Here is a 142,668-nt window from a genome sequence, read left to right as displayed (position 1 = left end):
GGGGTCGTTTGGTTTAAGTGAGGGATTGGGTCAGGCTGGTTATTTGGGTCGGGTTTGAACATGGGTCGCTGAAAGAGGTCCTGAACCGTTGGATCGGCTGGGACGGACGGCTCAGATTGGTTTGCCTGAAACGACGTCGTTTCAGGAGGTGCCTGGGCAGGCCTGGTCTGGACCGGGTCAGATCGTTGGTTTGGGCTTGTTTTTGGCCCAAATTGATTTCAACTTTCTTTTGTTTTCCAATTTAAAGAAAAATAAAAATAAAAATAACTAATAAAACAAAATGCAATTAAAACAAATAACAATATGGCATTTCAACATAATTATCATACCAAGTAAGTTAAATCACAACCTAAAACGGACGATGCACATATATTTATATTTTTGAATTTTCTTTTAACGCCACATATATTTTTTGTACTTTTGTTTGATAATGACTAGATGCAAAATGGACAGACTCACAAACGACTAACAAAACATGTCACGGAAAGACCGAAAAATTGTACAGCGAAGCCTTTTGCCACTATTTTTATTTTCTTTTGGAGCGATTGTCCGTGAAGCAAAAATCACGTGCTTACAGCTGCCCCTCTTTGCACGAAGACACGAAGGGTTTTCGCGCAAAGATAAGCGAGCGATTTTTGCCCGTCCGAATACTCCGTGTGAAGCATTTTTTGAAAAAGATTTGACCGAACCTTTGCTTCAGAGGTTTCCTACATATCCTGGGCTGAAACAGGAATCAGGTCAATGTAGTTCGGGAAATTTTGGTAGCTGGGACTACCGTGTGACTGTAGTGTTTGCTGTTGTTGTGCGCTGTTGTATGCTGCTGTAGGATGCTACTGCTCAACCGATCTCCCTATTACATTGCTCTAAAAGGAAAACAAGAAGCTAAGCTAAACTGAGGATCCTGAAATCTCATCCATCTTCAACTTGTTCTTGCTGCCTTGCTTTCTTGTCGGCTAACGCTTTCCTCTGACGCCTTTATTTTGTGAACTTGGAGATGATGCTGGTCCTTCACCTTTTTTGAATGTCAGTTCTCATCACTCTGCTTGATTCGCTGGGGACACGACTTTCTTCTTTAAATTTTCCAATGGTTTCTTCAGTGGTATGTTTCTTCATCAGCATCGTCATACTGGGCATGCTACAACGCTCCCAAACTGCTTCTTTTGAGATGCGTTCCTTTTTCCTTTTGAATTGCGCGCTTGCCTCTGCAGTTGTCTGCTTCTTGGTGCTGGGGATTTTATGGTTTCCTGCTTGGGGATCTTTGTTGTAACCTTCCGTCTTCAGGTGGAGCTACTGATTCCAAACTCTAGAGATAAAATATATTCCCGCATTATACTGGTGGGCGACCTAGAACTTAAAAATGTATTCCCGCATTATACTGGTGGGCGACCTAGAACTTAAATATATTCCCGCATTATACTGGTGGGCGACCTAGAACTTAAAAATGTATTCCCGCATTATACTGGTGGGCGACCTAGAACTTAAGTGTATTCCCGCATTATACTGGTGGGCGACCTAGAACTTAAAAGTATTCCCGCATTATACTGGTGGGCGACCTAGAACTTAAATGTATTCCCGCATTATACTGGTGGGCGACCTAGAACTTAAATGTATTCCCGCATTATACTGGTGGGCGACCTAGAACTTAAAAGTATTCCCGCATTATACTGGTGGGCGACCTAGAACTTAAAAGTATTCCCGCATTATACTGGTGGGCGACCTAGAACTTAAAAGTATTCCCGCATTATATTGGTGGGCGACCTAGAACTTAAAAGTATTCCCGCATTATACTGGTGGGCGACCTAGAACTTAAAAGTATTCCCGCATTATACTGGTGGGCGACCTAGAACTTAAATGTATTCCCGCATTATACTGGTGGGCGACCTAGAACTTAAATGTATTCCCGCATTATACTGGTGGGCGACCTAGAACTTAAAAGTATTCCCGCATTATACTGGTGGGCGACCTAGAACTTAAATGTATTGAAATTGCTTTCCCGTTCTTCCAGAAAATTTTCGACAATCGGCAGAAAATTTTCTGCCCCGGTTTTTGGTGACTTCCATGGCGTTGCATCTTGCTGCCATCATCAATTCTTTGATCTCCTACAACAGACAAAAGGATTTAGTCAGTTTTAATCGTGGTGGTGCCTTTCTGGCAAGCCATTTTCTCTCTTCTCCTTCTCTTGCTCTTTGTCCCCATAATTGGTTGGCGGGCAAAGTTGCCTGTTGGGGGGTTTCTAGCCTGCTGGGGATCGGTTTTCAGTTTATCCCCTTTTCTGCTTTCTCTTTAAGCATATTCTGTGGGAGTCTGCTTCTATCTCCCGAAACCACTCCCTTTTGGAGCTTACTTCTTTCAAAATTTCCGAGCACAATCCTTGCATTGTCTGGGGCCGGCTTTTAGGACTGTTTGTATTCTCCTGCATTGGATGAATTCCCCTTCGATTTCTGGTAGTAAGCTTTGAAAAATCCTTTAAAGACACATTTTAGGAAAAGAAAAATAAAGATATGGAAAAGAGAAAAACTTTGTGAACCAATATTTTGTGGGAGGAGCTAATCAAAAGAACTTATCTGGAGGACATGATTGGTCCCCGTGATCATGGCGCGCACCATAGATTCCCGACCCAGTCTATTTGTATCAATCGATTTGTCCGATGGTCTGACTTGCTGGGGATGATAAACGGATGTTCATCTTGTTGCGAATGTGGTAGCTTTTGCTGCTCTATCTTGTCGCCTCATAGTGCCCTTCGAGGGGTTTTCACTGATGAGACTCTCTCTTTTCTCTCATCTCCCGGCGCCTTATGGTGCCTGTGAAGGTTTTCACCAATAAGACTCTCTCATTTTATTTCTTTCGAGAATCCGGTGTGTTGTAGATACGACCCTCTCTTCCGGGGATTCTTTTGACTATCAACTCATTCCCAGTCTTACGATCCTTTTCTTTGCTGGGGATCAGTGTATTATTCTCGGCCTTATTTGCCGGATTTGGCATCTCTCGAACATTGATCGGGAGGTCTTTTGGATGTCGATGTTGGTTTTGGTGTGGGATTGAAGAAAGGCTATAAAATGAAAACAACTTGAAGGGTGATGTGCTACAACTTTTGGAATCAAACCTTTGTTGGAACTTAAAACATAACCTCTGCCCCAGTTTTCTTGCTTGGGGGAATTTATTTTTTATGCTTATGCTGAGCTATGTGCGTTTACGCACATTGTGCCTATTATGCACACTATGTACATTATGCATCCTATATTTACTATGATGCATACTATGACCGAGCCGTGAGGCGCCTACGTATCCTCTTTGAGGAATCAGGTCAAACGTAGTTCCCACTGTTTTGTATTTCTTTATGATTTTCTTTTCTTTCTTTTCATTTTCTTTTCCTTTTCTTTCTTTGTCTTTTCTTTTCCTTTCGTTTCTTTTCCCTTTTTTTCGTATCTTTCCCATTATTGATTCCAAAAGAGGGGTATTGAAAGAATTTGCTCAAGGCTCAAAGGGGGAAGCAAGGGTTAAAAGTGTTTGGATAGAAGAAAGAATTGCCTCCGTCATCTCATTATCCAATAAATGCCAAATACAAACAAATAAACCAAAAATTGCCATAATTAAAGAAATTACGCATAATATCTCTTGACTGCATCTGAATTGATAGCCATGTCGACACATCTACCTTCGACATCTGTCAAACACAAAGCACCGTTGGACAATACTCTGGTCACGATATAAGGCCCTTGCCAATTTGGGGCGAATTTGCCTTTCGCCTCGACCTGATGTGGGAGGATCTTCTTCAATACCTGCTGCCCTACTTCAAACTTCCTGGGGCGCACCTTTTTATTATACGCTCTAGCCATTCTCTTCTGGTACAGCTGACCATGGCACACTGCTGCCAATCTTTTCTCATCTATCAGGCTCAACTGTTCCAAGCGAGCTTTGATCCATTCATCATCATCAATTCCGGCTTCAGCGACAATTCGGAGGGACGGAATTTCGACCTCCGCTGGTATCACGGCCTCAGTTCCATACACCAACAAATAAGGAGTTGTGCCTATGGAAGTCCGGACGGTAGTGCGGTAACCCAACAAAGCAAAGGGCAATTTCTCGTGCCACTGTCTGGACCCTTCCACCATTTTTCGCAGTATCTTCTTGATATTCTTATTGGCTGCTTCGACTGCTCCATTTGCCTTAGGACGATATGGGGTGGAATTGCGGTGTGTAATCTTGAATTGTTGGCATACCTCTTTCATCAGGCTGCTATTAAGATTCGCACCGTTATCCGTGATGATCACTTTTGGGATCCCAAATCTGCAGATGATATGGGAGTGAACAAAGTCCACCACTGCCTTCTTGGTTACCGACTTGAAGGTTTTAGCCTCAACCCATTTGGTGAAGTAATCAATGGTCACTAGAATGAACCTGTGACCGTTGGACGCTGCTGGCTCGATGGGCCCAATGACATCCATGCCCCAGGCCACAAACGGCCAAGGTGCTGACATCGTATGTAACTCTGTTGGCGGAGAATGAATCAAATCTCCATGTATCTGGCACTGATGGCATTTCCTCACAAAAGTGATACAGTCGCGTTCCATGGTGAGCCAATAACACCCTGTTCGAAGGATCTTTCTTGCCAATACATATCCGCTCATGTGTGGTCCGCAAACTCCCGCATGTACCTCTTCCATAACCGTCATTGCTTGACTGGCATCTACGCATCTCAACAATCCCAAATCCGGGGTTCTTTTGTACAATACTCCTCCACTGAAGAAGAAACCATTCGACAAACGCCTAAGGGCTCTTTTTTGGTCTCCCGAGGCATGTTCTGGATATATCCCCATTCTGAGGTATTCCTTGATATCATGAAACCAGGGTTCGCCATCTGCTTCTTCTTCTATGGTATTGCAGTAGGCGTGCTGATCACGGACTTGGATATGCAGAGGATCAACATACATTTTGTCAGGGTGGTGCAGCATTGATGCTAAGGTGGCTAAGGCATCTGCAACCTCATTGTGAACTCTCGGGATGTGTTTGAACTTCACCGATCGAAATTGCTTGCTCAGATCATGCAAGCATTGTCGGTATGGTATGAGCTTTAGATCTCGTGTTTCCCATTCACCCTGAATTTGATGTATCAAGAGGTCCGAGTCTCCCAAGACCAAGACGTCTTGGACATCCATGTCGGCAGCCAGGCGCAGACCCAGAATGCAAGCCTCATATTCGGCCATATTGTTGGTGCAATAGAAGCGCAGTTGAGCCGTAACAGGATAATGCCGTCCTGTTTCAGAAATGAGTACTGCTCCTATTCCAACCCCTTTTGCGTTTGCAGCTCCATCGAAGAAAAGCTTCCAACCCGGTTCCTCAGGTAATTCCAAATCAGTCGTGTGCATCACCTCTTCGTCAGGAAAATACGTTCTTAAGGGCTCGTATTTTTCGTCAACGGGATTCTCTGCCAAATGGTCTGCCAGTGCCTGGGCTTTCATGGCCGTCCTCGTTACGTAGATGATATCAAACTCTGTGAGCAGAATTTGCCACTTTGCCAACCTTCCCGTGGGCATAGGTTTCTGAAAGATATACTTCAATGGGTCCAAGCGGGATATGAGATAAGTAGTATATGAAGACAGGTAGTGCTTCAACTTCTGAGCTACCCAAGTTAGGGCGCAGCATGTTTTCTCGAGTTGAGTGTACTTGACCTCATGCACTGTGAATTTCTTGCTAAGATAGTAGATGGCCTGCTCCTTCCTTCCTGTGTCATCATGTTGCCCCAGTACACAACCAAATGAATTTTCCAAGACTGTCAGGTAAAGGATTAGGGGTTTCCCGGGCTTAGGCGGGACCAACACGGGTGGATTAGACAGATACCCTTTGATTTGGTCGAAAGCCTCTTGACACTCTGTCGTCCAACCTTCTGCAGCATCCTTTCTCAGTAGCCGAAATATGGGCTCACAAGTTGCTGTGAGTTGAGCGATGAACCTGCTGATGTAATTGAGTCTACCCAGCAAACTCATTACCTCTGTTTTGTTCCTTGGCGGTGGCAAGTCTCGGATGGATTCAATTTTGGATGGGTCTAACTCAATCCCCCGTCGACTGACGATGAATCCTAGCAACTTTCCTGATGGAACCCCGAATGCGCATTTGGCCGGGTTAAGCTTGATATCATACCTCCGGAGTCTTTGGAAAAATCTCCTTAGGTCTGCCACATGGTCCTCCTGACGCCAAGATTTGATGATCACATCATCGACGTACACCTCTATTTCTTTGTGTATCATGTCATGAAACACAGCAGTCATTGCTCGCATGTACGTTGCCCCGGCGTTCTTTAACCCGAACGGCATTACCCGATAGCAGTAGGTTCCCCATGGCGTAATAAACGCTGTCTTCTCAGCATCCTCTTCGTCCATTAGGATCTGATGATAACCCGCATAGCAATCCACAAAGGATCCGATCTCGCGCCCAGCGCAATTATCGATCAGGATATGAATGTTGGGTAACGGGAAATTGTCCTTGGGACTTGCTTTGTTGAGGTTGCGGTAGTCGACGCACACCCTGATTTTTCCATCCTTCTTTGGGACTGGTACCACATTGGCCAGCCACTCGGGATATCGAGTGACCCGAATGACCTTCGATTGCAACTGCTTGATCACTTCTTCTTTGATTTTTACACTCATTTCTGTTTTAAATTTCCTTAGTTTTTGCTTGACCGGAGGGTATGCCGGGTCAGTGGGCAATTTGTGAACCACTAAATCGGTGCTCAATCCAGGCATATCATCATATGACCATGCAAAAACATCTTTGAATTCCCTGAGAGTTTCGATCAATTCTGCTTTGACATTCGGCTCAATGTGGATGCTAATTTTGGTCTCTTGGATGTTATCAGCGTCTCCTAGGTTCACAGCCTCAGTGTCATTTAGGTTAGGCTTGGGTTTCTCTTCAAATTGGCACAGTTCTCGGTTTATTTCTTCGAAGGCTTCCCCTTCGTCACATTCGGATTCATTATCACAAACGACCTCTTGTATCATTGAGTCAGATTCAGATTGATTTATTAGACTAGGTCGAAGATCCGCTGTGCATGCCATGTCATTAGGACCAGTAAAAAGAGAACTGTTCAGAAAGAAAAGAACAAAACAAGAAATTAAAATGGGACAAAAGAAAAGAACTTTATTAAATTTGCAGGATAAAAAGGGTTCACACTTTTACAAAACGAAAGTAAAGTTGGGATTACACCCTTGAATAATCCGATCAAACAAACAAACAAACAAAACATTAATCAAAGCCTACTACCAAGACTCCCCTCGGACAGGAAGAGGAGTAACCGTCCAATTGTTGGTCTTGGCCTCAGGCCCCACAAATTGTATCTCTGCTCTGCTGGAACCTTCTCCAGCTTCCACCATACTGACATCCGCGAATAGCCTCTCAAAACTCTGATTCAGGTCTTCATTTATACCGATCAAAGGTCCTCGAATCTTTGGGATCGCTGACCCCTTGGCACTAGCTTTAACAAAAGACCTTGAGAGGCGTGGCACTGGTTTAGGCAGAGACCAGACTCTCTTCTTCATTTTTCGCGCTTGCTTCCTGTCTGCTGCGGTTGGTTTGAACCCCAACCCGAAAGTTTCCAGATTCTTAGGAAGGGAGACAGGTTGGACTATCCCTTGAAGTTCAACTCCCAGGCCTTTTCCCGGCACAAACCCATTACCCAGCATTTCTGATACCATCATTACTGTTGCGGCAGTCACCCTAGGGTGCGGGATGATTTCTCCTTCAGAAATTTTGTTGGCCGACCCTGTATCGAGAATCTGGTAGACCCAGGGACCCTTGTCATCAGTGGTCTCTATGAAAGGCACAATGGTTCCGCCCATGGTGCATGTCGTATCCTCGCCGTGCAACACGACCTCTTGTCTTTCCCACTCGAACTTCACTGTCTGATGTAGGGTGGAAGGCACCGCTTTAGCTGCATGAATCCAAGGTCGTCCTAACAGCAAGTTGTAAGATACCGTGGCGTCCAACACCTGGAATTCCATGGTAAATAGGACCGGACCAATGGTTAATTCAAGTACAACATCCCCCACAGTGGCGGTTCCGTTTCCGTCAAACCCCCGGACACAGATGCTATTCTCCCGGATTCTTCCACGGTCAATCTTTAACTGGTCCAGGGTGGATAATGGACAAATATTGGCGCTTGAGCCGTTATCCACCAATACTCGGGTTACCACCGAGTCTTCACATTTGACAGCTAGGTATAGAGCTTTGTTATGCTCCGTACCTTCCACCGGCAGGTCATCATCTGAGAATGTCACTCTGTTCACCTCGAAAATCTTGCTGGCAATGGTTTCCAGGTGGTTTACAGAAATCTCACTGGGTACATGGGCCTCGTTCAATATCTTTAACAGGGCCCGGCGATGTTCCTCGGAATGGAGGAGTAATGACAATAGTGAGATCTGGGCAGGTGTTTTTCTCAGCTGCTCAACCACAGAATAGTCTTGCACTTTCATCTTCCTCAGGAAGTCTTCAGCCTCTTCTTCTGACACTGGCTTCTTGGTTGCCACTGGGTTGGTTTTTCTTAACTCCACCGGAGCAAAACATCGACCTGATCGAGTCAGCCCTTGCGCTTCACAACTGACTTCTTCCACCTGTTTTCCTTGGTACGTCACCACTGCTTTTTCATATTTCCAGGGCACAGCCCTGCTGTCAAGCATAGGCAGTTGGACCACCGGCTTTATGGTCACCCGTTCTCTACATACCCCTTTCAACATGACTGCCGGTGTGGGCAGGATCCCTGGTATTACCAATTTGCTTGGCTCGGGTTTGCTTGTTATGACGGACGGGTTCTTCCCCCATATTACTACCGGCTTGACGCCTTCTCCCTGCGACTGTACCTTTGTTCCTCCACCGGTTAAGACTTCTTTTGGGGCAGCTTGGATCATCATCACTGTTTGTGAGGGTTTTCTTAATTCTCCTCCCTCACACACCAACTCAATCATGTGAGTTTCGTGGTGCGTTGGCAGCGGGTTTTGGTTGATGTTAGGAGCCTCCGGTGTCTGGACCTCGATCTTATTGGTGTCAATAAGATCCTGTATGGCATGCCTTAACTTCCAGCACTTCTCGGTATCGTGCCCGAGCATCCCTGAACAGTATTCACAACTGATTGAACGATCCAAATTCTGAGGCGGGGGATTTGGTTCCCGAGTATGGACAGGACTAACCAAACCCAATTGCCGCAGCTTGTGGAACACAGCGGTGTAGGTTTCTCCCAGTTCGGTGAAGGTTCTTTGCTTCCGCAACCTGTCATTTCTGGCATCTGGATTTCCCCGGAAACCTGCCCCTGAAGGATTTCTATATGCCCTTGGTGGAGGGTAAGTGTTTTGTGGTGGTGCATATATGTTCTGGGGAGCCGGTGCGCGCCATTGTGGGCGAACCGGAGGCTGAGTGTATACCTGGGCTTGGTGTACGGAACAATGTGGTTCTCGAGGTGGATAGAAATTTTGTGGTGGGTTGTATGGGTAGTTTGACCTGTGAGGCCTGGGTTGGTTGTAGTGCGGCCTGCCAGCCCTGGCCCAACTGCCTGCCTCGATCGTGGCAACCTCTTCTTTCTTTCTTCTCAGCGCACCTCCCGTGCCGCTTTGAATAGCCTGGGTTGTGGCCTTAAGTGCCGAATAGTTTAAGATCTTGTCCGACCTCAAACCTTCTTCTATCATGACCCCTATTTTGACCACCTCGTTGAAAGATTTTCCAACCGTTGTCACCAAGTGACCAAAGTAGGTTGGATCCAATGTCTGCAAAAAGTAGTCTACCATCTCTCCCTCTCTCATGGGAGGATCGACCCTAGCTGCTTGTTCTCTCCAGCGGAACCCGAACTCGCGAAAACTTTCCCCGGGTTTCTTCCCAGTTCTCAATAACGTGAGACGGTCAGGGACTATCTCCAGATTGTATTGGAAATGACCTGCAAAAGCCTGCGCCAGGTCATCCCACGTGTACCACCTGCTGAAATCCTGCCTGGTATACCATTCCAGTGCAGATCCGCTCAGACTTTGGCCGAAATAAGCTATCAAAAGCTCATCCTTGCCTCCTGCCCCTCTCATTTTGCTACAGAATCCCCGCAAATGTGCCATGGGATCACCGTGCCCTTCATATAAATCAAACTTGGGCATCTTGAACCCAGCCGGGAGTTGGACATCTGGGAAAGGGCACAGATCTTTGTATGCCACGCTGACTTGATTGCCCAGCCCGTGCAAGTTCCTGAAGGATTGCTCCAGGCTTTTGAACTTTCTCAACACTTCATCCTGTTCAGGGGCCTTAACCGGCTTCTCAACCTCTGCCGGTACTTCCAAATGGGGATTGTAAGCCTGTGGTTCCGGTGCATGGAATGTAGGCTCAGGGGGATAGTATTGTGTATCGTGAGCCTGAAACAATGGCTCACTGGTCGTCCTTTGCAAAGGGGCCGACGCAGGTCCCACAAAAATGGGAATATTGGGTGTTGGGAGAGGTTGATGGGGTGGTGGAGCTTGGGAATCGTGAGGGCTTCTTTCTTGATGATAGAGGGGATTTGGGCGGCTTGTGGAAGGGCCAGAGTGAGGGTACTCCGGCACGTGTCCCAGTGTCTCCGGGCTCTTTTGCGTTTTGGCCAGGGCTAGCTGCATTGCATGCATCTCTAGTCCCATCCTTTCAATCTTTTCCATTGCCTCTTTTAGCAACTGGCTCATCGGCCTTTCTTCCTCATTACTATTCTCTGAAGTAGTCATGCTTGTTGCTACCGGTCCTTTGGATCTGGTTTGGTATGAATGTGTTGCCAGAATTCTTTAACAACTAACTGTCTGGTATCAGACAACAACAAACTTTGTTAGTGTTAGAGCTTAACAGATTTGATCATAACACATAGAGGATGCAATGCACCTAGGCAGTTAACCGTTTCTACATGCTTTGTTTCAAACCACATGCGTCATCCCGGTTTGTTCATTCGTCTCTTTTTAAAGTATTTTGCGAAACCCCGCGTTTTATTTTATTTACATTTTTTCTTTATTTATTAAAAGCGGTCGAATCTTATGGGGATTGCCTACGTATCACGTCCCCGCGTGAATCAGACCAGGCGTAGTTCTGCCTCAAAGCAAAGACACATAGAAATTCTTCCGGAGTCACTTAATTTCATTATCAAAATTTGCTATTACACATTGCTTCAAACAAAATAGCAACAGTACAGACTCCACGGTTCTTTGACCCTATTTGATTGAAGGAAAAATGGAAAACAACATATGGGAAAACATCAAAGCTCAACTAAAACAAGACTCGACCAGAGGTTAATTTTCCAACTTAGGGACCCGCGAGGCATCATTCGGCCTTTTCGCGGTTCTAGGTGCGAGATCCCTTTCGAGCTGCTCCAACTCGTGCATGGTCTGTTTGACATAACCCATCACTGCTGGGAGAATGGTAGCACAGGTCATGTTTTCACACCGCCGACACCTTCGGATGATGGCATGGGCAATGGCCCTGATCTTGTCTCTGGTTTGTTTCTTCTCTATGAGTAGGTGTCTTATCTGATCACTGCACGTCTTGAATACCTGTGAGTCCTGTAGATGCTGATCCCTCAGCTGCCGCACTTCTTCCTTCATTTGGGCCAACAAGTCGTAACAGTATCTACTCTCCAATTGGAAGTCCCCGGCCTGCTTAACTGCTTTAAACTCAAGTGTAGCCATCTCCCTCTTTATTTTGGCCACAGTCTTCTCGTGGTCACGTTTCAATTGGTTCAAACATCGGCGATGCTTATCTACTCTTGTTCCCCACCGTGCCTTGAACTCTGTCATGACCTTTTCGGATTCTTCTAACCTGTCTCGCCATTCCGTGATCTCTCTTTTCAAACCCTTTATCAACCGCTGGTCTGATCGACTCCTGGGCTGCTCATCAAGAGACAATCTCAATTTTTGGACTTGGGCCTTAAGCTCTTCATTCTCTTGGATCAATCTATTCTTTTCGCTTCGATCCACCGCGATTTGTACGCTGTTATCGAATTTCAGACTGTCCATCTGTAGCTTCAAATTGCCAATCTCTACCCGATAACCCTTCTCTTTTGCTAACCAGTTCCATTGCCCTTGGGATGATTCTACGAAATCTTTGAGACGCGGCCTCTTAGCCGGTCTTTCGTAGGACAAGCTACCACTAAACCAAGCGTGATATCCTGGGGCGACTTCCCCTTTTGCCGTATCAATCACACAAGTGTTTGCTGTCAGATGTTGGCATTCACTCCAGATTTGGCGAACTTCTTCTTCAGGGAAATGACCGTTCGGACTGATTTCAATCACTTGGGTACTCAAATCTTCATCTTTTGGTACCACTTGGTACCTCCCAAGTTGCCTCAAAACCCGATACGGTGCATAGGGTTGGATACTTTTCAGTCCCATCAACAGAAAGTGAGGCCGGGTTGCCGGCATGTATATGATTTCCTCGATAGGTGACCATCCGAGCGTCCATTGGATTTGGCTGGCAGTGAGAGTTCGGAGAAATGAGGTCCATGATGTGACTCCCTCAGGTAAATTGAGCCCTTTGATTCTCGTGTAGAATTCTCCAATACAAGTTTTCTCTGGCGAACCATAACCCAAAAGTGAGGAGCGATGGCATAAATGATCGGTCATCCACATTTGCAACAGTAGGTTACATCCTTCGAAAAAGTCGCCCCTGGCTCGACAAGCAGTGAGAGCCCGGAAAATGTCAGCCATAATCATAGGCGCCAGAGTACTTTTATCTTGGGTAAGCAAAGTATTGACAACCCCGGTTATCTTTAGATCAATGTTTCCATCTTTCCTAGGGAACACTATAAGACCCAGAAAGGCTGTCATAAAAGCCACTAGCCTGTGTTCGTCCCACTTTTGTCGGTTGCCTCTACTGCATAGTTTGAAATCCGGCTTATTGAACCCGCCCACGTGACCGTATCTAGCATATATGAGGTGGAGACTGCAGAATCCTTTGGCAAGATCTGGATGGTGGAATGTCCGAGGTATTTTTAGGAAATCCAGAAACCTGTGTACCGTGACAGCTCTAGGTGCAATCAAGTATTTGAACCTAAAAGGGGCTTCATCAATCCCGATGTACCCTGCTATTTCTTCCAACGTCGGGGTGAGCTCGAAGTCCGAAAAATGGAACACGTTGTGTGCGGAATCCCAACAAGTGACCAATGATCTGATGATATCACCCCGAGGCTGAACGTTTAGTAGGTCCGGGAGACCTTTCAGATATTTCCTTACTTTGTCTTGCCCTTCTTTGCCTAAGTCGTTCCACCATAACCGCAACTCAAACGGGACCTTGGTCATTAGTGAAAAAGGTTCGTTTTGTACCGTGCTCATCCTGCACATTTATTAGGGTGATTATGCCAAGTGAATAAAAATAAAACTTTATTTTAGACGTATAAAGTTTTTTTTTTTTTTTTTTTTTGAAAATTCAGGGTCTAAAAACTTTCATGACTTTTGGCAAAACAAATATTTTTTTTTTTAAAAAAAAAAAAACAAAACAGAACGACGACCTTTTTTTTTCTCTTGTTCTTCTATTTTTCCTTTGCATTCAATAAAACAAAACTAATAAGACGTTTTCTTTTCATTTTCTCAAAATTTCGGCAGAGTTTTGACGGTATTTTGGCATTGGCCCTTTTTTTCAAAATAAACCATTAACTCCTTAACCGCTATTCCTTCCCTTTTTTTTTTTTTTTTTCCAATTTTACATTATTCAAACACTGGTCAGCATGCACGCTCGAGACAAATAAATGCACGGAAAACAAATGGGATGCATTAGGATGGTCTTTTCATATCAGGTTGCTTGTCCTAGACGGACCCAACCCCTGTGTTGAGTCCCCTAAGTCAAAATGCAACGTGATGCAAATAAGCGTTCCTACTAGGGATCCGGCATGAAGTCACGTTATTCTATGTTCAAAAACCTGGGTCAGTGTTCTAGATAGTGTACCCGAGCGGACAACTCGAGTCGAGGAGGGGGCAACTTACCGGGAACCAAAAGGCCGTCCAGCTTCGTAACTTATCCGTCCTCTTTCTTATTTCGGGTATTGACACTATACAGAAAAGAAGTCGTACGAAGTACACCCTTCTTCATGATTTAGAAGACTCAGAGAGGAGATGGGTTTCGGCACAGTTTATACACAGTTCACGTAATATCAAAGCGGTAAAAGCAGCATTTAGCACATTAGGCTCAAACATGTAAAAATCAGATAAAACCAAATATAACAATTTATATGAGCTCGAATTTCTAACCCTGAACCACTGGTTCTGGGTTAAGTCCCCAGCAGAGTCGCCAGAGCTGTCACACCTCCTTTTTCCGGCACCGCGAGGTGCGTAGGGAGTTTTTTCCAATTAAAGGACAGTCGAAACGGGATTGGTTTAATTATTTCAGAGTCGCCACTTGGGAGATTTAGGGTGTCCCAAGTCACCAATTTTAATCCCGAATCGAGGAAAAGAATGACTCTATATTACAGTCTGCGTACCAGAAATCCGGATAAGGAATTCTGTTAACCCGGGAGAAGGTGTTAGGCATTCCCGAATTCCGTGGTTCTAGCACGGTCGCTCAACTGTTATATTCGGCTTGATTATCTGATTTTAAATACAATACGAACTTATGTGCAAATTTTATCTTTCAACCGCTTTTATCATTTACCGTGATTTTTATCAAGACTTGCAATGTTATAAAATGCATCTCGAACCACGTCACAGTCAATGTACCCGTGATTAGAAAGGCATTTCGAATCCGTCGAGATTTGGATTTGGGTCACATAAATGTGCACCCGAGTTTAAGAAGGTAAAGTTTATTAAAGCGTATCCTAAAGAGACTAACGTGTTGTCATTTCAGGAAGGTTGCGAGATTTGCTAAGCAACCCGTCCTGGAAACTAAATGCTTCAATAATATACATTTAACAAGGGCCCCGCATCTGCGCGTTTTGTTTATTTCATCGAGGCTCATCTCGTTCTTATTTTAAAGGGATATCTTATAGCAACTACGTTTCTTGTGGTGTTTGTCTCTACTAATTGAAAGCAGTAAATAGCCCTAATCGATTACATGATTGCGAGCTTACTTATAACAGGATTTAAAATGCTTTTACAGAATAATAAAACGTGACTGCGATTATGGACAACTAGTCGAAAATTATGGGCCCAAACCTAGCTCATGCGAGATGGCCAGACTTGGGCCCCTGTTTTTCGATATGGGCCTAACTGATTTGTTTCGATTTGGGCTCGGCCTTCATGAGATTGAGGCCTAGAACTGATTCTTTGTTCTGTGAAATGAGTTTATCAATTTATATGGGACAATCTGGCAAAAGGAGAAAGAACTTTAACTAAAGTGGATAGTTTTCCTATTTGGCTTACATTAGAGAATATATTACACCCTCAGACTAAGTCTAAAAATACAACTTATTACACTGGGAATGTTTTTCACCTAACAGCACACATACATGACCAGCATTCATTAACCTACATTGATACACTAAGCATGTAGGCTACTTCTATTATCCAAACGAAAATGTAACTACTATATACTACATGACATTTAACACAACAGTCCACGTGTATATAAAAACAATCTGCAGGTCCTCTCTTTTGCATTCATGTTCAAACTCTCAGTTACATTAGTGGTATCGATTGTGTACCTGGTATAGAGAAACAAAAGAAGAAGGAAATGATCAGCTGAGTGGTACGCAGCAAGCACAGCAGCAGCAGATAAATGGCACAACACAGCAACAACCAAACAGCCACAAAGATGAAGTTCACACGTTGGTCGAGCAACAGACTAATAATCCCAGGAAGACAGGATAGGAAACAAAACCAGTCGAGAAAGGAAACAGAATATTTTGTGCTATAGCCACAGAAGTTCAATAACCACCAAGGCTCAGCAAATAACCAGCACAGTTTCAACAATCAGGAAGACTACAACTCAATGTACAGCACACAAAACTCAATGTAGTAGCAATCACAGCTGAAGATACACAGGCTTCTCTTAATGGAACAGTAATCAACCTAGTTAGGATGACCAGCTTGATTTCTTATGCAGTTTTGGACAATATTCAGTTACAGTATTTTCTGGAAATTTCTTTCTGTTTTCTTCACTTTTCTTTAACTCACAATATCCCTCTCAAAACTAAAATTTCCAGCCTTTTCTCCTTTTTTCTGAAGACTAAAAATCCAGCCTAAGACTCCAAACTCCAACCCCTCTTATGTTCTAAAACAGCTTATTTATAAGCTAATCGACCTCGTGCAGCTAAGCTGCCTGCATCCTCAACTTTGCAGTCTGCCCATCCCTCTTAAGCCCATCCTCAGCATCTTTTGATGCCAGCCCCTTTTTGTTCCCCACGCCTGGCTTTCTTTAATCAAGAGTTATGGGTTCATCTTAGTATTCATTTTAAATTCCCATGCTCTTATGTCTTGTTCCCCATTGGCATTAATTTAATCCCAAATTAGTACCCTACTTGTCAGCTCATTTAAACTAATCATTTTTGTTCTTTTTAAAACCCCAGACTACCCTTGCTAGCCCTTGATTATCACTGCCCTGCCCATTGCAGTATCAGGGCACTTTGGGCTTTAACCGTTCGATTTCAGAATTGCCCCAGCCTGGCTTTTTTAATTGTTTACAAGGTAGTTACAAACTAATATTCATAGGCAATGCCCAATTCAAACCACAATACAGGCTCATTAGTCATGCGACATTATTAGTTCGTTTGTTTTATTAGTTATAGAAGACTAATCGACGACATTTATCGAGTCGACTATACTAATTATAGCAGGTAATAATCAATCGCTCACATAAACAATACATTTAGGGACCTAAAGGGCATCAGACGATTTTTGTTCAATTACCGGGGCCTATATGGGTTAACTTATCTGACGATTAAACTAATCGACGATCATGTTTATCACAGAGTACATTCAGAATACACACATAGAAAATCAACCGACCAAAGAAAAAGGTCTTTAAAGAGATGAAAGAAATCCGAATGAAAAATAACAAAAATAACAAACAAACCCAACGAAACATGCTGACCACTTAATTAAAACTAACACAAAAGAAAGGAAAACGTACCGAAAATGTTTAAATCAAACAGACCCAAATCTGATTCATCTTCGAACTTTTGAGGCCGAACAAACTTTAATCAGGGTGTTCTCACATGAGAACACCTTGATTAAGGTCTATTAGACCTCAAACCCTTGTCAAAACTGGCCGGGTTCCCCAGGTGCATGTGTTTCAAGTTCTGGAATTTCCAGATCTGGATTTTTAGGAGTTGTGGGTAGATTCGGACCAAACCAAGCTTGGTTTGGTCACGAGGAAGGTCAGGGGAATGTCTGGTATGAAGATGGGGTGGTTTGGCATAGGTCCGGGTTCGACTCAAATCTTCAAACGAAGATTCGAGACGAGGGAAGGTGATTCGAGGCAAGAGGGTAACAGATCCATGTTCAGGAGAGTGAGGGGGTCTTAGGGTGTTCAGGAGGTGGTCACCGGCGTTCGTGCCGCCGGCTTTAATGGCGAGGGAGACGAGGGCGGCTAGGGTTTCTAATGGGAGGTCCGGGCTCGACTTGGGGACGAAGGGGTGGGGTGTTGGTATAGGGGCGTGGGTGTAAGAGGAGGTTTATATATGGTCTATGGGATTGGATTTGAGCCGTTAGATCAGATGATCTCAACGGCTTGGATCTGATGCTGAGAAATGAGACGGGGTCGTTTGGTAGTTAAACGGGGTCATTTGGTTTAAGTGAGGGATTGGGTCAGGCTGGTTATTTGGGTCGGGTTTGAACATGAGTCGCTGAAAGAGGTCCTGAACCGTTGGATCGGCTGGGACGGACGGCTCAGATTGGTTTGCCTGAAACGACGTCGTTTCAGGAGGTGCCTGGGCAGGCCTGGTCTGGACCGGGTCAGATCGTTGGTTTGGGCTTGTTTTTGGCCCAAATCGATTTCAACTTTCTTTTGTTTTCCAATTTAAAGAAAAATAAAAATAAAAATAACTAATAAAACAAAATGCAATTAAAACAAATAACAATATGGCATTTCAACATAATTATCATACCAAGTAAGTTAAATCACAACCTAAAACGGACGATGCACATATATTTATATTTTTGAATTTTCTTTTAACGCCACATATATTTTTTGTACTTTTGTTTGATAATGACTAGATGCAAAATGGACAGACTCACAAACGACTAACAAAACATGTCACGGAAAGACCGAAAAATTGTACAGCGAAGCCTTTTGCCACTATTTTTATTTTCTTTTGGAGCGATTGTCCGTGAAGCAAAAATCACGTGCTTACAGCTGCCCCTCTTTGCACGAAGACACGAAGGGTTTTCGCCAAAGCACCTGGTTGAGTTTTATCAAGCTTCCTTAAAGAAGACATAGAAAAATGTTGAAGCAAATTTTATTTCTGAAGATAATTTAGACTTCATGCATTTGGATGTAACTGATTACCTTGCACTCCCAGAAGGAGAAACAAGTCATGTAATCGGTGGTGAATCTGTAGAAATGTAAATATTTTAATTTTTGTTGTTTGTAATAGATAGTATGGTTATGTAATTGTTGTAAATAAAGAAAAAAATTATGATTTGATAATGATGTTTACTATAATATATCTTATTTATGTCATTTTGAAGAATATGGATAATATTATTAGATCAACTTAAACTCTAGCAGAGTTTGCAAGAAATATACAACCACCAGAAGTAGTTATATTTCATATATCTCATTGTAATTATATTTTGTTAACCACCAGAAGTGGTATATGTCTATGATCACCAGAAGTGATAATTTAGGCTTTCTATGGTTACAATTGAAGATAAGCTACATAAATATTCTCTATATTAAATGCACGCCTCGATTTGCTCCTGAAGTAGTAAATATTTTAAAAGAGGTTGAGGCATCACAATTTGATGTGATTAATGCGCATTCAGATAATTATGTTCGATTTCCTGAAGGATGAGAACTTTTGATAATATTAATCCATTCCCTGAAGTGAATGTGACAATACTAATAAGTCGGGTAAATATGAACGCGCTCTTGATGTGAATACATTACAATTCACCTCCAGAAGAGTTAATATAATTGAGAGAATATATACTCAATATTTCGTATTTTAAATTTGCTCCTGAAGAAGTAACACAGTTGAAATTGCCTCCTGAAGTGGAAAATATTATGAAAAAGAGTTTTCTTGTGCTTAAACAATTGTTTTACATTGTTTATTTGATTGTGATTTTCTCTCATGATACCAGAAGTGTATGAGAAATATTTGATAGTACAAAATGTATCAACAACTCCTGAACAGCTAACTGTTTGCCTAAAGGATACATGACACTAGTAGTGCCCGATAAATATTAGATTGTGGATAATAAATGAAGGCTCTCGAAGAGCTTATATACAAATATGTCATTCATATTATATGATTATGGTCAAAACATATGTTGTAGTAAACCTGAAGTTTACTAATACAAATGGCTATCATATTGAGACTACAAATGATTGGAAGATTGATAATCTTCATGTTTCCACAATCATAGGGGGTAAAATAATATGTATGTGAGAAGTTACCCGTCTTATTCTTTAATTTGTACTATATCATGTATCACAGTAAACCAGAAGTTTACTAAAGCAAAAGTTTATGCCATAGTAAACCAGAAGTTTACTAAGAGATAACACATGACATGATAAACTTGAAGTTTTCATTTGCCATTTTTAAATGAGCTATTTGAGAATACAGATAAACATATACTAAAGAACTAGAAGATTCTTCAGGAATTCTCATGTGTTGCTTGTTCTCATAATGAATTGATTATACCAGCTAAAGTTGGGACTAAGACCCCTGATTCTGAAATATATAAAAGGTGAATATGGGCCCGTTCACCTATCATGTGAACCACTTATAGGTGCATATATGAGATGGTTACATGTGTAATTATTGTCAACCTGCAGTTTGGCATTTGGAATTGCTTTTCTCGATTAAGAGCATAATTTTCAGATTATGAAATCAAGACAGTTCATCTTGATAATGCTGGTTTATATCCAAGCTGGTTTAGCATTGAATACCTCCTATTAATGGCTAAACCATTGCTTATGAGAACAAAGCTTCATGTGTTGGTCTAAGATTTTCTAAATTGCATATAGCAGCACTTGTATGCATCAGATCAACAATATATGATAAGTCCTCCCTTCACAATTGGTTTAGGATCAGAAACCAAATATTTTTACTATCTTTTGTTGCGTGGTATATGATTAATTTCTCTACCATAATACACAAAGATATGTTTCCCAAAGATGATTGGGGATATATGTTAGTTTTTCTAACATTTGGGGGATGGAATAAACAGTTGAAAAATATGCTATATGAATCGAATTATCATGATCCTCACTTAGAAGATAATTCAAGTCGAATGCCAGAAGCATTTGCTGATCCAAAATTAAATATCATATTTCAGCTGCAAATGCTCCTATTAAAATTAAAGTCCCTGAAGGATAGAGTTTACTGTACGCATGAAGCGTGGTAGACCAATCGGTTCCAAAGGTAACAATCCTTGAAAAATAGTAGGAGCTAATGATCAAAATGATCATAATGAGGAGGAAATAAGCTCTAGAAGAGCCCACGACATAACATTTCATGAAACTCCCGAAAAAGTTCAGGTACCTGAAAATAAAGAAAGTGATGAGATCTCCACAAGTTATGTCGCTTCGGAACTGACACAAAATGATCGTCGACGATATATTTAATACAATATAGTGCACAATATTGTAAAAGATTGTGAGGATCGGACTAGCAGTCCAGACACTTGAAGATGTCATACCATTTAGATACAAGTCTTAACCTATATGACTTATTTGGCTAAATCTATATGAAGATCCTTGAAGGATTGAAAATGCCCGAAGCATATAATTCAAAGTCTTGAGAAATGTACTCGATCAAATTATAAAGATCTTTGTACGGTTTAAAGCAATCTGTGCGCGTGTGGTATAATCGCCTCAGTAAATATTTGCTGAAAGAAAGTTACATAAATTATGTTATTTGTCCATGTATTTTTATAAAGAAAATGTCATCAAAATTTGTTACACTTGCTGTTTATGTTGGTGACATAAATCTTATTGGAACTCCGGAAGAGCTCCAAGAGGGTCTTAAAAATACTTTTACATGGACAAAGTGTACCCATTAAGTACACCAATGAATATTCAATCACTTGAAGTGAATAAGGATCCGTTCCAACCTCTAGAAGAGGATGAGGAGCTCATTGGTCCTGAAATACTCTATCTTTGTGTAGATGGTGCACTTATTTATCTTGCTAATGCTAACAAAAGTGGTGCATATCGTATTGGTAATGCAGATGCAGGTTGTTTATCCGATACCCATAAAGCTCGATTTCAAACCGGCAAACAAGGAGTGCATATAATTGAGATCAGTGATTCATTCGAGAAACATGTGGGTTGGAATGTGATAAAAGACCCACAATATTATACGGAGACAATGTTTCATGCATAACACTATTAAAGGGAGGATTTATAAAAGGAGATAGAACGAAGAACATTTCACCAAAATTATTCTACATACATGATCTTCAGGAAAATTGTGACATTGATGTGCATCAACTTAGTTCAAGTGACAATCCAACAGATTGTCTTTACCAACATCAATTTTTGAGAATATGGTATACAAGATTGGAATGCGGAGACAACAACAACAACAACAACAACAACAACAACCCAGTATAATCCCACTTAGTGGGGTCTGGGGAGGGTAGTGTGTACGCAGACCTTACCCCTACCCTAGGGTAGAGAGACTGTTTCCAAATAGACCCCGACATCCTTCCCTCCAAGAACTTCCCACCTTGCTCTTGGGGAGACTCGAACTCACAACCTCTCGGTTGGAAGTGGGGGTTACTTACCATCAGAGCAACCCCTCGGTTGAAATGCGGAGACTCAAATATTTGAAATAAGGTTTTCTTCAGGGAGAGTAAAATGCGCGTTGTACTCTTTTTCCCGTACTAAGGTTTTTAATGAGGCAGTCAACAATGCGTATTACTAAATATGTGTACTCTTTTTCCTTCATTAGGATTTTTTCCCACGTGGTTTTTTCTAGTAAGATTTTAATGAGGCACATTATCTTTTAATGAACATTAAAGGGGGAGTGTTATAAATATATTATATTATGGATGTTCATTTAGTATTCCGTTGTAAATAAGCTTCTTGAAGAAGCTTATCCATATGAGACTCCATCGTAAATATGTTTATCTATTTAAGTACTCTATTGGAAATAAGCTTCCTGAATAAGCTTATCACTTCGATACCCTGTTATGTATAAACATTACCCCCGGTAGAAGATTATTCATACCGGGTATAATAAGCTTATCCTTTCAGTATCTAGTTATGGATAAATATTATCCCCGGTAAAAGATTATCCATACCGGGTATAATAAGATTATCCTTTCAGTACTCCGTTATGGATAAACATTGCTCTCAGTAGAAGATTATCCATATCTGGTATAGTAGCAGCTTACACAACAGCTTTTTTTCTTCCATAAATAGAAGAGATTTCATTCCATTATATACATCAGTTTGAATTCGAATTCGAATAATATATCAATTTCTCTCTATAGTTATCTTTACTTTACGGTCTTTCTTTTATAACAAAAATATTGTTCTGCCGAAACGGGTTTTATTCCAAAATTATTTTAACTTATCCATCTTATCAAACGAATCTTAAGTAGTATTAGAAAGTCTGGGGACAGGCTCTCAGATTTTTTTGTCATTATTATGAAATTGACCCCTTTGCCATTTGGGCAGTTTAGGCTCCCAATAACACCTTTATGCATAACACTTTGCTTTTTCCAATATGTTACGTGGAGTATTGTTTTGGTACAAAAATGGAGTTATCGCTAGAATCCACATGCTAAAATTGCTGTGATATTAATGAAAAAATTAAGGCACCAAAAAAAGATATTCCTTTGAGCAAAAATAAGCATAAAATGGAGTTAAAAGTCCTTTCTTTGGTTCATAATAAGTGACATATTCCCATTTTCATTTTGTTTCAAACTAAATATTTTTCTATATTATCAAGAAGAAATTAATTTAATTTTTTTATTTTTTCCTTATTTATATATCTTTATGTATCAAATTTTTAGCCCATTTAGCCATATTGTAAAATTCAACTTATGATCCGTTTGACCATAGATTTTACCAAAATAAACTTGGATTTTATTTAACAAACACATGTTTGGCCATAGATTTTGCCTATATTTTGATCAAATCTCAAATCCCAAAACAAGCTCAATAGTTGGTTTTGAACCAAAATCTTTACGAACACTAATAATATACATGTTTTTCAAAAATAAATTTGGGAAATATGTTTTGAAAACGTATGTCCAAACACATTTTCATTTTCAAACCAAACTTTACCCAAAATCAGATTTTCAAAATAAATTTGGGAATCTATGGCCAAACGATAACTTATTTTGAGAAGTGTTTTTTTCAAAAACGCTTTTTCCCAAAAGTACTTTTAGTGAAAACAGTTTGTATTTGACTAATTTATTTGAAACACACTTTTGAGCAACAATTAATATTTGGTCATGCTTTTAAAAATTACTTTTAAATATATTTTTCTCAAAAGTGTTTTTCAAATTTTTTTTGCCTTTGGAGAGAAATAACTTTTTTATGCTTCTCCAACATGTTTCTGTTTTTACTCAAAAACATTTTTTTCCTCCAAAAACTTAGCCAAACGCTTCAAATTTGAAAAAAAAATATATTTTTTTTGGTAAAAGAAGTGCTTTGACTTGGAGAAGCTTGGCCAAACAAGCAATAATAATATACAAATTTTAATTAATGATAATTTAATCAAAACATCTTTTTTTGTTGAGTTAGTATTTTTGTTAAGGAATATGTCAAAAGACAAAAAATCGTTTATTATGAATCGCACTTAATTGTGGTTTGTGACAAATAATTGGATAAATTTCATACGTGAAAGTTAAAAATACTTAAAAAATATCAAAGAATTTTTCTTGCTTATTTATATCGCTCTTTTTATCGTTACGATGTTGTATTATCAAATTCTTTCATTTTAAAGTTTACAGTCTTTTTTAAACGTTCAAGTTCTATGCAGCGCTATGGACAAAAATGTACTCACACTTTTGTTTTATAAAACATCAACCCATAACTTTAAAAAAATTGATACTATAACATGTTATAATACAATAATAATGTGAGAATTCATTACATGTTAGTTAATTTAAATCCTTTCTTTATTTGATGAATGATGAGATAGCTTATCTGATCAAATTATGACTTATCCTAGAGGAAGAAATAAAATACCACGCGACCACCATCAATATAAACATTTTCTTATAAAATTACCCTTTTATTTTAGGTAAAAATCTCTCCATTACGAGGGACACCAGAAAAAAATGAGAAAAAAACTTTTCCCTGAAATCATGTTGAAATGGTTTAGAGAAGCAATTTAAGATCATATGATGAATAAATTACTATCTCACTTGTGGGAGTATGATGGATTTATTGTTGTTGTTGTTTTCGTTTTAAATTGTACCAAAACATTTAGCACCGTTCTAGCTACTAATTATTAAGATCGAAATGATCAGATTTGAGAGTCTTATTTCGGAGAAATTATTTTGGGACAATTGTTATTTTATCACTTGTGTGTAGGGTTGTTCATTCGAATTGGATATTCGAAATCCAAATCGATCCATTCAATTTTGGATTTCGAATTTCGGATTGTGTTTATTAAAATTTCAGATTTCGGATCGGATTGTATATTTTAGTCCGATTTGATTCGAAATTCGAAGTTATTAGGATAAATACTACACTTTAGTTTCAGATTGTCAGTACTTTCTTTACATCTTCTTCCAAGTTATTACCTTTACAATTGCTAGATTTAGCTATATTGACACCATAATACTCTCATAATTGCATAAACATGAATTTTTCTTAATGTATTTCCTCTTTTACAAAGAAAATATACATATTAGTTTGTAACTTTGAGGCATAATAATACGATCCGAAATCCGATCCGATCCAAACTTTAAAATTCGATCCGATCCGATATAATTCTGATCAGATTCGGATTGTATTTTCTAGAATCCGAAATCCGAATCCAAAATGTACTAAATCCGATCCGACCGTGCACAACCCTACTTGTGTGTGCCTCTCTTTATATTGTTGTTCTCTCGGTATTTTTTATATATTTTTATATAGTGAATTGTTATCTCATATAACTATTCATAATTTATATTATAGTAATAATTTTTCTTATTATATTCTAATCAACATTTCAACTTAATAAATAACGCATAAATTATGACTGCAAGATTCTCTAGTCTTAATTTGGATATGAGAACAGTATTAGAGATTTTATCTTTTAAAAAAATAAAAAATAAAAAAACATAATGGTGCACTTTCCAAGACAAATAAATAAATAAATATCAAAGCTAAAACAAAAGTACTTGGCCTAGTTTTAAATAGCATTAGTTATAGTGTTGAGTAGAGATGCTTTTGTTCTGTCTGTGAGTGTTTCATTATTATGATTTATGTGCGGAAAGGTCCCTTATGTTTGCAGTGTTTGCAGAAACTCTGCAATATGTTCAGTCTCTTCTTGAAAGTTGTTTCTTACGTGTTATTATGGTTTTTACTGTAAGTAAAACTGGAGTGTAGTCCGTAATTTTACCTACAATAGATACTGTAAGATATTGTACTTTGATAAAGCAAACTGAAATTTCACTTTGAGTTTCTATTAACAAACGAAATAGGCTTCTTGTACCATCAATGGCTGTGATTGAATGGTCCTTCACCCTTGGGATGGTTTGGTACCGGAGACAAGGAATAATTAATTCTAGGTCTAAATTTAATAAAAGTTTATTTCATGTTTGATTGTGAAAAAATTATGATATCGAGATTAATTATTTCGGGATTGTAGAATTTTGTTATCTCCATGAAAAGGTGAAATAACTATTTTCGTAATCAGTTCCAGGATAACATCTTTCCAACCAAACTGCCCCTTAGTAGGCGTTTAGTCATAAGTTTTGGAAAAACCATCTTTTAACTAATATAGCTTAAAACCTCTTTTTGGGACTTTTTATCGGGAAAAAGAAAAAGGAAAAAAATACTTTTTAACATGTCAAAATTTGCTCCGAAATTCATGCGCAAATACATTTTCGGTTTCATATCAAACTTCACCCAAATCAATTTTTTAATAAAATATTTGAAAATTTATGTCCAAACTGGTCCTTAATTAGATGTTTCAGATCCGAGGTTTGAGAATTAAAAAAAATATTAGATAGTTTTTCCTCATCTAATGGACCTTACACGAGACAACAACATACTCAATACTGTCCCATAAGTTGGATAATGTATCAAACACATGGTGAAAAAGCATAAAACATTAAAATCCTTATGTACTATAAAGTAAAAAAATATACGGTAGGTTAATATATTAGATGCTATGCAAGTAATGCTTGTCATTTTCTGTGCCTATAAAACAAATGTGTATCACCTTGTTCTTCCTTTTCTCTTTTCCTCTTTTTTTCAAGTTTATATTACCTTATGGGAAGATCTATTAGTTTACTCTATGTATATTTTATTCCCAAATACTTTCTCCGTTCATTTTTACTTGTCAATTACTGACTTATACATTTCTTAAAAAATAATAAATAAGGTGTATAATTTATCATGATAGTCATATTAACTGATATACATTTTTAATGAATTTAAGAAAATGATTTGAAATAAATAATTAATACGATGGGTATAACGGGAAAAAATAAATTATCTTCTCTTAATATGCTATAAGTGACAAGTAAAAGTGAAAATCTATTTTTAAAATAGTACACAAATAAAAGTGAGCGGGGGAAGAGTATTTAATAGTTTTGATTCTTGGATATAACTCTTTTGATGTTTTCTATGTAATATAAACACTAGGCTAACTTTTAGTGCAGTTATAAGTATTCAATGTTACGAGAATTCAGTAAGTTCACTAATTTTACGCTGATCATTAATTTACTATATTTTTTAATTCAATGTTATTACAAAAAAAAAATGAGTTTACATCGAAATGGAATTGAGATTAGGTGAGACTGTAATGCCTACACTGGCAATTGAATCAGCTCAATTTCATTTCTTTTATTTAATCATTCGATATTCGTTATTTGATAGTCACTGGTCTGATTAGATTTGTGTCGCATAGAGACAATTGAAGAGTGACGTTTTTCCTATCCGAAAATTCTCCAATTTAGAGTTTTGAACTCGAGAATTTTGATTAAAGTTGAAAATGATCTTATTTATCCCATCACAATCCCAAGTGGTATTGACTTTTTGGAGTTTGTAAAGTTTAAACGAGTTTATTCGAGGCTTAAATTAAAATTGGTTGGGTTAACCTGGTAAAACAATAAGGGGCCATTTGGTTGGAAATAAGTTATTTCATGATTAATTATTTCGGAATTATTTATCCTATGATTAGTTTTCCCATCCTCTCGTATGGATAAAAAAATATTGCAATCCCAAGATATACTGGAATTTTATCCCATCCAAAATGAGATAAACTCATCTCAAATTTAATCTCAAAATTAATTATGCCTTATCCCTCGTGCCAAACGAGCCCTAAGAAGGCTGGATTCGACCCTCGCCACGAATGATCCCTAAACGATTATGGGGCTTTGGTGTGGGTTTATACAGCATCTCAACAAACCAACTATATTGTTCACTTTGGACCAAAACTTGTATGATATTTATAAATATAAAATTTGTCTATGTAAATGTCACCTAACGTGTTACATATCTAGATGTGGACGTACATAATAGGGAGAGGGATCAGTGGCACCCAAAAACTTCAGTAAAATCTCTATATAGACTTGCAAATATCTTCTAAAAATAGTCAAATATTAATAGACACTTGCAGTAATCTTTATACAATGATAAATTTATATTAACTGTATAACAGTGTCCCTGTGACCATCGATCCTAGGTCCGCCTTTGTTAACATACTTTAACGTTAGAGACTCGGCGTTCTTAATAAGCTTTGCCCCAACATTATCTTAAAGGTGAAGTTCGCTTAAATGCACTCATTTTTATAGAAATTTATATATATATCCTCGTCAGCCCACTCTTCCTCAAAAGATTTTATATATGTATTCTATTAGTTATTAGACGATATACATCAGTAATTCAATATTTTATGTTACAAATGAAATGTAGTATTTTATTATACACAAAATTCTATCAATTCTTTTTTTTTTTTTGGTCTACTTAAGAAATACTCATTCATGGAATTGAAATTTGTTAGATGCCTCTCTGAGTAGTACAAGTAGGTCTTGGGAAGGTGTGTAGGCGTTCTTAAACAGTGTGTTAAAAAGTTTATAGTATAATATAGGGAATAGTGATCAATATTATCAGAATATTTAGGGCACAAAAGATGATGTGATGGTGATGTGATTGATTGTAAAGCTTTTGGGATGTGGAATGAGAATTTCCATTTAGTTTAATTTTAGAATAAGTTCTTCAATATTCTTTTCGCTTCTTTTATATTCATATTTTTGGTCTTGACTAGGGGTGACAAAAAGACGTGTTAAGTCGGATATGAACAGGTTAAAAACGGACAAATTATTTGATTCGATTTATATTTGAGATAAATAAAAAATAAATTATTCGACGGATAATATTAATATTCATATTATCCATAACTTCTTGAATATAATCATTTATATGATAATTCTTAGTCTCCCAAACTTGATGAACCCCCAATTTGAAGCTTTACAAATATAAAATTTAAACACATTAATTATCTATTTGGTTAAGAATGGATAATATAATTTTTATTCATATTCGACCCGTTTTTTAAAAAGTTCATTATTCAACCCATTTTTTACTGGATAATAATTCATATCACATAAAGATCGATTGAAGGGAGAAGCACATCTCCATCAAGATTTTCCCTTTTCAAATAAAATCAAGATATCTGGAATTTTCGCATAGTGTTCAATATTCATATCAAAGACTTGACTAATTCAAATTTGCAATAGCGTAAAGATCATTAAACATGATTTTTTAAAGTTTGAATCCGAAACTTGTAATCATATCCATCTCATCGCCAGAGGCGAATACACATGGGTGGAAGCGGTGTCATCCGACACCACTTTTTCGAGAAAAAATATTAAATTTTTATATTAATATTTTGCAAAATTGAACCAATATATAGTAATGACATCACTTACTTGCAGAGAGTACTTATTGGTCCGCTGGTCAAGCTTGTGTTTGGGCTTGTAAACGTCGTAGGTTTGAATCTAGACCTAAACATTCTATTTTTTTTTTAAAGATCTTTGAGCGAATATTTTTGTTAAAAAGTTGAGGCTAAGGAGAATTGAACGGGCAAAGTGCAACAATTGGCACTTTTAAGCTTGTTATTTAAAATATATTCATAATTTACAATGTATTTAAAGATTAGCCAAATAAACAAAACTTCAGGATTAAGTATCCTGAATTTGGAAATTCAGGACTTAGTCTCCTGAATTTTTGAGCTGTTAATTTATAACTTAGGACTAAGTATCCTGAATTTCTGAACCACTAGTTTAAAATTCAGGACATAAGATTTGAACTTCAGGACACAATTTTCGAACTTTAGGACACGATGTCCTGAAATTTGAATTTTGAGGTTTAAATTCTAGGACGTCGCGTCCTGAAATTGAGCGAAATTGACTAATCTGTAAATACATTGTAAACTATGGAGATATTTTAAACAACATGCTTAAAAAGGGCTACGTAATGTCCGAATTAAACATACATTTCCCTTTGCAATAATATTCGACTAAACTATTGGGACAAGGCTTTCAAATTGTAAAAAAAATAATACTAAATAATATATATATACCCACACACGATACCGCTTACAAAGCAGTTCTACTATGCCCAGTGATGAAGATAGGAAATTTTTCATGAGTGTTTAAACCTGAAAGAATTAAAAATAATCCCCGATAAATTATGTTCAATATATGTTATATACGTCTAAAATCTAATTTTTTTACTTAATATACAGTGTGATTTTCCGACGAAAGGTGATTAATTGACCACCCTAATGGAGTGTAACCTCGCCCCTGGGTATGCCTCTCTGCTCATAGCAACATCATGTGTGCGAGCCATTTAAGAGTGTGTGTGTGGGAGTTGGAGAATTAAATAAAGGATAGGAAGGCAATAAATAAAAGGCTTTGCTTGGAAGCAAGCCATCTGCATAGTGCAGCAATTTGGTTAGGGAAAGAGAAGTGACAAAGGTTTATGAGTGTACGGGCCCGTCTTATTTGCTGCAAATAAACTGACGCATTTGATACGGCCCTTTTTCTGGTTTCTAAATCTTTTCTCTACTTTGGCTTTATCTTGTCTTTACTCCTATACCTATTCCCCTGCACCTGCAAATATAACATCACATGACCTCTTCATTTTTTTTCCTTACTTTTTTTTTCTTTTGTGTGAATTAGATAAGCAGTTCAGTCCACTAAATATTTCGCGTTCACAATAAGTGACCAATTTATTTTTTCATTTTGGTTCAAAATAAGTGTCCAGTTATGTAATCAAGAAAGAATTCAATTTATTTTTACAAAATAACTCCTATGTACATATACCTAAAAAGTTTTCTTACTCCTCACATTAAATATTTAATTAGGGGTAGTTTAGTCATAGCAGGTATTTTTGTATAAAATTTAGTATTTTCTTAATGGGCGTGCTAAAAGCAAATTGGTCGCTTATTGTGAACCAGAGGGAGTAGGTAGCCTACCATGATGCAAGTATCAGTGACTTATCTCATGACTCAAACTTGTGACGTAAACAACTTTGTGAGAATTGGATAAGCAGTTCGGTCCACGAAATATTCCGCGCTCACGCATGATTCAAGGAAGTGTCGCACCTTAAGGGATGTGATATAAGCAATCTATCCTGACTCAAGTATCAGTGACTGATTTCACGACTTGACCATGTGACAAAAACAACTTTGTGAGAATTGGATAAACAGTTCGATCCATGAAATATTCTGCGTTCACGCAGTATTCAAGGAAGAGTCGCACCTTAAGGGATATGATATACGCAGTCTACCTTGAGTAAAATTGTTTTCTGAAAATATTTAAGGAAAATGGAAATGAAATTTGGTTAGAAAGTGATGGTATCGGGTCCGTATTTTGGTTCAGACGCCCGGTACAAGTCTTATATATGGTTTAAGCACTTTCTGTAAAGTTTGGTTGAAAATGGACGTTGTTTGACGTGTTTCGGACTCAAAAATGGAAAATTTGATGTTTTATGAAATTTGAAAGAATTCTTGGATTTTAAAGCTTAATTCGTGGTATATGACGTTATTTTGGCGATTTGATCGCACGGTTAAGTTCGTAGGATGTTGTTGAGTTAGTGTATGTGTTTGGTTAGGAGCCCCGAGGGCTCGGGAGTGTTTCGGAGGTGTCTCGGAGTGATTTCGGACTTAGAAAAATTGTAGAAAATTTCAGAAAAATTGCAGAAACAGTACCCGTGAACAGTACCCCGTGAACAATAGCAGTGAATAGTACCCCATGAACAGTCCCATGAACAATAGCCATGAACAGTACCCCCTGAACAGTAACCCCGAAAACATTCTAGACAGAATGTACCATTTTCCATTTTTAGCAAATGGAGCTCGGGGAGAGGCGATTTTCGGGATATTTTCAGAGAAAACAACGGGGTAAGTGTTCTTGACTTAATTTTGGTTAGATTACCTGAATCTATTACCAGTTTTGGCACTTAATTGGTGATTTTAGTAGGGAAAATCTTGAAAACCCTCTTAGTTTAATTTGAAGATTTGAGGGTCGAGTTGATGTCGGATTTTAGTAAAATTGGTATGGTTAGACTCGTGGTTGGATGAAGTTTCATATTCCGTAATTTTTGTCGGGTTCCGAGACGAGGGCCCCACGAGCGAATTTTTAGTGCAATCTCGGATTTTTAATGGAAAATGTAGAATTTCATATGGAATTAATTCCTATAATTTTTATTGACTGAATCGAATTATTTATGAATAGATTTGAGAATTTCGGGCACGAATTCGCGAGGCAAAGACTTGTTGAAATTTTGAATTGGTTGCAAAGCGAGGTAAGTGCTTGGTCTAACCTTAGCTTGAGGGATTATGAGTTGTGTCTTATTTTCTATATGTTAATTGTGGAGTACGACGTATAGGCATGGTAACGAGTATCTATACGATGGTGTCAAGCATGCCCGTGAGTCTTGTATTATAATTGTTATGACTCCGTTGTGGTTTATTGCGCTTCATATGTTATTATATTATTGTTCCCTTGCCGGGATGTTTGTTTTGATAGTATTGTTCCCTTGCCGGGATGTTGTTGAAATATCATTGTTCCCTTGCCAGGAAGTTGTTATATTGCTCTTTTTTTCCCTTGCCGGGATTCCTTGTGATTATTGTTGGCTTGTAACTGGGAGCGGGTGGTACGCCTAACACAAGATATAATAAAATGGGAGCGGGTGGTACGCCTACCACAAGATATAATAAAATGGGAGCGGGTGGTACGACTACCACAAGATATAATGAAATAGGAGCGGGTGGTACGCCTACCACAAGATATAATAAAATGGGAGAGGGTGGTACGCCTACCATAAGATATAATGAAATGGGAGCGAGTGGTACGCCTACCACAAGATATAATGAAATGGGAGCGGGTGGTACGCCTACCACAAGATATAATGAAATGGGAGCAGGTGGTACGCCTACCACGAGATACATGAAATGGGAGCGGGTGGCACGCCTTCCACGAAATACAGGAAATGGGATCGGGTTGCACGCCTGCAACAAAATGTGAAAAGAAAGTGAAATCTACCTTTGTTTTCCTTATTCTTGTTAGTGGTTGGATTTTGATTCCTTTATAATTCTCTTAATTTTCTGTTTTTTTACCCTTTTTTTATGGTCACTACTCCAAATTTCAACAATTGTTACATTTTTAACTCAATTGATTTCTCAACTAAATTTTCCTTAAACCGTTTGAGGTTGTACTTTACCTAAAAAGAAATTTCTACTATATTTTGATTTATTGATTTTTCGTATTAAAGGTAATGATTCATTTAATATTGTACTTTAATTGAAAAGGGTATCTTCTTTATCAAATTATTTCTAAAAATAACTTCATCTTTTCTTGTTGATTTCCTAATTGGGTTGGAAGTTGTACTCTACTTTATGTTAAGTGAATGAGGCGTCACAAAGTGACCTTTACTCGAAAGAATTATATTCGAAAGATGCTTATTTGAAAAATATTTATTTAAAGGAAATATATTCATTGAAAACATATTATCTTCGAGATTATTACTCGAAGGATTTATAGGCGAAAGATTTATATTTGAAGGACTTGATAAATTGATTGCACTTGTATCTATTATTTGTTGAGAAACATTTATGGTGTTCTTGTTGCATGCTATTTATATCACTGGTTGACCATTGTTGCCATCATTGTTATCTGCTTCCTATTATTTTTGGATGTTATATTGCACAGGTTTATTTGGTAGTTTGGTCCCAGCCTCGTCACTACTTCGCCGAGGTTAGGCTAGGCACTTACCAACACATGAGGTCGGTTGTGCTGATACTACACTCTGCACTGTGTGCAGATACTGATATCGGAGTGCTTGGACCACAGTGAGGGTGCTGTCTTCAGCCCACACAGGCGACACGAGGTAGTCCTGCAGACGTCCGCGGGCCTTTGCGTCACCTCCTATCTTTTCCTTTATCCTGTTTACTTTACTCATTTAAAAAACAATGTTCATTTTATCTTTCAGACTTTGTATGTAGTATTCTTAGACCGTCTGTGAAGCTGTGACACCAAATTCTGGGTAGAGTTATATTTGGACTTCCGCAGTTTTGTATTAAGATAAATTGTCAGATATTGTCTTCCGCTTAATTATTTTCACTATTTGCATGATATCTACTCATCATTGATATTAGTTTAAAACTGGAAAAGGTTAAGTAATTAGGATAATTTGGCTTGCCTAGCTTTCACTAGTAGGCGCCATCACGAATCTCGAGGGTGTGAAATCCGGGTCGTGACACTTAAAATGACTAATTGATTTATCTGGATTGTTGATTGACAGGGTTAATATTACTTATAAGAATCTTTCGAGTTCTTACTCGCCTATTCAAGCTAACTTAATGCCTATATGTGTATGAAATTAAGATTAACAAGAATGTATTTACAATTCCTGTATTTCAGCCAAGCAAGGCAATTAGGTATACGTCTATCCTAATTGCGAATCTGTTCCCCAATGCCCAGGTTCAAGAACTTGTTGTATTTGATTCTATATGCAATCAAGAATTCCCACTTTCGATTTAAACTCTAGATTCATAGATAGTATTTTACTGTTAGCTACTCAGAAAAATTAAATGAACAACCCAATATGATAAACTCAAACTCGTCAAATTAAACTTCAAACATTATATTCATGTAGCACCCATGACCCCAGAATATTAGGGTTCTTAGCCACATGTGTTCATACAATCATAAAAAATAAAAAATAATTTTTTCAAACATAAAATCAATGAATACTAGAATAAGAATGGAAGAATTGATCAGATTTGTGCTTCCGAGTGTTCAGTACTTTTGTTTTTCTCTCAAAGTCACGTCTTCCTCAAAATCATGTGTTTTTTGGTACATTTATACCGTGTAGAAACAATCTCGGATGAAGCTACCCTTTCCAAGTCGAAGTAGGAAATTATTCTGCAATTTTTGTACACCCGCGCCCGACGTCGTACCTCGAGGAGCGCTTGTGGAGATTATCTGCAGGCATATATTTTTTCATGTCAGGCACATTTTACACTGTCGCTTCGCGCCCTGCGGCGCTCCTTGCAGCGCGACAGTATTATTTATTATTTTTGTTAACCACTATAGTCATCCCCCCTTTCTTAGGCACATATTGGACGAGGCTTACCCATTTGCCATCAGGGATTGGAAATATAATACCTACATCAAGCCACTTAATCACTTATTTTCTTACCACCTCTTTCATAATTGGATTTAGGCGGCGTTGTTACTCTACACATGGCTTGTGTCCGTCCTCCATGAGGATCTTATGCATACAGAAAGCTAGACTAATGCCTCTAATGTCAGACATCGTCCACTCAATTGCTCGCTTATGCTCGCGTAGTACTCTCAATAGCTTTTCTTCCTGCAATTTAGACAAGTCAGAAGCAACAATAACAGGTAAAGTATCAGGACCACCCAAATAGACATATTGAGGGGGGGAGTCAAGGGTTTAAGTTCCAATTTTGGAGCTTCTTCAATTGAAGGCTTTGGAGGAGGCCCACTTGGACTATTTAGGGGCTCAAAGGGGTTTAATCCCTCCATGTAAGCACATGATGCATCTCCCCAACCTCATCATCAATCTCCAAGTTGTCGAACAACATGATTACATTCTCTAGAGAATCATCTAGATATATACTCGTGTCAAGACGTTGCTCATCTACCTCCACAACAGATTTCATGGAGAGCTCCTCATAATGACGGGGAAGTTGGATCGCTTTGTAGACATTAAAAAATGCTTCCTCGTTGTCCACCCTCATAATCATTTTTCCCTATCTCAGTTTAATAATCGCATCACCTGTAGCCAAGAGTGGTCGTCCCAATATGATTGGAACCTATTCATCAACCTCATAATCTAGGATAATGAAGTACGTTGGGAAGATGAATTTCCCGATTTTGCAGTAACATATCTTCAATCAGTCTTTCAGGGTAGGCTATGGATCTATCAGCTAGTTGCAACATCACAGTGGTTGGTCTTGGAGCTCTCAGACCCACTTATTGGAACAAGGACAAGGGCATCAGATTTATTCTCGCCCCCAAATCAAAAAGAGCACGACCCACATCGATATTACCAATTCGCACAGGGATGGTAAAGCTGCCAGGATCCTTAAGCTTTTGAGGAAGCTTGTTTTGGACCCTTGAAGTGCACTCTTCAGTAAGTGCGACTGTCTCGAATTCAGTCAATCTCCTCTTGTGAGTCACTATATCTTTTATGTACTTAGCATATTTTGGAATTTCGCGAAGCACATCTACCAATGGAATATTCAATTGAACCTAGCTCAACATAGAGAGAAATTTGTTGAACATGCGATCATCATTCTCTTCTACCATCTTTGGGGAAATGTGGTGGTGGCCTTACAACATTCACTGGTTCTGAACTTGCATCATCTTTCTTTGACTCATATGTTGCCTTAGGAATCAACTCCCCCTCAGGTGTAGGCTTATCCTTTCTCTTCTTTGGCACTTCTTCTAATTCCCTCCCATTTCTGAGTGTATCTGCATTAACTTGAGGATTCTTCTGTGTATCACTGGGAAGAGTACTTGGATGCCTAATATTCTGATTTGATGCTAGCTGCCCCATTTGTCTCTCAAGATTTCTGAAATTGGTCATAAGCAACAACGTCTTTAGCAAGTCATTCCTACCCTCTTCTATTTGTTGGGGTGGATTCTGAGGTTGATTGAAATTTTCTTGGGGCCTATAATGATTCTGAGTCGGCTGATTTCCACCCCAGGAGAAGTTAGTGTGATTCTTCCAATTTAGATTGTAAGTGTTCCCATATTGTGCATGTTGGTTCATCGGACCTCTGCTTTGTTGCCCCACAGCAGTGAAGTTGTTTAGCAGAAGCTGGATTTCACTATACGGCTTAGTCATGCAACTACCTCCACAAACTGAATCAAGATTCATCTTTGATGTCTCGTCTAGCCCATCCACGAAAGTATGACCCAACACCTCATTAGTCTGACAATAATGCGGGCAGTTTCTGAGTAGCTTCTTGTATCTTTCCCATGATTGACGAAGAGTCTCGCCATCCCGTTGTTGGAACCCAAGAATCTGGCTCCTCAACGACTTTGTCTTCTTAGTGGGGGAAAACTTGATTAAAAATTTCCTGGCTAGATCATCCCAAATGTGGATTGAGTTTGCAGGCTCTTTTTGCAACCATTCCTTAACTTCCTCCAGCTGTGAAGAGGGAAACAGTGTCAGCCTGACATAGTCCTTGGAAATGTTTGAATAATTGTAAGTGTCCGTAATTTCCAAGAAGTTCTGAACGTGCCTCTGCGAGTCTTCATGAGATAGACCCACATATTACCCTGTGGACTGAATCAGCTGTACCATGTACTATTTGAGTTCAAAATGATCTATGATATCAAGCTTCAACAATAGCCCGAGTCATATTAGCAAGATTGGGCCTTGCGGCTTCTATCACCGGACGCTCTTCATTACCCGCCATCTCTATTGGCTGTGGTTGAACTACGATGCCCAACTCTCTTTCTATTCTAGTTCTAGCTTCGACTTCCCTTCTCACTCTATGAAGTGTTCGTTCAATCTCAGGATCAAGAGGAAGGAGGTTGTTTGCGGTTCTACTCCTCTGCATTCAAGAGAAGATCTTGCGTTAACACAAACAAGGCAAATTAAAAATTAAAACTTGAATAAATAACTAATAAAAGCTTAACTCAGTCAAGTAGCTAATTTCTAAGTCCCCGAAAACGGCGCCAAAATTTGTTGCGACCAAAGATACTCACGCAAGTATACATGGTCTTCAAGTAATAGAGTAGTGAGTAGAGTAGTTCCTACGAAGATTTGTGATTAACTTTTGACTGATTCAAACTCAAATAACTTATCGGTTCAAGAGATTTTTCACAAAATATGTAATTGATTAATGTACTACCTAAAAAGCTATCAAGCAATGAAATAACTAAAAATGAATCGCAACACTTAAGCAATTTCGAATAACAATCAGTAGGAGAGGATATTCCAGGGTCATAGGCTAGCTAACAATCATGTTATATTCTTAGCTTAAAATAACTGATTGATTTATATGTATTATTGATCGACAATGTTAATATTACTTATAAGAATCTTTCGAGTCCGTACTCGCCTATTCAAGCTAACTTAATGCCTATATGTCTATAGAATTAAGATTAACAAGAATGCAATTACAATTCCTGTATTTCAACCAAGCAAGGCAATTAGGTATATGTCTATCCTAATTGCGAATCTGTTCCCCGATGCCCAGGTTCAAGAACTTGCAATATTTAATTCTACATGCAATCTAGAATTCTCACTTTCGACTTAAACTCTAGATTCGTAGATAGTATTTCACTGTTAGCTACTTAGAAGAATTAAATAAATAACCCAATATGATAAACTCAAACTCGTCAAATTAAACTTCAAACATTACATTATATTCATGTAGTACCCATGACCCCAGAATATTAGCGTTCGCAGACACTCATGTTCATACAATCATCAAAAATAATATTTTCAAACATAAAATCGATGAATACTAGAATAAGAATGGAAGAATTGATCAAATATGTGCTCCCGAGTGTTCCGTACTTTCGTTTTCCTCTCAAAGTCACGTCCTCCTCAAAATCATGTGTTTTCGGTGTATTTATACCGTGTGAAAATAATCCGGGATGAAACTACCCTTTCCAAACCGAAGTAGGAAACTACTCTGCAATTTTTGTACACCCGCACCGCGCCCGGCGTTGCACCTTGCGGCGCGCTTGTGGAGATTATTCGCTGGCGTGTATTTTTTCCAGTCAGGCATGTTTTACACTGTCGCGTTGCGCCCTGCAGCGCCCCATGCGGCGTGGCAGTGTTATTTTCTCAGAGTAAAATTGTTTCATCCTCTTTTTACATCCAGACTTGGTACACGACCTCCGAACATGATCCTGGCTTAACTTATTGGGCTTTTACTCAGACTTCATAGCTCCCAATTGATTGATTCAGCTCCAAATTATCTTTTTAGCTCAGAATCACTTCCTGCAAGGCATACAACACGTACTAAGTGTAATTACTATCATTTAAGCTCAAACACACATAAAATACAGTAATTAAAGTGCAATACTACGACTAAAACACGAGTTTCTAAATGAGAAATAATGGTGTTCGCCTTAACTATTTGATGAAGATTGTATTCTAAAATATAACTAATTATAAGTTTGTGGTAAAATAGATGGGATTCCTTCATTTATAGTAGCGCTTCTTCTTTAATACGTCACATGATGTGAGAATTCGATTAGTCAAACTAGTGAGTTGATCAGAATACTCGATGGCAGTAGGTTAGTGAATAGCTGAGTGTTTTTCTCTTTTAAACCTATATTTTCCTTTTTTTTTTACACGTATAGTACTAGTGTTATTCTCGTATTTCCTAATCTTAAATCTTTTTTATTGAATGTTGTTTTGTTTGTTTCGGTTTTATTATTTTTCTAATTGCTTTAGTGCTTCTCTTTCCATAGTTCTTTGTTATTGCTGTTGTGATTATATGTTTTTTGAACCGAGGGTCTATCAGAAACATTTTTTCTACCTTCACAAAATAAGGATAAAGTCTATGTAAATATTACCCTATTCAGACCTCACTCGCAATTATCCGTTGTACTTATCCAATATACTTAATACTAGTAATATCTTTCATGCTTCCTAGGTTGAATTTCACTGTTGTCCAGATCTGATGAGAAGATCCAAGCCAGTCCACAGAGTCAGATAAGCAGGTTTAGTTGAAAGCATATTTTCGAGAGAAACTTAAGCCTAAAGCAGGTTTATCTTTCTCTTTAAATTTATATGAATCTATTTTATTTTTAGTTCGTTCAAAAATAAAATAACTCATTTTTAAATTTAAACACAATTTAATTTAAATTTTCCATTTATTTTTAATGAAAAACTTTTACAAATCTCGAAAGTTCTCAATTCTATTTTAAACTCGGCGTTCGGTCAAAGAAATTCTCATAAATTAAAATGGTTGAACAAGGATATTCAGTCCCCACATTAAATTTAATAGTATCATTCTAGACAACCAACCATTTAACGAGTCTGTATATTTCTTTACTAGTAGACGATGAAGTAGCTTGAACACAACCTTTTTCTTTTTGTCCTTATTGGTAAGTTCTCATATTTAATTTAAGACGTAAAATAGAAGACGTTCTTGCAGACCCACCAGTCGCTCCAGCTCAGAAGCAGGTTCTAGATGTGGTTGAGTCATTATATAACTAACAAGAAGAATTAAGCTAAATAGCTCGAGGGGTTCGTTTTACGCAAAATCAAATTAAAAGCTATTTCTGTTCTACTATTAATTGTTATTATGCCTATCCAACTTCTTAATAAAAATACTAGCGAATGGACAATATGTGTTTAATCTATATATCTCGGCAAAAAAAAGTAAACAGTAAATTTAAAAATCCCACCATATAATCAAACTGAGGATCCTAGATAGTTTTTGAAATTGATCAAACTTCAAATCTATAGATTTAGCCCGCGATTGTTTCGTACTCATGGAGATATGATTTGCATCCCTCAAATCTTAGTCTATTAAGTGTATTTATTTTTCTTCTTTCTTTTACGACCACTTATTTTGTTTGAGTAGGCCTAATTCATTAAGATCTTACACAAGATCATTAAAACGCTGTTCATTTTAAGATTCTTGCAAATGTGACTTTTTACCGTAAAAATTGCATGGGGGCGTCCTATTTGATCATCATCTTTTAACTTATATTCGTTTTGTTTTTCCGTTTGCACCATACTTATTTTTTTGTTAAAAGCATTTTAAAAAGACGATTTTATCCTTCTTTAATAAAAGACTATTGACAAATTGCAGGGCAAAAACTTAAGTATATTTAGGCTTGTTATGAAATATAACTCAAAGTAAGAATATGGAACAAGGAAATAAAAGCAATTTAGTAAAACATGAACAAGAAATGGAGATAGAGAGAAGGAAGAAATTTTCTTCAATTGTGTGCATTTTCTTATCTATTACAAGACCTTTATATAGACATGAAAAGTAAAAAAAATATGTCATGGAATAATATCATTGAACATAGAAAATATGTCATTGAATATGTCATTAACCATTTGAGAGAAAGATCATGGAGGAAGAGTAGACATCCACCATATTTTGATTTATATCATAACACTCCCCCTTGGATGTCCATAAATAATGTGCCTCGTTAAAACCTTATTAGGAAAAGACCCTATGAGAAAAAAAATCCTAATGAAGGAAAAAGAGTACATATATTTAGAAATACGTCTTTTGGTTGCCTCGTTAAAAACCTTGCAAGGAAAACTCGGTGGGACAAAACCTTGTAAGGAAAAAAGAGTACACCGCGTATTAAATCCCCCTGATGAGAGCATCAGTTCACATCCTTCAGCCTTCGCATCCCAATCTTGTACACCAGTTTCTTGAATGTTGACGTCAGTAGAGATTTGGTGAATAAATCAACCATATTATCACTTGAACGAATCTGTTGCACATTGATATCACCATTCTTTTGAAGATCATGTATGAAAAATAACTTTGGTGAAATGTACTTTGTCTTATCTCCTTTTATGAATCATCCCTTCATTTGGGCTATGCATGATGCATTGTCTTCATGCAAAATTAAGGGTAGTTTGTCACACTTCAAACCACATTTGTCTTGGATAAGATATATTAGAGACCTCAACCAAATACATTCTCGACTTGCTTCATGAATAGCAATTATCTCAGCATGATTAGAAGAAGTAGCCGCAATTGATTGCTTAGTCGATCGCCAAGATATGACAGTGCCTCCACATGTAAACACATAGCATATTTGAGATCAAGCCTTGTGTGTGTCAGATAAATACTCTACATCGACATAACCAACAAGATCGGGATTGCAATCATTGCCATAAAATAAGCCCACATTGGTAGTCCCTTTTAGATAACACAATTTGTGTTTGATTTCACTCCAATGTCTCCTTGTAGGAGCAGAACTATATCTTGCTTAGACATTAACTGAAAACATTATGTCACGCCTTGTAGTGTTAGCAAGATATATTATTGCATCAATTGCATTAAGATATGGTACTTCAGGACCAATAAGTTCTTGATTATTTTCATGAGGTCGGAATGAATCTTTATTTATATCGAGTGATCTCACAACCATCGGGGTACTAAATGGATGTGCTTTATCCATATAAAATCGCTTTAAAATCTTTTCATTGTATGCTGATTGATTGATAAAAATTTCATCTTTCATATACTCAATTTGTAGACCAAGATAAAATTTTGTCTTTCCAAGATCTTTCATTTCAAATTCTTTCTTTAAACAGTCTACTACTTTAGGAAGTTACCTGAGAGTTGTAATGATATTTGAATCATCAACATACACAGAGATTATAACAAATTCAAATCCAGATCTTTTTATAAAGATACAAGGACAAATTGAATCATTCTTGTACCTTTCTTTCAATAGGTACTCACACATGCGATTATACCACATGCGCCCTGATTTTTTCAATCCGTATAAGGATTTTTGAAGCTTTATTTAATAAATTTCTTGGAAATATTAATATGCTTCAGAACAATTTTAATCATTCAATGATTTTCATTATACGCATATCAAGTTTACATGAATTGCCAGATTAAAACCTGAAATGATTATATCCACCATAAGAGAATATGTCTCCGTATAATCAATGTGAGGATATTTACTAATTTTCTTGTGTCACAAGTCGTCTTTATGTCTATTGACTTGAACATTTTTTTTTGCACAACAACACATTTATACCTCCATTGGGTTTATACTTTCGGGTGTTGGGACTATCCGCCCAACTTCACATTTTTCAAGTGAAGTCAATTTTCATTGCGTATTTTTCATTTGGCCAATCATTTATCTGTCCAAATTTCATGACAGATTTGAACTCAAGATCCTCGTCAATATTAATAATATTGAGCGCTACATTATGTTAACAATATCGTCGATGATCACTTTATGTCAGTTCAATTATTATACAATAAAGACATAACTTATTGAGATCTCTTTATCTCATTATTTTCAGGTACCTATGCCTCTCACATGAGGTCTTACAAAGTGTTATGTCGTGGTGCTCTTTTAGAGCACTTGCCTCCTTATTATGACAATTTTTAATATTTGCCCCTCTCCTTCTTCAAGGAGTTTTATCTTTGGAACCGATTGGTTTGTTACGCTTCATGCGTGCCATAGACTCTGTCTCTTATGGACTTTATTCTATTTGGAGCATTAACAACTGAAATATGACATTTAGCTTTGGGTCAGCAAATGCGTCTGACAATAATTTGTAAATGAATTATCACTTGAACTTCAAGTTCATATTTTCTTGTACGGGGATCTATATGTATTCATAATAATTCATTTCACGTATCACTTTCTCAGTTGCCCATTTTCTCCTCCTAATGTTGGGATCACCAACACATTTTCCAACATTCTTTGGGAACTCATATTTGTGCATTTTGGTGACATAATTAAATCATATAGCACATCCATATTTATGTATAGAAATTATTTGGTTCCTGACCCTGAACCGATTATGATTAGGAGAAATTTTTATAACTTGGCTAGATGCGTACAAGTGTTGTTGTATATTAAATAATACATCTCATACCAAATTTCGTTTTTGGGAGTTTTGTTCTCATAACCAATGATTTAACTATAATTAGAGGCATAAAATTTCTGCTAAATCAACTTGGATTTAAACCAGTATTATTAAGATAAATCATCATAATTTATATTCTGGAATTGTGCTCTAATAACTTGAGCAAGCAATCTTGCAAAAACCAAACTGCAAGTTGATAACAAATGCACATATGACCATAGAATAGATGCATCTATTAAAATCATATAATAGTAAACGGTCCACATGACATGTGACTGAGCCCATATATTTATCACCTTTTATTTGTTTCAGAAATCAAGGGATTCAATCCCAACCTTAACTGGTATATCATGAGAATAAGCAGCACAAGATAATTCTTGAATAATCTTCTATTCTTTAATATATGCCAATGTAATTGTCAATTAATTTTTTGCATCATAATTGAACCAGGATGGTCAACCGGTCATGTCAACTAGTATTTATTTTAGTAAACCTCTAGTTTACTTGTGGCATATGATTCCAACATCATGCTTATATTTGTGTAGTACAAATAGAAAGAAAATCGGGTAATCTTTCATATTTACCCAGTATGATTATAGAAATATGAAGATATTCAATCTTCCTTTCATTTATAGTCTCAATATGCCAACCACTTTGACTTACACATTTGGAATGAGACTTTATAATACCGATGTCACGAATAATTTTATTTATCCGGGTAGTAACAAATTAGTTTTTCTGGAGCTCTTAACAACTTTTGTACTACAAGATCTTTTATCATACCATTCATATGGTAAATGTCTCATTCACGGAGAAACTTATATCATAATAAATTGTCATGGTCAGAATTATCATAAGCAAAATCATTTCTTGCTTTAATTTTGTCTTTAATAACTTTTATATGGCATGACAAAATAATATTTGCCATATCACATGTACGCGACCAATGACATATTCATGTAACCACACAATAATATTTATTCTCTTTATTTCACTCAAACCTCCCTTAGAGGTGAGTTGTGTGGTATTCATATAATCATGAATTTCATGTATTTATTCATTGCTTTTATCACATATTGCCACATTCAACTTTAGGAATGAGTTTGCATTCTCAATGCTTATCACAAGTCACATTCTCTTGAAGGAATGAATTATAATCAGTGACGTACTTTATTATTTTCATACCAATTTGACGGTAAACATTGCCTTCACATTTTGAAGGACTATTTTGAGAACCCTTATTGTTCTCTTTTTATCATCATAGTGATGATTATTATTATTTTGATCTTTGGAATGCCCACGTTCGTTGTTCAACCACTTGTCTTCATTTAAACTTATTATGCACTGCTACCACGTTCACTTCAAGAATGAAGCAAATCAAGTGGGACAATCTTCGTGCCTTTAATGAAAAATATATTATTTTTCTTTGGTCATCATTATATCATCAATATGGTATAGTGGGACTCAAACCCAATGTCTTACCAATATAAAGACATGTTAGGCCATAATAAATTGGGACTCAAACCCAACTCTTATCATTATGGAGCATCCCAAGCCTTAATTTCAATTACATGCCAAGAAAGTTATACACAACTAATTTGCAACTTAGCAAATCAAATTTGCTTTCTTAAATAAGTGTACAAATCTCAAATCAGCGTAAAGCTTTATTAATTATTTGTAGCATCTATATGAAATACAACCGTTTGTAGTCAGAATATTTCTTCTAAATTCTATTAGAGTTTAAAAGGATCATAAAATCATTGTCATAATATTTATTGAGTCTCTCTCAAAAATATTGTTGTTTTCGGGGTATACCCTACCTATTGGATTTGATTTAACGCCATGACTTTCCTTCACTCAATTCAACCAAGCAATTAGTGAATAAATTTATCAAAAAGTACAACATATAGGTAACAACACATATATAGTACTAATACATAAATTCAGCATTTATATTACCTGAAAAGTGACATTATAGGTACAACTTACCAGTTGTAGCTTATGCATCATTCATATAAAATACTTGAAAATGGTAAGCCAGTAGCAAGCATCAAGTAAATCATGGATACTCGAAAATACCTCTTCTAGGAGTCATACTAATCACTGTTTGCTTTCAAATGATACGACCATAAATTATGAAGTATACTTTCTCAGTAGCTGATTTGTTTTCCAAATTTCAAAGAAGTAATTAATCAACCTAGATAAAGATGTGAAGTATTTCTTGTTTTCTTCAAGATGATTTATGCTTCTAATCAGTATGACCAATTTTTTTTTTAAATTCCTTTTTTTTATATGCAAGTGCAAAAACCCAAAAGAAAAAAATATTTATCCAAGTAAAAGAAAATGTTAAAAGTGGTAGGACAGATTTAAGATAGTTAACACACAAATATGCATAAGCTTATATAACATATCCTTGGTTACCATGACATGCATCATATCAACAATTAACTGTTACTATGATTTTCACATATAGAACTTCGAAAATTTTATTCCATTCATGTGATATAAAAGATGTAATATTAATATGTGTTTATGCAATACAGGTGTAGTACGAAGTTGTGTGCATATGAGATTTTAAAGGAATGACAAGTATAAGATAATCTTACCTTCTTACATTTCATTACTTACCATATGTAGTTTCTCTTTACATTTAACCATGTGATGATATGTATAGCTTCTAATTGTAATCTTTCCTGATGTAGGAAATTTTTTGTAGATATATATACAATTGGTTAGAGACTCGTGCAGATAACGTGTTATGAAATATAACTCAAAGTAACAATATGGAACAAGGAAATAAAAGCAATTTAGTAAAATATGAACAACAAATGGAGATGGAGAGAAGGAAGAGATTTTCTTCTTCAATTGTGTGTATTTTTCTATCTATTACAAGGCCTTTATATAGACATGAAAAGTGAAGAAAATATGTCATGGAATATGTCATTGAACATATAAAATATGTCATTGAATATGTAATTAACCATTTGAGAGAAGAATCATGGAGGAAGAGTAGACATCCACCATATTTTGATTTTTATCATAACAAGGCTGGAGTTTTAGCAAATGAACTAAAAAACTTCAGCTTGTTTAGACTGAAATTTTGGATAAAATTCAGGACAAAACTGTAAATTGCGTTACAAAACTTCAGCATGTTTTGGTATGAAACTTTAGCAAATGAACTAAATAACTTCAGCATTCATTAGCAAAAACTCATTAGAAAATTACATACCGCAAGACAAAAATTAAGCATGTTTAGTTTGAAGTTTTAGCAAATGAACTAAATAACTTTTTTCATTTGCAAAATGAGAGGAGGAGATCTTTTTTCACGAATGAGGTTGCAGATCACGCGATTAATGCGTGATGCAGGTTTTATATCTTTTGTCAGGGGTGTAATTATCATATTATTACGGATTTTTTATCAGCTGGCTACCAAGTCATTAAATTTTAAAATAGGGTACAAGTTAAAAGGTGACACAAATATAGGGTACGACTGCAAATCTCTTTTCTTACCGCTACTCTATTCATTACGAAATTTACTCGCATCCGATGTTTACATCAAACATATGCTTGCATGAGAGTTATCTTACGTATTTTTCACTTAACCATAGTTAGGTTATATGCATCTACACTTTAATTGTGACTTTCATGATTAAATTATTTGGTTTGACGTAAATATCCGATACGAATAAGTATTTATTTAACCATAGCACAATCATCAGCTTTCACCACCATTAGCTATCATCGCTACCGCCACTGTTAGCTTTAACATTATGCTTCATCAAACAAATATTTTTTACTACATTTAATTATGATTCTTCTTAATATTGTCGATATAATATTTACTTACTAATTTATTTAAATTTTACATTTATTAACTTATAAATAAAGACAAACTACAAAAATCCAGATGCTAAGATAACAAACAGTCTTAATAATACATACTAATAAGATTAGAAACTTCAAAAGTTCTCTTCCCACTCATTCTAAAACCTACGAAACTTATATAATAATAATTAAAAAAAACAAATACAAGCTATTTGGAATCATCTTAAACTGAGGCTTTCTTTCCTTCCCTTTGAGATGGGAAATAGACCGGAACGGATTTTATCTATCTACAAACCTATTGACAAAATCAAAAACTAGTACAGGAAGACAAGGAGCTAAGAGATGAATGTAAAAAAATATGTGTGTGTGTGGGCGGGAGGGGGGGGGGGGGGATTCAAACGGCAGCAATTTCTTGCATTTGGCTATCAAATCTGCTGCTGGTCAGTACTTGAGTTGCTCGCGCACTTCTATGTTGTAATCGCTGGTGCAGCATCTCTGACATCTTGTTGAAAAACTCCGCATCCCATCTTTGTATTAATACAGGATCTTCGGCATAACAGATATATATGGATGTCACAGCGCTTTCCACAACAACTGTAGCCAGTCCGACCTGAAAGTCAATATCCAATGTCATATATAATAGGGAAGATAGAGAGCCATGGAAGAAGAGGGTGGTAAGTGATTAAGATATCCAACATTTTTGGTATCGACCATGACCGTAAACAAGCTCAAGTTTCAAATAGTGTCTAGTGGTGATCCCAAAGGGAACTATCTTAGCGACTAATAATCACGGTTATTTTATAAAGGTGGTGCTATGGTATCGCAGCTCGACTATTCTATTGAGTGCATGTACCTCCCACGGCATAGGTATCAGGTAGCTCTATCTACCAACGATTACCCAGTTGAAAAAAAACCACTTAGCATTTGTCTCTACTGGGATTCAAACCTTGGTCTCCCATTATTTTCACCCACTTCTGCCACTAATAATCACATACGCCGGACATAAGACTCATGATTTGTGATGATGTTGAATGCCTATGCACTTTGAAAATCAAGAAAGAATAGATTAGGTTATATTAAATGGATCATCAATTGATCACACATCACAAGGTTCAACCAAAGTTCAACTGTGAATCCCAATAAAAGTTGATAATTGTTCCGCTAGATTAAAAGTTGGTTCTTAAAAGTGTGACACCAGGTGCAGCATCTCAGTATGACCTATTGCTGTGTGTTGAATCCGCAGTTAACAGTATTTATATTTAGAAGTTCATCAAGCTTATTCAGATTGAACTCTGACTTTGGCAATACTTGAGAGGGACGCACAAGTGGGCAATAAGGCCGTGAGTGAGTACATGGTGGATTGGCAGGAAAAAATGGAGAAAGCAAAAGGGGCATACACTTTCAGACAATAAAAGAAATAAGTATAGTCGCTATTCTTCATATTTATTTCTTTCATCTTCCATTTATCTTTACTTAACATCACATAATCAAACTGAATAGTTGTTCAATTAGATCATTAAAGAACTTGAGGACCATTTAAAGACAAACCTCATGAACAGAAAGCAAATGAAAAGAGAAGATTGAATGAATTTGGGCCCTAATATCAGGTAAGGATAAAAACGGAAATGAGGGAAGACAAAAGGGGCATACACTTTCAGACAATAAAAGTAAGATGGGAGCTAGGATTTGATAACTATAACTTACCAAGATCATTCCCATCAACAAGGAAGTAGAACCCACCATCATCACTCTGTCAGGATGCTTGATCCTTGTCCAAACTCCGGCACAAGTTCCGGCTACCAGCCCACCTACAAGAGTTCCCATCAATATAACAGCACCTGAGCAGTCATAGGCAATAAGTGCTTCAACCCCTGTTGATTGGAACAACTCCCAGGCATCTCTTGCCGAGCGATTAAAGTTTTTACCATAAACTGCAATCTGCAAAGGATTGTGTTTGAAATATGACATCAAATTCACTAACTAATTGAGATCTGGTTCTGGTAAAAATTTTAAAAAATTCACTACAATGCAAAATTTCTTCCAAAGTGCTACTTATATTTATAAGAACACCGCCATCATCAAATAAGATACAAAGGGTACCTAAAATACAGGAAATATAAAAGGTTTAAAGTAAGATATATGAATGGTTTGCTCCAAACCCTTCCCATCTCAGATCTTGCTCGCCCTCGAAATCAAAGTATGATATATACCTTGTTTGTTGACAATCAATCCATCTACCCAGAAAGATAAACTGTTTGGCAATAGCTTTAATGGCAATCAAAATGCAAGGCCACTGCTAACAACCTTAGATATCTACATATAAATTAAAAAATACAGAAGTCAAAGACTGTCAAATAGAGATTAGAGACTATGCTTTTCAGCATCCTTTTCATGCAGCATTAGTGGCCCTTCTTTGTTCTGTTGTGTATGCACCAGTTATTAGGTGTGAAACCATGATATGTGAATGTGTTAAAAAGGGAATAGGTAGACCTAAAATCATATGGAAATCAGTTGTCTAGAAAGACCTAAAATTTCTTGGAAGACTTAGCTAAAGATAGGACACGATGGAAGGAAAAGATCCATATAGGTGATATCTACTAGTTGGGCATAGGTTTTAGCCTTGTTAATACCTTTATTTTTAACCTATAGCTTTTTTAGGAGTATTTTGACCTGATTATAGATTTATAGGCCAGTAAACTATAGATTATTATATATATATATATATATATTATATCCTCACAAGGTAGGGGTAAGGTCTGCGTACACACTACCCTCCCCAGACCCCACAGTGTGGGATAATACTGGTATGTTGTTGTTGTTGTTGTTTATATATATTATATATATTTAACTTATATTTTATTTGTATGATGATGGCATGAGTTGAGCTTAAATGGAGAAACACGGTCAGTAAGGATTCATATAGGCGACCCCAACTCGTTTAGGACTGAGGCGTAATTGCTGTTGTTGTGCGGCATCCGAACCAACTTGCGGACACCTTAATTAATACAAGGCAGCCTGATATAATCCACAGGTACAGGTGTTGGTTCTGCTCCTCAAAAATAGAGTAGGTGGGCTCATGATGAGCGTTGTAGCTAGGATGTGACAGTGGGATGTGCACGTTCATTACTCCTATGCCTCAACCACTCAGTCATCCCTTTTGGGGACAACTCAAATAACCAAGCTCACTGGAGAGTGGAGACATCAATATCAAAGCAGCGGCTACTCTTTTTTTTTGTTTGTGATAAACCTGGTGTCCAGACCAACTTACGCGCACCTCTACAAATTCCACGAAGTACCTGCTATCTCCCACCAACACAGCCACAGGTACCAAGCAACTCTGTCCACCAAGGCCTGTAAGTGAATCTAAGTTTTTTAAGGTATACCGTTAACTAGATTGTCATTATCTTCTTCTTCTTATATGTTATCAGGGATTACCCCAAGAAAGCAACCCCAAGCTGCTTTCTGGGAGGTGCCAAGGTACCTCCCAGAATGGATCCATGGATGGGCTATCAAGGAGGAAAAGGGAGTTGTGGATCTGGAGTTTAGCAGTAAAAGGTGGTCAGCAGTTAGAAGGTGAAGTAAGACCCTTCATAAAAGTATCCATTTGTAGGGACATAGTTTACAAATATATTGAAAAATCAACAATGACTTGAAGAACGGACAAAGATATGCCACTATAAATATTAACGAAATACCTGAACATAAGCATATTTATTGAAGAAACGAACTAAGGTCTCAACCAAATGAAAGAGGAAATCGACGCAGCAAAGCAAACACTCATTCTTGCCAATCTTTGATCTGACTCCTCTAATCTGCATTACACGAAACCACTAGTCAGTCAAAACTGTTCATACGTGCAGTTAAACAATATGTACGTGAAAATGTTACCCTTCATATGAGAAGTTAATATAACATACAATTAGATAAGAACAGATTGACCAACCTTCCAGCGTAATGTCCGGATCGCAGCTGTAAAAAGTGACCCATAGCAGATGCTGCCAAACGAGGTTGTAACAGCATAGCGTAAGGATCTCATCACTGGTTTGGGAGGCATTGAGTCTGCTTGCCGACCACCATTAATGAGAACTAGAAATACCATGCCCGACACTATTACATGAATAATGTTACACAGTACTGCACCAGTCCAAAACAGACTCACACAGAAGACCTGTACATAACACAAGCAATCAACAGCTCATGTTACTTGGTGGCATAACCAGTATAAATTTGACACTGACTAAGCCCTAAAACCAGATCAAATGAAGAGCAAAAACTTGCCAGCTCACCACAAGAAGCCACCAGCGTCCACCATCACCGATACTAAGCGCTACAACACCAGCTACTCCAAAAGACCAAAGTACTAGCCATGAAAGCATGACGAGCATGAATGCACATGAGACTCCCATAACTTCAGGAAGGCTCCACACCATCTTCACACCTCTTTGTAACACCAACATGGTAAATGGAAGCCTGCAAAATTGGGTGAAAAGAAATTTTTTCACAAAAACCGAAACTTATTCAACAATTTCCTTATTCAAAATAATCTTGACCTCTGTGTTTATATCCTTTCTGAGCTTTAACCTCCTCTTTATACACTATGCTTCCTGAGTTTAGGAAAATTTACATATTCCTCTCTGCCATTAACTTTGTTTAAATATTAAAAAGCTTATGAGACCATAAAACTTTTTTTTGACAACCGAGAAATCCTCAAGGGCCACTGACGAAAGGAGACTTGGAGGATAAATGGCCTGCCCCTCTACCCTTCACTTAAATACCATGCTTTGTCTGCGACAAGGATTAAACTGGTCAAATCTTTTAACACCAATCTAAACTATCCTAGAAGTTCATGGTTGTAACAAACCAAAAAGGAGGTTAGCATGATGTGGTATTTTATTACGGTGACTCCAGATAAGAATTCTTTCAAGAAAACTAATCTGCAGATGCTCCAGCAGAAGACAGAAAAGGACATAACAAATGGTAGATGACATTCAGAATTGATGACAAGTGTATGCATTTAGAGAAAAGATAGAAATAGTGGTCCGTTTAAAATACTTCTGAAAGCTAATCATCTCTTCCCTACAATATAAACGAGAAAGTAATAGCATGACCAAAAAAAACACATGACTTGCTGCCCTTTGTAGAAATTGTAGTTGTCTCTTTACATGTAAAAGCAAAAAATAGTGAACTGCTCACTTTATACAATCTCACAACAACACAATTTTCTCCAAGCTGGCGTTTTAGAATGAAAGCAGGGATAGCGAGTTGCATATTCACTACATTAAATGAAATTAAAACAATACACGGTCAACAGACAGACAAAAAAAATATTTTGTCAAAGAGAATTGCATTCCGATAGAAACCAATAAAAACATAAAAGCAAGACTCTTTTCTGTTTGCTTATTTTACAAAATCATGATTCTTTTCTGTTATACCTGTCTATAACTGATATTACGTACAAAAACTGCAATACCGCACCAACAGCAAATGCAACACCCCAGAAAAATTGCTTCTGCCAGAAACACAACACACTGATCACAGCAAGATATGTTGTTAAGATGTGAACCGAGAACTTCATCATGCTATTAGCACTTGATCCAAGCAACAACAACCAAGCCCATGCCAGAACTGTTCCAACTGCTCCAGCGACGGCATACAAAGGCCAAAAGTCCTCAGTCAAACCAGGTTGATTCTCAAGGAACATGTTCGTGAACCTATCGATTTTGAGCCTATCCTTTTCCCTAAACCTGTTAAACCCCAATACAGCAAGTGCTACACCTACCAATACTAGATGCAACATGAATACCCCCATCCAGAACACATCTCGCCAATGCCGTGAAACTTGTGAAGTGATCAGTTGTCGAGATCTATTAGCATCTCCACCCGAACCATTCCCCACCACATTCTGCAGTCAAATAAATAAATAAAAAATTAATTAAATTCAAAACTTCTCTATGTCTGGAGAGCACAAGTAGGACTCAATTGGTACTCCCTGATTCCATTTATTATGGTGATTTTTTTATGGCATTTAAGATGTAAAATTCATTTTAATCATATTTAGTGCTAGTTGAAAAAGCATTGAAGCATCATTGAAACTGGAATCTTGAGTTTGATAGAGAAACATCACATCAAACTGGAGTAAGAGTCAGACGTTCTCTTTCCTTTCTTCTGTACGTTTGGTGCATAGTGAACATACCTACTTGCGAGATACTTGGTTAGAGTTTTGGAAGGTTAATTGCCACAGAATTTTTTGTAAGGATAACATCAGCTGGTATGATACAAATTAATTGCTTTTGATATCTGAAATCTCGATAGTTGCGAAAATTCAAATAGTTAAATGAATTTGAAATCTTGATAGTTGCGAGAATCATATAGATTGGGATGGTGTCAAACCCTTTGAAACGCCTCAAAACGGAAATAGTAACATCAGAGAAGTCAAAAATTTAAACATACTACAAACAAAGTAGCAAAATTATCAGATGATTTACAAAATTTACACCAGAAATCACAAAATATCGATTGACAAACACTTAAAGGCATGAGTTTACACATACTGATATTATACTCTCACCGTCCCAATCTGTACATGATGTCTTTCCCTTTTTATAAAAAATTCACAACTTTCACGAATTTAAATTCACTTTAACTACTCAAATTTAAGATTTGATCTAATAATCTCTTTTAAACTTCTTTTACGAAGCACCAATTTGATATTTCCTTCTGCTACCAGTAATATAGTAATAAAACAAATTAATATCTTAACCTATGTTAAATAAATCAAATTAGTATCTTAACCTATGTTCCAGTCAACACCATCATATCCACAAGAATACAATAAATGAGTATCAAATTCAGCATACAAATTCTCACATTGCCTGTTTGCCTCTTACGTCTACCCACTTATAAGCAGGGGCGGAGCTAGATTTGTTCAAGCTTTGTATTCGTATTAAGAAATCTACCAAATATGTCCAAAAGTTAAAGTCACAACCCAATTACTAACACCCAATGTTGCTATTTTATAATTTAGAACCCATAAAGTTCAAATCATGGCTCCTCCTTTGTTATAAGCATAAATTTGTCACAAAAGCAAAGCAATTTAACTTTCAAATTTATCCAAAAACTCAAAATCTACACCCAGAGAGAAAAATTCCAGAAAATTGACTAAACATTGCAAATTCAACACACAATTCATACAGTGTACATCACAAGCACACTAGTAAATATTGACTTGATAACAACCATAAAAAAATTTTGACACAAAATCTCGAAGCACTTTAACTTTAAAATTTGGCCTAACTCTTAAAATCTACATTCATTCCCGAAAACTCCAAATATTGACTAAACATACTTTAAAAGGTTGCAAATTCAACAAATTAATTCACACAATTTACATCACAAGCACATTAACAACCATAGCATCCACTTATAAGCATAAAATTTGCACAAAATTAAAGAAATTTAACTTTCAGATTTATTCAAACACTCAAAATCTACAGATACAGTAAAAAAAAAAAGTTCCAGATAATTGATTAAACATACTACAAAAAAAGTTGAAACTTCATCACATAATTCACACAATTTACACAAGCACAAAACCGCAACACAAATAGGCATAAAATAAAACTTAGACAATAAACGATCAGTAGTAATTAAAAAAATTACAAATTACAAAAAAATGTAGAATTAATAAAAAGCGAGTAGTGAAATGATTACCGGCGGTGGAGCGGCGGCGGAGGGAGAAGCGGAGCCGTCGTAGGAGGAGGAAGAAAGAGAAGAGAACTGAGAATCACTCATCGAGAATTTGATGATGATGATCTGTCGGCTATAATTACAAGAACAAGTAACATTGGTTGTATAAATTCATACAAAAACTAATTTTCGTTTATAAATAATACTTAACAATAATCTATCTGTAAAACGTTCATTTGATTAAAGTGTATATTGAAAAGATTGAGAGGAACAGGATAAGAGTCAATGGAAGTTTTAATTATTAGGGATTTGAAATTGACTAATAACGTTTCGTTTTCTATTGCTTTCCTACTGTTTTTCGCTTTATAGGAGAGTTTTTGGGTTTATATATGGAGTGAAAAGAAACTGACATGTAACGGTTAACAAAATGGGAAATAAAAACAAATGGATTTTCGTATTCCTGTACAAATATTTTTATAAATCACCATAAACATGAAAAATTAATAAATTATATAAACTGACGTTATAAAATACTTATACATTACTAAGATTATTATCTTAGTGCCACTGGAATTGTAATCATTTTTGTAGCATATTTTTTTTATCTAATGTTGGTTGGTTAAGACACGATGATCTATGTTACAAAAATTAATATTAATTTAATTTAACTTAACTCCAAATGTTTGCTCATATATAAAGTTTATATAATAACATATTAATGCAATCAATGTGATATACAGTCAAACCTCTCTATAACAACTTTATTTGTTCTGAATATTTTTGGCCGTTATAGTGAAATGCTGTTGTAGAAAACATATATTATAACATAACATGAAAATTGGTTCCCAAAAAGCTTGGTTTTTATAGTGAAGTGTTGTTATATAGTGATGTTGTTAAAACTGCAAGGCAAAAGCAAGAAGTTGGGTAACCCCAATTTATTGCTTTTTAGTTTAAAACACATTTCTGCTGAAAAACCATTTTTTCTAAACCGATCCAAACGGGCTCTATATTATCATTCTCGTTCAAATGGTGGAAAGAGCATTGCTTCTCAACTATTAAGTTAAAGGCAGCTAGGTGTACAAAGTATTCTGCATTGATGCAGGAGTCGGGAAGAGTCGCATTCTTAAAGGTGTGACGTATATAGTCTACCCTAATACAAGCGTAAATGGTTGTTTCTACGACTCAAACCCGTAACCTATTGGAACTCTTAACTTTACTATTAAAGGTCAAGGGGTTAAGTTAAATTTACTCGTTTTTTTGTCCTCTAATTCTTTGTTCTTCACCATTTTCAAGTTTTTGTTTAAAACATTCTTATTAGTGATCCAATTAATAATTAAGAGCTCCTACTTCGTAGGGTGGGGGGAATGAGATTGATAGCAACCATTACACCTATATCCTATAAGGATATTTTATACTTTTTTTTATTAAACCATCCTACTCTCAAATCTTAATTCAATATTTCGACTACTAGTCTTTTTCTATGTGCTTGATTTATATTTGTTTTCTTTTCACAAGATTTTTGCGCCTCAACCTTTAATGAAATAAAGTTCTCTCTCTCAAATAGAGCTAATTGCTTTTCGAAGGAAAAATATTATTCATTCTTTCTCTCAAATATTTGATAAATTTTCAATTATTTTTTTTAGATAAATCAATAAATTGTTAAAATTAAAATCTAAATATTCACAAAAAACGCACTTAATTTGAATTCCAGAAACAAAAGGCTCAAATATTTTGAGACAGAAATAAAAAAGAAAGGAATATTTGCATGAGATTCATTATTATAGTTTCTGAGTCAAACATGCTGAAGACATCATTATTATTATATTTTTTGCTTGAAGCGTATATATTAAGCAAAATTCCCACCACTCAAACGCTTTTTGTTTTAAAATATTGAAGATAAGTTGGAACAAGATAATCATCAAATTATTGGAACTTAATTTGTTATCCTTCCAACCAGACACTACTTCGTCAAAAATATTCAATAAGTATCTATGTATTAATATTTTTAATAAGATAATATGCGTATTTATATTATAGTATAATATAATTTTTTATATATAATATACCGACACTATTTTACATTAATGCATTCTGAGTTTTTTATATATAATCTCCGTGATATTTATTCATCATGAAAGTTTGCATTTTTTTTTTGAATTCCTTGTTAGAGTTTTATTTTGCCGTTGCATATAGGTGAGTTGTAACTTGTAATATGAAATCGATATTTTTTTTGGTAACTAAAAGTTTTATATACCAAAAAATATATATACATATAAAATAAAATCCAAAAATTAGAACAGTCAGATCCCTACTTTTACAAACAACTGCCTATATTCTAGCCCCCCTCACCTCCTTTACAAATAATCAGAAATTATCAGTTAAGGGTATTAATTCAGATCAATTCCTCAAGTTTTCAGCTATCTTCTTGTTGCAATTCTCTCTACAATGTATATCCTGAATAAAGAAAAAAACTAAGCAGACAGCAAGATAATTTTGCCTACATCATTGTCATTAATTAATAATAAATAAAAGTAAAAGATAAGAATCAGAAAAAGGACACTCAATAAACAACTAAGCAGATAGCACTATAATTTTAGTAATCTAGTAATATTATACTAGACGTGTAATGGCTGGAACATGCAAAAAAAAAAAATAAAAAAAATCCGGTGCACTAAGCTCCCAATATGCGCGGGATCCGGGGAAGGGCCGGATCATAAGGGTCTATTGTACGCAGCCTTACTTTGCATTTCTGTAAGAGGCTGTTTTCCCGGCTCCAACTCGTGACCTCTTGGTCATATGACAACAACTTTATCAGTTACGCCAAGACTTTCCTTCAACCGAAACATGCAAATAACAACAAATTAAAGAATAGTTTTTAATAGTTTATTTATTTATTCTGTCTGTACAGGCTATTAGGTTACAAAGTAGTATTAGTTGTTCATGGGGACAGAAACATGCGTTTGGCTGCTGGCTAGGAATTTCCGCCGCCGAGGGAGGAAAAAGAGGAAAAAACAATAATAGTAGTAAGGCAAAATACATATATTACCTATTGATCTTGTCCCTAAATTTCTCTTACACATCTCTTAAATACGGGAATAATATTTTAAATGTGTGTCAATTACACACCGGTGTTTGACCACATCTGCTCAAAAGTTGCTCTTACACGCGCCAATCAGCATCTGACACGTGTCAAATCGAAGAAAAAAAAGAAAAACTGGAAAAAAAAAAACTTTGCAACCCCTCCCCTCCAAACCCCCTCTTCTCATCTTCTCAAAGAAAAAAAAAATACAGAAAAGAACCCCCCCCCCTCTTCATCTTCCTAACCCCATCATCTTCTCCATAACATCATACTACCACCAACCCTTCCACCACAAGAACTTTCTTCCATAACTATAAATTCAATCCTATGCCAATTTTTAACAACATCCATACCAAATCCCTATACAAATTTCAAATTCAAGCTCAAATCGAAAGCTTCAAACTTGTTAATAGTGTTTTTTGAATTTTATCAAAATTAATTATCTAAGTAAAGTTTTACTCAACAATAATCACGAATTCAAACTAATTTTTTAGGTCATGGAACACCAAAATCAACAAGACCCGATTAAATTTTCAAGCTTTTTCAAAAAGTCAATAATGGTGATTTTTACAATACCCAATAGCTCCTATGTTCTTTTTTTTCTTCTTAGTCATGGGGTTGGAGAGACGAAATATGAGGTGGTAGATAAAACTAGGATGAGAATTGGGGACGAAGACGAACGCCGGGGGAGGAGGGGAAGAGAAAACGCTGGGTTTTGGGGTTGGGGAAGAAGACATGAGTTATATTTTTTTCTTTAATTTAAAGGAAGTAGTTAAAAAGAGAAAAATTTAAAAAAAAACTTAATTTCAGGTGAATTTTTTTGTTTTCACGCTCCTTTTTATGTAATACACGCGTGTGACACATGACAAAAGAGGTATGTAATTGACACACTTTTAAAATTTTTGATGTGTAATATTATTCCCGTGTTTAACAAGTGTGTAAGAGGAATTTGAGTACAAGGTCGATGAGTAAAGTATGTATTTTGCCTAGTACTAAATGTGAGGCAGTAGCAGATATGGCTTTGTTTAGGACTTTAGGTCGGAGCTAGAGTATTATATACAGATCGAAGTGAATTCAGTAATTTATTTAAATTTTATATTTGTAATAGATTATTAGCAAATATTTATAAGTATCTAATTTGAATATAATAACTAAAACAAATTATGAATTTAATGACAAATTCAAAATCGATAAACTTTAAATACTAGTTCTGCTTCTCTATATTTCACCAGTAGTATTTATTTGTAACATTTTGTCAATTTATTGAATCTACACTCTATGAACTGAGTTTCACAACATGCAAAAGAATCTACGATTGCATCTACTGAAATCTAGAGAGAGAAATGAAGAGAAGGGTTAGAGAGAAGAGAGAACATTTCTTAGCTTTCAGAGAAGAAAGTTACAACTGAATTGGAGAATGGCATTGTTATAATATAATCACGTGCCCTTCACACCCATCTATTAATGTGGCCCCTAAAGTTCTTTTATCTATATTTAGGTCCCTCAATTAGTTACTGAACCTAAGACTAACTAACCAATCTAATGCTTTTGATACTCCCCCTCAAATTGGAGAATGGAAAGCATCGAACATTCCCAGTTTGAACATCAACATCTGATGTTGAACGACTCCAAGGCCTTTGATCATCATGTTTGCTACCTGTTCTTTTGTAGAAATATAGTGAGTGGATATCAGTCTATTTTTTATTTCTCTCTTACAAAATGACAATCAATTTCTATATGTTTTGTTCGCTCATGATAGATTGGATTTGCAGCTATTTGTAAAGCTGTTTTGTTATCACAAACGACCTTTATTGGCATCTGTAAGGACACACCAAATTCTCTCAGTAATCTTACTAACCATCCAATTCTGCACCAACAATAGCCTTGCTTATGTACTCTGTTTCTGCAGAACTTCTACTTACTGTCTTTTGTTTCTTAGACTTCCAGAAAATCAGTGACTCACCAAGTTTAATTGCATAACCTGTTACTGATCTTCTGGTATTTGGGCAGGCTGCCCAATCAGAATCACAATAGGCTGTAATCTCTTCTAGTGATCCCCTTTTCAATAGTTTTCCTTTTCCTGGTGACCCTTTTATCTACTTCACCACTCTCATAGTTGCCTCTAAGTGCGATTGCTTTGGATGTTGCATAAATTGACTTAGGACCTGAACTGCAAAGCAGATATCAGGCCTGGTTATGGTCAGGTAAACCAACTTTCTAATCAGTTTCTGATAGCCTGCAATATCTGTTAGCTTTTCATTTCCTTTGAGTTTTACATGCTTATCATGGTCAACAGTAGTAAGTTTTTGATTTTGCTCAAGAGGTGAACTTGCAGGTTTTGCACCACTGAGTACCAATTCTGATATAAGCTCTAATGCATACTTTCTATGATTTAGCAATATGTCTTTGTGTGACCTCATGATTTCAATCTCCAAAAAATATCTCAACTCCCCTAAGTCTTTTAGCTTGAAAGACTTATGTAAGGTCCTTTAGCTTCATCTATCATATCACTATTGCTCCTAGTAATCATCAAGTCATCCATATATACTAAGATGATTAATATGTCCATTCTTGACTTCTTTGTGAACAAGGAATGATCATAGGTACTTTGTAGGTATCCTACCTTAGTAAGAGCAACAATCAACTTTATATTCCACTGCCTTGATGCCTACTTGAGTCCATAAAGAGATTTGAGTAACTTGCAAAGCTGAGACTCCCCCTGCCTATGGAATTCCTGTGGCAAAGTCATATATACCTCCTCATAGAGATTATCACCCTGCAGAAATGCATCATTCACATCCATTTGGAATAGCTTCCAATCCTTAGTGTCTGCAAGGCTAATTATAGTCTTTACTGTGACCATTTTTGCTAAGGTGAAAAAGTTTCATGGAAGTCAAGATCTTCCTGTTGTGTATAACCCTTGGCCACTAAGCATGCCTTGAACCTTTCAATCTCACCATTTGCTTTATATTTGATTTTGTATACCCATTTTGAGTAAATTGCTTTCTTCCTTGGTGGCAACTCTACTACCTCCCGGGTTTTGTTAGCTTCAAGTGCCTGAATTTTTTCTTGTACAGCTTTAATCCATCTCTTATCTATAGAGGCTTCATAGAAAGTCTTTGGTTCTGTAAGTGTAGAAAAATTAGTGAGGTAGGCTTGGTAGTGCTGTGGCAAATGTGTGTAATTGACATAATGAGAGATTGGATAGGCAGTGTGTCCTGATGGTTTCCAGCTAGTAACATAGTCTTTGAGCCAAATTGCTCGTTTTGTGCCTCTGATGGATTTCCTAACTGTGGAGGATTCTACTGTTCAAATGGCTACAACTGTTGATTTGCTTCTTGCTGCTCTTGCAAACCTACTCCAGCTTCATCCACAACTGCTAGAGGTTCAACTACAACATCTTCTAATACATTTGGTATATTTATTTGAGCAAAAAAAAAGTATGAAACCTTTTTTGTTAAACTAATTAAATAAGAGGATGGCGGATAAATCCTAGTTAAGGATAATTAATTCTAGATCCGAGATGAATAATATAAATAGAAAAATATAGCTGAGTATAAATACTGGCAGTGATTATGGTTAGATTTAATAGCATAAAGAGAGATGCATTAAGTAACATTAAATGACAATAAAATGTAAATAAAGGAAAAAGGTTCACCAAATCTTGAGTGAGGCGGATCCTCTTTTATTTGATAAAGATGAATGATAGACAAATACAAGAACCTTAGGACCCTTTTTGGATATGATGAAGGTATGAGATCACAGATCCTCTAATCTCTTTAGAGAGGTGTGTTTACATATTTTCTAGAGAGAGGGAGAGGGAGAGAGCCCCCCATCTTGGGAAGTCCTCTCTTTCTATTTATAAGGGGTATCCATAGAAAATCCTAAAAAAGTACAATTAGAAGGAATATTCAATAGAATATTCCCTTTGAGGATTTCAAAGCAAACTAGTTGTTTCATCACTGCCCGACCTCGGCCTTATTGATGACTGTCCGACCTCGGCCTGCCCGACTTCGGCCTTATTGATGACTGTCTAACCTCGATCTGCCCGACCTCGGCCTTCTTGATGATCGTCCAGCCTCAGCCTTATTGATGACCGTCCGACCTCGGCCTTATTGATGACTGTACGACCTCGGCCTACCCGACCTCGACCTTATTGATGACTGTTCGATCTCGATCTATTGTCTCCGCGTGTCGAATTTCTCTGATCTGATTTTAACCCATACAATATCTACGTTTGCTCCTGCTAACTCATCCAAGTCTGCATCTGATGAGTCTGGTGTTGTGTGGCTTGGTTGAGGTAGGATAGCAGGAATTGCCTCTTCATCCATACTTGTATCTAAAAGTTCTTTTATCTACATTTAGTTACTCAACCTAACTAACCAATCTAATGCTCTTGATACATTTCACACGAGAAAGTCACGAGTCTCTGCCACGATCACATTCCTTTGTCTACAAAGTCTATTTCTTAGTAGTCTTTCCGTTTACTTGACTAGTTACAAAATTCAAAATTATAAAAATGTCTACAGGACAAACAAATAATGGTTATTATATGTTCTAATTATATAAAAAAAATGGAACTCTTAAATTGCGAAATGGATATAAATAGTACTAATTGACCGTAGCCAAATATTTTTTTAACATAATGTTTCTAATGAAAAATATATATAGGAGTATAATAACTTAACTAACACCATTGGGCAATCCATTGTACGAAGTGACTGGCGTATGATTTAAAAAGAAAAAAGAAAAAAAAAAGAAATAAAAGTTACTTTGAATTTTAGTCATACGCTCATCTTGTGGTTAGCTTTCATGCGTGTTTTTTTTTTTTTTTGGTCCTCTATTAACAACATTACACTCTCAAAATCTTGCAGAAATGACACCATACAGTTACTTTAAAGGACTGCTATTTAAGAACTAGTCATTGTATCTTGAATTTTAGTTTTTCAATTTAATTTTTTGGGATAAAAATATTTTAAATTGTCCTAAAATTAAGATTTTTAGTTTAAAATTTTAAAACAAAAGAGTACTGATTAATCTTTAAATAATATCGCCGAGAATTGCTATATGTAGGGGTGCCAATAGATATTTAAAAACTGACTAAATTGACCGAATCGTACCGTACCGAACCGACATTTAGGTTTCTTTTGATAAAACCGTAAGTTTGTATATAAATTTATAATCATACCGATAATTAGGGTATACTTTTATTTTATAAAGATTAACCGAAAAACTATCGAATTGTACCGAATAAATTTATGTGTGAAAAATATATTTATATATTATATTTAAAAATAATAAATTATTAAATTTTCCTTGGGTCTTGAAATTATGAAAACAGTTACAAGTCAACAAATAATTAAATTCAAAATCCTAATTCTTAAACCTATAATGTTACTCCTATTAAAAATAAATTATTTCGAACATATTCACTAGCAAGACATAAAGTATTGTAGCGATTATGACTTATGAGAGCAAACTCCAACGTAATATGTTTTCTTTCGTATGATTTTGATTTATGTTTTTGTCCATAGACTTTATTCTTGAGTCCTAGTCCCGACTTGGTTAATATCTTTTCACTCGTGAGATTTTTATATTTCTTTTTATTAATTTGTTTAATTTCTTTTACGCCGTTGTAGAATATAATATTGATGAATCTATACTCTAGCCATCTTTCATATTTTCTTAATTCATCACCCTTTAAAGTATAAAAATGTCTAGAAAAATTTGCTAAGTCATATAAAAGTATGTATGTTACTCCATTCTATTTCTACTAGTGACTTTTATATGATATTTAAAATAATACCGAAAATTAACCGAACCGTACCGATACCGAAGAGAAACTGATATGATTGGGACAGTTTCGAAAAGTCTAATTTTAATTATACTAGTATTAGTACCCGTGCGATGCACAGATAAATCATTTCAAATTGCGATGTATGTTGTTTGAATCATGTACAAATAACCTTAATATATATATATATATATATATATATATATATCTCAGATAAAAATTATATAACATGAGAATTTAATTATGAAGCAGGATATGAAATTATTGATCAAATCTCGTAGTAGACAACCAATCTTTTTAACATATATTTGTAGCAACCTAACCCCTTAATTTTAGTACTTGCATTACGTTCCGTTGTCGATATTAAAAAATACTAAACATGTCATATTGTGATCCGTCTTGTTCGAGCACATTAGATCATATTATTTTAACAAAATTCTTACAATCGCTTTATTTTTATCAGGAAGTCAAATATGTCTTATTCATCACATCATTTCTACGTAAATTCTTTTTCTTTTTGTTCTTCTCTTATAGTTATTATATTATTTAATATTTCATATTATCATACTATCATATAATTTTTATTAGCTTATGATTAAATTAATGTCTTGCTTATTATCCTTTAATTAGTATGTGATAAAAGTAAATATTTTATTCTCGAAATTTGAATATTTTTATGCTTTCATAATATTTTAATCATTTAAATTTGTCAGTAATATTTTTAAATATAATTTAATTGATTGATTTTATAATATTTTTAAATATAATTTACTTAATTGATTTTTCTCTATATTAATATTAATTTAAAGTATAAGTATCCTCACACTACCTCTATTTTCTTTTTAATATACATTTTCTTCCCTACTATAAATGTTAATTAGTTTTATATTAATATTTTACATATAACCAAAATAGTGTCATATTTTGTTTTAAATTGTAACTTTTAATTAGTCTAAAATATTAATACATAAGTTATTTGATTATCATATTCCAAATGTATTAAGTTCTTTTATAATCAATTTTGTATTAGATGCAGTTAAATTTTTTTTTCTTTTTAGCTATAAGATAAAATTTAATTTTAATTTTCATTATTAAGATTACCAATATTAGAAATTTATTTAATCATAGAAAAAAAAATTCTTAATGAACACATTATTTCTAAATATTGTAATAATATTTTTACTATCATTTTAATTCTTTACGTAATATATTTTAAAAAAAATCATCTCAAACTCAAATAATTCTTATCATTTTATTTTCTAAACAAGATCATATTTTCAAAAAAGTATGCTATGCATTCAAATTCAAACTAACTGCACTCGATTCAGATATTAATCATAAGTCTAAAATATTAATACATAAGTTATTTGATTATCATGTTCCGAATGTATTTGAGTTCGGGCGCATGATTAGCAAGGTTAGCTAACATACGCCATCGACCATGGCTAGACAACGGAAGAAGCTCCCATCGCCATTGTGAGAGAATGATAATGATGCAAGTTTAGTAACACCAGCTCAGGTACAAATAGGATGGTGGTTAACTGGTATGGGTAGTGCCCCTACAGTGTTTCAAAACCCAGCTCAAGGTGAGAAGATAGTAACGCCAGATACTGGGTTTCAATAGGAATTGAGGCCTATGACGTTTGGAAGCTTCCTACCACAAAAATTTCAACCAATCGTGGAGGAAAGTGAGAATGAAAAGGGGGAATCTGCAGTGAAACCTGCTATGAAGGAAAACACTGAAGTAGTTCATCGTAGACTGAATTTCTTAGCAACAGGGAATGTGCAACCTACCAGAGAAATTGGGAACAAAGAGGAGGAAGAAATACCAGCTAGGTATCACAATAGGAGTTCTCAAAAGGGTAAGGCATTGAATTACATACCCCCTATTATTCGCGATGGCACTGTTGTAGTGCAAATTGATGATGAAGAAACAAAAGAACAGGAGAATTACTGGAGTACATCCCTAATTGGCTATGTTTTGGGGGATAATCCATATGAGAAAGCGATGGAAAATTACATTGCAAATGTCTCGGATTTTGCTGACCAACCTCAAATCCTTTATCATGATGAAGGATATTTTGTGTTTAGATTCCAAAATATGGTAGATAGGGACCTAGTTCTTCATAATGGTCCATATACATACCACAATAAACCTCTTATTCTGTACTGTTGGAGTGTGGATTTCAAATTTGACCCAAGCTGTATGAGTAAAATTCCACTATGGGTCAAATTTCCAGGTCTACCATTGAGATTCTGGGCCACAGATGTATTGAGCAAATTAGGCAGTGCAGTGGACAAACCTCTGTACACTGATAAATTTACTGCTGAGTTAGAGAAGATATCATTTGCACGAGTACTTGTTGAAGCTGATATATCCCGACCCCTGCCAGACAGTGTGAATCTCCAAACTTCTAGAGGGATAATCAATCAACAAATTGAGTACGATTGGAAACCAAAGTTTTGCTGTGATTGTGTAAGGTTTGGTCATAACTCTGAAGACTGTTGGTTGAAGAACAAGCAGGAAGGGGGAGAAGAAATTAGGAAGCAACCACAGAAACAGAAGAACAAGAACAAGGAGAACTTAAAATGGGTACCAAAGGTGAATAGAGGAGAAGATGATGAGAATGCTGGGATGCAAGTAGAGAAGAATACTCATACCAATCCTGTACCAAATGGAATGGGAACTGAAGCACCCAAACAAAATGTAGTTGCTGAGGGCACTCAAGGAGAGATGGGGAATGATGAAGGGATAAAGTATGTTAACAAAGGAAAAGTTATAGAGACATCTATAGTTTTTACTTTTGCCAATAGATTTAAGGTCCTACAGATGAATGATCCACAAACACTCCAAGGGGACGCTGACCCATCCAGCTTCACCCAGAAATGAACCTTTGTACTTGGAATATAAGGGGGCTAAATAAGCCCCACAAACAGAAGGAGCTTAGGCTTTTTCTGAGGAAGTATAAGGTGGATGTAATGGGATGTTTGGAGACAAGAGTAAAGGAGAGAAAATCTGCTAGAATTATCAGTCAAGTAGCAAGGGAATGGAATGTATGCTGCAATTACAATGCACATCCAAATGGTAGGATTTGGCTATTATGGAAAGGGAATGTAAATGTCCAGATTATACAGATTGAGGATCAGTTTATTCACTATGAAGTGCAGGAGCCAAATTCTAACTTTAGAACTACAGTAACCATGATATATGTGAGTAATAATAGCAACCAGAGAAGTCAATTGTGGAGGACACTTATTCAGTTAGGGAGTACAATTCAAGATTGCTGGTTATTATGTAGTGACAATGTTTTGTACACGGATGACAGAATTGGAACCCCAGTTACACAAGGTGAGACACAAGGATTGCAGGATTTACTAAACACATTGCAACTTACCCAATTGAAAAGTTTGGGGTGGTATTATACTTGGTGTAACAAGCAAGAACATGATAAAAGAGTTTACAGCAAGATTGACTGGGCATTTGGGAATTTCGATTGGCTGCAACAATATGGTCATATTGAAGCTGAGTTCTTAAATCCAGAGGTGTCTGATAACACTTGGATCAAGATCTGATAGAGTAGGAAAGAAGGGCCTTGGCAGAGGTTGAAAAATAGAGCAATATAGAGGAACAAGTACTTAAACAGAAGTCCAGAGCTGATTGGATCACATGTGGTGATTCAAACTCAAAGTACTTTCATGCTCAATGGAAGATGAGGACTAGTAGGAATGCAATCACAACTATCTATAGAGAGGATGGAACAAAAGTGACAGATCCTATACAACTGGAGAATGAGTTCATCTCCTTTTTTACTAAACTCATGGGGGAAAGAGGCAGTATTCACATGTGTCCAAACACAGAAGTTATTCAACAAGGTCCATGCCTCACTTTAAGTCAGAAAGAGAATCTCATTCAGGAGATTACATTAGTGGAGATCCAAATTGCAATAAAGGATATGTCTCATGAAAAGGCCCCTGGGGTGGATGGATTTCCAGTTGAGTTTTATACTAAACATTGGCAGGAAATGGGTGATGATGTTTGTGATGCTGTCAAGCAATTTTTTGCAACTGGGAAGATGCACAAAGGGATTAGTAGTACTGCAGTGACACTAATTCCTAAAGTGCGGAATCCTAGTTATGTCAAGGACTATAGACCAATAGCATGCTGCACAACCTTATACAAGATCATTACAAAGGTCATCACAACAAGAATAAAGAGAATAATTGGAGGTCTGGTAGAGGAATCACAACCAGCTTTTATTGAGGGCAGAGGTATCACAGATAATATTCTCTTTACACATGAATTGTTTAAAGGCTACAATAGGAAAGGTATCTCTCCAAGATATGTCCTGAAAGTTGATCTGAGGAAAGCTTATGACACCTTAGAATGGACATTCCTGGAGAGAGTGCTATTGGACTTGGGATTTCCTTATAAATTTACAAGGTGGATTATGGAATGTATCTCTTCAGTAACATATTCTCTAAACATAAATGGGGGTCTGACTAAACCATTTAAAGGAAGAAGGGGGATAAGACAAGGTGACCCCATGTCACCTTATCTTTTTGTCTTGGCAATTGAATACCTTCAAAGGAATTTTCTCAGATGATGAAGAATAAAATGTTCAAGTTCCATCCCAGATGCCAAAAACTTGGAGTGGTGCATGTTTGTTTTGCTGACGACCTTCTCATGTTTTGCAGGGCTGACTTACAATCCATCACATTGTTAAGACAAACTTTTCAAAAGTTTTCTGAAGCTTCCGGTCTTCAAGCAAATGCAGAGAAAAGTGCAGCTTACCTAGCAGGTGTCTCAGTGAACCAGAAATAGGATATACTACAAGAACTGGGGTTCCCTGAAGGTACACTTCCATTCAAATATTTGGGGGTACCTTTGGCAGCCAGGAAGCTTACAGTTATTCAATGCTGGCCACTAGTGGAGAGGATTACTCAGAGGATCAACTGTTGGACAGTACGACTCTTATCTTATGCATGACGAGTTCAACTGGTAAAGTCAGTTTTGTTTGGAATACAGTCCTACTGGGCACAGACCTTCCTACTACCAAAAAAGGTGATGAATATGGTAGAAGCTATTTGCAGATCATTTTTATGGACTGGTTCATCAACAGTTTCAAAAAAGGCCTTGGTCTCTTGGGAAAAAGTCTGTTTACCACAAGTAGCAGGGGGTTTAAATGTAATGAACTTGGTATTTTGGAACAGAGCTGTAGTGGCAAAACACCTCTGGGAAGTGGCTAAAAAGAAGGACTGCTTATGGATCAAATGGATCCATACCTTCTACATAAAGCATCACACACTCGAACATATGCCAATACCCAAGAATGCAGCTTGGGTAGTCAGGAAAATTTTGGAGTCAAGGAAGCTCATTGGGGATGTTCAAAGTATTCAAGGAAACCTGTTGAATAGGTTGGATCAATTACAGAATGACAACTCTTTTAGTATTAGGAAACTTTACAGGCTACAATTCCCCCAGCTGCCAAAGGTTCCATGGAAAGGCATAGTATTGCAGCCAAGATTGCATCCCAGATTCAAATTCATTCTGTGGTTAGCATTACAGAGAAGATTAGCAACAGTTGACAGGCTACTAAAGTTTGGTGTTCAAATAGATCAACAATGTGCATTCTGTAAGCTAGCTGGTGAAATATTCGACCATTTATTCTTTGAATGCTATGTAACAAAGGAAGTGTGGTCGAAACTCTTGATATGGTTAAGACATTGCAGACCTATTCAAGGTTGGCAACAAGAGGTGGAATGGATAAGTCATTATGCCACAAGAAAAAGTGGACAATGGGAAATTGTTACCTGTGTCTTTGGCATGATGGTTTATACTATATGGAGGGATAGGAACAAAGTTCGATTCCAGGGAGGTGCAGTAAATGTGAACAGCATATGCAGGGAAATAACAATTCATATACACACGAGAGGGCAGGAAATACAACACTGGCAAGGAGCACTTTCAATACTCAACAGATACCCATAAAGGATAGATAAGTTCTTGATGTATTTCAATTAGCTGTTAGTCTAGTTAGTTACTTAGACTTCAGTGGTGAATTCACTGAATCTATAGATAGAAGACATGTAATGAGGAGTAGATGGTCTGCGTCTACATGATCTGTAAATTTCTTTGGAATGAAATAGAAATTGGAATGGAAAAAAAATGTATTGAGTTCTCTTATAATTAATTTTGTATTAGATGCAGTTAAATTTTGTTCTTTTTTAGCTATAAGATAAAATTTAATTTTTAATTTTCATTATTAAGGTTACCAATATTAGAAATTTATTTTGTATTTTTAAAATTTTATTTATTCATAGAAAAAAAATTCTTAATTTTTTGATCACATTATTTCTAATTATTGTAATAATATTTTTACTGTCATTTTAATCGTTTACGTAATATTTTCAAAAAATAATCTCATCTTAAACTCAAATAATTCTTATCATTTTATTTTCTAAACTGGACCGCATTTTCAAATAATTATGCTATGCATTCAAACTTAAACTAACTGCACTCGATTCAGATATTAATCAGAGAAAAATATTTTCTTAATTGCTTGAACATATTATATCTAAATGTTGTAGTAATATTTTCACTGACATTTTACTCCTTTACATAATTTTTTTTCTTTTTTAGTTTTAAGATACAAATTTAATTTTTGTAGAATTACATATATATAAATTTATTTTATAATTTAAAATTTTATTTTTATTATTGTTTTATTTTTCATAAATAAGACTTCTATTTCGTGGTATTATTCATAATTTGAGCATTCGCAACATAGTTTTAAGAACTTTCTAATCTCAAATTCAAATAGTCTTTTCTTTTCATTTCTAATAAGTTATCATAATTTTCTTATTTTTTTAATCTAATATATAGTCTTATTACGTTTTATGTGGCTTTTCATTAACTTGTAATTTTATTTAATATCATTATCAACTACTTTTCTTTAATAATATAAGATAAATATATAATTGTTTAATTATAAATAAATATTTATTTTGTTTTAAAAATATTGCTCGAAAATTTTAAATTATTTAAAATTTAATAATATTTTTAAGTATTGTATATTTAATTTATTTTATTTTCTAAACTTATGATTTATAAATGTCCTTATATTATCTCTAATTTATTTTTATTGTTCGATATTTTTAGTTTTTGATTTTACTATTAGACTTGAGTTGTGTGGACTTATATTATGACTTTTCTTATCATAATATAAAAAACTTTCTCATCTCAAATTTAAATAAGTTTTATACTTTTCCTATAATAATTTTTTTTAGTTTTTTTCTTTTTATTCTTTATTATTGATTTTATATTATTCAATACTTAATATTATTACATTTTCATGTGTATTTTTATTAGCCAGTTTGAATTTAATATCTATTTTTACCACACTCGTTCTAATATAATATAGATAAAAATTAAAATACTTTCTCATCTCAAAATCAAATAATTTTTATCATTCTATTTTCTTAATTGGACCATATTTTCAAAAAATTATGGTATGCTTTCAAACTTAAACTAACTACACTCAATTCAAATATTAATCATAGAAAAATATTTTCTTAATTGTTTGAATACATTATATCTAAATATTGTTGTAATATTTACATATAAAATATTCGTTTGCACGATTTATTAATATTAATATGAATTTATTTTTCTTGTTATTAAAATATGTTTTGTTGATTATTTAATTTTTCTCTTACCTTATAATTAATTTGTATACTTTATGTAAGATCTTATTTTGTTGCTTGAATTTATTTAGTTTTTAAACTCAATAAATCTTTAATATCTTAAGTAATTTTTAGTTTTATTTTATATTTTAACTTACTCCAAAGTATAAATAGTCATAAGTTATCTCAATTTACGTCTTTATATATATATTTTTTCTATTATAGTTTTTAATTAATTTTTCACCTCCATATTTCTAGCTAACATAGAAGAAAATCTATGAGTAGATCAATATATAGATATAGATATTGATACAAATATACATATAAATTAAAATATAGATATATAGATTAGATTTTTCTAGATCTATTTAGATTATGTATAAGATTCATTAAACTACCTCCATTAATTATGTTTCTATATATAATTTCTAATTATTAATGTTGTCCTAAAATTACCAAGTGGCTTCATTTTAGCTTGCCAGTTGGCTTAACCACAATGCATATTACTCTCCTTTTAATATAACTAGTATTAGTACCCGCGCGATGCGCGAACACAAATTATGTCAAATTGTAATCTATATTTTTTGAATTATGTGCAAATAACCTTAAAATATAAACCTTTCATATAAAAATTATATAACATTAGATATTAATTTTGAAGCAAGATATGAAATTATTATTCAAATCTCGTAGTAGACAACTTTTATTTTATTTGTAGCAACCTAATCCCTTGATTTTACTACTTGTATTTCGTTTCGGTGTCAATATTAAAAAATACTAAATATGTCATGTTGTGATCTGTGTTGTTTGAGCACATTATATCATATTATTTTAAGAAATTTCTTATTATCACTTAGTTTTTGACTGAAAGTCAAATATGTCTTATTCATCACATCATTTTATGTAAATTCTTTTTTATTTTTGTTCTTTTCTTGTAGTTATTGTATTATTTATTATTTAATATTATTATACTATCATATAATTTTTTATTAGCTTAATAATATAATTAATATCTTGCTTATTATCTTTTTAATAGTCTTTAATAAATATAAATATTTTATTCTTAAAATTTGGTATATTTTTATGCTTGTATCCTCTTATTCAGAATTTTTTAATTATTTAAATTTATCAGTAATATTTTTAAATATAATTTAATTATTTAATTTATTTATTTTTCAATTAATTTAAAGTATAAATCACACTACCTTTATTTTTTATACATCTCTTTCCTACTATATTTTAAATAGTTTTTATATTAATATTTTACCTATAACCAAAATAATATCATATTTTATTTTAAATTGTAACTTTGAATTAGTCTAAAATATTAATACATAAGTTATTTGATTATTACGTTCCAAATATATTGAGTTCTCTTATAATTATTTTTTTATTAGATGCAGTTAAATTTTCTTTTCTTTTTAGCTTTAAGATACAAATTTAATTTTTACTTATCATTAGTAAAATTACCTATATTAGAAATTAGTTTATATTTTTAGAATTTTAATTTAATCATAGAAAAATATTTCTTAATTGTTTTAACACATTATATCTAAATATTGTAGTAATATTTTTACTGTTTTATTTCTTTACATGAAATTTTCAAATAATAAAATTATGAAATAAAAAAATCTCATCTTAAATTTAAATAATTCTTATCATTCTAAGTTGTAAATTGGACCGCATTTTCAAAATATTATGCTATGCTTTCAAACTTAAACTAATTGCACTCAATTCAGATATTAATCATAGGAAAATATTTTCTTAATTGTTTGAACACATTATATCTAAATATTGTAGTAATATTTTCACTATCATTTTATTTCTTTACGTAAATTTTTTTCTTTTTTAGTTTTAAGATTCAAATTTAATTTCTAATTTTCATTAGTACCTATATTATGTATTTTTAAATATGTATTTGTTTTTTTTCATAAATAAGACTTCAATTTCGTGGTATTCTCCATAGTTTGAGCATTCTCAACATAGTTTTAAGAACTTTCTAATCTCAAATTCATATAGTCTTTCCCTTTCTTTGTAATAGTAAATTTTTAAAAATTTAATATAATTTTGCTCTTTTTTAATCTAATATATACTTTTATTACGTTTTATGTGGCTTTTCATTAATTTGTAACTTTATTTAATATCATTATCACTACTATTCTTTATATAATATAGATAAATATATATAAATTTTTGTTATCATAAACTAAATATTTATTTTATTTTAAAAATATTTCCCGAAAATTTTAAAAAAATTAAGTTTTGATAATATTTTTAAGTATTGTATATTTACATTTATTTTATTTTTTAAACTTATAATTTACAAATTTCCTCACATTATCTCTAATTTATTTTTATTAGTCAATATTTTAGTTTTTGATTTTATCTATTAGACTTGAGTTATGTGGACTTATCCATATTATGATTTTTCTTATCATAATATAAAAAACTTTCTCATCTCAAATTTAAATAAGTTTTACCCTTTTCTCTATAATAAAAAATCTGATTTTTTTTCTCCATTTATTAATTTATATATATATATATATATATATATATATAATTTATAATCATAAAATAAATATTTATTTTGTTTTAAAATATTTCTCGAACATTTTAAATTTTTTAAGTTTTAATAATATTTTTAAGTATTGTATATTTACATTTATTTTATTTTCTTAACTTATGATTTACAAATTTCCTCACATTATCTCTAATTTATTTTATTATTCAATATTTTAGTTTTTGAATTTATCTATTAGACTTGAGTTATGTGGACTTATCCATATTATGACTTTTCTCATCATATTATAAAAAACTTTCTCATCTCAAATTTAAATAAATTTTACCCTTTTCTCTATGATAAAAAATCTAAATTTTTATTTTTTCTCTATTTATTAATATATATAATTTTTGTAATCATAAAATAAATATTTATTTTGTTTTCAAAATATTTCTCGAAAATTTTAAAATTTTTAAATATTGTATATTTACATTTATTTTATTTTCTAAACTTATGATTTATAAATTTTCTCACATTATCTCTAATTTATTTTTATTATTTAATATTTTAGTTTTTGATTTTATCTATTAGACTTGAGTTATGTGGACTTATTCATATTATGACTTTTCTTATCATAATATAAAAAAAATTCTCATCTCAAATTTAAATAAGTTTTACCCTTTTCTCTATGATAAAAAATCTGAATTAATTTTTTCTCTATTTATTCTTTATTTTTAATATTATATTATTCAATAACTAATATTATTACATTATCATGTGAATTTTTATTAGCTTGTTTGAATTTAATATCTATTTCTACTACACTCATTCTAATATAATATTGATAAAAATTTAAAAACTTTCTCATCTCAAATTCAAATAATTTTTATCATTCTATTTTCTAATTTGGACCGCATTTTAATAAAGTATGTTATGCTTTCAAATTTAAACTAACTGCACTCAATTCAAATATTAATCATAGAAAAATATTTTCTTAATTATTTGAACACATTATATCTAAATATTGCAGTGATATTTACGTATAAAATATTCGTTTGCATGATTTATCAATATTAATATGACTTTGTTATTCTTGTTATTAAACTATTTTTTCATGATTATTTTTTTTACCTTATAATAATTTGTATACTTTATGTAAGATCTTAATTTGCTGATTGAATTTATTTAATTTTTAAACTCAATAAATTTTTAATATCATAAGTAAATTTTAGTTTTATTTTATAGCTCCAAAGTACAAATAGTCATAGCTTATCTCAATTTATGTCTTTCTATATTTTTTTTATTTTTTTATTCTCATTTTTTAATTAATTTTTTACCTCCATATTTCTAGCTAATATAGAAGAAAATCTATGAGTGAATATATATATATATACAAATATACATATAAATATAAATATAGATATAAAGATTGGATTTGTCTAAGATCTATTTGGATTATGTATAAGATTTATTAAACTACTTTCATTAATTATGTTTTCATTTATAATTTTTAATTATTAATGTTGTCCTAAAATTGCCAAGTGACTTCATTTTAGCTTGTCACTTAGGTTAACCACAATGCATACTACTCTCCTTTTAATATAATATAAATATAGATTAAATAATCGAAAAATTAGTATGATACAAAATTTATAAAATAATCGGCCGAACCGAACCATTCACGCCCTACGTGCTAGCTATATGTGCACTTGCCCCTAGCTGTAAAGATCTCCTCTTTGGTTCAGTAAATCATTAGGTGTCTCCTGAGCTTTTCTTTTGTCCTTTCAACAAAATTAAACACATACTATTAATTATAGCAGTTCCATTAGTACTAAAAATAGAAATTAAAATAATTTGCTACTTGTCTTTATTTCTTTTCTTTTTTCAAAAAGTAGTGTCTCAATAGGCAAACTTTATTAATGAAAATTGGATTTTCTGGAAACAATATACCGTTAACGTCAGTGTAGACCGATTAGTATAGTCTGCTTGGCCAAGCTTCTAAAAGTGCTTATTTTGAAAAGTGTTTTATCAAAATATATTTTTCTAAAAAGTACTTCTGGGGAGAAGATATTTTTTCTACTTCTCACCACTTCTACTTCTACTCAAAAACAATATTTTAAAGAACGTGAGCGTAAGGCGAGACGTTTTACATATGTCTTAGCGAGACGTAAGCCCCGAGGCACATCTCGTAAGTCTCATGGGTATTTAATTTTTAATATTTTATAAAATAATATAATTATAGTAAGTATTTATAAACAGGTAAAATTACATATATATATATATATATATATATATATATATATATATATATATATATATATATATATATAATTACAGTAAGTATTTATAAATACGTAAAATTACATAAAAATTGAAGATATATACACACACACACATACAAAACAACAACAACAACAACAACAACAACAAACACAACAATAATAACAACAACATATACCTAGTATAATCCCACATGTGGGGTATGAGGAGAGTAACGTGTACACAGACCTTACCCCTACCTGGAGAGGTAGAGAGACTGCTTCCGATAGACCCTTTGCTCAAGAAAGTGTGGAGAGAAAGAGAAGGGTGAAGAAGAAGAAGTAGGGGGAGGAAAGAAACAAGAAGGAGACAAAGGACGATAAGACAAAGGGGGGAGGGGGGAAATAGTAGCATCAAATAGTATCAATCACGGAGCATCAATTCTAGTAAAAGTCAAGAAAAAAAGGAAAAGTCGAGAAAAAAGTAGCATCAAATAGTAACAAGCATGAAGCAACAATTTCTAGTAGCAATTTACAAAAAATAATGAACTTGACTGGTAAGTACCAGATCTAATAACAAACAAGAAGAAAGTATCTTTCAACCGACAACAAGAATATTACTAGAACTACTGGTAACCCTAGGAAAAACTCACAACTACTAGTCAACCCACCACCTTAATTGTCGACCTCCACACCTTCTTATCGCTAGTCATGTCCTCGGTTAGGCGAAGCACTGACATGTCCTGCCTAGTCACCACTCCCCAATACTTCTTTGGCCTACTCCTACCCTTCCTCAAGCCTGTCATGGTCCACCTCTCACACCTCCTGACCGGGGCATCCATGTCTCTCTTCCTCACATGCCCAAACCATCGCAACCTCGATTCCCGCAACTTGTCTTCTATGGCTGCTACTCCCACCTTGTCCCTAATAATTTCATTCTGAATCTTGTCTTTCCTGGTATCTCCACACATCCATATCAGCATCCTCATTTCAGCTACGCTCATCTTTTGGACATGGCCAACACTCAGCTCCGTACAACATAACAGGTCTAACCACCACTATGTAAAATTTGCCCTTAAGTCTAGGAGGCACATTCTTATCATATAAAATCCCGGAGGCTAGCCTCCATCTCATCCATCCCACTCCAATGCGGTGAGTAACATCCTCGGCAATCTCCCTGTTGCCTTGGATTATAGACCCAAGATACTTGAAACTATCTCTTTTGGGAATGACTTGAGTATCAATCTTTACTTCCACTTCTTCTTCATGCCTCTCCTCACTGAACTTGCACTCCAAGTATTCAGTCTTTGGCCTACTCAACTTGAAACCTTTGGGCTCCAATGTTTGTCTCCAAAATTCCAACTTAGCGTTAACACCCCACCGCATCTCGTCAATCAGTACTATATCATCCGCAAATAACATACACCATGGCACCCTCCCTTGTATGTATCGTGTCAGCATATCTAACGCTAGGGCAAACAAAAAATGGGCTAAGGGTTTATCCCTGATGCAACCCCATCTCCACAGGAAAATGTTTCAAATCTCCTCCCGACGTCCTCACCCGAGTCTTAGCACCTTCGTACATGTCCTTAATCACCCTTATGTACGCTATTGGGACTCCGCTAACATCCAAACATCTCCATAGCACCTCCCTCGGGATTTTATCATAATCTTTCTCGAGGTCAATGAACACCATGTTCAAGTCCATTTTCCTCTCCCTATACTTCTCCATCAAACATCTCATAAGGTGAATGGCTTCTGTAGTAGACCGTCCTGGCATAAATTCGAACTGGTTCTAAGAGATAGATACACTTGTCCTTACTCTCTTCTCCGCCACCCTCTCCCACACTTTCATAGTATGACTCAGCAGCTTGATTCCCCTATAGTTGTTGCAGTTCTGGATATCCCCTTTGTGAGCACGTGATTTTTGCTTCACGAAAACTACTCCAAAAGAAATTGAAAAATAAAACAAATGTCATTTCGGTACAAGTTTAAGAATTTCGCGTGACATTTTTCATAATTATTTTGTCTGTGAGTGTTTATTTTGTTTAATTAATTAAAAAATATAAAAATACATGTTGCACGCATATTTAGGATTTAACTGTGCATTTTGGAATTAATTAAACCATAGTTTGGTTTTAAAAGAAAGAAAATCACAAAAATATGTATTTGTTCTATTTTTGTCAATTAGTGTACAATTGTGTGATTTTTGTTTCTAATTGGTGTAAAATTTTGTGTGTTAATTTTAGTTAAGTCTTAATTAATATTTTTGTATTAATAGCAATATCTCTTATATTGCTGTTATTTTATTATGCATTTTTATGGTACTAATATATCGGCTCCTGTTATTTTTTTTAGCCGAGGGTCTCCTGGAAACAGTCTCTCTACCCTTCGGGGTAGGGGTAAGGTCTGCGTACATATTACCCTCCCCAGACCCCACTTGTGGGATTATACTTGATCGTTGTTGTTGTTGTTGTAGGTTAATTTTGGTTTTACAATTTATTGCAGAATTTTTTGCTAATTAGAAATTAAAAGAAAAGAAAACAAAAACAAGTGGAAATACCTACAAAATCAGAACTGGGCCATCCAAAACAACCCAAAACCAGGCCTAATTCAACACCCCTCACCCAGTCCAATTTGGTCTGTCTCCAAGACCACCCAAATGACGTCGTTTTGATGTGCAAAATCTGAACCATTGATCTCCCAAGATCAAACAGTCCAGCCTGCCCTCAGACTAACCGAAACGATGCCGTATCAGGCCAATTGATCCACGCCGTTCATTTCATTTGATCCAACGGCCACAAATCGCCCCATGCCCCGACCCATTCCCATCCAAAGACCGATACGGTCTCGAGGTGAGCAAGACGACGTCGTTTCCATTAATGAACAGATCCAAGCCATTGATCTCATCAGATCGAACGGCCCAGGATCATTTCCCCCATACTATATATTCCTAATCCATACCCCGCCCCCAAACCAAACACCTCCTATCTTCGTCTCTCTCAGAGATGAACTCCATAGCCCAAACCCTAGTCGCCCTCTCACACCTTCACCTGTAAACCCAGCGGCAACGCCGCCGCCGGTGACCAAATTAACACCCTAAAGCCATTAGACCACCCTCAACCTAAATCCCTTATCCGTTTTGCTCGAATCAGCCTGTAGTTTCTCGAATCTTCAATCGAAGATTCGAGCAAAATTTGAAACTACCCCAACCGGCCCCAAACTCATACCGGATATCTTCCTGACCTCCCTCGTCACCAAACCACCGTTGGTTTGGTTTGAATCAGACCAGAATCGTTCGAACCCCAAATCGAACCCCCAAGAACCCTAGAAAGCCCAAGATTGAAATCTGTCCAAATTAAAGGATGATTTGGGGTCTAATCGACCTTAGTCGAAGTGTTCTCAGTTGAGAACACTTGATTAAGGTCCGTTCGACCTCAAAGAGTTCGAGTCTGAGTTCGAATCAAGGTTGTCCAGTTTCCGAGTTCTTGAGGTATTTTTCCTTTCCTGTTTGTTCCATTTTTATGTTTGTTTATATCTGTTTATTTGTTTAGTGTAGTTTTATTGATTTTTCAATTTTTTGTCGATTGATTCTGTCCTTCTTCAAAGACCTTTTATTTGGTCGAACTTTTTCTGGTCATAGTCGAGTATATAATAAACTATATAATCGATTCGAATGAGCTCCGTCAACTAGTTAAGTTTCATTATAAATCCCTATTTCTATCAATATGACTCGAATCACCTCTGTGCCTGTTCGATTCTGATTATTTGTTATTGATTGTATGTGTTGTAATTCGTGTAGTCGATTCGATAAGTGTCGCCGATTAGTTTTACAGTCTTGAATGTTAGAATAACCTAATAATAATTTGATTCATACTGCTTAAATTTTGATTGAGTCATTGTTTGAATTTAGTTGTGAATTGGTTATAGCTGTAGTACTTTAGTGATAAGTTAGAAATCAGTTATTAGGGTTATAACTTAGAAATTAGATTAGGAGGTTTAGGATAGGGCAGTAGTTCATATTCCCAGGGGGGTAATTTGGGCTTGAAACCTAAAAATGACTTAGTGTTCTGTCAGTAACTTAGTGTTCTGTCAGTAACATTAAGGTACCACTAAACTAACTGTTTAAATATTGATGGGTGGGATCAAGTCAGAAATAACATGGGGGGATTGATTAAAATCCAGGTTGCACACACTTAACTAATGTTAATAACAGGCTGGACATTCAGTAATGGTTATGCAGAGAATAACATGGGTAAAAAAAATAGGAAGCACTCTGAAAAAGTTGTAAAAAGATAGTGCCCGTAAATTGTTAAAATAATAAGGAATGGGTAGAAAGTCTGGCTGTTTAGTGGAGGGTTCCCAGGGCACTTAGCAGTCTGTTTTTTTTGGTATAAATAGGAGTCATTTGGGACAAATTAGGGGGGGCTTTGAATCTGAAAAAAAGGTCAGAGTTATAGAGTAAGGTTAGACTGGATTTTTGACACTAAGAATTCAGAATTAAAAAGCAAAAACAGGTTGGTCTTAAAATCAAAAAGAGTTCAGTTTTAGAGAGTGAAAACAGGTTGTCTTTGTCCTGAGATCAGTAGTTTGAGAGTTTTTTTTTGAGAGTGTTCTATTTTGAGTGTTAAAAAAAATCAGAATTGTCCATTGCATCTTTTGCACTTCTGAATACATTCTGGTTCTGTTCTGATTGTTGGTTATTTCTGGGATTTCACTGAGATTTTAAGTGGTTTCTTGAGTTGTTATTTCTGGTCTGCATTGGTTTGTGTTGGTACTGTTTCATTGAGTGTGCTGGAACCCTGTTGGTTTTCAAATCTGTCATTGGGTGTTCTGTTTACTGGTTGTTGCTGGTTATTGTTGTTGTTGTTGTTGTGTTACATACTACTCTGCTGATCTGCTTCTACTTGTATTCCAATATCAGGTACACTACCCTGAATCACATTGATGTAAGCTCGTTGAAGTTTGAAATGAAATGTTCAAATACATTTATTGTTCAACTGAGGACTGCCTGCATTTTAATTGATAGTAGTTTAGATGTTTTCCTGTTATATAGATGGTAGTTATGTGTATAATCAAAATTGTTTCTTAAGGTGGGTTATCTGTTAAACATTGTATAACATTGAACTGTTAAATTGAACCCTTGGAATGGCATGAAGTGTAGTCAGTTCAATAGGTTTGTGAAATGGGATTGTTGAATCAGTTTGGAGGAACTCGATTGTCATCAGTAATAGGTGGATCTAGATTAATGTCAGGTTAAAAGGGTAATGAACTTGTAATAGGATTTCAATTCATGAGCTGATCTAGTAATATTCATCCTACTCGCTAGTAATTTTATCATTAATCATGCTAGTGTATTAGGATGTCTTCGTTTGAATAACAGTTTTTGAATTCGATAGTAAGAAAAACCGGAATTGTTGTTGGTAGATTAGTGTTGAAATCAGTTAAAAGTCAGGAAAAGAAAGGCTCATTTATATTAAATCGGTTCATTAAAACCCATAGTTCGTAATAGATAATGGGTATGATAAATTGGTTTAGGAATTTTGGAGTTCATGTCTGTCAATTAAAATGAAGGTATGCATTGTCGTTGAGGTGCGTCATCGTTAAGTTGTTGGTTCGAACAACAAAAGCTGGGACATTGCACGCTTGTAATTAATTAGGTCTTTTTCTCTATATTTAGAAACAAAAGTAAATAGAGAACCATAGTCGCTTTAGGATATCCTTAAAATAAATGAGGCGTGCCTCGCCTAATAAGTTGCAAACTGCGGGGCCCTCAATAGGTGCTTATGATAAACACTTAGGTTTCGGGATATGCCGTCTTAGCAAATTTCGCGGCATTCTCAAAATAATAATGCGTTAGCATCTTTAGGCGCGTATTTAATAATGTTACCTCCCTAAACTTGAGTGCACATTTATGTGACTCAAATCCAAATCTCAATGAAGTTGGAACGTATCAAAATTGCGGGTACATTTATGTGGCGCAGTTCGAGATGCATTCTCACGACGTTGCAATCTCTTTAAAAATAATTAATAATAGAAGTGGCTGGTTAGCCCTTTTAAAAATAAGTGAGGCATGCCTCGCCGAATAAATTACAAATATGGGGCCCTCAACGGATAGTTATTTCAAATGCTTAGATTTCGAGACAGGCCGCATAGCGAACTTTACGGCTTTTCTCAAAATAACAACGCGTTAGTATCTTTAGGCGCGTATTTAATAATGTTATCTTCCTAAACTCGGGTGCATATTTATGTGACCCAAATCCAAATCTCAACGAAGTTGGAATGTATCGAAAATTGCGGGTATATTTATGTGGCGCAATTCGAGATGCATTCTCACGACGTTACAATTCTTTAAATAATAAATGATAAAAGCGGTTCAAGGTTAAAATTGGTACATAGGTTCAAAATGTATTAAAATCAGATAAATAAGCCAAATATGACAGTTGAGCGACCGTGCTAGAACCACGAAACTCGAGAATGCCTAACACCTTCTCTTGGGTTAACAGAATTCCTTATCCGGATTTCTGGTACGCTGACTGTTAAACATAGTCATTCTTTTCCTCGATTCGGGATTAAACCGGTGACTTGGGACACCATAAATCTCCCAAATGGCGACTCTGAATTAAACAACAAATCCCGTTTCGATTGTCCTTTAATTGGAAAAACTCCCTCTGTGCCCCTGCGGGCGCGGGCCAAAAGGAGGTGTGACACCCTTTATTTTTATACAACAGAATCAACAAACTCAACCGCCAATCTTCGAGCATCTTCTCCATCTTGAAATTGATGTTAAATAAGCTAGTAAGCCACTCCAAGCCTGCCCTACCCACTTCTTTCCAAAATTCTACCGGGATCTCATCAGGCCCAGTCGTCTTGACCCTACTCATCCTTTGTATTGACACCTCAACCTCCTCACAGTTAATACACCTACAAAACCTAAAATCTCTCCGACTCTCTGAGTTCTCCAACTCACCTAGTACGATGTTTCTATCCCCTTCCTCGTTCAAGAGTCTGTGGAAGTACCCCTGCCATCTACGCATGATACTTGCATCTCTCACTAATATCTTGCCGTCTTCGTCTTTGATGCACCTTACTCTATCCAAGTCTCGAACCTTCCTCTCCCTAATCTTGGCTAACTTGTACAACTTCTTATCCCCGTCTTTGCCCCCAAGATCCTTATACAATCTCTCAAAAGCTGCAGTCCTAGCTGCCGCAACCGCGAGCTTCACCTCTCTCCTTACCTTTTTATAGCACTCCCTATGTAACCTTCGTTCTTCCTCGTCCGTGCTCCCTACTAGCTTCAAATATACCGCTTTCTTAGCTTCTTCTTTTCCTTGGACCTCCCAGTCCACACCAATACCCTTTGTGGCCACCCAAGTAACCCTTCAAAACCCCTAACACCTCCATAGCATCTTTCCTAATGCAGTTCATTGTCCTGGTCCATATACTACTCGGATCCCCACTACTCCTCCAGGCCCCCATAGCCAACAACTTCTCCCTCAACTCCTGAGCATTTCCCTTAGTCAAGGCTCCCACTTGATCTTAGGTTGGACGTACATCGCTCTCTTATTCCTCACTCTCTTGACCTCCAAGTCCATTACCAAGAGCCTATGATGCGTCGAGAGGCACTCACTTGGGATAACCTTGCAATCCGTACAAAGGCCTTTATAGCCTTTCCTGAGGAGAAGATAATCAATCTGAGTCTTGGCAACCCTACTTCGGAAAGTGACTAAGTGTTCCTTCCTCTTCTGAAAACTCGTGTTAGCTAGTACCAAGTCAAAAGTTTTAGCAAAATCCAATAATGAAGTACCGCCCTCATTCCTAACCTCGAAAGTAAACCTGTCATGCACCTCGTAATAACCCCGAGCCGTCTCCCCAACATGACTATTGAAGTCACCCCCTATGAAAAACTTCTCGGACTGCGGGATACCATGCAAAACCTCGTCAAAATCCTCCCAGAAGTGCTTTTTGATCTCCTTGCTCAACCCTGCTTGAGGTGCGTAAGCACTAATAATGTTAAAAGTGAACCCATTAACCACTAGCTTAATAATCAATAGCCTATCATTAACCCTTCTAACATCTACCACTAACTCTCTGAGATCCCTATCAACTAAAATACCTACCTCGTTATTGCCGCCAACACCTCTCGAATACCATAGATGTCACGACCTTAAACTGACCCGGTCGTGATGGCGCCTATCGTGAAACTAGGCCAGCCGACACAAACCCCAAATCCAACTAATATTTTATAAATATTCATTTTTAAGCTATTAAATTAACAGAATCTCATAACATAAGTCTAAATAACCAGTGTGGAAGAAAATAACACAAGCCCGACATCGGGGTGTCACAAGTCACGAGCAACTACAACTCTGTCTAAGTACAATAAAGTCTAACAAAGTCTGGAAGATAATACTAATAAAATCTAGGGAAGATATGAGGGAGAAGAACAGGGCTGCGAACGCCATGCAGCTACCTTGTCGACTCCAAGACCTACTGAATGAACGATTAACGCTCGCTATCAAGACTCGCAACTCCTGGATCTGCACACAAGGTGCATGGAGTAATATGAGTACGCCAACTTAGTAAGTAATAAAAGTAAATGAAAGCTGAGCAGTAAGAAAACAGATAATTCCACGTCATAGCACCACAACAAATACAATATATTTCTAAAACAGTACCGAAATCAATTATCTCGTAAAACAACTTAGTTTCAGTAAAACCCTTTCTTTTTAAAAACATCTTTCAATAGTTTTAAACAAGGTATGAAACGGTGAGTAAAAATGATAGAAACATAAACAGCCCTCGGGCAAAACATGTACCATATACCGCCCCTCGGGCAAAATACTAACAGAACTAGCCCCTTGGGCTACCTCACAATCACTCGTAATCATCCCCTCGGGCAATAACATGAATCAACAACAGCCCCTCGGGCAACATCACATCACTCACACTGGGTACCCGCGCTCACTAAAGGTGTTCAAACTCCGAAGGGGCTCCTACAGCCTAAGCGCTATCACAAGCCATCTCGTGGTATAATAAATCACGCCCCCGACCTCTCATATATCATAAATCAGTACAACATGTTGCGGCGCGCAACCCCGATCCCATGATATCCTCACAACATAGGCCCTCGGCCTCACTCAATAAGAAACCTCTCAAGCCAATCGAGCAATAGTAAAACAGGATACTCAGCCCAATATATCATTTGAAGTATCAAAACCAAGTAAATATGGCTGAGTTGGGAAATCAGTAAAACACAGCATGACTGAGTATAAATATTAAGTTAAAATAGTGAGGAATAGTAGTAAAAAGCCCTTAAGGGTCCAAACAGTTGGTACGAGGCCCAAATATGACATTCAGCCCAAAACATAGTAATACTTTCCAAAACACAATAGTATCAAATAGTTTTCGATCAAATATGCGACTTAATAGTCGTACGGGACGGACCAAGTCACAATCCCTAATGGTGCACGACCCCACACTCGTAATCTAGCATGTGCGTCACCTCAAAGTAGCACAACGATGTGAAATTCGGGGTTTCATACCCTCATGACAACATTTGCAAATATTACTTACCTCAAACCGGTCCAAACTCTAGCCCTTGATGCCTTTGCCTCTCGACTCGGCCTCTAAATGATCCAAATCTAACCAAAATCAGATTCATGCCATCAATATAAGCTAAAAGGACAAAGCCCACGCGAAAGTAATCAAATTAACTTAAAAATATCGAAATTGGCCAAACCCGACCCCGGTCCCACATATCAAAATTCGATAAAAATTACATCACTAGAATCCTTATCCTCCCACGAGTCTATACATACCAAAAACATCAAAATCGGACCTCAAATGTCCACTTAAATCACCACTCAAAACTCTACAAAACACAAGCCCTAACCTTCAATTTAACCCTTAAATCTCACTAGTTTCATGTCTAATCAGTTAGAAATCACCATAGGATCGAGTATTGAGTTCAAAAACCTTACCTCCAAGTGTTTCCCATCGAATCCCTCTTAAATTCCTCTAAACAAACTCCAAGTTCGAGCACAAATGGTGGAAAAATGACCAAATTTCGCGAAAGCAAGAATTTATATGTTCTGCCCAGGGGTTCCGCATCTGAGGTCCAAATACCGCATCCATGCCCCCGCATCTGCGACCAAACGTCTATATCTGCGGACTTCACTTAAAACTCACTTACCGCACCTACGACCAATCCATCGCACCAGCGGCCCCGCAGGTGCGACTAGCCTTCCGCATCTGCGATGCATCCGCAGCAAACCAACCTCCGCTCCTGCGATGGCCAAACAGCATCTGCAATCATCGCACTTGCGGTCCCTACTCCGCAGGTGCAGAAACAACAGAAGCAGAAATTCTGCAGCACAACTCAAAGTCTAAACTTTCCGACAACCACCCAAATCCATCCCGAGGCCCTTGGTACCTTAACCAAAACACTCCAACAAGTCACATAACACCATCCAAACTTGTTCCAACCTTTGGAACACTCAAAACAACATCAAAACACCCTCAGATTCAAGCCTAAGTATTCCAAAACTTCCGAATTCCGCAACCGATCCAAAAACCTATCAAACCTCATCCGAATGACCTGAAATTTTGCACACACATCACAAACGACACAACAGACCTACTCCAATTTTTGGAATCCCATTCCGACCCTGATATCAAGATTTCAACTACCAACCAAAAAATGCCAAAATTCTAATTTTGCCAATTCAAGCCTAAATCTACCACGGACCTCCAAAATACATTCCGATCACGTTCCTAAGTCCCAAATGTCACAACCTAAACTGATGGACCGCGACGGGTGCTCGATTCCTACCTGTCAAACACCCCTAAGCAAGGGTCTAAGATATAAACCTAAATAACATCTGCTGACTTATGAGAATAATATACATGAAGGAAACTTTCCCAAAAAGGCATACATACATATACGTGCAACATACATAGGGCGAGCCGACAAGGCTGCTATAGACAACTATATACCTCAAAACTGGAAGCCGGCAAGGCCACATACTATCCAACTAGACATACTATCTACAAACCTCTAATAGAAATATAACTGTACAAAGACGGGACTGAGACACATCATACCCATGTATATATACAAACATATCATACCAAGATCAAAAGCAACTCCGGATCAAGTGGAGCACGTCAACTCTTGCTGATCAAGGATCTTAAGAAGGGGGACCGTCAGCTTGCCTACCTGCACTTGCGGGCATAAAATGCAGGCCCCGTGAAATAAGGCGTTAGTACGAAAAATGTACTGAGTATGTAAGGCATGATAATCTGTACGTAAAAGGCGTAGATGAAACATTGAATAAAGAAACCCATCTATAAATCTGAATAACTTTGTAAATTCTGAAAACATTTACAATATTTTGCACGTGTATATAAATGTCGTATCATGCATGGGTATAGGTGTACATAACATAATCAAGCCACTGAGGGCATCCCATCATATCATCTCGGCCACTATGGGCAACATCATCAACATATACCAACTGATTAGGTGATGGTGCATATATAACGCCGTAACCTTTCCCATATCCCATATACATATATTACATATATACGCGTATATAATGCCATCTGGTCATAGGTCAATGCATATGTATAAATAGATGAAATACATGAAAAATACGTAAATAATCTCAATATTTCATCTGGATTAACTTTTTCAACTGCGTACTATTCTGAGACCCATGAACAGAAAATAAGAATTCACATGGGGAATCAAGAATATAGACATCCTTAGTATTTCTATGAATAGAGTAATTTATGGAAACTGTGTGCTTGCTCGTTTCTTCTACATAATTTGGACCAGGCCAAAATAAAGAAGGGATGGTCTTAACATACTTTGAGTTGGAAAAAATCCGTATAATGTTCTTGGAAAAGATTGCACCGTACTCCTTTAGATCCGCAAAATTTTACGTTGCTACGATTCCTAAAATTCTCTTTGGAACCTTGCAAGATTTCTCTTGGTTTAATGGAGTATTTAAAATCAAATCTTCATTTGAAATTGAAAATGACAATGTTCTGTTTTGAGAATGGCAGCGTTATGGACTTTGTTTTGAAAGTTGTCTCTTAATCTTCTAATTATAGTAATATGACTACTATTTTGGATGATATACTAATATAAGTATGAGGTGTATTTTTACTTTGGTCCTTCGTTGCCACATATTAAATGACTAAGAAGTCATTGTGGCCAACTGCCACGTTTTTGGAGGGTAGATTTTATTAATTTTTATCCACTTATTAGTTAATTGGGTATTATCCCGTTGTCCGATAATTAATCAATTACTAGCACAATTAAGAATTATCTCAAATTACTTAAAATTCTACTTATTTTTAATATACTTTATATATCATATTATCACGGTCATATGGTACCTTGTATGGTACTAGTCCATAATTATCGGGTATTATCGCTCGACCCGTATTTTATCCCAAGTCGGCAACCTTCAACGAAACTCGTTTTCTTTAATTCGGGTACCATTTATCCTTCATGACACTTACTTATCGCTTGTTATAAATAGCGTAAATGTGTTAACCTCAAGATAATCTCACCCTCGAGTCTACGTCAATTAACTAAAGACGAAACTTTTAGCGTACAAAAATGCGAGATGTAACGTCCTTACCCCTTAAAAACATTCGTCCTTGAATGTTTAACTCTCCGGGATCTATATAACTGTGGGCAGAGTCACTCTTTGTAACAACTCTACTATCAACTCTTCATGTAGAAACTCAATAATTTAATGCCACATAGGACCACAATCATCAATAACGACAATGGCCTCATATGACCAATGACAATAACTAACCCAAAAATTTATACACGTACCTTATAGTTATGACGTCTCGGTCGGACCCTTCTCTGGAGGAGGAAATAAGTAGGGATATCTAGACTTCATGTCTTCCTCGGCCTTCCAAGGCATTTCTTCCACATTGTTGTTCCTCTAAAGTACTTTTACGGAGGCTACCTCCTTATTCTGTAGCTTGCGGATTTGTTGGTTTAGGATGGCAATCAGAATTTCCTCGTATGACAAGTCCTCTGTAATATGTACATTATCCGTGGGCACCACTAGGGTAGGATCACCAATGCAGTTCCGTAACATAGATACGTGAAAAATTGGATGGACAAACTCCAATTCTGAGGGCAATTCTAACTCATAAGCTACTTGGCCCACTCTGCGATTGATCCTATAAGGCCCAATATACCGTGGGCTAAGTTTGACTTTCTTGCCAAAACTCATCACACCCTTCATAGGTGACACTTTTAAGAATACCCAGTCATCAACCCCGAACTCTAAATCTTATCGCCGCACATCAATATATGACTTCTAACGACTCTGAGTTGTCAATAGTCGATCCCGGATCAACTTTACTTTTTCTATGGCTTGTTGTACCAGGTCTGGACCATGTAAACCAGATTCCCCAATATCAAACCACCCTATAGGCGACCTACACTTCCATTCATAAAGAGCTTCGTATGGAGCCATCTGAATACTGCAATGGTAACTGTTATTATATGCGAACTCAATAAGCGACAAATGATCATCCCAGCTACCATTGAAGTCTATCACACAAGATCGTAAAATATCCTCTAGTGTCTGAATAGTATGCTCAGCCTGGCCGTCTGTTTAGGGATGAAATGTTGTACTAAGACTTACTTGAGTCCCCAATCCTTTTTGGAAGGACCTCTAGAAGTTAGCTGTAAATTGAGCTCCTCTATCCGAGATAATAGATACAGGGACACCATGCAGTCGTACTATCTCCTTAATATAAAGCCTTGCATAATCCTCTGAGGAATATGTAGTCCTAACAGGCAGAAAATGGGCCGACTTTAGCCTATGAACAATCACCCATATCGAATCAAACTTACACAGGGTATGAGGTAAGTCTATGATGAAATCTATATTGATTACTTCCCATTTCCAAGTCGGAATCTCCATAGCTTGCAATAACCCACCGGGTTTCCAATGCTCAATCTTAACCTGCTGACAGTTAGGACACTGAGCAACAAACTTCGCTATATCCTTTTTCATTCCGTCCCACCAATATACTTCCCTGATATCATGATACATCTTTGTCGCTCCTGGATGGACAGAATAACGAGAATAGTGAGTTTCTCTCATAACCTACCGACGTAGCCCTGCAACATTAGGGACACATAATCGTCCTCGATATTTGAGGACCCCATCTTCTGTAATTTTAAACGGTGTCTTCTCCTTCTAAAGGGTGGTATCCCTATAATGAACTAACACAGGATCCTCGTACTGGCGTTCCTTTACTTCAGTTACTAAAGAGGATGTTGTCGTATCCTGAATAGTAATACCAATATCACCTGAGTCCAGTAACCAAATTCCAAGACTAGCTAGCTGATAAACCTCACGGGCTATTCCCCTTTTTTCTGGCTGTAAATACAACATGCTACCCATATATCTACGACTGAGGACGTCGGCTACTATGTTCGCCTTCCCCGGATGGTATAAATATCAACGTCATAGTCTTTAAGCAACTCCAACCATCTCCTTTGGTGTAAATTTAATTCCTTTTGCTTGAAGATATACTGGAGGCTTTTATGATCCATATAAATATCAACATGAATGCTATACAAGTAGTGCCTCTACATTTGTAGTGCATGAATCACCGCGCTAACTCTAGATCGTGGGTCGGGTAGTTCTTCTCATGCTTTCTTAGTTGTCTAGAAGCATAAGCTACAACCTAACCATGCTGCATCAGCACACAACCCAATCCAACGCTTGAAGCGTCACAATAGATCACATAACCATTGGTCCCTTTTGGGAGCGTTAGAACCGGTGCTGAAGTTAATATGTCTTTTAATGCATGGAAACTCCGTTCGCAAGCATCAATCCATTGAAACTTTGCTCCCTTATGAGTCAACTTTATCAAAGGTGCTGAAAGGGAAGAAAATCCATCTAAAAATCTTCTGTAATAACCTGCCAAACCGAGAAAGCTACGAACCTCCATCGGTGTTGTGGGTCTAGGCCAAGTCTTCGCTGCCTCAATCTTTTGTGTATCCACCCGGATGCCTTCACCCGAAATAATATACCCAAGGAAAGCTATAGAATTTAACCAGAATTCACATTTAGAAAATTTTGCATACAACTTCCCTTTTGTAGAGTTCTGAGCACAGTACGCAAATGATCTGCATGTTCAGCCTCTAAACGAGAATACACCAATATATCATCGATAAATACAATTACAAACAGATCTAAAAAGGGTCTGAACACACGGTTCATCAAATCCATGAATACTGGTGGGATATTGGTCAAACCGAACGACATTAAACGAAACTCAAAGTGCCCGTATCTGGTTCTAAATGCTGTCTTCGGAATATCTTCCTCTTTAATCCTTACTTGATGATACCCGGAACTTAAGTCTATCTTTGAAAAACACTTGGCACCTTGCAACTGATCAAATAAATCATCAATCCTCGGTAGCGGGTACTTATTCTTGATTGTCACTTTATTCAACTGTCTATAATCAATACACATCCGTAAGGAACCATCTTTCTTCCTCACAAATAACACAGGCGCTCCCTATGGTGATGTGCTAGGTCTAATAAAGCCTTTTTCAAGCAAGTCCTTTAGTTGTTCCTTCAACTCTTTCAGCTCTACGGGGGCCATTCTATAAGGAGGAATAGATATTGGATGAGTATCTGGTAGTAGGTCAATAGCAAACTCAATTTCTTGCTCTGACGGGAGACCTGGAAGCTCATCGGGAAAAACATCGGGAAACTCATTAACCACAGGGATGGACTGAACGGTTGGTGACTCTACTTCCACATCCTAAACCCGAACTAAGTGATAAATACATCCCTTTCTGATCATATTCCTTGCCTTGAGATAGGAAATAAATCTACCTCTCGGCGACGCCATATTACCTCTCCAATCCAAAACAGGTTCCCTTGGAAATTGAAATCGGACTATCTTTGATCTATAATCAATGTTGGCATGACAAGAAGCCAACCAATCCATACCCATTATAACATCAAATTCTACCATATCCAACTCGATTAGGTCTGCTATGGTAGATCGACTATGAACTACTATTATGCAACCCCTATATACTCGCTTAGCTATCACTGAGTCCCCAACAGGTGTAAATACCTCAAAAGGTTTAACCGATTTAGGTTTTATTCCAAACTTACTAGCAACTAACGGAGTAATGTATGATAAGGTGGAACCTAGGTCAATCAGTGCATATACATCATATGAGGAGACTGATAATATACATGTAACAAGATCAGGCGATGACTTCTAATCCTATCATCCTGCCAATGCATAAATGCGGTTTTGAGGACTGCTTAAGATAGATGTTCCGCCTCTGTCTCTACCACGACTCATTGGTACTTGTGGACCTTGCCCAGGGGGGAGTACTGATGATGACGAACCAGATACAAATCCCGCTGGCTGAGCTATGCTTGCATCAACTCTCATCGGACAATCCCTCATAACTTGGCTCGGATAACCACAAATATAACAAACACCTAATCCCATACGACACTGCCCGGTATGCTGTTTACCACATTGAGCACATTGTGGCAATGGCGGCCTCATCTGACTTGACTCGCCCCTGAGAATTTGAGGCCCTGGAACTCTGACCAGACCTTGAATATATGGAATGATCAAATCTCTTACCGCCAAACTGAGGGGGTGCACTAGCCGATGGCTGGGCTGGATACCTCGAGTATTGTTGCCTCTGACCACCTCGAAACTCACCAGTAGACCTTGCTCTCTTATTCTTGGCCTTATCATGCTCATGATCGGCCTTCTGTTTCTGCTTACGCTCCTCTACACCCTGAGCATACGCCTGAATACAAGAAATATCCATGTCCAAATGAAGTGAGACCGAAATACAATAGTTAAGCAAGTGCGGCTCTAATCCTACCATGAACCGGTGAACCCAATCCTCCATTTTAGATACAATAGTAGGTGTATACCTAGCCAACGAATCAAACTGAAGACTGTACTCCCGAACACTCATGTTACCCTACCGAAGGGTCAAGAACATATCAACTCTAGCCCGTCTAATCTCTGGGGGCAGATAATAACGAAAAAAAGCTTCTATAAACTCTTGCCATATTGCTGTAAGGGAATCCTCACCTTTGGACAATTCCCAAGACTCGTACCAATTAACTGTAACATCTCGGAGTCTATAGGAAGCTAGCTCAACTGACTCAGTTGCAGTAGCCTTCATTACCCTTAACGTCCTCTGCACTCTATCAATAAATACCTGAGGGTCCTCATTTGGATCTGCCCCAGTAAATATCGGAGGGTCTAAATTAATGAAGTCACGAACCCTCGCATTGACGGACCTATCTGCATGACCAATACATATATCCTAACGCCGAGCCTACACGGCTACTAATCGGGTTAATAGCTGAATAACATCCCTTTTCTCTTGACTCGATGTATCTGGCTAAGAAGCTGGATGTACAAGGTCGAGCGCTGGAGCTGGTGCCCCTCGGAGCTCTTCTAGAAATGGCGGGTATGTGAAGTCTGAGATGGAATCTCACTATGAGACTTTCCCCGAGACCTAGTTGTCACACCTCCTTTTTCCGCACCCGCGAGGGCAGGGGAGTTTTTTCCAATTAAAGGACAATCGAAACGGGATTGGTTTATTTATTTCAGAGTCGCCACTTGGGAGATTTAGGGTGTCCCAAGTCACCAATTTTAATCCCGAATCGAGGAAAAGAATGACTCTATATTACAGTCTGCGTACCAGAAATCCGGATAAGGAATTCTGTTAACCCGGGAGAAGGTGTTAGGCATTCCCGAGTTCCGTGGTTCTAGCACGGTCGCTCAACTGTTATATTCGGCTTATTTATCTGATTTTTAATACAATTATGAACCATGTGCAAATTTTATCTTTTACCGCTTTATTATTATAATTATTATTTTTTAGGAATGTGAACATCGCTTAAAACATATCTTTGGATTGTGTCACATGAAATGCACCCACAATACGAAACATATTTTATTTGATGTTTTAGGATTTAGATTTGGGTCGCATGAAATGCGCATCCGAGTTTAAGAAGGTAAAATTAATTAAATCGCGCCTAAAGAGTCTAACGCGTCATTATCTTTGGGAGGGCCGTGAGATTTGCTAAACAACCCATCCTGGAAACTGAATGCTTCGATAATACACATTTAACGAGGGCCCCGCAGCTCGTGCGTTTTTATTTATTTTTGTCGAGGCTCATCTCGTTCTTATTTTAAAAAAGATATCCTATAGCAACTACGTTTCTTGTCGCGTTTGTCTCTACTAATTGAAAACAGTAGATAGTCCTAATTAATTACGTGCTTGCAAGTTATCTATAACAACATTCAGAAATGCTTAAAAATCAGAAACGAGGCTGCGTGCACAGTCAGCCGAACAAATAATCACGGGCCCAAATCCAGCCCATGCGTGATGGGCCAAACCTGGGCCACTGCTTGTTCGATGCGGGCCTGCTTGGTCTGTTTTGACCTGGGCTCGACCTTCATGAGGTTGAGATTGCAAGTTTTGTGTTCTTTGTCTTAACAGGTGGTTTACTAGTTATATGAGACCATTAATCAGAAAAGGAAGAACTTAGCCAATGATGTACAGTTTTCATGCTTGGCATACATTACAGCATATATTACAAAGTAAACTAAGTCTGAGATGCAACCTATTTCATTGAGAATATTTTCACCTATCAGCATACATATGTAAGCTACCATTTAGCTAATCTATATTGATATACACTGGGCATACAGGCTGCTTCTATTGTCAACACAGGAATGAAAATTATCATACAGTACATGATATCTAATATAACAATCTATGTATGAAAATCAACTTCAGGTCTTTTCTTTTTGCATTCATGCTCAATGTTCCAATTACATTTGATAGTGCATTGGTTGTGTACCTGGTATAGAGGACAAAGAAGAAATGACTGATCAGCTGGGCAGTATGCAGTAAACACAGCAACAGTAGATACACAACAACAACACAGCAACAAACCAACAATCACAAGTGTTTTCCATAGTCCACAGACAACCAGCAACAATTCCCAGAACAAAGAAAACCAGCAGATGGTCGAGCACCAAACGAGTAATCCCAGAAAAGAGTAATGAAACAACAGAAGTAACAGAGTGTTCAACGCAGCAACACCAGCAGTTCAACAATCACAAGCAGCTCAGTCAGTGCAAACAACAGAACTTGGCCAAGACAGCTTGACCAATATGAACTCCTATATAGCTTTCAGACAGTGTTTGGTTACAGTGTTTACTGGAAATTTCCTTATGTTTTCAGTTTTCTTTAAACTCACAAGACCTCTCTCCAGACTAAAAATTCCAGCCCTTTTTTAGTTCCGCAACAGCTTATTTATAAGCCAACAACCCAGTGCAGTCAAGCTGCCTGGATCCTGCCAGTTGCAATCTGCCCATACCCCTTAACTCCCCATGCCTAAGTGAACTTTCTTGAAGTGAATGGCATCTGCTCCCCATGCATGTCCTATTGCTCTAATCAAGAGTTATGGGTGCAATAAAGTATTCATTTGAACCCATGCTCTTATGTTTTGTTCCCCATTGTTATTAGGTTAATAGTATTTTAATTACCACTTGACATATTCTTAAGTTAAACCCCTAATCAGACTTTGTCTTATGCCAAAACTACCCTTAACCTTGCATGTTACTGTATTACCATAACTCTTAATAATTAGTATATAAACCTCTCTGATTTCAGCTAACTACTGACTACTTAACTTAAACTCAATGCTGCCTTCAGGTGAATCTGTTAGCTTTCCACAGTTAACAATCAATTTTCAGCCTAAATTCAAGCCAATGATTCCAATTTAATCAAACAGAGGTGCCAATTAAAGGGTACAAGTTGGTCATGCCGACACAAGTAACACCAACAAGAAACAGGCCTAGTAATCAATACTGAAATGCAACTCCTGATTTTCTAATCTTTCAAGCGAATTTAGTTGACGACACTTATTTAAACGACTACGCGAACTATAATATACAGCAAACAACCAACAAAATCAACAAACAAATCAACTTTAAACTCAAAATGTACACACAGGGATAGACGAGTCAGAAACCAAAACAAACCAGAACATGTACGACAGATAGAGTTTAAGATGGCAAAAATACCTCCGGGATTTGAAACTAAAACTGACTCAATGCTCGAACTCGGGCCAGGTGATTTTGGGGTCTAATGGACTTTAACCGAAGCGTTCTCAACTGAGAACACCTCGGTAAAAGTCTGCTAGGCCCTGATCCTGCCACTGATTCGGACAAAAACCCATAGATCTGAATCCTAGGGCTCTTGAGGTTCGATTTGGGAACCGTTCAATTTCAGTCAGATTCGAACGGAACCAAAGCCATTCAGGGGGTGAGGGAGGTCAGGAGGGGCTGTGGTGTGAGTTTGGGGCCAATCGGTGTAGATCTGGTTTTTGCTCGAATCTTCGTTTGAAGATTCGAGAAGCTACGGGTTGATTCGAGGTGAATGGTTAACGGATTCATGTTCAGGGTGGTCGGGTGCATCGGGGATGTTATTTTGGTGGTCATCGGAACTGTGGTTACCGGGCTCACGGGGGAAAACCTAGGCTGCTAGGGTTTGAGAGGAAAGGGGTCCTGGGGAAGATGGTGTACAGTGGCTGAAGGGGGGTTTGGTTTGGGGGCGTGGGGTGTAATGGAGAGTTTATATATGTATTGAGGGTTTAGATCCTAGCCGTTGGATCAAGTGAGATCAAGGGCCAGGATCTACTCATTGAAGAGAGACGACGTCGTTCGGGGGCTGATAGTGGGTTAAGACCGGGTAGGGTATTGGATTGAGTCATGTTGACGGGTTTAGAGGGAAAGCCTGGGTCCGTTGGATCAAGGGGTTGGACGGCTCAGATCAATTGCCTAAGACGACGTCGTTTGGGGTTGAATGAGTGGCTTGATCAGGACCGTTTGTTTGAGTCAGATCAACGGCTCCAATAAGGACGCTGATACGGCGTCGTTTGAATCGATGTTTGGGCAGGCCAGATTTGGACTGGGTTTGAGTGCCGGTTTTGGGCCTCTTTTTTTTGTTTTATTTTTCTGGGCCCAAATCGATTTTAATCACTCTTTTCTTTGTTTTTTTCTAATTTCAAACAAAAAATGAAAATAACAAAATAAATAATAAAACAAAAAATGAAATTAAAACAAACAACAATGTAACACTTCAACACAATTATCACACCCTAGAACGAACGATGCCCATGTATATATTTTCGAATTTCGTTCTTTTTTAACGACTGAATTATGATTTTTGATTATCCTGATAGACATGCTTTGTATTTTGATCGGTGAGATTAAATGTAAAATGGGCAGACCCACAAAACACATGTCACGGAAAACGACAAATTGTACAGTGAGGCCATTTATCACTATTTTTTGTTTTCCTTTTGGAGTGATTGCTCGTGAAGCAAAAATCACGTGCTTACACTAGTAACTTTTTGCCCGAAGACACGAAGGGTTTTCGCGCAAAGATAAAGCAAGCGATTTTTGCCCGTCCGAATACTCCGTGTGAAGCATTTTTTGAAAAAGATTTGACCGAACCTTTGCTTCAGAGGTTTCCTACATATCCTGGGCTGAACAGGAATCAAGTCAATGTAGTTCGGGAAGTTTTGGTAGCTGGGACTACCGTATAATTGTAGTGTTTGCTGCTATTGTGTGCTGTTGCATGCTGCTGTAGGATGTCACCGCTCGCCGATCTCCTTGTTACATTATTCTAAAAGGAAAAACAAGAAGCTAAGCTAGACTATGGATCATGAGATCTCATCCATCTTCAACTTGTTTTTGTTGCCTTGCTTTCATGTCGGTTAACGCTTTCCTCTGATGCCTTTATTTTGTGTACTTGGGGGATGATACCGGTCCTTCGCCTTTTCTAAATGCCAGTTTTCATCACTTCGCTTGATCTGCTGGGAACCTGGCCCTCTTCTTTAGGCCTTTCAATGGCCTCTCCAGTGGTATGGTTTCCTTTATCAAAATTGTTATGTTGGGTATGCTATAACGTTCCCAAACTGCTTCTTTTGAGACACGTCCCTTCTTTCTTTGAACTGCGCGCTTGCCTTTGCGGCCTTCTGCTTCTTGGTGCTGGGGATTTTATTGTTTCCTGCTTGGGGATCTCTGTTGTACCCTTCCGCCTTCAGGTGAGGTTACTGATTCCACAATCTAGAGCTAAAAAGTATTCCCGCATTATACTGGTGGGCGACCTAGAACTTAAATGTATTCCCGCATTTTACTGGTGGGCGACCTAGAACTTAAATGTATTCCCGCATTATACTGGTGGGCGACCTAGAACTTAAATGTATTCCCGCATTATACTGGTGGGCGACCTAGAACTTAAATGTATTCCCGCATTATACTGGTGGGTGACCTAGAACTTAAATGTATTCCCGCATTATACTGGTGGGCGACCTAGAACTTAAATGTATTCCCGCATTATACTGGTGGGCGACCTAGAACTTAAATGTATTCCCGCATTATACTGGTGGGCGACCTAGAACTTAAATGTATTTCCGCATTATACTGGTGGGCGACCTAGAACATAAATGTATTCCCGCATTATACTGGTGGGCGACCTAGAACTTAAATGTATTCCCGCATTATACTGGTGGGCGACCTAGAACTTAAATGTATTCCCGCATTATACTGGTGGGCGACCTAGAACTTAAATGTATTCCCGCATTATACTGGTGGGCGACCTAGAACTTAAATGTATTCCCGCATTATACTGGTGGGTGACCTAGAACTTAAATGTATTCCCGCATTATACTGGTGGGCGACCTAGAACTTAAATGTATTCCCGCATTATACTGGTGGGCGACCTAGAACTTAAATGTATTCCCGCATTATACTGGTGGGCGACCTAGAACTTAAATGTATTCCCGCATTATCCTGGTGGGCGACCTAGAACTTAAATGTATTCCCGCATTATCCTGGTGGGCGACCTAGAACTTAAATGTATTCCCGCATTATACTGGTGGGCGACCTAGAACTTAAATGTATTCCAAATTGTTTCCCCGTTCTTCCGAGAAAATTTTGACAATCGGCAGAAAATTTTTTGCCCTGGTTTTTGGTGACTTCCCTGGCGTTGCATCTTGCTGCCATCATCAATCCTTTGTTTCCCTGCAGCAGACAAAAGGATTTAATTAGTTTTCATCGTGGTGGTAGAGGGTGCCTTTCTGGCGGATGATTTTTCCTTTCTTCTCTTTTCTTTGCTCTATGTCCCCATAGTTGATTAGTGGGCAGAGTTGCCTGCTGGGGGTCTCTAGCCTGCTGGGGATTGACTTTCAATTAATCCCCTTTTCTGCTTTCTCTTTAAGCACATGCTGGGGGAGTCGGCTTTTAACTCCCGAAACCACTCCCTTTAGGAGCTTACTTCCTCCAAAATTGCCGGGCACGATCACTGCATTGCCTGGGATCGGCTTTTAAGACTGTTTGTATTATCCTGCATTGGATGAATTCCCCTCCGGTTTCTGGTAGTAAGCTTTGAAAAATCCTTTCAAGACAAATTTTAGGAAAAGAAATAAAAGATAGATAAAGGAGAAAGTCTTTCTGAATGAATATTTGGTGGGAGAAGAAACTCAAAAGAACTTATCTGGAGGACACGACTGGTCCCCGTGATCATGACGTGCACCACAGATTCCCGACCCAGTCTATTTGTATCAATCCATTTGCCCGATGGTCTGATTTGCTGGGGATGATAAAGGAGTGTCCATTTCGTTTCGAATGTGGTAGCTTTTGCTGATCTGTCTTGTCGCCTCATAGTGCCCTTCGAGGGGTTTTCACTAATGAGACTCTCTCTTTTCTCTCATCTCCCGGCGCCTTATGGTGCCTGTGAAGGTTTTCACCAATAAGACTCTCTCATTTCATATCCCTCATCTTACATCGCCTCTCGGTGCCTGCGAAGGTTTTCACCGATGAGACTCTCTCATTTTATTTCTTTCGAGGAATCGGGGTGTTGTAGATACGACCCTCTCTTCTGGAGATTCCTTTGACCATCAATTCAATCCCAGTCTTATGATCTCTTCTTTGCTGGGGATCGGTGTATTATTCTCGGCTTTATTTGCCTGACTTTGCATCTGTTGGATATTGATCGGGAGGTCTTTTGGACGTCGATGTTGGTTTTGGTGTGGGGCTAACGAAAGGCTATAAAAATGAAAATAATTTGATGGGTGATGTGCTACAACTTTTGGAATCAAACCTTTGTTGGAACTTAAAACATAACCTCTGTCCCAGTTTTCTTGCTTGGGGAATTTATTTTTACACTTATGTTGCGCTATGTGCGTTACGCACACTGTGCCTATTATGCACACTATGTACATTATGCATCCTATATTTACTATGATGCATACTATGACCGAGCCGTGAGGCGCCTACGTATCCTCTTCGAGGAATCAGGTCAAACGTAGTTCCCACGGTTTTGTACTTCTTATGATTTTATCTTCCTTTTTTCTTTTCCTTCTTTTCATTTTCTTTTTCTTTTCTTTTTCTTCTTTTTTTCTTGTCTTTTCCATTAGTGATTCCAAAAGAGGGGTATGAAAGAATAACTTAAGGCTTAAAGGGGGAAGCAAGAGTCAAAAGTGTTTGGATAGAAGAAAGAACTGCCTCCGTCATCTCATTATCCAATAAATGCCAAATACAAACAAATAAACCAAAAATTGCCATAATTAAAGAAATTACGCATAATATCTCTTGACTGCATCTGAATTGATAGCCATGTCGACACATCTACCTTCGACATCTGTCAAACACAAAGCACCGTTGGACAATACTCTGGTCACGATATAAGGCCCTTGCCAATTTGGGGCGAATTTGCCTTTTGCCTCGACCTGATGTGGGAGGATCTTCTTCAATACCTGCTGCCCTACTTCAAACTTCCTGGGGCGCACCTTCTTATTATATGTTCTTGCCATTCTCTTCTGGTACAGCTGACCATGGCACACTGCTGCCAATCTTTTCTCATCTATCAGGCTCAACTGTTCCAATCGAGCTTTGACCCATTCATCATCATTAATCCCGGCCTCAGCGACAATTCGGAGGGACGGAATTTCGACTTCCGCTGGTATTACGGCCTCAGTTCCGTACACCAACAAATAAGGAGTTGTGCCTATGGAAGTTCGGACGGTAGTGCGGTAACCCAACAAAGCAAAGGGTAATCTCTCGTGCCATTGTCTAGATCCTTCCACCATCTTTCGCAGTATCTTTTTGATATTCTTATTGGCTGCTTCGACCGCCCCATTCGCTTTGGGACGATATGGGGTGGAATTGCGGTGTGTAATCTTGAATTGTTGGCATACCTCTCTCATCAGGCTGCTATTAAGATTCGCACCGTTATCCGTGATGATCACTTTTGGGATCCCAAATCTGCAGATGATATGGGAATGGACAAAGTCCACCACCGCCTTTTTGGTTACTGATTTGAAGGTTTTAGCCTCAACCCATTTGGTGAAGTAATCAATGGTCACTAGAATAAACCTATGACCGTTGGATGCTGCCGGCTCGATGGGCCCAATGACATCCATGCCCATGCCACAAACGGCCAGGGTGCTGACATCGTATGTAACTCCGTTGGCGGAGAATGAATCAAATCTCCATGTATCTGGCACTGATGGCATTTTCTCACGAAAGTGATACAGTCGTGTTCCATGGTGAGCCAGTAACATCCTGTTCGAAGGATCTTTCTTGCCAATACATATCCGCTCATGTGTGGCCCACAAACTCCAGCATGTACCTCTGCCATAACCGTCGTTGCTTGACTGGCATCTATGCATCTCAATAATCCCAAATCCGGGGTTCTTTTGTACAATACTCCTCCGCTGAGGAAGAAACCATTCGACAAACGCCGAAGGGCTCTTTTTTGGTCTCCAGCGGCATGTTCTGGATATATCCCCATTCTGAGGTATTCCTTGATATCATGAAACCAGGGTTCGCCATCTACTTCTTCTTCTATGGCATTGCAGTAGGCGTGCTGATCACGGACCTAGATGTGCAGGGGATCAACATACATTTTGTCAGGGTGGTGCAGCATTGATGCTAAGGTGGCCAAGGCATCCGCAACCTCATTGTGAACTCTCGGGATATGTTTGAACTTCACCGATCGAAATTGCTTGCTCAGATCATGCAAGCATTGTCGATATGGTATGAGTTTTAGATCTCGTGTTTCCCATTCACCCTGAATTTGATGTACCAAGAGGTCCGAGTCTCCCAAGACCAAGACGTCTTGGACATCCATGTCAGCAGCCAAGCTCAGACCCAGAATGCAAGCCTCATACTCGGCCATATTGTTGGTGCAATAGAAGCGTAGTTGAGCCGTAGCAGGATAATGCCGTCCTGTTTCGGAAATGAGTACTGCTCCTATTCCAACCCCTTTCGCGTTTGCAGCTCCATCGAAGAAAAGCTTCCAACCCGGTTCCTCGAGCAATTCCAACTCATTTGTATGCATTACCTCTTCGTCAGGAAAATACGTTCTTAAGGGCTCGTATTTTTCATCAACGGGATTCTCTGCCAAATGGTCTGCCAGCGCCTGGGCTTTCATGGCCGTCCTTGTTACATAGACGATATCAAACTCTGTGAGCAGAATTTGCCATTTTGCCAACCTTCCCGTGGGCATAGGTTTCTGAAAGATATACTTCAATGGGTCCAAACGGGATATGAGATAAGTAGTATACGAAGACAGGTAGTGTTTCAACTTCTGAGCTACCCAAGTTAGGGCGCAACATGTTTTCTCGAGTTGAGTGTACTTGACCTCATGTACTGTGAATTTCTTGCTAAGATAGTAGATGGCTTGCTCCTTCCTTCCTGTGTCATCATGTTGCCCCAATACACAACCAAATGAATTTTCCAAGACCGTCAGGTAAAGAATTAGGGGCTTCCCGGGCTTAGGCGGGACCAATACGGGTGGATTAGACAGATACCCTTTGATTTGGTCGAAAGCCTCCTGACACTCTGCCGTCCAACCTACTGCAGCATCCTTTCTCAGCAGCCGAAATATGGGCTCACAAGTTGCTGTGAGTTGAGCGATGAACCTGCTGATGTAATTGAGTCTACCCAGCAAACTCATTACCTCTGTTTTGTTCCTTGGCGGTGGCAAATCTCGGATGGATTCAATTTTGGATGGGTCTAACTCAATCCCCCGTCGACTGACGATGAATCCTAGCAACTTTCCTGATGGAACCCCGAATGCGCATTTGGCCGGGTTAAGCTTGATATCATACCTTCGGAGTCTTTGGAAAAATCTCCTTAGGTCTGCCACATGGTCCTCCTGACGCCAAGATTTGATGATCACATCATCGACGTACACCTCGATTTCTTTGTGTATCATGTCATGAAACACGGCAGTCATTGCTCGCATGTACGTTGCCCCGGCATTCTTTAACCCGAACGGCATTACCCGATAGCAGTAGGTTCCCCATGGCGTAATAAACGCTGTCTTCTCAGCATCCTCCTCGTCCATTAGGATCTGATGATAACCCGCATAGCAATCCACAAAGGATCCGATCTCGCGCCCAGCGCAATTATCGATCAGGATATGAATGTTGGGTAACGGAAAATTGTCCTTGGGACTTGCTTTGTTGAGGTTGCGGTAGTCGACGCACACCCTGATTTTTCCATCCTTCTTTGGGACTGGTACCACATTGGCCAACCACTCGGGATATCGAGTGACCCGAATGACCTTCGCTTGCAACTGCTTAATCACTTCTTCTTTGATCTTTACACTCATTTCTGTTTTAAATTTCCTTAGTTTTTGCTTGACCGGAGGGTATGCCGGGTCAGTGGGCAATTTGTGAACCACTAAATTGGTGCTTAATCCAGGCATATCGTCATATGACCATGCAAAAACATCTTTGAATTCCATGAGGGTTTTGATCAATTATTCTCTGACATTCGGCTCAATGTGGATGCTAATTTTGGTCTCTTGGACGTTATCAGCGTCTCCTAGATTCACAGCCTCGGTGTCATTTAGGTTAGGCTTGGGTTTCTCTTCAAATTAGCACAGTTCTCGGTTTATCTCTTCGAAGGCTTCACCTTCGTCACATTCAGATTCATCATCACAAACGACCTCTTGCCTTATTGAGTCGGATTCAGATTGATTTATTAGACTAGGTCGAAGATCCGCTGTGCATGCCATGTCATTAGAACCAGTAAAAAGAGAACTGTTCAGAAAGAAAAAGAACAAAACAAAATTAAAATGGGACAAAAGAAAAGAACTTTATTAAACTTGCGGGATAAAAGGGTTCACACTTTTACAAAAACGAAAGTAAAATTTGGATTACACCCTTGAATAATCCGGACAAAACAAAACACACAAAACATAAATCAAAGCCTACTACCAAGACTCCCCTCGGACAGGAAGAGGAGTAACTGTCCAATTGTTGGTCTTGGCCTCAGGCCCCACAAACTGTATCTCTGCTCTGCTGGAACCTTCTCCAGCTTCCACCATACTGACATCCGCGAATAGCCTCTCAAAACTCTGATTCAGGTCTTCATTTATACCGATCAAAGGTCCTAGAATCTTTGGGACCGGTGACCCCTTGGCACTTGCTTTAACAAAAGACCTTGAGAGGCGTGGCACTGGTTTAGGCAGAAACCAGACCATCTTCTTCATTTTTCGCGCTTGCTTCCTATCTGTTGCGGTTGGTTTGAACCCCAATCCGAAAGTTTCCAGATTTTTAGGAAGGGAGACAGGTTGGACAATCCCTTGAAGCTCGACTCCCAGGCCTTTTCCCGGCACAAATCCATTACCCAGCATTTCTGAGACCATCATGACTGTTGCGGCAGCTACCCTAGGGTGCGGGATGATTTCTCCTTCAGAAATTTTGTTGGCCGACCCTGTATCGAAAATCTGGTAGACCCAAGGACCTTTGTCATCAGCGGTCTCTATGAAAGGTACAATGGTTCCGCCCATGGTGCACGTTGTATCCTCGCCGTGTAACACGACCTCTTGTCTTTCCCACTCGAACTTCACCATCTGATGTAGGGTGGAAGGCACCGCTTTGGCTGCATGAATCCAGGGTCGTCCCAACAGCAGGTTATAAGATACTGTGGCGTCTAATACCTGGAATTCCATGGTAAACAGGACTGGACCGATGGTCAGTTCAAGTACAACATCCCCCACAGTGGCTGTTCCGTTTCCGTCAAACCCTCGGACACAGATACTGTTCTTGTGGATCCTTCCGTGGTCGATCTTTAACTGGTTCAAGGTAGATAGTGGGCAAATATTGGCGCTTGAGCCGTTATCCACCAATACTCGAGTTACCACCGAGTCTTCACATTTGACAGCTAGGTATAGAGCTTTATTATGCTCCGTACCTTCCACCGGCAGGTCATCATCTGAGAATGTTACCCTGTTCACCTCGAAAATCTTGCTGGCAATGGTTTCCAGGTGGTTTACAGAAATCTCACTGGGTACATGAGCTTCGTTCAATATCTTCAACAGGGCCCGACGATGCTCCTCAGAATGGATCAGTAATGACAACAGTGAGATTTGGGCCGGTGTTTTTCTCAGCTGCTCGACCACAGAATAGTCTTGTACTTTCATCTTCCTCAGGAACTCTTCAGCCTCTTCTTCGGACATAGGTTTCTTGGTTGCAACTGGGTTGGTTCTTCTTAGCTCTACCGGGGCAAAACATCGACCTGATCGAGTCAACCCTTGTGCTTCACAACTGACTTCTTCCACCTGTTTTCCTTTGTACATCACCACCGCCTTTTCATATTTCCAAGGCACAGCCCTGCTGTCAATCATCGGCAGCTGAACCACAGGCTTTATGGTCACCAGTTCTCTACGTACCCCTTTTAACACGACTGCCGGTGTGGGGGGATCCCTGATATTACCAACTTGCTTGGCTCGGGTTTGCTTGTTATGGCGGACGGGCTCTTTCCCAATATCACTACCGGCTTGACGCCTTCTCCCTGCGACTGTACACTCGTTCCTCCACTGGTTAAGACTTCTTTCGGGGCGGCTTGGATCATCATCACTGTTTGTGAGGGTTTTCTTAATTCTCCTCCCTCACACACCAACTCAATCATGTGAGTTTCGTGGTGCGCTGGCAGTGGGTTTTGGTTGATGTTAGGAGCCTCCGGTGTCTGGACCTCGATCTTATTGGTGTCAATAAGATCCTGTATGGCATGCCTTAATTTCCAGCATTTCTCGGTATCATGCCCGAGCATCCCTGAACAGTATTCACAACTGATTGATCGATCCAAATTCTGAGGTGGGGGATTTGGTTCTCGAGTCTGGACAGGACTAACCAAACCCAATTGCCTCAGCTTGTGGAACAAAGCGGTGTAGGTTTCTCCCAGCTCCGTGAAAGTTCTCTGCTTCCGCAACCTGTCATTCCTAGCATCTGGATTTCCCCGAAAGCCTGCCCCTGAAGGGTTTCTATACGCCCTTGGTGGAGGGTAGGTGTTTTGTGGTGGTGCATATATATTATGGGGAGCCGGTGCGCGCCATTGTGGGCGAACCGGAGGCTGAGTGTATGCCTGGGCTTGGTGTACGGAACAATGTAGTTCTCGAGGTGGATAGAAATTTTGTGGTGGGTTGTATGGGTATTCTGACCTGTGAGGTCTGGGTTGGTTGTAGTGCGGCCTGCCAGCCCTGGACCAACTGCCTGCCTCGATCGTGGCAACCTCTTCTTTCTTTCTTCTCAGCACACCTCCCGTGCCGCTTTGAATAGCCTGGGTTGTGGCTTTGAGTGCCGAATAGTTCAAGATCTTGTCAGATCTTAGACCCTCTTCTATCATGACCCCTATCTTGATCACCTCGTTGAAAGATTTTCCAACTGTTGTCACCAAGTGACCAAAGTAGGTTGGATCTAGTGTCTGCAAGAAATAGTCCACCATCTCTCCCTCTCTCATGGGAGGATCGACTCTAGCTGCTTGTTCTCTCCAGCGGAACCCGAACTCGCGAAAACTTTCCCCGGGTTTCTTCCCAGTTCTCAATAATGTGAGACGGTCAGGGACTATCTCGAGATTGTACTGGAAATGACCTGCAAAAGCCTGCGCCAGATCATCCCACGTGTACCACCTGCTGGAATCCTGCCTGGTATACCATTCTAGTGCAGATCCGCTCAGACTTTGGCCGAAATAAGCTATCAGCAGCTCATCCTTGCCGCCTGCCCCTCTCATTTTGCTACAGAATCCCCGCAAATGTGCCATGGGATCACCGTGCCCTTCATATAAATCAAACTTAGGCATCTTGAACCCAGCCGGGAGTTGGACGTCTGGGAAAGGGCACAGATCTTTGTATGCTACGCTGACTTGATTGCCCAGCCCGTGCAAGTTCCTGAAGGACTGCTCCAGGCTTTTGAACTTTCTCAATACTTCATCCTGTTCAGGAGCCTTAACCGGCTTCTCAACCTCTGCGGGCACTTCCAAATGTGGATTGTAAGCCTGTGGTTCGGGGGCATGAAACGTAGGCTCGGGGGGATAGTATTGTGCATCGTGAGCCTGAAACAATGGCTCACTGGTCGTCCTTTGCAAAGGGGCTGATGTTGGTCCCACAAAAATGGGAATATTGGGTGTTGGGAGAGGTTGATGGGGTGGTGGAGCTTGGGAATCATGAGGGCTTCTTTCTTGATGATAAAGGGGATTTGGGCGGCTTGTGGAAGGGCCAGAGTGAGGGTACTCCAGCGTGTGTCCCAGTGTTTCAGGGCTCTTTTGTGTTTTGGCTATGGCTAGCTGCATTGCATTCATCTCTAGTCTCATCCTTTCGATCTTTTCCATTGCTTCTTTTAACAACTGGCTCATTGGCCTTTCTTCCTCATTACTATTCTCTGAAGTAGTCATGCTTGTTGCTACCGGTCCTTTGGATCTGGTTTGGTATGAGTGTGTTGCCAGAGTTCTTTAACAACTAACTTGTCTGGATCAGACAACAACAAACTTTGTTAGCGTTAGATTTTAACAGATTTGATCGCAACACATAGAGGATGCAATGCACCTAGGCAGTTAACCGTTTCTACATGCTTTGCTTCAAACAACATGCGTCATCCCGGTTTGCTCATTCGTCCCTTTAAAGTATTTTGGGAAACCCTGCGTTTTATTTTATTTGTATTTTCTTTTCTTTATTTTATTAAAAGCGGTCGAATCTTATGGGGATTGCCTACGTATCACGTCCCCGCGTGAATCAGACCAGGCGTAGTTCTGCCTCAAAGTAAAGACACATAGAAATTCTTCCGGAGTCACTTAATTTCATTATCAAAATTTGCTATTACACATTGCTTCAAACAAAATAGCAACAGTACAGACTCCACGGTTTTAAACTTGGTTTGAAGAAAAGAAAACAACATATGGGGAAACAACAAACAAAACGAACAGGACTCGATCAACGACTAATTTTCCAACTTAGGGACCCACGAGGCATCTTTCGGCCCTTTTGCGGCCCTAGGTGTAAGGTCTCTTTGCAAGCTCTTCAACTCGTTCATAATCCGGTGGACGCAGCCCATGATGGAGGCAATGAGGGTTTCCCGAGGTGTTCGCTCGCATGCCAAGCATTTCAGGTAGATGTAATGCCCAATTTCGTCAATTCTTGCTCGAATGTTGTCCCTTTATGCGAACAACTGCCTTATCTGTCGGCTCTTTAATCCTAGCGTTTGTGCATTGGTGGCGAGCTGATCCTGGAACATCTCCATTTGCCTTTCCATCCTGGTCATTGCATTGTAATAGCGTCTCCTGTCGGCTTGGGCATCTTGTGTTTGCTTGAAGATCCGCTCTTGCAGAGCGGAATTCGTTTCCTTTGCTGTTTTGACGCTCAGTTCACAATCCCTCATGACTTGCTGTAGGCGCTTCCTCCGGGCCATTGTACCTTTTGCCCATTTGACCTTCATCCTTGCTATGCAAGCCTCTGATTGGTCTAATTCTTCTTGGCTCTGGATGACCTGATTTCTCAAACTGGCTATCAATCTTTCGTCGGAGCAACGCTTCTGTCGGTCGATGTTATTCTTACTGGCTTGGCGAAGGCGGACCTTCAGGGTTTGGTTCTCTTGGGCTAGCTTGTCTTTTTCAGCCTGCTCTTGGGCGACTTGCACGTTGTTTTCGAATACAATCCTTTCAACTTGTCGCTTCAGCTTCCTGATTTCAACCAGGTAACCTTCCTCTTTTGCGAGCCAGTCCCATTGTTCTTGTGATGACTCAACAAAATCTTGGAGGTGAGGCCGTTTGGTTGGCCGTTTCACAATGTTCTTCTTGTTATGCCAAGCGAGATAGGCCGGCGAGACTTTACCCCTAGACACATCACCTACCCGAGTATTTGCCGTCAGGTACTGGCATTCACTCCATATACAACGAACTGTCTTTTCAGGAAATTGGCCGTCACTGCTGACCTCGACTGCATAAGTTGCTGAGATCTTCGTCCGGGTGTAGTACTTGACATCTTCCTAACTGTCTTATTACCCTGTAAGGGGCATAAGGTTGAATACCCCTGAGTCCCATCAAGAGGAAGTGAGGACCAGTGGCGGGCATGTATATGATTTCTTCCACAGGAAGCCAACCCAAAGTCCAGTTTATTTGATCTGCGGTGATGACTCGGAGATAGGATATCCATTCTTCAAACCCTCCCGGTGATCGGAAACCTGAAACCCTTAGGCTATAACCCTCGATGCAGCCCCCATTTGTAGACATGTAGCGCATATACTGAGGGTGGTGACACAAGTGTTCGATCATCCACATCTGTAACAACAAGTTGCACCCTTCGAAGAAGTCTGCTCCAGCCTTACAAGCCGTGAGGGCTCGGTATATTTCTGACATTATCATGGGAGCAAGGATGCTTTTATCGTTGGTAATCAGGATTTTGACGATTCCAGCCACCTTTAGGTCGATATTTCTATCTTTTCGGGGAAACACCACAAGGCCCAAAAATGCCACCATAAAAGCGAACCGCCTATGCTCATTCCATTTTACCAGATTTCCCCTGCTGCAAACACCACTTTCTGGATCATTAAATCCTCCTATGCTCCCGTACCTCTGGTATATGAATTGTAGGGTAGAAAAACCTCTATCTAGTTCAGCGTACGGGACTCCCTTGCTTATCTTCAACAGATCCATGAATTTGTGTGAATTCACAGCTCTTGGAGCGATCAGGTATTTGTGTCTCAAACCTTCAGTGACGTCCATGTAACCCGCCATTTCTTCTAAGGTTGGGGTGAGTTCAAAATCCGAGAAACGGAACACGTTGTGGGCCGGATCCCAAAATGTAACCAAAGCCTTTATGATGTCGCACCGAGGCCTGACGTTCAACAAATTAACCAAACCTCCCAGGTGCAGTTTGATCTTGTCTTGCTCTGACTTTTCCAAATCCTCCCACCATAATCGCACTTCCAGAGGGATTTTGCTTCTAACTGTTACCGGCAAACTTGGACTTATGCTCATTCTGCATGTTTATTGGGGTGATTAAGCAAAGATCCAGACTCATTGGACTCAAATACCAAATTGACACACCCCTTTTTTTCTAGAAAAACGAAATTTGGTTGTTTCCGAAAAGTATGATGTCACCTTAAAAACTTTCGTTCTTTGGATTGTACCTGTATTTTGAAAAACAAGTTGAGCCCGATGGGGGTTGCCTACGTATCTCGCACCCTGCGAGAATCAAACCGACGTAGTTCAGGCATAAGCCGAATTTTGGAGACACACTATTTTTCTCTTAGAAATGAATCAAAGACTCTTACTTTCTAAAACAAATTAATAAGACACACATTTTTTCTTCTTTTTTTTTCAAAATTCTGGCAGAGCTTTAACCATTTTCTGGGTATTGATCTTTCAAGAATAATTATCTCCCTATCCGTTATTCTTTTTCTTTTTTTTTTCTTTTTTTCTCTTTTTTTTTCCAAACATTCCCGATATTCAGAAACCGGTCAGCATGCAAGCCTTGAAACAAATAAATGCATAAAGCAAGCAGGATGTAGCAAGATGGTCTTTATTCTCAGGTTGCTTGTCCTAGACGGACCCAGCCCCTGCGCTGAGTCCCCTAAGTCAAATGCATATGATGCAAATAAGCGTTCCTACTAGGGATCCGGCATGAAGTTAAGTTATACTAAGCTATAAAACCTAGGTGTTTGTTCTAGACCTGGCTTACCCGAGTGGACAACTCGAGCCAAGGATGAGAGCTGTGTACCGGTAACCAAAAAGCCATCCGATTTTGCAACTCCTCCGAATCCTCATTCTATTTTGGCGTATGACACTAACAGAAAGAAGCCACGACCAGTGTGCGCTCCTCAAGAGAGAAGAGAAGGGTTTCGGCATAGTTTATATGTACAGTTCAAATAATATCAAAGCAATTAAAGCAGCATTTGGCACATTAGGCGCGAACACGTAAAAAAATCAGATAATAAATAAAGCCAAATAATAACAATTATTTTAAGCTCGAATTCTTAACCCTGAACCAGTGGTTCTGGGCAAAGTGTTATCCCCAGCAGAGTCGCCAGAGCTGTCACACCTCCTTTTTCCGCACCCGCGAGGGCAGGGGAGTTTTTTCCAATTAAAGGACAATCAAAACGGGATTGGTTTATTTATTTCAGAGTCGCCACTTGGGAGATTTAGGGTGTCCCAAGTCACCAATTTTAATCCCGAATCGAGGAAAAGAATGACTCTATATTACAGTCTGCGTACCAGAAATCTGAATAAGGAATTCTGTTAACCCGGGAGAAGGTGTTAGGCATTCCCGAGTTCTGTGGTTCAAGCACGGTCGCTCAACTGTTATATTCGGCTTGATTATCTGATTTTATACAAATGTAAACTTATGTGCAAAATTTAACTTTTAACCGCTTTTATCATTATTATTATTACAAGGAATTGCAACGTCGCGAAAACATACCTTGAATCACGTTACATCAATGTACACGTGATTATTGACATATCTCGACTCGGTTGAGATTTGGATTTGGGTCACATAAATGTGCACCCGAGTTAAGGAAAATAAATTATTAAAGGCGCTCTTAAAGAGACTATCGCGTTATTATTCTGGGAGGGCCGTGAGATTTGCTAAACGACCCATCCTGGAAACTGAATGCTTCGATAATACACATTTAACGAGGGCCCCGCAGCTCGTGCGTTTTTATTTATTTTTGTCGAGGCTCATCTCGTTCTTATTTTAAAAAAGATATCCTATAGCAACTACGTTTCTTGTCGCGTTTGTCTCTACTAATTGAAAACAGTAGATAGTCCTAATTAATTACGTGCTTGCAAGTTATCTATAACAACATTCAGAAATGCTTAAAAATCAGAAACGAGGCTGCGTGCACAGTCAGCCGAACAAATAATCACGGGCCCAAATCCAGCCCATGCGTGATGGGCCAAACCTGGGCCACTGCTTGTTCGATGCGGGCCTGCTTGGTCTGTTTTGACCTGGGCTCGACCTTCATGAGGTTGAGATTGCAAGTTTTGTGTTCTTTGTCTTAACAGGTGGTTTACTAGTTATATGAGACCATTAATCAGAAAAGGAAGAACTTAGCCAATGATGTACAGTTTTCATGCTTGGCATACATTACAGCATATATTACAAAGTAAACTAAGTCTGAGATGCAACCTATTTCATTGAGAATATTTTCACCTATCAGCATACATATGTAAACTACCATTTAGCTAATCTATATTGATATACACTGGGCATACAGGCTGCTTCTATTGTCAACACAGGAATGAAAATTATCATACAGTACATGATATCTAATATAACAATCTATGTATGAAAATCAACTTCAGGTCTTTTCTTTTTGCATTCATGCTCAATGTTCCAATTACATTTGATAGTGCATTGGTTGTGTACCTGGTATAGAGGACAAAGAAGAAAGGACTGATCAGCTGGGCAGTATGCAGTAAACACAGCAACAGTAGATACACAGCAACAACACAGCAACAAACCAACAATCACAAGTGTTTTCCACAGTCCACAGACAACCAGCAACAATTCCCAGAACAAAGAAAACCAGCAGATGGTCGAGCACCAAACAAGTAATCCCAGAAAAGAGTAATGAAACAACAGAAGTAACAGAGTGTTCAATGCAGCAACACCAGCAGTTCAACAATCACAAGCAGCTCAGTCAGTGCAAACAACAGAACTTGGCCAAGACAGCTTGACCAATATGAACTCTTATATAGCTTTCAGACAGTGTTTGGTTACAGTGTTTACTGGAAATTTCCTTATGTTTTCAGTTTTCTTTAAACTCACAAGACCTCTCTCCAGACTAAAAAGTCCAGCCCTTTTTTAGTTCTGCAACAGCTTATTTATAAGCCAACAACCCAGTGCAGTCAAGCTGCCTGGATCCTGCCAGTTGCAATCTGCCCATACCCCTTAACTCCCCATGCCTAAGTGCACTTTCTTGAAGTGAATGGCATCTGCTCCCCATGCCTGTCCTATTGCTCTAATCAAGAGTTATGGGTGCAATAAAGTATTCATTTGAACCCATGCTCTTATGTTTTGTTCCCCATTGTTATTAGGTTAATAGTATTTTAATTACCACTTGACATATTCTTAAGTTAAACCCCTAATCAGACTTTGTCTTATGCCAAAACTACCCTTAACCTTGCATGTTACTGTATTACCATAACTCTTAATAATTAGTATATAAACCTCTCTGATTTCAGCTAACTACTGACTACTTAACTTAAACTCAATGCTGCCTTCAGGTGAATCTGTTAGCTTTCCACAGTTAACAATCAATTTTCAGCCTAAATTCAAGCCAATGATTCCAATTTAATCAAACAGAGGTGCCAATTAAAGGGTACAAGTTGGTCATGCCGACACAAGTAACACCAACAAGAAACAGGCCTAGTAATCAATACTGAAATGCAACTCTTGATTTTCTAATCTTTCAAGCGAATTTAGTTGACGACGCTTATTTAAACGACTACGCGAACTATAATATACAGCAAACAACCAACAAAATCAACAAACAAATCAACTTTAAACTCAAAATGTACACACAGGGATAGACGAGTCAGAAACCAAAACAAACCAGAACATGTACGACAGATAGAGTTTAAGATGGCAAAAATAAAAAAAGGGAAAATACCTCCAAGACTTGAAACTAAAACTGACTCAATGCTCGAACTCGGGCCAGGTGATTTTGGGGTCTAATGGACTTTAACCGAAGCGTTCTCAGTTCTCAACTGAGAACACCTCGGTAAAAGTCTGCTAGGCCCTGATCCTGCCACTGATTCGGACAAAAACCCATAGATCTGAATCCTAGGGCTCTTGAGGTTCGATTTGGGAACCGTTCAATTTCAGTCAGATTCGAACGGAACCAAAGCCATTCAGGGGGTGAGGGAGGTCAGGAGGGGCTGTGGTGTGAGTTTGGGGCCAATCGGTGTAGATCTGGTTTTTGCTCGAATCTTCGTTTGAAGATTCGAGAAGTTACGGGTTGATTCGAGGTGAACGGTTAACGGATTCATGTTCAGGGTGGTCGGGTGCATCGGGGATATTATTTTGGTGGTCATCGGAACTGTGGTTACCGGGCTCACGGGGGAAAACCTAGGCTGCTAGGGTTTGAGAGGAAAGGGGTCCTGGGGAAGATGGTGTACAGTGGCTGAAGGGGGTTTGGTTTGGGGGCGTGGGGTGTAATGGAGAGTTTATATATGTATTGAGGGTTTAGATCCTGGCCGTTAGATCAAGTGAGATCAAGGGCCAGGATCTACTCATTGAAGAGAGATGACGTCGTTCGGGGGATGATAGTGGGTTAAGACCGGGTAGGGGATTGGATCGGGTCATGTTGACGGGTTTAGAGGGAAAGCCTGGGTCCGTTGGATCAAGGGGTTGGACGGCTCAGATCAATTGCCTAAGACGACGTCGTTTGGGGTTGAATGAGTGGCTTGATCAGGACCGTTTGTTTGAGTCAGATCAACGGCTCCAATAAGGACGCTGATACAGCGTCGTTTGAATCGATGTTTGGGCAGGCCAGATTTGGACTGGGTTTGAGTGCCGGTTTTGGGCCTCTTTTTTTTGTTTTATTTTTCTGGGCCCAAATCGATTTTAATCACTCTTTTCTTTGTTTTTTTCTAATTTCAAACAAAAAATGAAAATAACAAAATAAATAATAAAACAAAAAATGAAATTAAAACAAACAACAATGTAACACTTCAACACAATTATCACACCCTAGAACGAACGATGCCCATGTATATATTTTCGAATTTCGTTCTTTTTTAACGACTGAATTATGATTTTTGATTATCCTGACAGACATGCTTTGTATTTTGATCGGTGAGAATAAATGTAAAATGGGCAGACCCACAAAACACATGTCACGGAAAACGACAAATTGTACAGTGAGGCCATTTATCACTATTTTTTGTTTTCCTTTTGGAGTGATTGCTCGTGAAGCAAAAATCACGTGCTTACACTAGTAACTCGTGGTACTCGACTAGTAGTCTCACCAGCCATGGACTTTTCATTCATGGCGGCTGTAGTCTTTGGAGGCATCGCTGAAAATATAACATTTCGTTAGGAGCATAAATCCTTATATTGCACGATCTAAGATAAGAAGAGAGGATAACATCTTATATGTCTTGTAGCCTCCTGTCTATAAGTATGGTGCACAACACACTCATAAACAAGACTCTACTAGACACGATCTATAGACAACCCTAGGACAGAACTGCTCTGATATCACTTTTGTCACGACCCAAACCGATGGGTCGCGACGGGTGCCCGAGTCCTACCTGTCAAACACCCCTAAGCATGCGTCTAATATATAAACCTGAATAACATCTGCTGACTTAGGAGAATAATATACATGAAGGAAACCTGCCCAAAAAGGCATACATACATATACATGCAACATACATAGGGTGAGCTAACAAGGCTACTATAGACAACTATATACCTCAAAACTGGAAGCCGGCAAGGCCACATACTATCCAACTAGACATACTGTCTACATACCTCTAATAGAAATATAACTGTACAAAGACGGAACTGAGCCACGTCATACCCATGTATATATACAAACATATCGTACCAAGATCAAAAGCAGCTCCGGATCAAGTGGAGCACGCCAACTCTCGCTGATCAAGGATCTTAAGAAGGGGGACCGTTAGCTTGCCTACCTGCACCTATGGGCATGAAACGCAGGCCCCGTGAAATAGGGCATTAGTACGAAAAATGTACTGAGTATGTAAGCATGAAAATCTTTACATAAAAGGCATAGATGAAACATTGAATAAAGAAATCCATCTGTAAATCTGAATAACTTTGTAAATTCTGAAAACATTTACAATGTTATGCACGTGTATATAAATGTCGTGTCATGCATAAGTATAGGTGTACACAAGATCATCAAGCCACTGAGGTCATCCCAGCATATCATCTCAGTCACTGTGGGCAACATCATCAACATATACCAACTGATCAGGTGGTGGTGCGTATATAACGCCGTAACCTTTTATCATATCCCATTTACATATATTTACATACATACACATATATAACGCCATCTGGTCATGGGTCAATGCATATATATAAATAGATGAAATACATGAAAAATACGTAATAATCTCAATATTCCATCTGGATAAACTTTTTCAACTGCGTACTATTCTGAGACCCATGAACAGAAGATAATAATTTACATGGGGAATCAAGAATATAGACACCTCTAGTATTTCTATGAATAGAGTAATTTATGAAAACTGTGTGTTTGCTCGTTTCTTCTGCATAATTTGGACCATGCCAAAAGAAAGAAGGGATGGTCTTAACATACTTTGAGTACGAAAAAATCCGTATAATATTCTTGGAAAAGATTGCACCGTACTCCTTTAGACCCACAAAATTTTACGTTGCTACGATTCCTAAAATTTGCGTTGGAAACTTGTAAGATTTCTCGTGGTTTAATGGAGTATTTAGAATCAAATCTTCATTTGAAATTGAAAATGGCAATGTTTTGTTTTGAGAATGGCAGCGTTATGGACTTTGTTTTGAAAGTCATCTGTTAATCTTCTAATTGTAGTAATATGACTTCTATTTTGGATGATATACTAATATAAGTATGATGTGTCTTTTTTACTTTGGTCCTTGGTTGCCACATATTAAATGACTAAGAAGTCATTGTGGCCAACTGCCACGTTTTTGGAGGGTAGATTTTATTAATTTTTATCTACTTATTGGTTAATTGGTAATGTCCCATTACCCGGTAATTAACAAATTACCCGCATAATTAAGAATTGTCTCAAATTACTTAAAATTATACTTATTTTTAATATACTTTATACATCATATTATCACGATCATATGGTACCTTGTATGGTACTAGTCCATAATTATCGGGTATTATCACTCGACCCGTATTTTATCCCAAGTCGGCAACCTTCAACGAAACTCGTTTTCTTTAATTCAGGTACCATTCATCCTTCATGACACTTACTTATCGCTTGTTATAAATAGCGTAAATACGTTAACCTCAAGATAATCTCACTCCGAGTCTACGTCAATTAACTGAAGACGAAACTTTTAGCATACAAAAATGCGAGATGTAACACCAAATCACCCAACGAAGCTATCTAAACCATAAAAACCGAATTTCGAGATCATTCACCCACAAGTCAACTTTCGGTTGACTTTACCAACTAAATCACTAACTTAAGAGACTAAGTGTCTAATTCCACTCTAGAACCATTCTGAACACACACAACCAACACGATATGATCAAATACAACTAAACAACACATAGGGAAGCAGAAATGGGGGAAAAAGGACTGTAACTCATGAAACGACCGGTCGGGTCGTTACATCCTCCCCCTCTTAAACAAACGTTTGTCCTTGAACGAGTCAAGAAACATACCTGGAACCTCAAATAGGCGAGGATATCTGCTCTGCATCTCCCACCTCCTGCACGGGCCGACCTCTCCATTGCACTTTCACTGAAGCTATATCCTTTGATCTCAACTTTCGGACATGCCGCTCCAAAATAGCCACTGGATCCACATCAAAATTCAAATCGCTGTCTAACTGAACCGTGCTGAAATCTAAAACATGAGACAGATCGCCAATATACTTCCAGAGCATAGAAATATGAAATACTGGAGGCACACTCGACAAGTTAGGTGGCAAAGCCAGCTCATAAGCCACCTCCCCAATCCTCCGAAGCACCTCAAAAGGACCAATGAACCGATGACTCAATTTACCTTCTTCTCAAATCTCATAACACCCATCATGTGTGAAACCTTCAGTAGAAACTTCTCCCTAACCACGTAAGACACATCACAGACCTTCCAGTCAGCATAACTCTTTTGTCTCGACTATGTTGTACGAAGCCGCTCCTGAATCATCTTCACCTTGTCCTAAACATCTTGCACCAAGTTTGTACCCAAAAGCCTAGCTTTACCCGGCTCAAACCAACCAACTAGAGATCTACATCATCTCTCATATAAAGCCTCATATCGAGCCATCTGAATACGCGACTGATACCTGTTGTTATATACAAATTTCGCGAGCAGTAGAAATTGATCCCATGAACCACCAAAATCAATGACACAAGAGCGCAACATGTCCTCCAATATCTGAATAGTGTGCACGGACTGTCTGTCCGTCTGAGGGTGAAAAGTTGTGCTCAACTCAACCTGAGTACCCAACTTTCACTGCACGGCTCTTTAAAATTGCGAAGTGAACTGAGTACCTCTATCTGAAATGATGGAAACTGGGACACCATGCAAGCGGACAATCTCTCGGATATAAATCTCTGCTAACCGCTCTGAAGAATAGGTAGTACACACAGGAATGAAGTGCGTGGACTTGGTCAAGCGATCCAAAATCACCCAAATAGCATCGAACTTTTTCAAAGTACGTGGGAGTCTAACTATAAAATCCATGGTGATCCACTCCCACTTCCACTCTGAAATATCTAACCACTGAAGCAAGCCACCCGGTCTTTGATGCTCATATTTCACATGCTGACAATTGAGACACCGAGCTACAAATCCCACAATATCCTTCTTCATTATTCTCCACCAATAATGTTGTCTCAAATCCTGATACATCTTCGCGGCACCCTGATAGATGGAATACCGCGAGCTATAGGCCTCCTCCAGGATCAACTCCCGAAGTCCATCTATATTGGGCACACATATCCGGCCCTGCATCCTCAATATTCCATCATCACCAATAGTCATATCTCTAGCATCGTCGTGTTGAACTCTGTCCTTGAGGACAAGCAAATAAGGATCATCATACTGGCGCTCTCTGATGCGATCAAACAAGGAAGACCGAGAAACCACACAAGCTAAGACCCAACTGGGCTCTGAAATATCCAACCTCACAAACCGATTGGTCAAGTCCTGAACATCAACTGCAAGAGGTCTCTCCCCAACAAGAATATACACCAAACTGCCCATACTCACCGCCTTCCTACTCAAGGCATCGACCACTACATTGGCCTTCCCCGGATGGTACAATATAGTGATATCATAGTCTTTTAGCAGCTCCAACCATCTTCGCTGCCTCAAATTGAGATCCTTCTGCTTGAACAGGTGCTGGAGGCTACGACGATCAGTAAACACCTTACAAGACACACCTTAAAGATAATGCCTCCAAATCTTCAACGCACGAACAATGGCAGCCAACTCTAGATCATGAACATGGTAGTTCTTCTCATGAGGCTTCAACTGACGAGAAGCATAAGCAATCACTCTACCCACCTGCATCAACACACAACCAATACCAACTCTCGAAGCATCACAATACACTATATATGAACCTGGAGCTGATGGAAAACCTAACACTGGAGTTATGGTCAAGGCAGTCTTGAGCTTCTGAAAGCTCGCCTCACACTCATCTGACCACCTGAATGGAGCACCCTTTTGAGTCAATTTGGTCAAAGGTGATGCAATAGATGAAAATCCCTAAACGAATCGACGGTATTAACTCGCCAAACCAAGAAAGCTGCGAATCTCTATGGCTGAGGACGGTCTGGGACAACTTTGAACCGCCTCTATCTTCTTAGGATCCACTTGAATACCCTTACTAGACACCACGTGCCCCAAGAAAGCCACTAAATTGAGCCAAAACTCACACTTGGAGAACTTTGCATAAAGCTTCTCCTCCCTTAACCGCTACAACATAACTCTAAAATGCTCATCGTGCTCCTCCTGACTACGCGAGTACACCAGAATATCATCAATGAATACAATGATAAACGAGTCGAGGTAGGGCCGAAACATGTTGTTCATCAAATGCATGAATGTTGCTGGAGCATTGGTCAGCCCAAAAGGCATCACAAGGAACTCATAATGACCATATCGGGTCCTGAAAGCTGTCTTAAGAATATCCGAGTCCCTAATCTTCAACTGGTGATACCCCGACCTAAGATCAATCTTGGAGAACATTCATGCTCCCTGAAGCTGGTCAAATAAATCATCAATACGAGGCAGCGGATACTTGTTCTTGATTGTAACTTTGTTCAACTGCCTGTAATCAATGCACATCCTCATAGTACCATCCTTCTTCTTCACGAATAAAACAGGCGCACCCCACAGCGACACACTAGGCTAAATAAACCCCTTATCAAGGAGTTCCTAAAGTTGCTCCTTCAACTTCTTCAACTCTGTTGGTTCCATATGATACGGTGATAGAAATGGGGGCTGAGTACCCAGTACCAAATCAATACCAAAGTCAATATCCCTGTCCGATGGCATGCCCGGCCGATCTGCAAGAAACACATTCGAAAAGTCCCTTACTACTGGGACTGAATCAATGGTAGGAGTCTCTTCACTGACATCCTTCACAAAGGCTAAATAAGAAAGACAACTCTTCCCAACTATCCGCTGGGCCTTCAAAAATAAAATCACCCTACTGGAATAAAATTAGTCGAACCTCGCCACTCAATCCGTGTCACACTTGGAATAGCCAATGTCACTGTCTTAGCATGACATTCCAAAATTACACGACATCGAGATAACTAATTCATGTCCAATATCACATCAAAATCGACCATACAAAGCAACATAAGGTCCACTCGGGTCTCCAAACCCCCAATAGTCACCACACACAACCGATATACGCGGTCCACAATAATAATATCATCCATCGGAGTAGATACACGAACAAACAAAACAAGAGACTCACGGGGCATATCTAAATAACAAGTAAAATATGATGACACATATGAAAAAGTGGAACCAGGATCAAATAACACAGAGGCATCTCTGTGGCAAACTAAGACAATATCTATAATCACCGCATCTGAGGGTATAACATCGGGTATAGCTGGGAGTGCATAAAAATGGGAACCACCACCTGATCGACCTCCCCCTCTAAGGTAACCCTAGCTGACTGTCCTCCACCCTTATCTGGGTGGGTGGGTGGTGAAGTAACTGGTGCTGAAGTCGATGACTGACTCCTCTGCTTAGACGAACCCCCAAGACGACGAGGACACTGCCTCCACATATGCCCCAACTCTCCACACTCATAACAATCTCCTGGTGCTGGAGACGGGGACTGAAGGGAACCCCTAGCACCGGGATGACTAGTAGAAGAACCTAGCATAGAAGAGCCCTGAACTGATGGAGCGCGGGACGAACTATGGGCTGGAAGGGCACTAAGTGAGGAATGGCCCTGATGAGAACTGTGAGAACCATGGCCCGATGATGCCCCACGATAACTTGGGTGAGCTGACTGAGCATGTCTGAATGGATGACCTCTGTCGTGCTAAAACTGACCTCCGTGAGAAGTACCACCAAATCCACCCTGACCACGAGGCCTCTTAGCCTCCCTCTCAACTCTCTCCTGACCACGAACCATCTCAATCTATCGAGTTATGTCAACAACCTCATCAAAGGTAGAACCAGATACTCTCTATCTGGTTATAAGCAACCGAAGCTAAAACCGAGGCCATCTATAAACCTCTTGATCCTCTCTCGATCTGTGGGAACCAACCAAACCGCATGACGATCCAACTCGGAGAACCGCATCTCATATTGTGTAATAGATCTATCACCCTAACGAAGCTGCTCGAACTGCATGCGCAGCTCCTCTTGGTGAGACTCAAATACAAACTTCTACAGAAAGAGAATGGAGAACTACTGCCAAGAAAGGGGCATTGCGCCAACCGGTCTACGCCTCTCGTAAGCCTCCCACCAACTAAGTGCATCCCTGGAGAACTGGAAAGTAGTGAACGAGACCTCACTGGTCTCCAAAATACCCGCGTTCTGAAGCATCCTCTGACATTTGTCCAAGAAACCCTGGGCATCCTCGCCCTCTGCACCACTGAAAGTCAGAGGCTGAAGTCTCCCAATCCTCTCCAATCTGCGTTGCTCGTCCTCTGGCATAACTGGAGCTACATAGTCCTGAGAAACTACAACTGGCTGGGATGGAGGTGCCCCCAATGTCTAAAGTCCCTGCACGACCTGCTCAGGTGTGCAAGCAGCGGGAGTCTGAGTGCCTCCCCCGGCCTGAGAAGTAGCTGCAGTTGTAGTAACTGAGACCGTCTGAGCCAGGCCAGTGCACACTTACAGAATCTGGGCTAGTGCCTCCTGAAGGCCTGGAATCACAATAGGCACAGCCGGTGCAGGGGCGGCCCGACGTATTTTGGGGCCTAAAGCCAAACTTTAATGAGGGGCCTTAATGTTTTAATTTTTTTTTATTATTTGAAGTCAATTTTTCTAGCTTTTTTAGATGCAAAGTTACTAATAATTTTCTTATAATCAATTTCTCCTAATAAGTCTTTCTCAATTGACAATATAGCTAACTCATTTTATCTTTCTTGAGACATTGTTGATCTTAGGTAAGATTTTATCAATTTTAATTTTGAAAAGCTTCTTTCCGCTGAAGCAACGGTAACAAGAATTGTTGACATTATTCTATAAGAAATATAGGCATTTGGAAAAGAATCAAGTCTTTTTATTTGATTGAGTATATCGGTTAAACTATTATCTTCTACTTGTACTATTTCCCTTAATACTTTCAACTCAGAAAATAAATCTAAACTATCAATATCGGATTGATTATTATGCTTTAAGAAAAGTTCAAGATTAAGACAATGTGTTTTTAAATTTCCATCATCTAGTGATCTTAGTTTTTTACCACTAAATAGAAAACCAAATATATTTTCATACGCTTCAAATTGTTCAAATCTATTTTGAAGTGAAAAAATAGCCTTTTCTACTATGTATAAAAAGTAATCAACTCTAAAGGACTCTTCAAGAGACTTTGAGATTTCATCATCATCATTCTCATCAAATTGTTTCTTCCTAGATATCACATGTTTTTTACGAAATTCAGGTTCGATATTCATTTCAAATGCAATTTCCTTGGCAGAAATCATGGCAGTTGCAAATCCTTCTTCTCTATATTTGTTAAAAAAATAAATCAAACCTTTTAATTGATCTATGGCAACATCAATATACATGTCTTTTGACTATATATTTTTACTAACTGAATTAACAGCAAATAATATATCATACCAATAGTCATACCCAATAAAAATTCAAAATTTTCGAGTTCATATGTTACTAAGCAATTAACTTCACTTTTAGTTTTTGGATCATCACTAATTTCTACTAATTTCAATAAAGCATCTCTTATTTGTGGAGTTTGAAATCTTGTTGCTTTAATGCTTTCAATACGACTTTCCCAACGAGTTTGTGACAATGATTTAAGAGTTAGACTGAGTACACTATCCTTTAATACTTTCCATCGCTTAGTAAAAGATGAAAATAGTGAATATATACGTTGTACCACTCCAAAAAATGATATAGCTTTTGTACAAGAATTAGCCATATCACAAAGTAACAAATTCAGATTATGACAACCACATGGTGTATAAAATGATCTAGGATTTACATCAAGAAGTCTTTTTTGCACTCTTTGATGTTTTCCCTTCATATTTGACCCATTATCATATCCTTGCCCTCTTAAGTTATCAATATCAAGTCCAATATTTTTTATTTCATGTATAATAACTTCAAAAAGACCTTTTCCACTTGTATCATCTACTTTTAAAAATTCTAAAAAATATTCATTAATTTTTATTGGAGTTGCTGAAATATCCACACTCCGCAGTATAAAAGAAATTTGTTCTTGATGACTTATATCTGGAGTACAATCAAGTATGATCGAGAAATATTTGGTTTCTATAATTTTTTTCTTAATTTCACTTGCCAATAAATTTATCAATTCATTTTGTATTCTATGACCAAGGTAATGACTATGAATTTCATCATGCTTAATTCGTCGAATATGTTCCTGCATGACGGGGTCATATTCTGCAATCATTTCAATTAAACTTAAAAAATTCCATTATTCTCTTGATATATCTTTTCATTTTTTCCTCTAAATGCCAAATTATTTTTTCCAAGAGTTTTGATCACGGCAATAATTCTTGATAATACATTTTTCCCATGCTCTCTATCTCTATTGATTTGTTCTTGAACATCTTTATCGATTGTTCTATCTTTTTGCAGTCTTATTTATAAATCAATCCATGCAGCCATGTTAATAATATGTTCATTTGTTGTTTCATGAGTTTTGAGCTTAGTAGTGATATTTCTCCAATCATTACTACCTTCACTAGCTAGTTTACTACTACAAGTTCCGGAACTCGAACTAAACAACTTACAACAAAAACAAAATACTTTATCTAAGTATTTAGAATAAACTAACCATCTTCTATCATGTCTTTCACCATTTGCCAATTTTTGAATATAATGTGTAGTAGAAAAATATCTTTCATTCGGAAAATTTGTGTCAATTATTCTAATCGGTCCCTTTTCTACTAGTAGATCTCTCAACTTTGCATCTACATAGTCCATTGACTAGGATCATACATATTTATAAGAGTTAAATTATCTATTTCATTTATAAGCTCTTGATTTTTTTGAGGATCTATTTCTGACTTGTCACTTACTTGTTCTTTTTCTACTTGAATATTATTAATTTTAGAATTATCTAACTCAACCGAATTACTAACTTGCTTATCTGGAGAACGCTCTCCCAAATTTTCTGATTCAAGATCTTTATTATTCAATAAAAATTTATCAAGAGCACTTTTTTGAGATTGTATTAGATTTTGAATTCTTCTTCTTTTCTTGAGTTTTTCATAACCAGATTCATACTTTCTATTTGACATACTTATCTTCTAATAAATAATCTAAAAATGCAATAAATAACAAATATTAAATTTTAGATGAAAAAATAATAAAAAGATAGAATGATAGAACCTGGTTCAAGAACGAATAACTTGATATCAAATTAAATTTCTGCTCGAGTATGCTTGTCGTAAGACTTGAATTATGATAATAGAACGAATAAAAAACACTCCACTATTTTTTGAATCAATACACTGAACTCTGAAACTCCACAATAATCATTGGCTATTGCAAAATAGAGGCTTGAATTGAAGAACAAAGTATAAAAATATAATATGGAATAGTGCACACGTTTTTGTTTTCACTTTGCTTGAGAAAGTTGTGACTTGTGATAGAAAAGTTAAAACTTTAAAGTAAAAGTTGTACTTGTTTATGTACTACAACCAATAAAAATATATTCCTACCTAATTGAATATTTTCCAAGATATCCTCCTTAAAGAGGGACTCTTTCCATTCCCTAAAGGACTGTTTCTATTCCCAAAAGGTTAGTAGCGTTGGTTCTTACCATGTACTTTCAGATTTTATTTTATTTTGAAAATAAATTACGATGAGTAATAGAAGCGGGCCCCTCCCATTGGCATTCACTATCTCAAATTTGTGTTCTCTTTTTATATAAACTTCCTACGTATTGTTTCACTTTATAGTTTTTTTTTGTTTTTTTATTATATATATATATATATATAGAACTTAGGTATAATCAAAAAATGGGCCCCCCATAAATGCGGGGCCTAAAGCGGTTGCTTTACTTGCTTTATGGACGGGCCACCCCTGAACCGGTGTTAGAGCTGGTCCTGCTGGAGCATCCCCCGCTGGAGCCTGATCATGAACTGCGGCGGCTGGTGGATCTGTAAGTGCTGCCCTAGCTGTTGTGCGGGCTACACCCCTACCCCTACCACGGCCTCGATCGCGACCTCGGCCTTTAGTGGCCCCAACTGGTGGTACTGGTGGTCGTATGTCCTGATCGGTAGCACGTGTCCTCACCATATGTGAGAGAATAGAATAACAGAAGTTTAGTACCAGGATTAACAGATTCGCACGACAAGAATTCAAGAATATGAAGTTTTCCTAAAGGTTCTGCAGTCTCTCGAAGATAAGTACAGACGTCTCCGTACTGACCCGCGAGAATCTACTAAACATGCTCATGACTCGGGAGACCTATGTAACCTAGGCTCTGATACCAACTTGTCACGACCCTAAACCGACCCGGTCGTGATGGCGCCTATCGTGAAACTAGGCCAGCCGACACAAACCCTAAATCCAACCTGTATTTCATAAAAAATCATTTTTAAGCTATTAAATTAACAGAATCTCATAACATAAGTCTAAATAACCAGTGTGAAAGAAAATAACACAAGCCCGACATCGGGGTTTCACAAGTCACTAGCAGCTACAACTCTGTCTAAGTACAATAAAGTCTAACAAAGTCGGGAAGACAATACTAATAAAATCTATGGAAGATATAAGGGAGAAGAACAGGGCTGCGAACGTTATGTAGCTACCTTGTCGACTCCAAGACTTGCTGAATGAACGATCAATGCTTGCTATCAAGACCCGCAACTCCTGTATCTGCACACAAGGTGCAGCAAGTAGTGTGAGTACGCCAACTCAGTAAGTAATAAAAGTAAATGAAAGCTGAGCAGTAAGAAAACAGATAATTCCACGCCATAGCACCACAACAAATACAATATATTTCTAAAACAGTACCGAAATCAATTATCTCGTAAAACAATTCAGTTTCAGTAAAACCTTTTCTTTTTAAAAACATCTTTCAATAGTTTCAAACAAGGGATGGAACAGTGAGTAAAAATGATAGAAACGTAAATATCCCCCCGGGCAAAATACTAACAGAACCAGCCCCTCGGGCTACTTTACAATCATTCGTAATCAGCCCCTCGGGCAACAACATGAATCAAAAATAGCCCCTGGGGCAGATAAATGCAAGCAAACCGAAGGAAATATAATAACCAAGGATAAAAGGCAGTCGACCGACTATTGACAACGGGTGCCGAGAAAGGTGTTGTCCACAACAACTATGTTTTGGAAGTTCCCGCGCGTTTCGCCTGAGGCTCGCCGGAAAATCATCTTAGCCGCCGCCGCCGCTAGGCTAGGTCACTGAGCCGAAAAATAGGAGGACATGAGGTGGGAGATATAGGAGAAAGAAAGAAGAAGAAAAAGGGAATATAAAAGGGGACAAATTTGGTCTGGTGGTCGCCGGAGGTCCGGTGATACATATACATATACATATATATATATATATATATATATATATATATATATATATATATATATATGTGTGTGTGTGTGTGTGTGTGTGTGTGTGTGCGCGCGCGCGCGCGCTCTATCCTAGAAAAAAACTAGTCAAAATAATATATTATACGCTATTTACAGGCACACATAACTTGAGTCGAAAAGATTAAAATTTTCTACATGGAGGAACAAAAAGGATGACGGACCCGCAATTTGAACTTTCTTGATGCTATGAAGGAGAATGGAGTTCTCTTAGTATTTGTAATTATTTTTGAATATTTGTTACTTTTGGGAGATATTAGCAGACTCGCGGACAAGATAAGGAAGTGGGAAAGACCATAAATTAGGACTTCAATCAATAAAAAATGTCTAAGTTTTAAGTTTAATACAGTTCAGTTCATTTTTAAAACTTTTGAGTAATTACAAGCTGACTTTTGAGAATTTGGGTATTATATGAAGGACTTATTCAATAAATTTTATTTTAATTTGAAAAAGTCTTTGGGACTTACGCCTTACTCAAAAAAACACGCCTCAAAAGCCCGGGGCGTACGCCTCTTAAGACCTTCGCCCCACAACATCGCCTCGGGACATTTTTAGTGTGCCTCGCCCAGAAAATGCCTTTTAAAATACTGCTCAAAAGCACTATTTTTCTTTCAAAAAGCTTCGTCAAACACTTTTAAATAAAAAAACACTTTTGTTCAAAAAATCACTTTTGGTCAAGAAAAAACCTTAGCCAAACTAGCTATAGATTTCCATAGAAGTCAAAATCTCAATGGTTTGTAAACAAGTGTAATAGCGTTTCATCAAACATGTTTTGGGTAAAATTAAAATTGTCTCTCTTTTCTTTTCTTTTCTTTTCTTTTTTGTTGCTAAACGCATTTTTTTTCCCTCGAAAGTTGAAGTATTTGGTCAAATCTTTAGAAGTAAAAAGGAGAATAGTTTTTGTGAAGGAAAAAAAAAGTAGTTTCTCTCCAAAAATACTTTTGAAAAAACTACACTTAGAAGCATTTTTAAAAGTTTGGTCAAACCCTAATTACTTTTTGAAAGTATTTTTCAAATTAAGAGCCCGTTTGGACATAAGAATTCTTTTATTTATTTTTTCAAAAAAAATTCACTTTTTTTTGAAATCAATGTTTGACTATAAAATTTTCAATTTTCACTTGAAGATGAATTTTGAAATTTTTCGAAAATTTGAAAAACTCCAAAAAACTATTTTTCAAAATTCTCACTCAGATTACTCACAAAAATTCAACAACAACTTAAAATTATATTTATGTCCAAACAAAACTCTAATTTTCAAATGCTATTTTCACTTGTTTTTTTTTTTACTTTTTTTTTTTTGGAATTTTGCAATTCTTATTTCCAAATGCCTACAAATTAAGTAGTCGAACGCAAATTGATTCTCACCAAAAATATTTTTTTAAAAAGTACTTTAAAGAAAAATACTTTTCAAAATAAGTTGATTTTAAAAGCTTGGCAGAAAAGACTATAAATAAGAGAAATTTTCACAAACCACTATTGTTTAGTGGTTATTAGCTAGTTGTAGCTACCATTTACTATATTACTTCTTATAGCTATGTTTTCAGCTTTTTTAGAGTGTATTCGATGTATTTAAGCTATTTTATTCATGAATACAGTAGCAAAACTCGGCGTGAAATAGGGGAATACAACTAGACAATTATTGTATTCACCTATTCACAATATGTATTTATGAATACAGTAACGTAAATAGCATAAATCGTGGTTTATTCGACTGTTTTTAAATGAAAAGTAAATCAATTAACACAATAGACTCCTAATATAACTCAACAAATTCAATTATAACACACAAAATTTGTATATCTAGTTATAAAAAAGATTCTCGGTCGAAAAACACCCCCAAAATAAAGCAATCTCCAGAGATTCAATCCATTCTTTCTTTTTTAGTGGTATCTTTACTAAAATATTTTTTAGTGGTATCTTTACAATTAGATTTATATATTGAAATTATATAATTACATTGAATACAGTTAAATACATAAAAATATGTTGAATACATGAAGTATAGCAGGTCATCTATAGTGCAAAAATATATGAATACATACTGCAGATACATTTGAATACATATATACATCTGAATACATAAATTATATTAATTAAAAAAATATAAATACATTCATGAAATATAGCGAGACAGTGAATACAATGAAATATATGGAATACAACGAGATACATTGAAATACAATAATAAAAAAAAGACAATGAATACAATGAAATACATAGAATACAACGAGATACATTGAAATACAACGAAAAAAAGGTAGCAAACTCTTCAAGTTGCTCAGCCCCAAACTTCGTTGTCTTTGTTCAAGAACAACCCTAATGTCGTCTCGTCGAGAGAGCCGCGATTCTGACTCGAAACTCTCAAAATTTGGCGCAAAAACGAATGAAATTCCGTATGATTTAATGAAGATGTGCGGCTTGGTAAAGATGACTTGCGATATAAAATCATGCGGAAAACTATACTCGACCGAGGTCAAAGCAACGACCATCAGAATGGGGTGGATCTTCGTGATTTCCTTTCAAATTTCCTTCAATTTACCTTTCAATAGCAGATTTCGAACCTCCATCTTTCTCTCTATGGCTTAATTTCGACATTGATTCAAAGCCCCAACCCACTGACAATGAAAATTTCGCGAGACAATGGAGATGAATCAGTGGAGAATCGTGGTTGTATTCATAGAGAAACACTAACGTTGAGAGAGAGAGGTTGGAGAAAAATCTGAAAGAATGAGAGAGAAAAATAATACAAAGCGTATTTTATGGCTTAAGAGTAGGAGGTAACCATAAATAGATATTTGGCTATAAAAATCAAAAGGTAGCTATAGAATATAATTTTTTAAAAGAGTATTTATTTTTAAAAAAAATATAAGATAACAATCTTTACTATAACAGGTAAAAATTTCTATAAATAACAAGAACTCAAGAGTTCTCTCCCTAAATCAAAGAGGAAGTACTACAAAGGTGATCCACTAAGCCCAAAAATCCAATTCATGCTCAGAGGACCCCAAAAGTCCAATTCAGTCATTTTCCTACAACTTGCAATTTTGCTTTTTAGGGTGTGTTTGGTATAACAAAAAATATTTGTCACGGAAAATATTTTTCAAGAAAATATTTTCTTGGAAAACAAGTAGTAATCTTATTCATTTTCCGGTGTCTGGCACGCAAATTAAAGAAAATGACTTCTCAAAAGTATTCATAATTAATTTAGACATAATAAACATGAAACCATAAATTTTCAAACCAACAACCTTCCGAACCCACAAATTTCATATACTTCGAACTGCTAAACTTATGAAACCGCGAAATTTTGAACCAATAAACTTTATAATTTCTTAGCCCGTAAGCTTTCAAACACATAAATCTTCGAACTCATAACGTTGGAACTTGTAAAATTTTGAACTTTTAAACTGATAAATAAAAGAACTAAAACTGAAAAATATATTTAAATTTTTTTCGGAGGAGGGGGGTTGGGGGAGGGGAGAGAGAAAAACGAAAAAAATAGAAGTTTAAAATTACAAAAAAAAAAAAAAATTGTGCCTAAAAATCGGAAGGGGGGGAGGGCAGGTGGGGGGTGCAGAAAAAAGAAAAAATAGAAATTTAAAATTGCCAAAAAAAAGGTAAAAAAATAATTTTTTTTGCGGGAGGGAAGAGGGGGTGAGGGGTGGAGGGCTAGTAGGGTGGGTGGTAACGGAAAACTGATTTTTTTTTTTTAAAAAAAAGCCTTTTTGGAGAGAGGGGGTGGGGTGGATTTGTGAGGGTGGGAAAGGTTGAAAAAGAGTTTTGGAAATATTTTTCCTTCTCTTGATAAGGAAAATATTTTCCTCCAATTGGAGGAAAATGAGTTCATAAGGAAAATGTTTTTCAAAATTTTTAAGCCAACCAAACATGAAAATTGGAAAATATTTTCCTTTGTACCAAACACACCCTTAGTTTCTCCTATATGGTCTCCGTTATTGAATAAGAAAACAGAAAAGAGATTACTCTTTGTACTTCAAATTAGGGGTGGGCAAAAAATTCGAAAAATCGAATTCCGAACCGAACCAAATTAATTTGGTATTTCGGTTTCGGTTTTTTCGGTTTTTCGGTCTAATTCGGTAATGAATTTTCGGTATTTCGGTATTTCGGTTCGGTTTTTGGTTTTATAATTTTACAAATTTGGTAAACCGAAATACCGAAAATATCTAAGCGACTAAGCCCAATTACCTATTTTATAGGCCCATGCGGCCAGGCCATGCCCCATCCCCAGCGTCCCACTCCCACCCAGGCCCAGCTCCCCCAACTCCCAACCCAAGCCCAATCCCAATCAATACCCAAGTACCCAAACCAAGACCCAAGTCGAGAATCAAATTAGGCATTTCATTAGGGCTTGCTTACTGCTTCAGAGTCTTCACTCTTCAGTGCTTAGCCATTTCATCGAGAAGAAGGAGACGAGAATCGACTGCGAGTCTAGGATATCACTTATCAGTCTGCGATTCTAGACGAGAATCGACTGCTTAGGATATCAGTCTACGTCTCTACGAGTTACGACTTACAAGTTACGACCAGTCGACATTCGAGCTCGAGTCTCATCTCATCTTCACCGGTTAACTTCACTACTTTTGTAAGTTTTGTAAGTCTCATCTCATTCTCATGATCTCATCTCAGTACTCGACTACTCTCTGAGGTTTTGTTTGAGTTTTTACATTTTTAAGTTTTGAACTTTTTGAGTTCAGAGTTCAAACGCATAAATTTTTTAATTTCTGATTTTCTGCATCAAACTAATTTAGGGTTATAGGAGGCGATTTCCAGCTCGATTTGATTCCTCACTCCTCAATTTCAGAGGTTTGTTGTTTCGCTTTCTTTTGGTTGTACTGCTGATTGAATGAACTGTTGTTCCGAGCTTTTCCCTTTAGTAGGAAAATATCATATGTATTCTGTATCACGTTCATGGCTTCATGCTGTTTAATTCATTTGCTTGTATAATAACAGTTGTGAGTACACGATTATGTGTTAGGCTTACCATATGATTACTTTGTTTATGTCTGATTTTTAGATCTTTACCATATGAGCAGAGCAACTAACAATAGCAGAATGCTCTCTTTGGTTGAACACTCTATTCTTTTAGTCGCCCCGGTTGAAATTTGCCTAACAATAGACACTTGGACTCTATTCTTTTGGTTGAAATCATATTTCAGGACATGATTTATATGCTGTAAACCTGCCTTTTTTTTTTATTATCGTTATGTGCTTATAAAATTGAATGTGGAAAAACACACCTCAATATGGACATCAATGGCTTAGGATTGGATGCATTGTTGCTGATTGATGTTCTTACACATTGGCTTCAAGAAAAACAAATGCTACAAATTTCATTTGACAAATCTTAGTGTTGTTGTTGTTGTTTCAGGCCATTGAATGATGATGAGCAAAGGATAAATGTTCCAAAGGCCATAACATGTAATGAAGTAAAAGAGAAGTTTCTGTTTTACAAAATGTAGCTAACAAGCAAGTAGACAAAGTATTCACTTTTGACAAGGTATAATTCTTTGTTTTATAGTAGCATTTTGTTCATTAAATGGATGGATGGCATGTTAAGAATGTTAGCATTAGGAGTTGTCTTAAAGATATGCTACTTACCAGGTTTTTGGCCCAAAAGCACAACAGAGATCGATATATGATCAAGCCATTTCGCCCATTGTTAAGGAAGTTCTTAATGGATTTAATTGCACTGTATTTGCATATGGGCAAACTGGTACAGGTAAAACATACACAATGGAAGGAGGAATGAGGAATAAGGTATTAACTGGTTCACACTATACACCATATCATCTTTCATATTGATCTACTCTTGTCCATAAGACTTGTTCTTTCCTTATGTTATAGGCTGGTGAATTACCAGCTGAAGCAGGTATTATTCCAAGGGCAGATCGCCAAATTTTCGATACGCTTGAAGGTCAAAATGCAGATTATAGCATGAAAGTGACTTTTTGGGAACTATACAACGAAGAAATCACTGACTTTCTAGCTTCAGAAGAGCCCTCAAAGTCTTCAGAAGAGAGACAAAAGAAGCTTGTATCTCTCATGGAGGATGGAAAAGGTTGTGTTGTAGTGAGGGATCTTGAGGAAGAAGCTGTGTACAGTAAAAACGACATTTATAACCTCCTGGAGCGAGGAGCAACCAGGAGGCGCACAACAGACACTCTATTGAACAAACGCAACAGGTAGGACCTGTTAGCTTTAATCGATTTAAAAAGTAAATGTTAAGTGACAAGTTAATGATACTCTTCTTCTGCAGCCGTTCTCACTCTGTTTTTAGCATAACTATTCATGTCAAAGAAATGACTGTTGGAGATGAGGAGCTCATTAAGTGTGGCAAGCTCAATCTTGTTGATTTAGCACGATCAGAAAATATTTCTCGATCAGGTGCACGAGAGGTATGATATTAGCATCACAAATTTGTGCTTTAAAAGCAAAATTGGAAAGCTTTTACATTTCTCTTATACTCGGTTATTCAAATAAATGTTAACTAAATGACAAATTAGCACCGGAAAAAAACAAAAAAGAACATGATAACAACTATGTTTCAATCCCAAACAAGCTGAGGTCGGTTATATGCATCTTCTGGAATGGTGGTAACAAGTCTTGTATGGATTAACCCTGATAAAGCGAATCCAACTTACAACAACTATATCTGTTTGAATTCAGGCTCGTGCAAGAGAAGCGGGGGAAATCAATAAGAGTTTGCTTACTCTTGGTCGTGTTATAACAGCTTTGGTTGAACACTTTATTCACATAGCTTAGGTTCAAGTGCAATCATGCCCCCGTGTTACTGCTCAACGCCTCGTGAGGCCGTGCTACTGCTCAAGACTGTTTGTTGAGGGATGGCCTCTCTGTTTTTTGTTGCACTATGTTTAACTGTTTAAGTGTTAAGACTGTGCAGACTTGCAGTTGGCCAGTTGCAGTGTTGCACTGTGTTTAAGTGTTAATACTTAAGGGTTAAGACTGTTTTTGTTGGACTGTGTTTAACTTGTTTAACTGTGTTTAAGTTGTTGGACTTGTTGGACTGTGTTAAGTGTTTAACTGTGTTTAAGACTTTAAGTTGTTTAATATAGTTGTGTAATCAGTAATGTGCATTGTGCAGTTGGCCAACTTTTGCCAACTACAGTATATGCCAGATTCATTGCAAATTTGCAAGTTTGTATGACATACAATATTGACATTGAGTTCAGTATACTTGCGTGCAAGGTTGCCTTTGCAAGTTGCAACTACAGATGTTATTCTTGTTTTAGGCTTTCCGCCATGTGCACATTGTGGTTGTGCAGTTGTGCACTGTTAATGTTAATATGTTATAGTGTTATATATAGAAAAACATATTCTTTTAGAGTGAAAATTTCAATTGTCCATGTGCACTGTTAGCACTTAGCATTGATTGTTTATTGATTGTTAAACCGAAACCGTACCGAACCAAAATAAGAAATACCAAACCGTACCGAAATAATTTGGTATGGTATTTGGTATACACAATCGATAAACCGAATACCGAAATACAGAACCGAAATTCTTAAATACCGAACCGAAATACCGAACGTCCGCCCCTACTTCAAATGCAGCACGATAACTATTTCTAGGGAGTCAAATAAAATTTACTCCATTTTTATTACGTTAATTGTACAGATTTTTAATACTTACAATTTGTGTTGACCTTCATTCTTCGAACCTTTCATCCATTTCGGGATCGAGAAAATGTAAAGAATTATATGACCGCTATTCTAATTTCCAATTAAGATCAAGGTGTGAGGTCAATTGTCACACTAAAGTTTATAGATACAAGGAGAGTTTGTGCCTTCTTTTTTCCTTTTCCCAAATGACACTAAAGCTTGTAAATAGTAGTAGTTATGGGTGTAAAATGGGCGAGTTAGGTCAATTTTGGGCGGGTCAAGACGGGATGAGTCAATAATTGGACGGGTTAAGATGGGTTAAAATTTGGGACATAGCCTAACCGGCCAAACTCTTATCAAACTTTACTTAATATGTGTTATTTTCTTATGAATTGTATAGTTACTAAATAAGATTTTTTTTTTCTTTTATTATAGTCACATATAACATATCAAACAAAAAAAATTATTTCTAAAATATTTTGTTAAAGTTACTCATAGATAATTTAGATTAAAAATCACCCCAACTTTAAATAAGTTGAGGTTGTTGGGTCAAGATGGGCTCAGATCAATAAATATGGTAAAAATATCACGATATAGCCAGTTTTCGGACTAGTCATTCAAAAATAGCCAGCGTTTATGAAGTAAATGAAAAATAGTCATTATTTTGCTGCAACAGAGACCGGTCCAGCATAATATATTGGAGTTTGGTGCACTTGTGTATGAACTCCAGCATATTATGCTGGAGCGGTATACTTTGCTGACTCCAGTATAATATACTGGAAACTGGAGCACCGGTGCTCCAAACTTCAGTATATTATACTGGACAATTATACTTGCTGGAACTCCAGTATATTATGCTGAAGTTCTAGTGTACTTATGCTGGAACTCCATCATATTATGATGGAGTTCAGCATACTTATCCTGGAACTTCAGTATAATATGATGGAGTTCAAACATACTTATGCTGGAACTCAAAGTATAATATACTGGCGTATTTTCCAGGTTTTGAACAGTGTTTTTGCTCAGATTTATCTTTACATGAAAAATGACTAAATTTCGATTACTTTTAAAATTAGGCTATTTTTGAACGACCAATTGTAAATCTGGCTATTTTTAAATTTCTCCCATAAATATGCGAGTCAATGACCAACCCTTGGCCGTTATTTGGGTTGACAGCCCTACTAGTAGAGATTTTTTTCAAAGAAAAAGTCATGACGTCAAACAAAGTTAAAGGTAATAAATCAGCCATAAGAAAAGCATCAAAATAAGCAAACCGAAGAAGACAAGTGCAACAAAGTGCATTAAGTTCTGTCAAAAGTATAAAAGCAGCTGTGCCTTGATTTGAGGAAATAATCACCTTTGGTACTCCTACTAAAGCACAGAGTCCCCCAAAAAAGAAAGTGAAATAAACACAACATTGTAGCATGGATTCTCCATATATCACGGCATAAAATAAAGATTTGCTTAAACTTCAACCATTGAGCCACGTGTCCAACATGCACCGACCAGGTTATAAACTTTAACCATGATCCCTACTTCACCAAATCAAATCTACGCTAATTACGTACTACTAATTATCAGCAGCTCCACCTTATCAAATTCACTTCTTTTTCGCTGATTGCCATTAATACCCCTCACACTATCAATAAATTACTATACAAAAAACACAATACGGAAATTGCAATAATAACACACACCCCACTCCTACTGAACCGGTCCCACTTCTTCACGTTACACTTCTTTCAAGTGGGGCCGACAAGTCTAAAATCGAAAATAACTTTTTAACAAGGGGTAAAACAGGAAATAAATAAATTACGAGTACCTATTACTAGCATTTATTGGATGAGAATCCAATGAGAGAATTTTTCAGGTCGAAACTGACACGTGTCCCTTGCTGTTGAACATTACCGATAATTGACAGCGATGACGACGTTGGAGCAAAAGCGAAACAGAAAGTTCCGGACGAATCAACCGGTATCAGGTAATTTTTAGCCGGTAACGGTAACTCTTTCCCGTTAGAGAAATGAAACGACACCGTTGGAACTTCCACGCTTTTCATCGATTTCAAATCATAGCATGTATCGAATAACGCCACGCCGTTAGTTGACGGCAAGTGCCTCGTTCCTTTCACGAACTCGTCACGGAGCGTGTTGTACACGTCCGTCTGAAGCCTCGTCACTGCCGTTCCTGAATCGATAATCACGCCGCCGTCGCCGTTATTGCTCACTTTGAAAGCTGAAGGAGGAACTGAAAGCAAATTTCCGGCGACGCTTAGTCCCGTTAAATCCAGGTAATAGAATGTATCGAGCTTCGAATTCCGGATTAACGGAGCAGTGATGGCGTCAGGCGATATCACTCCGCCAAACTCGAGAGTCGACGTCGAGTCCGAGTCACGGTCCACGAGGCAATAAGAGAAAGAAGAAGCATTAATTTGTGAAGGAAATGATAACGCGCCGCCGCCGAGACCTAACAATCCAGCGGCGCCGACGAATAAACCTTCGTTATTATGTCCACATCCGATAGCTACATTCTCAACCGAAGCAGAACCTCCAAAGGTAACTCTCTCCGTCACAAAATCGCCGACGGTATACGAGCCATCCCCGTAGGAGACCTCATAAAGGCACGTGTCGTTCCTACATTCAGAAACATCAAGAGATTTACACTGTTGCGTTTCACAAGTGAGCGGCGAGAATGTAGAAGACGAAGCCGGCTCAAAAATCGGATCGGCTTGCTGGTAACAATCGGCGCAAGGCGCACATTGGATCCAGTTCACGTCACTTCCAGTATCGAGCACCATGTAAACTTGACTTTGCGGGTGACCGATGCCAATTCGTGAGAAATACTCGCCGCTTCCTTGACTCGTCCCTGAAATAATCGGCCCTTCCAATTCCTCAGCTTGAAACTCGACTTCAACCGGTTTAAGATCCGATTTAGTAATCCGTCGTACAACCAGATCTACACGAGTTTGAAGCGATTTGACTCGGGCTGAGTCACGCTCCAGTCTAGCTAGTGTAAGTGAGTTGTAATCTCTATGTGAAGTACCACGTACTGATACTCGAGAATGCAGTTGAAGACTCAGTGAAGATGACGATGACGTAGAAATGACATTTTCATCTTGCTTTAGTGATTTTACAGCCTGAGACGAATCCACTGAGAACGGGTTCAGGGTTTTTTGAATGGAGGAAGGAACGTTAAGGAATGTTGTTCTTGAGGCATCTGGAGTTGTACGTGAAAGAGCTGTGACGAATAACAGAACAAGGAAGAAAATGGAGGAAGTGGAATTGGAAGCTGCCATTGTTGAAGGATGAGAGAAGGAAAGTGGAACACAGAGTGTGACTGTGACTGTGGGACTGAGCTTGGATTTATATATTACGAGGAAAGAGAAAGTTGAGAGTAGATAATTTGAAATTATAATGCTATAAACTTGAAAGAAAGTCGCGTTGGACTTGTTAGAGGAGACAAAGAAGGGCAATATGGAGAAACAAGCTTTGAATGAGGTTAGCTTTGAAGGAGTTTATCAGGTGATTATAAATAAATTTCCTAATAAACTTTAATTGACAATTTATAAAAATTATAGTAATTACTCTCTCTATTCATTTTACTTGTCCACTATTCTAAAATAAATTTTTATTTTTACTTGTCCACTTTCACTTTCGCATATCAAGAGAAAAATAATTTATTTTTTCTATTTTGCCCTTAGCATTAATTACTCATTCCAAATCATTTTCTAAATACATTAAGACTATACATTAATTAATATGAGTATCATTGTAAATTATACACTACATTTATTAAGGGTTGTGCAAAGTGAATAGTGGACAAATAAAAGTGAACGGAGGGAGTAACATATTAACAACAACAATAGCCCAGTGAGATCCCACAGGTGTGGCCGGAAGGGTAGTGTGTACGCAGACCTTACCCCTACTCCGAAGGATTAGAGAGGCTGTTTTCGGTAGACCCTCGACACAAAAAGGAAAGAGACAGTGTATCAGTAACAAGAAAGGAATCCAGAAAGATAACACTAGCAATACAATAACCAGAAAATAGAGAGCAAAGTAATAATAATACTAAGCAGTAACAAAGGCACAATACTACAGACGCAAGGGAATAAGATGTACACAAATGGACACTAAACATACTACTGCCTAACCTACGACCCTAATGAAGTATTAAGAACACAACTGGAGCCACCAACAGCCTAAAACAAAACACTATCATACTAGTCTCATATCTCCTAACCTACAACCCTAATGCTCGACCTCCACAACTTCCTATCAAGGGTCATGTTCTCGGAAATCTGCATCGGCATCGTGTCCTGCCCAATCACCTCTCCTCAATATTTTTTATATCGCCTTCTACCTCTTCTCATACCCGTCAAGGCCAGCCGTTCACACCTCCTTACCGGTACATCCAGGTTTCTCCTCCTCACGTGCCCAACCATCTAAGCCTAGCTTCCCGCAACTTGTTTTTCATGGGAGCCACGCTCACCTTCACCCGAATATTTTTATTCCTAATCTTATCCAGCCTAGTGTGCTTGCACATCCATCTCAGCATCATTATCTCTGCAATTTTCATCTTCTGAGTATGAGAATTTTTGACTGGCTAACACTCTGCACCATACAACATGGCCGGCCTAACCATTATAGATAATGTAAAAACAATTGTAGTATCGATATACTGTTTATGAAATAACTTAAATCCCTTAGGAGTCATTTGATTACTGGGATAAGAATATTAATCCTGATACAAAATTTGAAATTATAGTTATCCCATCTTTGGTTGTGGGTATTAACTAATACTAATATTAATTTTACTAAATGATTGTATTAACTATCCCATGTAAGAGGTGAGATAGATAATTCATGGTATATTCTAAAATTATATTCTCATGAGATATCCCAAAACTTTAGGGTCTGTTTGGTTCAAGGGGTTAGTTTGGTATCCCGATATAAATTTTGAGATTAAACGTATCTTGTATTTGATTGGAGTATTAACTAAATTCAGGATTATTTTTATACCAAATCTTTTATATAACTCATTCCATATAAAAGGTGAGATTGATTATCAAGTTATAATTGGGATATAGGGGTGGGCATCGGTCGGTTCGGTTCAGTTATGAATATTATCGGTTATCGGTTTATAAATATGAGAAACCGATAACAAACCGATAAGATATTGGTTATCGGTAATCGGTTATTGATCATTATCGGTTCGGTTATCGGTTTACCCAATAAAATAAAACTAAAACATATTCTGCAAATGAGAACAGTTCTGTTTTATGTTGCTTAGATATATTGGCATTCGTTCTCCTTTTCAATTGATCAATATTCTTTTAATAGAAAATGTTTCTTCTAATTGTAAGATTTTTTTGCTGCCAAAAGCACTCACATTATCTGATTGAGTAACAGGACAACCAGTTAAAGTTCCATCTTAGTGGAACTTGACTTGAGTCTTCCAAGAAAAACTTTGATCTAAAAATCAGTGGTTGAATTTGCAAGCAAAGGCAATCCATCTGGCGGAGAACTGGTGAGGGCGACAGGGTGTGAGGCGGAGAAATTGAGAAGTGAGAATTATGTATATGAAACCTTAGTATGTATATACTTAAGGATAAACTAGTAAATTAGTTAATCCTTATTGGGTTATCGGTTTACCCAATAACAGAATTGTCAAATTGAGCCCGAACCGATAACCCAATATTTATTTTTTTTACCCGTTATCGAACCCTTAACCTAATAACCCAATACCGATAACCCAATAAATAATTAACGGCTCGGGTTATCGGTTTTACCCGATATATGCCCACCCCTATTGGGATATCCTGATTTTGAACCAAATAATTCAGTATTATTTTAATGCTGTTCTTAAGCATAATGAACAGATTAAGCTTTTCATTCCATGTTTTATCGTGTCTTGCATTAAAGAGGAAGGTAAAGGGGTTTAATCAAAGAAATTAATGCGTTGTACTTTGGTAGTTGTTATAGCTTATGAATCTTTATTGACCATTAATTGGATTGTCGTTTAACAACTCATTAATCATGTCTTACTATTTCGATAACAATGTGATTTCGCCAGCCATGTCCTCAGTTTAGTAATCAAAATGTAACAATTCTTCTAGTTAAGTATGTAAAAAAGTTGATTAGGGAATAGTGTTATTGGACTAAGGTAAAACAATTTAGTCACCTTTTACTCCACCACAAAAGGATGGAATTTCAAGTATATTTCTTTATTAAGAGGATTTTGGGCAAGTGGGGTTGGTTTGATTTAGTTGAGCATATTAAGGCGGATTGATGAATGAAAAGGGGCCAAAATGTAGGAGATCCTGGAGATCAAAAGATAGCGCATTGGAATGATGGAAATTATCAAAGTGGTGAAGCTGAAGCAAAGGTCATGGTCTTTTGTTGGTAACCTAAGCATAATTTTTGTAGACCTACAGAGTAGAAATAATACCATCAAAGGATGAAAAGCAGTCTGATACCACCAAAGGATGTGGTATAGTGGATGAGGCTGCTCCTCCCTTAACCAAAGGTTTCGAATTTGAGCCTTGGGTATGGAAAAATTCTTGGTAGAGAGCGCTTCCTCCCCCCACCCCCCTCCGAATGGGGTCCTACCCGGCATGAATCTGAATATAGTCGGGCCTCAATGCGAGTACCGGATATTGGGTGGAAAACCAAAAAACGAAGAGCAGTCTAATGCACTAAATATTCTGCATTCACGCAGGGTTCGGGAAGGACCACATTTTAAGGGGTATAATGTAGATAGGATCCTAATGCAAGCATTTATGGCTACTTTTACGGCTCGAATCCGTAACTTATAAATCTTACGAAGATAATTTTACCATTGCACCAAGATATCATCAAAGTGTGTAGTGAATATTTAATATTTTAAGATTTTGAGTTCGAGTTTTAAATATATAAAAAAATATTAATAAAGAAGCGTTTTTACTCTTAGTAAACCTATTTAGCATGAATTTGAATTTAATTAGATTAGTAAGCCCCGAATATCATACGGTTAAAAAAGAAAAAAGAATAAAAATGATGTGATTTAGCTTTTTAAGACTTCTGCGGTGATTATTTTTTCAATGTGAATAATGCTTTTGATCGGCTAACCAATTTTATGTTGTGTGATGTGATGATTAGTCAAAGAGTTTAAGTGATCAACTTTTTTGACGTGAGGTTTCTCATATCTTCCTCCATAAGATTGTATTTGCATTTACATACACAATGATATATTATAATCTAAAAACTTATTACAAATGATGACTGATAGGACACATTAAACTATCTTAATTGGTCTCCCCTTGTCATTATAGTAGAAATTATAGAAAAATAAACGTGATTGGAGGAGAAAATTTTACTATAATACCAACTTTGACATTAAAAGAAGGCGCTACGTGAAGAAAAGGTGAAGTCATAATCTTACCAAATTTCATGTGAAAAATCAACATTTTAGTCTACCTTT

General features: G+C 37.5%; 7 protein-coding genes across 7 annotated transcripts; 3 read left to right on the top strand and 4 right to left on the bottom strand.

Moving 5' to 3' along the window:
- Positions 1–47,247: 47,247 nt before the first annotated feature.
- On the bottom strand, positions 47,248–55,218 carry LOC104246217 (uncharacterized). Its single transcript, XM_009801982.2, has 7 exons — positions 54,889–55,218; positions 52,611–53,080; positions 51,465–51,648; positions 51,122–51,346; positions 50,874–50,990; positions 48,883–49,116; positions 47,248–47,788 (listed from the first exon to the last, which is right to left on the bottom strand). Exons 1-7 carry the CDS (start codon positions 54,967–54,969, stop codon positions 47,573–47,575), a joined length of 1,527 nt encoding a protein of 508 aa, XP_009800284.1. The 5' UTR covers positions 54,970–55,218; the 3' UTR covers positions 47,248–47,572.
- An 11,405-nt stretch (positions 55,219–66,623) lies between these two features.
- LOC138880224 (uncharacterized) lies at positions 66,624–67,310 on the top strand. The gene has a single exon (XM_070159901.1). It carries the CDS (start codon positions 66,624–66,626, stop codon positions 67,308–67,310), a length of 687 nt encoding a protein of 228 aa, XP_070016002.1.
- Positions 67,311–68,808: 1,498 nt separating this feature from the next.
- Positions 68,809–69,726, top strand: LOC138880223 (uncharacterized). The gene has a single exon (XM_070159900.1). The coding sequence runs from the start codon at positions 68,809–68,811 to the stop codon at positions 69,724–69,726; it is 918 nt and encodes a 305-aa protein (XP_070016001.1).
- A 7,114-nt stretch (positions 69,727–76,840) lies between these two features.
- LOC138880222 (uncharacterized) lies at positions 76,841–77,167 on the bottom strand. Its single transcript, XM_070159899.1, has one exon. The coding sequence runs from the start codon at positions 77,165–77,167 to the stop codon at positions 76,841–76,843; it is 327 nt and encodes a 108-aa protein (XP_070016000.1).
- Position 77,168: 1 nt separating this feature from the next.
- On the bottom strand, positions 77,169–93,206 carry LOC104239970 (uncharacterized). Its single transcript, XM_009794742.2, has 5 exons — positions 92,746–93,206; positions 83,733–84,182; positions 82,921–83,558; positions 77,754–77,951; positions 77,169–77,647 (listed from the first exon to the last, which is right to left on the bottom strand). Exons 1-5 carry the CDS (start codon positions 93,204–93,206, stop codon positions 77,169–77,171), a joined length of 2,226 nt encoding a protein of 741 aa, XP_009793044.2.
- A 40,058-nt stretch (positions 93,207–133,264) lies between these two features.
- Positions 133,265–134,353, top strand: LOC104246490 (kinesin-like protein KIN-5B; the record flags this gene model as incomplete). The annotated part of the gene is made up of 4 exons (XM_070159898.1): positions 133,265–133,348; positions 133,436–133,773; positions 133,848–133,986; positions 134,258–134,353. Coding segments are annotated over 4 exons (657 nt in total), but the record flags the coding sequence as incomplete, so codon positions are not given.
- A 2,295-nt stretch (positions 134,354–136,648) lies between these two features.
- On the bottom strand, positions 136,649–138,625 carry LOC104246489 (protein ASPARTIC PROTEASE IN GUARD CELL 1). Its single transcript, XM_009802301.2, has one exon. It carries the CDS (start codon positions 138,503–138,505, stop codon positions 137,039–137,041), a length of 1,467 nt encoding a protein of 488 aa, XP_009800603.1. The 5' UTR covers positions 138,506–138,625; the 3' UTR covers positions 136,649–137,038.
- Positions 138,626–142,668: the final 4,043 nt, after the last annotated feature.

This window comes from Nicotiana sylvestris, chromosome 10, assembly GCF_000393655.2.
Source record: "Nicotiana sylvestris chromosome 10, ASM39365v2, whole genome shotgun sequence".
NCBI classification, from domain to species: Eukaryota; Viridiplantae; Streptophyta; class Magnoliopsida; order Solanales; family Solanaceae; genus Nicotiana; species Nicotiana sylvestris.
This window is presented reverse-complemented; position numbering and strand designations above follow the sequence as displayed.

Bases quoted from the DNA above. Each gene is read 5' to 3' on its own strand.
- LOC104246217 (XM_009801982.2), bottom strand. From the start codon at position 54,969: ATGAGTGATTCTCAGTTCTCTTCTCTTTCTTCCTCCTCCTACGACGGC. The intron at 51,347-51,464 runs GTGAGCTGGCAA...TGTTATGTACAG, and splicing joins GACGCTGGTGGCTTCTTGTG to GTCTTCTGTGTGAGTCTGTT. The intron at 49,117-50,873 runs GTATTTCGTTAA...AATCCTTTGCAG, and splicing joins ATAAATATGCTTATGTTCAG to ATTGCAGTTTATGGTAAAAA.
- LOC138880224 (XM_070159901.1), top strand. From the start codon at position 66,624: ATGAACCTTTGTACTTGGAATATAAGGGGGCTAAATAAGCCCCACAAA.
- LOC138880223 (XM_070159900.1), top strand. From the start codon at position 68,809: ATGGTAGAAGCTATTTGCAGATCATTTTTATGGACTGGTTCATCAACA.
- LOC138880222 (XM_070159899.1), bottom strand. From the start codon at position 77,167: ATGAGGATGCTGATATGGATGTGTGGAGATACCAGGAAAGACAAGATT.
- LOC104239970 (XM_009794742.2), bottom strand. From the start codon at position 93,206: ATGAGTGTTCGGGAGTACAGTCTTCAGTTTGATTCGTTGGCTAGGTAT. The intron at 84,183-92,745 runs GTAAACAGCATA...TAACATTATTAG, and splicing joins GCCACAATGTGCTCAATGTG to TGCTTACGCACCTCAAGCAG. The intron at 77,952-82,920 runs GTTTGTTGATTC...AATTTATGCCAG, and splicing joins GCTCGAAGATTGGCGGTTGA to GACGGTCTACTACAGAAGCC.
- LOC104246489 (XM_009802301.2), bottom strand. From the start codon at position 138,505: ATGGCAGCTTCCAATTCCACTTCCTCCATTTTCTTCCTTGTTCTGTTA.